The sequence below is a fragment of the Hyperoodon ampullatus genome (assembly GCF_949752795.1).
Source record: "Hyperoodon ampullatus genome assembly, chromosome: X".
Taxonomy (NCBI): domain Eukaryota; kingdom Metazoa; phylum Chordata; class Mammalia; order Artiodactyla; family Ziphiidae; genus Hyperoodon; species Hyperoodon ampullatus.
Genome location: NC_136913.1, coordinates 126,262,366 through 126,406,544, shown reverse-complemented (window position 1 = coordinate 126,406,544; position 144,179 = coordinate 126,262,366). Strand labels below are relative to the sequence as shown.

Genomic DNA, 144,179 nt, shown 5'->3' with positions numbered 1-144,179 from the left:
AAAGATGACACTGCCCTCCTATGTATATTCTAATGTTACAAAAACAAATTGTTTTGTTTTGTATAAGGCATTTGAAAGGCAAAAGAAAGCAATTTGTTATTCACTGATATTATCCAGATTGAAGCAAGATTTAGTTTTCCTTGTCAAATTGACATCACAACTTTCTATTTAGTCCAAACTGGTATATCATAAAGTCAACCCAAAAGTAATTTGGGAGATATTGAGATCCTCTTTCCCCCCCGCCCCCAGCGAACCCATCATACTCAAAATTACAAGACAAATGGTGAAGGATCTGGAAATCTGTAGGAGAGGCGAGCACATGGTGGGGTCCACAGAACAGGAAAAGGCTAGCCCGCTTTCCAGAGCTCCTCTGCATCAAAAACCAACCAGAGCCAAAGGTTTTAGAGACTGGGAAGAGGTAGGTAAATGCTGTTTTCCTGAATAGGGGAGCTTCACCAAATGGATAAACACAACAGCTCTAGTTAAATACACAGACGCCAAGGATTTTCCCTTTGCTGATTTTTGGCACTATCGACAGGAAAAATGTATTGACAGAGGAACACTCCTCACACACAAAAAATCTGGCTATTGTCTCTAGAGTGAAATTTTCTAGACAAAGCTATGATAATGAAATGTGCCTGCACTATAATTCAGAAATGCTGCAAATTTCAAAGATGCCACTCTCATGAATACCTTCCAGAAGAAAATTGAGGGAGGTGACAGGTATCTATCCTGTTTGGATTGCTTCCAGATATCACCTAATTTACAGCGATCTATTTCAATTTCCCTAAGTCCATCCACAGTTCAACCGTAAATACTTTTGACCTCATTCACTAAAATATAAATCTGGGAAAACTTATTTATAAGGTTCAAGAACAAAAAATAATAATAATAAACCAAAAGAAAAGGCAAATGGTACCAACTCTCCATCCTCCTAATTGCTACTCTGATCCCAAAATAGAAGATTTTCATAAACTGTAAACTTCCTCAGGGCTCATGTGTCAGAGAATGGATATTACATTGGTGACCTCTCCTAGGCCAACATTTCACGGCTGGGCCCCCGAATTTTGCTTATTTGCTTCTTTGTATAGGAGAATACAAGACAGAGTCAAAATGAAACTTGAAGCATCACCTGAAGTAGTAAAATATGGCCCTCTTCATTGTGCCATCCCATCCAGAAGACAGGGGGAGGCTATCTTCTCACTGGTACCTCCCCTCAAAGGTTCAAGTGCAGCAGAAATGGGAAACTCATATTTCATTGTCTAATTCATTTAGTTTACTTGGGAAAGCAAGATATGGCAAGGTCAGACACCAAGCATTTATCTGGCCAGTTAGTGCTTACCCAAGCAAAATGATATCCAATCTATTTTAAATCAAATATTTTCATTCTCCAAGTTCTGAACATTAGACAGCCTGCATTTTTCTTTTTAAAAGGGAGAGAAAATGACAATATTCCAAATAAGAAAATCCTGAATTCAGAGGCTGATACCTGCTGTATCCTTTCTTGTTCTAATCAAGATTATTTAATTATAAACAGAATTTTAAGACATATTTCTCATCCCCTATATTACCATCATGATTCAGACGTGATGTTGTTCATACTACAGTCTGGAGACAAGCCCTAATAGATACCAGATACAGTTTCATGTGAGGAGTAGCACCACAAAGAAACATTCTATTTAGTGAACAGAAGTGGATTTTTACAGGTACCAGGAATCTGGGGAGACACACAAAAGTTGACACAATGGCTGAGGCTGTTTCGGGAAGCATACCATATATAAAATGGTTCTTTATTTAACCAATGAAGATCAGTGTCTTAATTCACTTTTCCTTCCAAACTGCAAGCTCCTTGAAGGCATTATAGTATGCTTTGTACCTCTTCATTTTTAAAAAAAATTACCCCGATTGCTAAGAGGAGTTCTGGGCACATAATGGATGCCTAATAAACATGTATTGCTTTTCTCAATAGACTGTAAGTTCTAGGATGGGAGGGACCAACAGTCGGTCCTGTACATCACTGTATATCCAGTGCAGGTCCAACATTTGGTATACTGTAGGGGTTCAAAATATTAATAAATCAGCAGTGAGTGAAGGAATGACCTCGCAATGCTCCAACAATAATTGAATGTACAAATTTTGAATAAAACAATATTTATTTAGTCCTTTCTATTCAGTCACATTTGAAGAAGAAAGCTGTGAGTATCACAATATGGTTTAATGTATCTAGTAAACTTTTCCATTCATTACAGAATTGAGTCATGAAAAAATTTATCCAAAAATCATTATGTACAGATGGCAAGACCTACAGCTAATCCTGAGTCTCAAATATTGCCCTCCCTAACTCCCTGGACATTATGACATGGAAATGCTTAAAAGGTCAGAAAGCACACCTTGAGAATGAGGTTTTTACCCTTAATATCTCTCGGATTGAAAGACCAAGATAAGCAGCCTCAGGTGAGTCCAGAAGAGACTCCCCAGATCCTCCTTACATTATCCAAAGGTGAGGTTTGCAATAATGTGGCAAGTCTGCAATTTGTTGACACATGTATGCCTTGCACATCAAAATTCATTTTACTGGAAAGACATTTATTATTCTATTACTCCACTGGCTACTATCAATTGGCAACTCCCTATGAGAGACTGTTAAATGAAGGGATGCCCCCCAAAGCTGCAACCTAAAAACCAAACTCCCCCAGTGCCAATTAATCCATTTGTATCAGACCTTGTAATACTGATGGAAATGGCAACAGAGAGCTACCACTTATTAATATTTTCATATAGGTTGACCTTGACAACTAGACCTTGATTGTAATTAATTCATTAAATGATTCATTCTGCAAATATCAAAGCTTCTATTATGTTCCAGTCATGGCAGTAGACATGAGAAATATAAAGTTGAGTAATACATGTCCCCTGCCTTCAAGGATATTGCAACAAAAGAAAAGGCTTATGGTACAACTTTGTGCATAATGCTGTGAGCAAACAGAGAAGGCAGGGCTTCACTGCTCTGGGTAGCAGAGAAGATTTTGAAGAAGAAATTACATATGAGCAGCATCTCAAAAGATGGAACAGATATTCAGTAGGCAAGAAAGAGTAAAAGCCTTCTAGGTAGAGAGAACAATATGTTTTGAAAGTGTGTAAGATTTGCATGTTTGGGGAAGAAAGAAAACAACATTTTGCTAGAGAGTGGGATGTATAGTTGGATTGGTTGGTTGGATTGGGTGTTAAGTGAGCAGTTAAAGAGGAGCTTGGATAGTTGAGATTGAATTAATATTATCTTTGTGCTTTATATTTTTAAATGTCGACCCTTCCTGGTAGCTGAAAGGGATTCATCAAAATTGTATAAAAAGACATGATGGTAGCTTGAACTAGAGCAGTAATAGAGGGAAAGACAATGAGGCACTGAATTTAATGTACATTTCTCATGTGGAATCAATACATCTTGGTATGGAGGTGGCAGAGTAGATTTGCTTTAGAAGGAGGACTTGAAGCTGCTTGCATAACTATGAACCAGGATGGTTAGACAGATCACTATATTAAATTCTGGAAATAAAGGGCAACAAAACAAACAAGATGATCTTGGTAAAGTCACTTCTCTTCATAGAGGTTCAGTTACCCAAAAATAAGTGGTTAAGTATTGAACTAGTCATCTTAAAAATTGTGCAAGCTGTAAAGGTACATGGAAAATAATTTGATTCTATTTTTAAAAATGCTTCCTAGTAATTTTTCAGAAGTTTTCATATTTATTTAGATAATATTACTAAGGCTGCAGGTTGGCTTCCGCTATTGTCAAGTACAGTAATATTGGAAAGGACTGGGACAGAAATATTCTCATTATTGAAAACCTATTCCTAAGGCAGTCTACCTGAAAAACAATTCAGAGTAATGACAGTAAGGATGATCCAAAATCTTGGAAATAGAATGGAGAAAATACAAGAAATGTTTAACAAGGAACTAGAAGAACTAAAGAGCAAACAAACAATGATGAAAAACACAACAAAGGAAGTTAAAAATTCTCTAGAAGGAATCAATAACAGAATACCTGAAGCAGAAGAACAGATAAGTGACCTGGACGATAAAATAGTGGAAACAATTACTGCAGAGCAGAATAAAGAGAATGAAAAGAATTGAGGAAAGTCTCAGAGACTACTAGAACAACATTAAATGCATCAACATTCAAATTATAGGGGTCCCAGAAGAAAAAGAGAAAAAGAAAGGGACTGAGAAAATATTTGAAGAGATTATAGTTGAAAACTTCCCTAATATGGGAAAGGAAATATATATCAAGTCCAGGAAGTGTACAGAGTCCCATACAGGATAAATCCAAGGAGAAACATGCCAAGACACATATTAATCAAACTATCAAACATTAAATACAAAGAAAAAATATTAAAAGCAGCAAGGGAAAGACAACAAATAACATAAAAGGGAATTCCCGTAAGGTTAACAGGTGATCTTTCAGCAGAAACTCTGGAAGCCAGAAGGGAGTGGCAGAATATATTTAGAGTGATGAAAGGGAAAAACCTACAACCAAGTTTACTCTACCCAGCAATGATCTCATTCAGATTCGACAGAGAAATTAAAAGCTTTACAGACAAGAAAAAGCTAAGAGAATTCAGCAAAACCAAACCAGCTTTACAACAAATGCTAAAAGAACTTCTCTAGGCAGGAAACACAAGAGAAGGAAAAGACCTACAATAACAAGCCCAAAACAATTAAGAAAATGGTAATAGGAACATACATATCAATAATTACCTTAAATTAAATGAATTAAATGTTCCACCAAAAGACATATACTAGCTGAATGGATCCAAAAACAAGACCCATATATATGCTGTCTACAAGAGACCCACTTCAGACCTAGGGAAATATACAGACTGAAAGGGAGGGGATGGAAAAAGCTATTCCATGCAAATGGAAATCAAAAGAATGCTGGAGTAGCAATTCTCATATCAGATAAAACAGACTTTAAATAAAGACTATTAGAAGAGACAAAGGAGGACACTACATAATGATCAAGGGATCAATCCAAGAAGAAGATATAAAAATTGTAAATATTTACACAGTCAACATAGGAGCACAATACATAAGGCAAATGCTAACAGCCATAAACAGGAAATCGACAGTAACACAATCATACTAGGGGACTTTAACACCCCACTTTCACCAATGGACACCAAAATGAAAATAAATAGGAAAACATAAGCTTTAAATGATACATTAAAGAAGATGGACTTAATTGATACACATACGACATTCCATCCCAAAAAATACAGAATAAACTTTCTTCCCACGTGCTCATGGAACGTTCACCAGGACAGAACATATCTTGGGTCACAAAACAAGCCTTGGTAAATTTTAGAAAATTGAAATCATATCAAGTATCTTTTCCGACCACAATGCTAGGAGACTAGATATCAATTACAGGGAAAAATCTGTAAAAACTACAAACACATGGAGGCTAAACAATACACTACTTAATAACCAAGAGATCACTGAAGAAATAAAAGAGGAAATCAAAAAAATACCTAGACACAAATGACAATGAAAACACACTGACACAACAACTATGGGATGCAGCAAAAGCAGTTCTAATAGGGAAGTTTACAGCAATACAATCCTACCTCAAGAAATAAGCATCTCAAATAAACAACCTAAACTTACACCTAAAGCAATTAGAGAAGGAAGAACAAAAAAACCCCAAAGTTAGCAGAAGGAAAGAAATCATAAAGATCAGATTAGAAATAAATGAAAAAGAAATGAAGGAAACAATAGCAAAGATCAAGAAAACTAAAAGCTGGTTCTTTGAGAAGATAAAGAAAATTGATAAACCATTACCCAGACTCATCAACAAAACAAGGGAGAAGACTCAAATCAACAGAATTAGAAATGAAAAAGCAGAAGTAACAACTGACACTACAGAAATACAAAGGATCATGAGAGATTACAAGAAGCAACTATATGCCAATAATATCAGCAACCTGGAAGAAACGGACAAACACTGGGAAAAGCACAACCTTCTGAGACTGAACCAGGAAGAAATAGAAAATATAAATAGACCAATCACAAGCACTGAAATTGAGACTGTGATTAAAACTCTTCCAACAAACAAAAGCCCAGGACCAGATGGCTTCACAGGTGAATTCTATCAAACATTTAGAGAAGAGCTAACACCTATCCTTCTCAAACTCTTCCAAAATAGAGCAGAAAGAGGAACTCTCCAAACTCATTCTACGAGACCACCATCACCCTGATATCAAAACCCAACAAAGATGTCACAAAGAAAGAAAACTACATGCCAATATCACTGATGAACATAGATGCAAAAATCCTCAACAAAATACTAGCAAACAGAATCCAACAGCACATTAAAAGGATCACACACCATGATCATGTGGGGTTTATCCCAGGAATGCAAGGATTCTTCAATATACGCAAATCAGTCAATGTGATACACCACATTAACAAACTGAAGCATAAAAACTATATGATCATCTCAGTAGATGCAGGAACAGCTTTCAACAAAATTCAGTGCCCATTTATGATAAAAATCCTCCAGAAAGCAGGCATAGAGGGAACTTATCTCAACATAATAAAGGCCATATATGACAAACCCACAGCCAACATCATCCTCAGTGGTGAAAAACTGAAACCATTTCCACTAAGATAGGGAACAAGAAAAGGTTGCCCACTCTCACCACTAGTATTCAACATAGTTTTGGAAGTTTTAGCCACAGCAATTAGAGAAGAAAAAGAAATAAAAGGAATCCAAATCAGAAAAGAAGAAGTAAAGCTGTCACTCTTTGCAGATGACATGATACTATACATAGAGAATCCTAAAGATGCTACCAGAAAACTACTAGAGCTAATCAATGAATCTGGTAAGGTTGCAGGACACAAAATTAATGCACAGAAATCTCTTGCATTCCTTTACACTAATGATGAAAAATGTGACAGAGAAATTAAGGAAACACTCCCATTTACCATTGCAACAAAAAGAATAAAATACCAAGGAATAAACCTACCTAAGGAGACAAAACACCCGTATGCAGAAAACTATAAGACACTGATGAAAGAGAGTAAAGATGATACAAACAGTTGGAGAGATATACCATGTTCTTGGATTGGAAGATTTAACATTGTGAAAATGACTATACTACCCAAAGCATTCTACAGATTCAAGGCAATCCGTATCAAACTACCAATGGCATTTTTCACAGAACTAGAACAAAAACTTTCACAATTTGCATGCAAACACAAAAGACCCCGAATAGCCAAAGCAATCTTGAGAAAGAAAAAATGGAGCTGGAGGAATCAGGCTCCCTGACTTCAGACTATACTACAAAGCTACAGTAATCGAGACAGTATGGTACTGGCACAAAAACAGAAATATAGATCAATGGAACAGGATAGAAAGCCCAGAGATAAACCCACGCACATATGGTCACCTTATCTTTGATAAAGGAGGCAAGAATACACCATGGAGAAAAGAGAGCCTCTTCAATAGGTGGTGCTGGGAAAACTGGACAGCTACATGTAAAAGAATGAAATTAGAACACTCCCTAACACCATACAAAAAAATAAGCTCAAAATGGATTAAAGACCTAAATGTAAGGCCAGAAACTATCAAACTCTTAGAGGAAAACATAGGCAGAACACTCTGTGACATAAATCACAGCAAGATGCTTTTGACCCACCTCCTAGAGAAATGGAAATGAAAACAAAAATAAACAAATGGGACCGAATGAAACTTAAAAGCTTTTACACAGCAAAGGAAACCATAAACAAGACGAAAAGACAACCTTCAGAATGGGAGAAAATATTTTCAAGTGAAGCTACTGACAAACGATTAATCTCCAAAATTTACAAGCAGCTCATGCAGCTCAATATTAAAAAATCAAACAACCCAATGCAAAAATGGGCAGAAAACCTAAATAGACATTTCTCCAAAGAAGATATACAGATTGCCAACAAACACATGAAAGGGTGCCAAACATCAGTAATCATTAGAGAAATGCAAATCAAAACTACAATGAGGTATCACCTCACACCAGTCAGAATGGCCATCATCAAAAAATCTACAAACAATAAATGCTGGAGAGGGTGTGGAGAAAAGGGAACGCTGTTGCACTGTTGGTGGGAATGTATATTGATGCAGCCACTATGGAGTATAGCTTGGAGGTTCCTTAAAAAACTGAAAATAGAACTACCATATGACCCAGCAATCCCACTACTGGGCATATACCCTGAGAAAACCATAATTCAAAAAGAGTCATGTTCCACAATGTTCACTGCAGCTCTATTTACAATAGCCAGGACATGGAAGCAACCTAAGTGTCCATCAACAACGGATAAAGAAGATGTGGCACATATATACAATGAAATATTACTCAGCCATAAAAAGAAACAAAATTGAGTTATTTGTAATAAGGTGGATGGACCTAGAGTATGTCATTCAGAGTGAAGTAAGTCAGAAAGAGAAAAACAAATACCGTATGCTAACTCATATATATGGAATCTTAAAAAAAATAAAAATGGTTATGAAGAACCTAGGGGTGGGACATGAATAAAGATGCAGACATAGAGAATGGACTTGAGGACACAGGGAGGGGAAAGGGTCAGCTGGGACGAAGTGAGAGACTGGCATGGACATATATACACTACCAGATGTAAAACAGATAGCTAGTGGGAAGCAGCCACATAGCACAGGGAGATCAGCTCGGTGCTTTGTGACCACCTAGAGGGGTGGGATATGGAGGTTGGGAGGGAGACGCAAGCAGGAGGAGATATGGGGATATACGTATATGTATAGCTGATTCACTTTGTTATAAAGCAGAAACTAACACACCATTGTAAAGAAATTATACTCCAATAAAGATGTTAAAAAAAAAGAAAGTAAACGTATTCCCAGAGAACAATTAAATGACGTATTCATTGAGTGACAGAGCTTAGAATTTTTAGCATGTATTTTGCTTATATGTTTTCGGTTTTGCTCTGCCATAATTAAGAGATGCTAATAAGTTAGCCAAAGACTTAGAAGTGAATCAAAGAAGAATTCCTTTTCCGTTTGATTCATAAGTATTGATGCTAATATCTGTATTAAAATCTCACCTTTTGGATGAATTACAAGAACATATTGAAGGAAAATTAAAGTAAGATTTTGTATGAATAATGAAATGTGGTGATAAAGATTGTACTCTGCCTTGAATGAAGATTGCATTTCCACCTCTACTTTCATTTTAGTTTCATAAAGTTCACTAAAATATGTTTTAGGGGACAAAAACTTTATCTTGATGACAAATAGGCTTTGCCAGAAGAAAAACATAATACTTTCAATGAAAGAAGAGAAAATGTTGCCAAAAGCAGTAAAAGCCCCCACTAGAATTTTGCTTTACCTTAGAATAGGCCTGATGTATAGTCAATTCTCCGTATTCTTCCACCTGGGCCCCCCTCCCCAGTAGACCAAATTCTTGGAGATCAGACTTTGGTCCCAGATTTGCAAGGTAAAAGATAGGCTAGTCATGCCCTGGGAGTTGACCTTTCCCGATAAAGGTTCTAGAATTTCAGATTCAGTTAACCTTGAGTACTTCCTGATTCTCTTGTTCCTATTTTAATGTCACTTCTAGGAAATCTTTCCTTATTTCTCCAACCTTCAGTCATATTCTGATAGTTTCCTCCTCCGTGATACACAGGGCATTGTTCTTGCAATTTCTAGAGATAGGGACACTTGTGTTGTAGTTAGGTGTTTGTGTGTGTGTTTATACACACATATATATACATACATATATATGCATATATATATAATACTCATATCATATATATGTGTACATATGTATATATAGACATATGACATATATATATATATATATATATATATATATATCTCATACTAAACTGAACTCTTTGAGATGTCTAATTTATCTCTGGGTCATAGTGCTCTAGAAGCTTCAGACTAAAGTAGACTCCAGGATCCTGGCAAAATCTAAAGCCACAGCAAAATGTAAACCTTTGGAATTTTATAAGCTAGAGGTAGGTGTGTCTTAAAATCACAAATTTATCTTCTTAACCTAGCTTATTTCATTTGTGGGAGTATTGTAGTTGTTAACAAGAACGCCTCTCCCACCAAATTATGACCTTATCAAGGCAGAACTGTGTAAGATTGAAGTGCTTCATGAAAAACCCATGGACAATGGAACCATTTATAGCTGGGTTCAAATGCTGTAACTGTTATTTATCATGTGGCCTTATGTACTGGATATGTGCATCCCTCCATATCTATTTTCCACCCTCCTCCATCCAACTTTCTTCCCAGTGGGGTGACTGATAGGAAATGCATAAACAGGCTCACCTAGTTTGGGGTTGAATTTGATCAATAAAAAACCCCAAGGAGGAGACTGAAGGAGGGAGGTCAGTGAGATCAAAGCATTTTTTCCCCTGGTGACCTTTCAGCTAGCTGGCTAATGCCAGACTGGTTGTGTCCCTAGACAGACTGTCACTGTTCCTCTTCAGGAGTCCAGCTTTACACAGTCCCCTACCCTGCCCAGGTCCTTTCACACTGGGGGTGGTAACAATTTTACCACTACTAACCGGTTCCTGCAGTATTCTTTGAGCTTCCTCTTTATCCTACCCACACCTTTATAATCAGTTCCTTTATAAAAACCTACCCTCCTCCACAAATGATCCTAATCTGAATAGGTTCTTTGTTTCTTATGGAGATCCTAACTGATAAATATTAGAAAAGTCATCAGGGATAATAATGACTGTCACTCAAAGTTCTTGTGAGGAATAAATAAGAAAGGGCATATTAATAGTCCGCCTACCACAAGTCCTGTTGCATAGTAAGCATTCAGTAGACAGTAGTAATGATTAATATTTTCAGGTCTATATTCCAGGCACCAAGCAGAGAATCCAGCATGAACAATATTGGTAAATGAATGAATAAAATTGCAAAACATAAGGCCAATTTATAGCTGTCATTTAAAAATTGATCCACTATCCTTCTACTGACTTTAATTTTCCTATATGCTTCCTCATGGTTTTCTCTCACATTGAAATGATATAGATATATGGATATAGGCTGTGTCTCTAGGACCTGACCTATATTTTAAGCTCTTTCAGATTAGGAACTTTAATTTTAGCTCCTAGTTTTATTTCTATTTCTTCTAAAGGACTGCTCTCCATACAGTGGGCACATATGTTTTGTGGACTTTAGGGATGGAATACCCATTCTGAAAAGTAATTTCATTCATTTCTAATGTTGTGTTAAAAGTAATTTGTTAAAAGCCTGTGACAGGTTGAAATATCATTTTGATACCTAAATACTAGCAATGGTCCAACAGCAGTGTGTTACTGGAGAAAACAAGCACATTGATGGCAAAAACTTTGTCATTACTCCTTTGCGTTCATAATGTATTTTCCATCTCATTTCATTCCAACAGAACACAATTTACTTTTGATATTGTACATTTGGGCCCCTTGTCCTGTTCAGTCACACTGTACAGCCAGGCCCCTTTAACTTCGTTCTTCTCTTGGTTTCAAACAATGCTAATAATCTCAATTTATGGCATAATATGACATTATTACCAAGTAATCATCATACCTACCACACTTGGAATTGTTCCAAGTGACAAGCCTATTGCCAGAAGAGGGACTAAAAGTTTTTAAATTGTTTTTCAAACCTAATAAATAGGAAGCCAGGCTGTTTACTTGATATCAGAAGAATACAGCCTATATAAAATAAATGTGGTTTTTTTTTTTGGTTTTTTGGTTTTTTGGCTGTGATGGGTCTTCATTGCTGTGTGCGGGCTTTCTCTAGTTGCAGTGAGTGGGGGCTACTCTTCATTGTGGTGCGTGGGCTTCTCAATGCGGTGTCTTCTCTTGTTGTGGAGCACGGGCTCTAGGCATGCGGGCTTCAGTAGTTGTGGCTTGTGGGCTTTAGTAGTTGTGGCTTGCGGGCTCTAGAGCGCAGGCTCAGTAGTTGTGGCGCACAGGCTTAGTTGCTCTGCAGCATGTGGGATCTTCCCTGCCCAGGACTCGAACCCATGCCCCTTGCACTGGCAGGTGTATTCTTAACCACTGCGCCACCAGGGAAGCCCTAAAATAAATGTTTTTAGCCTTCACAATTTCAATAAAGGCTAAATGACAAACTGGGAACAATAAAAAAACTATTTTCTTTCATTGCATATATATTTTGCTTTAATTCCTTGAAGAATTCAGATGTAGCTCATTTCCAAATTAAATGTAGTTTATATATTTGAACCTCTGCCATGAAGACTACTCCAGGTTTCATAAATGTATAAATCCCTAGTGCTTTACTTCAGAGGCATAAGAAAATAAGATTGTAGATTGAATACATACATCTAATTTCACTTGCTCTGAAAACTCCACTAAGATCCACAAGGACAGAGAGAACAGGAGTGAATAAAACAGAAACAGCATTCTGGAAGTTGGAAAGCAAATGAACCAGTGATAATTAACTTAGCAGAACTAAGAAAACTGAATTTCAAACAGCCCTTAGGAAAAGCTGAGAACCAACCAGATGTATATTACAGAATCCTCAAAGATTCAGGAAATATTAGCCCCAGGTACTTATGAAATTCGGTATGAAAGGGAGAGGCTCAAATAAGGGGTAGGGTAAAACAGTCAGATTTCTAGATCTCCTTATTTAGTCTATGCCCTAGGTAACTCCAGCAGATACCTGGAGGTTTATTCTCTGGAAATACCTGGCACAGTTGAGGGTATGGGTCCTAAAAAACAGGGATGTTAAGTGACCATGGACCATGTGCATATTGAATGCTGAGAATTCCAGGCTCTCCTTCCTCCATTCTCATTGAGTGTTGCTTCCAAATCTCTGGCAGCCAGATTTTTACCATCTAGACAGCAGATTAGAAGTCTCTTTTCAGTTAAACTTCATCAGACACAAAAGAATCACATAAAGATACAAAAATGTGGCATTCCTTGATTAAAAAATTGCATCCAGATAATTGTACAGTAAAATTCAGTCAACCAATTAGAGCCCCACACTCAGAACTTCCAACATCATTTTATTCCCCCATCTTTAATCATAAGCAATCAAGGATTACCAGACATCTGAGAAAAATTTCAAGCAAGAAAAATGAAGAATAATACAGAAACAAGCAGGAAAAAAAAAAAGACACTGGAAGCAACAGAGACTACAGTGGGAAAAGAAAACTTCAAAACACTCTATCATTACTATAATCAAAGAGGTAAGATTAGGTTCTATTTATCACATTTCCATGGGTGGAGAAATTTAGGATCTGTAGAAGCTGAAAGACTTGCTAATATCCCAAAGAAAGTGATTTAGAAAATATATTTTTCTATTGAAATTTTTATATATAAAGTAATATATCATAGCTTAAGCGTTGATATGCAGTAGTGGTTTGTAAGGCATATAATGCAACATTTTATAATCTCCCACTACATAATTTTCTCTTTACATCCCATTTTAACCCCCAGTATCTACCTCATGGGTTTCATTGAAGTATATTTGTCATATACAAAGAAAGAGAGAGAGAAAGAGGGAGGAAAGGAGAAAGAGGGAGAGGGAGAAGAAGGTGGGGGTCGGGGAGGGAGGGAGAGAAATTCCACTATAATGCCCTGTATGGGGTGTTTATTTTATTTTCCTATAAACATTAGAACACACTATGCACATGATTATGCAGCTCATTTACTCTTCAGATCACTCCATGGACATCCATGCCAAGAAGTATATATATCACTGGATAGATACATAGATTTATGGATAGAGACAGCAGATTTTAAAATTTAGCCTCTATAAACCACAATGTCTTGTGGGAAGAGCTAGTTTTTGTAAAATGGAATCGATTTTTCAATGGGAGATTCAAATTTCTCTAACAGCATTTTATGTGTTCATTTATTTTCCTACTGTACACTCCATTAAAACTCTAGCTATATATATATTAAAAAAAAACTCTAGGTAATGCCATATTTTAAAAATGCATGTATGACAGAGCCTTCATATACTCTGGTTTCTGCTATTGCCAATCTTCTTAGCAGGCTCCTTTTTTACGGTAAATCTAGAAGACTTTTGTTAAGACTTCATGTGGCAACTAACTAAAAGTTGCGCAGGTTTGCAAATACCAGTTGTGTTGACTGGAGATTTGACTTATAAAAAGTGAAAATAAAATGAAATATCCAATATTTTGGGGAAAAAAGATAAAAGCTGTGACCATTGGTGAGAATAGGAGAGTAATAATAGCCCAATAAGATAATGAGGAATTATGATATATATATTATAAGCAGGGGTCCTAGAATCTAGGAGACTTGATCTAAGTCTCAGCTCTGTCAGTTACATAATAGTGTGAATTTGGGCAGGTTACTGGACTTCTCTGAGATTCACTGTTCTGATCTATAAAATACTGGGTCAGTAAACATTTTCTGTAAGGGGTCAGGTAGTAAATACTTTAGGCTTTGTAGGCTATATAGGTTTCTGTTGTGTTAGCACAAAAGCAACCACAGACACTGCATAAGTAAATGTGTACAGCTATGCTCCAACAAAGTTTTATTTGTAAAAATAAGCAGCTGTGGTCTATATTTACCGCCACATGGACACTGGTTTTCTGGCCCCTAAATCACAGTGACTCTACATATATATTTGTTTTTTTCAATAATTGTCATCAAGAAAGAACTCAAGCAAGAATGTAAAATATCCCAACATATTAAATACCCATAAAAGAGATTTTAAAGTGAAGGATTACTATAAGCCACTCTAAGATAATAGGTTTGAAAAATGCAGTCTAATGAATTTCTTTAAGATTATAAAATACCAATTTTCACATATTAAGTTTCAAAAAAAGGAAAGAAAAGCAGAATAACTGATCCAAATATAAAATTATTAAACGTATTCTATAAATCTCATTTGGTCCTTATTAAAAATGTAATAAAGGAGATTTCACTGTAAAGGTTGTTTATAATGGAAAGGCAAAGCTCTGACAATCTGGCCCATCAATACAACCCCCAAATGATTTAATTGTAATGCAAATAAGATAAAATGTGGAAGTACAATATTATAGAAAACATTTAATTTTTAAAAAATATATTTTTAAAAATTATTTGTCAGTCTTGGATTTATATTTAGAAAGATAGATTTCTCATATCCTGAAATTGCTTTATCAGGGAGAGAGCATATTTTTTTTAACCAGTAATAAGAAATATTAATCAGGTCATTACTGACAGTCCAGTCCTATATTGACTACTTCTTGGTACTCTATGCAAAAAGGATATTTTACTCATTAATATTTTACTATTAGAAGTTCATCTGGGTTTGAAAATTTAGTTCAGGTTCCAGAAAGACCTAATTGTAAATATTGAGTTAGGTAAAGATCAACATTTAAAAATATTCCTCCTTTGTAGTCATCCCATTGCACACTTTTTTTTTTAACTTTATTTATTTTTGGCTGCGTTGGGTCTTTGTTGCTGTGCACGGGCTTTCTCTAGTTGCGGCAAGCAGGGGCTACTCTTTGTTGCCGTGCACGGGCTTCTCTTGTTGCAGAGCATGGGCTCTAGGCACACGGGCTTCAGTAGTTGTGGCGCATGGGCTCAGTAGTTGTGGCTTGTGGGCTGTAGAGCGCAGGCTCAGTAGCTGTGGTGCATGGGCTTAGTTGCTCTGCGGCATGTGGGATCTTCCTGGACCAGGGCTCGAACCCGTGTCCCCTGCATTGGCAGGCAGATTCTTAACCACTGCACCACCAGGGAAGCCCTGCATACTGGTTTTTAAAACATTATTTATCATGAAATCTCTGAGAAGTATCTCATGTCACAAAATTATTCTTTTCTCTATGCAACAAACATTTACTGAGTGCCTACTATGTGCTTAGTTTGAATGATGATTAAAAAATTATAAAACAAAAGAACATTAGGAAATATTAGAAAAAAATTTAACCAGATCATACAGAAATATAGTCAGATATTTGTATTTTACCTGTGTAAGAGTGATGATAAATTCTGTCTGAGAACCTTTCTAAACTTTATTTGGCTTCCTTTGAATTTGCATTTAGAATCCATTTTACTGCTTTATAATACATATGTAACTGGCACTGATGAATAAGTCTTCCTCGTTGTGGAAATAACTGACCTTCCTAAAAATGTAGCACAAAGACAACCTAAATAAGCTTTCAATTTCATGACCCAAAGTCACAGCTGGGACAGGAAACCTAGCCTCAAGAGTGATGGAATTCTACCCTTAGTCCTCATCTCCATTTTAATAATGTTCTTACTTTGAGAAATTAGAATAACAACTGAAGGAAAAGTACAGTGGTAATGTTGTAGATGTTTGAATTAGCATGCTATTTGAGAGAATGATATAGTTGTTAGTCTTCAACAGTGATGCCTTCATTGGAAATGTTTTCTTATTTTACTTATTTTCAACTTACTTATTGTTTCTAAGTATATTAAGGATACCAGCTAAAGAGTGTCGATCATCACCTGGTTCTACAAGACTTAAGTCATTAGCCACTGTATTCACTGACCTTCAACACACCCTGAAAGGCATTCAGGGTGAAGATCAGGAACAAGGCACTCCGAGCTCTGGGAAAACTGTCTGAAAGGGCATTCAGATAGTTAGATATTTTCAGGAGAAAATTTGTATGAACCTGAATTCTTGCATCTTCCCATACATAAGAGAAGCACTGAAATCATTACCTGAGACCTCTGCTCCTCATGACTAGCAGCAACCTTCTACCAAGATGTGTGCTTGACTACACGTACCCCCTTCACCAAAATCACATATATACTGACCTCCCCCCCCACCTCTTCAGAACAGTTTCTCAGAGCTTTATGAGAGGCTGTCTCTCAGACTGTAGTCCTCAGTAAGACACTGAATAAACTCAACTCACAGCTCCAAAGTTCTGAGTTTCTTTTTTTGTTTGTTTGCTTTTGTTCTTCAGTTGACAAGGATCAACTATATGCTGTCATTTGCAGGAAGACACAGATAAATTAAACCTAGGTCCTGCCTTCAAAGAGCTCATGAGTCTAGCACAGGGATGGACAGTTTTTTCTCTTGAGCTAGAAAGTAAATAAATTTGGCTTTGTGTACCATATGGTCTCCATCACAACTACTCAACTCTGCCTTCACAGCATGAAATTAGCCACAGAAAATAGAAACATGAATGTATATACGACTATTTTCTTTGTTTTGTTTTGACCTAATCAGGCAGCCAAGCTGAATTTGGTATACTGGCCATCATTTTGCTAACTATTGATCTGGCATCAGGACAACAGATAGGTTATACATTTTTTGTCAATGCCTGTCCACTTGTAAGGACTGGCTAGAATGCTGTTTTTAAGTGGATTCTGAGGCTGCAGCAGAAAATTACGGCACCATCAATTAGCTATGCTTTCATATATGCATTATGGTGGTTATAGAAATGTCATTTCCCTACCTATTTTTAGCATGAAAGACAGACACTAACAATAAAATATTAAAACTTGTGAAAAATGTCATAAAAGACATGTATATAAGACAAAAAGTACTTAAAGACATCAGAAATACCAGAAGAGCTTGCTAAAGATTTTACAAAAGAGAACAATAAGTCTCAGTGTCTTCAAATCTCTAATACTTGCTCCAAACAATAATATGTTTAAAAAGCCATATCAACTATAAGCCATAAAGAAAAAAATATAGCTTACTAGAAAAAAATTAAGAATGTCTATATGTCAGAAAGATGATGAACACATTTCTCAAAAGACAAATGGGAATCTGGGTACCATTTTAGACAGATACATTTGACAAACAAAAGGTAATTTTACATAATACAGTATGACCTTCACACAATTAAAGAGTAATTACTTTATACAAATAGAGAAATTAAGGACAAAGAGGCCAAAGGAAAGGGACATGAATAAGGACATTAGAGAAAAGAAACACCAATGGCTTACTGGCATGTATAAATATGTATTAGTTAATGAAATGCTTATTTAAACAAAATGAGGATTATTCAACACAATAATCATAGATGATGATGTGAAAGTTGACATTTAGTGCTTCCCAGTAACAGTATTCTCACGGGTGCCTATTTGTTTATTCATGTGATCATTCACTCTCTCATCCAAGCATTTACTGAGCCGTTGTTATATGTCCACTGCCTGAATAGAGAGCAAAGCCTCCCACTTTCTGTTCACTAAAATCTCACATTATAATAATAAAAGTAAAGGTGTGAAAGATCAAAATCAACTGTGATTAAAAATTTCCGGGCTTCCCTGGTGGATTCTCAGTGGTTGAGAATCTGCCGGCCAATGCAGGGGACACGGGTTCGTGCCCCAGTCCGGGAAGATCCCACGTGCCGCAGAGCGGCTGGGCCCGTGAGCCATGGCCGCTGAGCCTGCGCGTCCGGAGCCTGTGCTCCGCAATGGGAGAGGCCACAACAGTGAGAGGCCCGCGTACCGCAAAAAAAAAAAAAAATTTCCGAGCTGGGGGAAATCTCAAATGTTTCAGTTCTACTCCCCAAAAGTAAAAATGTAGGGGGATTTCCCCTCCACTCACTAGGGGTCCAGAGACCTATACATTTTTCTAATTCTTGCAGATGTTCTGGGACTTTGCAATGAAGGTTCAGCCTAGGGCCATCAGATGGACACCTGGAAAAGTTTTTAGGCTCAGGCAACTGTCCTACTAGATTAGTCAGTGGTGGAGGTACTGACTGCTGACCAAGTGTGGTCCTCATCAGAATTATGGTGGGTGAAGGGGAAGAGATGGAAATCATTATGCCAGGCAACAAGAAACCAAAAGAGAAGGAGAGAAAAAGCAAAGATAGAGGATCTGAATAATAGAATTAATAAGTACAAACTGGTATATAGAAAACTTACCCTCCACAAGTAGAGGATACACATTATTTTCAAGCACTCAAGGAATAGTCTCAAAAGTTTACCATGTACAAGTTTACAAAGAAAGTCTCAAAAAACTTTAATGAGTTAATATCCTACAGATTGTGTTGTTTGACTATAATAAAATTAGGTTTTTTAAAGGATAGCTTAAACACCTAACATGCTTAGAAACTAAAATCGTACTATCTAATAATCCTTGGATTAAAGGAGAAATAATAAAAATGAGATACTCCTAACATGAATTAGCAGTAGAAGATTTGTGACTTTTAGCTAACACAGAACTCTGTGAGAAAATTGCTGCTCTAAATACGTTTATCAGAATTCAAAAATGTATACTGAAGACAAATAAGCTTTGTGTTCAATTTAACAAGCTAGAATGAAGGGCAACAGACTAAATGTGAAAGAAACCATAAAGGAGGAAATAGATATAAGTAACAAATGAGGAAATACAGACCAAAAATAAAGAATAGTTATAAAATCAAGAAATGATTACTTTAAAAGATTTATAAGATAAACCACAGGGAGACATCAGGAAAAAAAAGAGCCAAGACTAAAGCAAAATATGAATGGGAAAAGTAAAAACACTATAGCAATTTAAAAAGTAACGAAATAATATTATGAATTAGTGTATACCAATAAGCTTGAAGCCCAAGAAGAATGAGCATATTGCTGGAGGAAACAATATAAATGGCTAAATTTTGCAGAGAAAAGCCTGAAAAGGCCAATTGTTTGGGAAACTCTTACTTGCTCTAGTGTAACTTTTTATTTTATTTTACTTTATTTTTGGCAGCGCTGTGTGGCATGTGGGATCTTAGTTCCCCAGCCAGGGATTGAACCCGTGCCCCCTGCAGTGGAAGCATGGAGTCCTAACCACTGGGCCACCAGGGAATTCTCTCTGGTCTAACTTTTAAACACATTTAGCCTCACTCACTTCTCACCAAGAAGATACAGGGATTTCTTTGGTAAAATTGTAAGAAACAGTGGGTCATGCTTCACCCAGCCCCTTCTGATCCACTCACTTTTCACAGGATCAGCCTACCAGCTGAATGATGAATTCTGATCTGCCATGTAGTAAGGAGTCGAGCAAATTCAGGGGTGAATTATTAGCAAGTCTGCTTGGCTACAGATCTAAAGTCACAACTTGCAGTCAGCTTGCAGTCTCTCTGATGCATACGTATCTACGAATAGGTTCCAAACTCGGAAAGGGAAGAAATGGGTATTATTAATTAGCCCATCTCACAAATCCAAATGCCTGTAACTATTACAGAAATAAAATAGTCATCAGACTCACCCTTGTCCACTGCTCCACATACAGGAAAGCCCTAGATCTATATGGCTTTAGAGATATATTGTACAAAATGTTCAAGGAACAGATAATTCCACCTCTCACAAAAGCTGTTTCAGAATATAAAAAATGAGAGAAACCTTACCAACCCATCTTATAAGGCTCGTATAACCTTGATTTCATAGCTGAGATAGAACAGATCATACAATGAAATTTAAAGGCTATCTCCCTTATGAACATAGATACAAAACTGTAAAATAATATACAATAATAGGATAATGCATCATAATCAAGTAAGATTTGTCTTAGGAATAGAAGACTGATTTAAGATAGGAAAATATGTCTGTGTGACCCCCCCACCCTAAGAAGATAAGGAAAACATTTAATTTAAATAATCATCTCAATGGGGAGATCAAAAACATTTGGTTAAGACACATGATTTTTTACAAAGTGCTTTCCAAAACCTAAGAATAGCAGGAAACTTCTTTAACATGATGTAGTCTCTGTAGCAAATAAAACAAAATAAAACCCAGAAAACCTTCTCCTAATTACTATAACACATTAGGCACATAAATTTCAGGATATCCACGTCTGATATTGTCTCTACATTCAACCTAGTACTAGAGGCCATGATCAATGAAATAATACCCCTTAAAAATAAAAGGTATATGATAAAGATATCACCACATACCACATGGTGCAGGAACTCTATGTGAAGGATAACACAAGTATTGAACATAAATCCTTGATATCTATCCAAAGCATATCAAAGTTCACTAACAAAGAATTAGTATCCATAAAATACAAAGGAATGGTAAAACCAACATGAAAAGGAGAAGAAATCCAATAGAATGAGAAACATTATTAACCAAAAAAACAATTTAAAGAATAGAAAATCTAAATAGCTGAATCACTAGTAATCATAGAAGTGAAAGGAGATTACACTATTTACCAATCAGATTTTATTTAAATTAAAAGTCGGGAAATACCAAGTGTCTTTGTTATCACTTGCTGTGTAAAAAATTACCCCAAAACTTAGTGGCTTGAAACAACAGAATCTATTATCTCAGAGTTTCTATGGATCAAGAATCTGGGTGCAGCTCAGCTAGTCCTCTGGCTCTGCGTATCTTATAAGGCTACCTCATCTCAAGTCTCAGTTGGGAAGGATCTGCTTCCCTAATTGGGTGTTGGTAGCATGCAGCTCCTTGTGGTTTGTTGCACTGAAAGCTCAGGTCCTCAGGAGTTGTTCCTTCATATGTGAGTCTCTTCACTGAGCACCACACAATATGTTTTCATTAGAATGAGAAAACAAGGGGGCAAGAGAGACTGTCAGCAACAAAGTTCTAGCAAGAGGAAACTTAATCATGTTAATCACATCCTATGACTTTTGCCGGCTTCTGTCGATTCAACTCATTAGAAGCAAGACACTAGGTACAGCCCACACTCAGAGTGGATTACACAAGCATGTGAACATCAGGAGGCTGGGATTATTGGGAGTCATATCAGAAGTTGCTTCCACACTGTGTATTGATGAGTATGCAGGGAAACAAGAAATAATATAATTCTATTGGGAAGACAGACTGGTACTGTCACTCTGGAGAGCAACCTGGCAATATTTAGAAAAAAATATTGCTTATAGACAATGTTTGTGTCCCTCCAAAATCCATATGCTGAAACTCTAGTCCTCTAGATGTGATGGTATTTGGAGGTGGGGCTTTTGGGAGAAAATTAAAGTTGGATTAGGTCATGAGGATGGGGGCCTTATGATGGGATTAATGCCCTTAGAAAAAGAGGAAGACACAGGAGATAGCTGTTTCTCTCTTTGTGTGTACACACTGAGCTAGGCCATGTGAGGACATAAGCAGGAAGAGTGCCCTCACCAGAACCCAACCATGCTGGCATCCTAATCTTGGCCCTTCAGCCACCAGAACTGTGAGAAGTAAATGTTTGTTGTTTAAGCCACCGGTCTGTGGTATTCTGTTCTAGCAGCTCAAACGGACTAAGGATATCTATGACCTAGAAATTCTATTCCTGAGCATATATTACAGAAAAATATATGCAGAAGTCCGTAGGGAGACATGAATGAGAATGCTCCTCATAGCAATGTTTGTGGCAGTGGAGTGGAGAGCCAACATAGATGTCCCTCAAAAGAGGAAGGAATGGACAAGTTATACTTGGGATATTCATTCTAATGGAATATGATGCAGCATTAGAAACAATTAGCTAGAGATACATATAGCTACGTAAGTTGAACTTAAAAGCATAAGGTAAGAAACAGAACGAGGTCTATGGCACAATGCACTGTATTCACACACACACACGTTTCATAAGGCTATATGTTTTGCAAGAGTACAAACATATACGAGGGCATGATTCAAACACATCCGAGTAGGTGCCTAATTGTGGGAAGGAAATGAGTGTTGGACTCTAGGATGAAAGAAAAATAGAAAAAAATGTAAGAGAAAGAACGTTGTCAAACTCAATGATGACAATATGGCCAGAGTCCAAGAATAGAATAAAAGAAAAAATAAAAGCAACCTTCATGAGTGGGCAGTTAATTCTAATCCCTGCCTTTAAGTTGCAGAGCTGGCAGAAGATAATTTAATCAAAATCAGCAGGCTTGAATGCCAGATGCTCTAGGTAGGGAGATGTTTATTCATGGGAGCTGTCTTTTTGTTAGTTTGTAAGATGATTCATATCTCCACCAATATTTAAATTCAGCCATATAGCTTTTGCGGGGATTTTAAGTAAGATATCCAAAACACTAGCTGATAATTAAGGGTGGGAGATATCAGAATGAACCACTGAGTAGGGGTGGCCTTGGAGAATAGCTTGGAGGAAAGGTTTGTTCTCTACCACGTGCACCACCACAATTGAACAAAGGGATATGAGGAGGGGTGGCAGTTCAGCTTGGGAAGACTCTTCTCTCTAACTGAGCCATCCTGGCCTCCTCATCATCCCCCCCCCACCAGGTGTCAGGAATGGTTCTTTGAAATGTCTGAGTTACATCAACAGACGTGTCATAAGTGGTGCTTTGTGATGGCTAAGTCCCTCCTTGGCCACCATTGGCTAAGGGTAGGGCCCGTCATCGTTCTGGGGAGCTATATATATAGCATGGTCAGTAGCCCTGGGGTAGACCACTGGTAGGCTTCCATACAGCTGAGGTGTGCAGGAAACTACCAGAGCCTAATACAGATATGGACCAAAACCCCTCAGGTTCCAAACCGAGGAAGGCGAATGAGGCTTTCTATGAACTCAGCTCTAGAGATGGTGGCAACGTAAGATGACCCTACCCAACCTGTTTTCTTCATGGATTCCCTCTCCCCCAAGAATCCCACCCTCTCCCTGCCTGGCACAAACCCCCTCCTCAGCCCTGACCCCTTCTCATGAAGTCTCCTTTTCCGTCAATATCCCATCTTCTTCTCCGTAATCCAATGTCCTTTTGACCTCACTCTGTTGTCCTTCCAGGTGCTGAAGACAGCCATGACAGTAAGAAAAGCCTTTCAAAGGAGGCAGGGTAAAAAAAAAGCTGTCAACCCTAGAAGCCAGCATAAGACAGCTAAAGGACCTACACTCTGCAGCTATCCTCACAGGCTGGATGAGACACTGAATCAAAATCAAAATAATGCAGAGCAGAACGAAGAGCCCATGGAGATCGAAGAGCTGGGCAGCAGCACCCCTCCAAGCGAGGAGCCGATGATCCATTAAACTTCAGAGTGAGGCCAGAGACCTCAGAAATATCTGCCAAGTCTGAGGTCTGAGAAATGGCCAAATGCGTAGACATTGAATTTTACAACATCAGGGTACACTGATGCTAATTAAATAAAAACCAACTTGTGAAAATTTCTGTGTGTTTCTGCGAGTTCTCTCATGGTGGGAACAGGGAAGGAAGGGAAGAGGCAGGTGTGTGAGGAGGGAGGTACATTGAGTCCCACAAGGTTGGGGGTGGACTGGCAGAATCACAGTTAACCATACAGTGGGGATAAGGAATGGGTCAGGACTGCGTGCTGAAGATAAATTTCCTACTTAACACTTGAACCCACAGGCATGGTGGAAAGGGGCTTGGCGTTTCTGTCTTTAGGGTAGGGGGCTGGACGTGGGGCACGACAAAGTGTACATTGCCAGAACCTATGTGGTTTGAGGTGTGTAGATGGCAGTATCATCCCAAGAAATAGACAAATCACTTCCAGGCCACCTATGTCATAGAAGTGTTTGTTACATCTCACCCTACGATGTCAGCGACTAAAGGTCCTCCAGAGGGCCAAAAATCTCACCCTACTAAAAGTTATTGAAAGCACCCTGAGGACTAAAATAATGGTGATTGGAAGCCACAAACTCAACACTGATCAGCCCACTTTCTAAAGAAACGTAAGGTGGAGCAGTGGCTTCCCAAGGGCAGGGAAGTAAGAGCTGTCTGCTTTCAGTACGGGCAACTGTCTACAGAGAATTCTAAAACAACATAATCTCCCCTCCAAATATCTTTTATCTTTATTCCTTCCAAAGTTTTTGTTGTTTTTTCTCTGAAGAGACTATCCTTTTAAGTGGTTTTATTGAAGTATAATTGACATATAATAAATTGCACATGCTTAAAGTGACTGCTTAATGAGTTTGGTCATATGTGTGTATACTTGTTAAACCATTACCACAATTATAAGTGTAAAAATATCCATCATCCCCATAAGTCTCCCTTTACCCCGACAATTGCTTCCTCTTGTCCCTCTCTGCACCCCCATCCTTAGATAACCACTGATTTGCTTGCTGTCTCCATAGATTACATCTTCTAACATTTTATATAAATGGAATCAGTATGTACTCATTTTTATCCAGCTTCTGTTACTCAGCATAGTCAATGTTCTTGTGTACATCAATATTACATTTCTTTTTAATATTATGATTGCTATTTTGTTGAGCGTTTAGTAGCATTTAAATGATGCCACAAACGCTTTAATTTTATTTAAAAATTAAGATCATTGTAAAGCCATGTGCAGTCATAAGAAATAGAAAGATACCTTATACCCTTAACCTAGTTTCTCTCACTGGTAACATCTTGCCTGTCTATAGTACAATATCACAATCAGGAAATTGAAATTGTTTTGATCTGTTTACCATATTCAATTTCACCACTTTTACATGCACAAGTCTGTGTACGTGTGTGTATGGTTCTATGCAATCTTATCACCTGTGTAGTTTCCTGTGATTATCACCACTACAGTCGAGATACAGAAAGTTTCCATCACAAGGATCTGTCATGCTACTCATTTATAATCACAACTATCTCCCTCCTTCCATGACCCCTGGAATCAGTAATTTGTTCTTCATGTCTATAATGCTGCCATTAGAATGTTAAATAAAAAGAATCACTCAACATATAACCTTTTGTGATTGGCTTTTTACATTCAGCATAAATCCCTTGAGATATATTCAAGTGGTTGTGTGTATCAATTTTTTTTTATTGCTTTCTTTATTGGTGAGTAAGATTCTATGGTATGGATGTACCACAGTTTAACCATTCATTTATTGAAGGACATTTTCGTTGTTTTTATTTTTTGACTATTATGAATAAGGCTAATATGATCGTTCCTGTATAAGTTTTTCTATGAACTTAAAGATTTCATTTCTCTGAGATAAATGCCCACGAGTGCAATTGCTGGGTCATATGGTAATGGCATATTCAGTTTTGTAAAAAAGTTCCATACTTCTCTCCAGAGTGGCTATACTGGTTTACAGTCCCACCAGTTCTTTTGCACTCTCACCAGCATTTGGTGTTATCATTTAAAAAATTGTTTTAAGTGATTCTGGTTCATGTATAGTGATATCTCATTGAACTTTTCATTTGCATTTCCCTGATGGTAAATGTTGAACATCTTTTTATGTGCTCATTTGCCATCTGTATATCCTCTTCACTGAGATTTCTATTCATGTCTATAGCCTATTATTTTTTTTTAACACTGGCAAAATCAGGCTTTCATGAATTTGAACACAGGGCACAGGTTTCCAGGTGCACAGAAATACATCTCCATTTTATGACTGCTTTTTAAAAATCTCAATCTTTTAGGACAGGGATAAAAGAACAAATTGTTTATTTAAGCAACAAGACCTTCCTTACTATGATCTTATGGGCTTTTTTTAAGAGCTGATCAACTGAATTTCTAGGACTTCTTGCAATTATATATATAGCATGTATATTATTTCCTTTCTACACCCACCTACCACTAGCTGGTTGTTGCCTCCTAGACCCTGGTGAGCTTTTTCTGTGGTTAAATGTTTCAGTTTCTGTATAAACACAGAGCCTCTTTGTTGTCTTCTATAAATAATATTTTCTTCCTCTGTGTGTCATTACAGTCCCTTTAGGCTTTTTGTTTCCTCTTCATGAAATAAACGTGGATGCTTGATGCATCCCCTACTTACAAGATGCTGGATCAGGATTCCTATACTTGACATTTAGGATGATCTGTTAGGGGCTTATAGTGTACACTTCCACTCCTACTACAAACGCAATGGTCTGCATTATGACAGAGTTATTAACTTTTCTTTATTCTATCACTCCATCTATTTTTGGTCCTTTCCCACAGGGTATGGCAACAGAGTCCAGTCCTTCTAGTATACTATACAACATGTAAATTTTAACAGTGTATTTAGCCTATAGCTATCGGTGGTGGGTAGCACTGAACTCCTGAACCTCCCAATCCTAGATCCAGTTGATATTTACAAACTTAAAGTCATATAAGACAAGAGAAAATTCTACAGCCATACCATATTGAGGTTTCTGGGGATATTTCTCTATGTTCAGCAGATTTATCAATAATCTCTGGCTTCTCCATTCCTTGGGCAATCAGAAAAAGGACAGCCATTGTACAGTGGACTTGACAATAAAGGAACACCTGGCCAATCACTTCACATTGATATAACTAGAAAGGTTCTTGTCCTTTCCCCTCACCCAAGCTCTGGACTCCTAGCTGTACTTGAGCAGGGAGAGTAGTCCACTGAAAATTAATCACTCTGTTGGCTACATGTATTTTACACAAGTTCCTGAAATCTTATGTGTTGTCATATTTCATGGTTACAATATCTAAATCACACAAAGGGAAAATGGCAGTAAGTCTGCTCATGATAGCTGAACCTAGCACTGAAGCTGGGCTCTACAGGGGCCCAGGCCAGTATAGAGAAGGAGGGGGCACCTGATTGGAAATGTGTGCATAATGAATCTCTTTAGCAGCATCGTTGACCCCTTTCAGATTAAAATCCTCTGAATCCCTGCCCCTTGGAAAGTAAAAACAAAGGTCAAGAGAAATCACCTGTCCAAAGTCATTTAATGTCTTTGTTTGTTCACCCACATCAGTGAGGGTTGGAGGTCTGCCTGTTTTCTCCTAGTCTAGTCTCGGTTAAGCCTCAGTTTCTGTTCAGTGGTATTGTGTTCTCCTGACTGGCAAAGCCTTGGTATCCCTAGTCCAGACCAGACAGACTAATGTTAGGGTTGCATGTCTTTGGTCATGAGCACTGAAATTAAAAAAAAAAAAAAAGAGCACACTTAGCATTTCCAGTTCCTGAAGAATTTTCTCTAATATTTGAATTCTTGTTGTTGTTGGCCTGTGCCTTTTTAAGCCATTGCATCTCCTTCTCCAGTTCTTGTACTCTTATTAGGAGTTTTTCGGTCTGGTTTCTGTTTATGTCATTTTTAGCAATGAAATGATAACCCCAGGAATAAAGGAACCATACAGGTCCGACCCATCTGCTTATCGTGGGCCACTGCTATAGCCCATTTTCTAATTGGATTTTTAAATTTTTTCACTGTTGAATGTCAAGAGCTCTTTATATGTTTCAGATACAAGTCCTTTGTCAGGTAATGTGATTTATATTTTTTCCCAGTCTGTACCTTATGTTTCATCATCACTATAGCATGTTTCACAAAGCAAAAGTCATAATTTTCATGAGGTCCAGTTTATCAATTTTTTCCTTTTATGGATCATGCTTTTGTTGTCTAAGGACTTTTCACCTGGTCTTAGATACCAAACATCTTCTCTAAGATTATATAGTTTTACATTTCAATGTGTGATTTTTTTTCATTTCTGTATAAGATATGAGATTTGGGCCAAGTTTTTTTTCTTGTTATTTTGTTTTGTTTTTAAACTATGAATGTCCGATTGCTCCAGGACAATTTGTTAAAAAGGATACTCTTACTCCTTGAATTGCTTTTTCATTTTTGTCAAAAATAGTTAGGAATATTGGTTTGAGTCTATTTCTGGGTTCTTTATTCTGTTCCATTGATATATGTGTCATCCCTCAGCAAACACCATGCTGTCTTCATTATTGTGACTGCATAGTAAACCTTAATACCAGGTAGGGTGACTCTTTCCACTTTATTCTTGTACCCTCTTTGTAGTTTTGTTATCAGGGTAATCCTGGCTTCATAAAATGAGATGTGAAGTGTCCTCACCCTCTTTGATTTTGTGATAAAGAGGAAATGTCAATGTATAATCTCTAACTGTTTGGTAGAATTTTCCAGTGAAATCACGTGGACATGGGTATTTTTTTTTCCAGAACTTAAACTACAAATTCAATCTCTTTATTGGTTATAGGACTAATTACATTGCCTATATAATCTTTTGGGGGATGGTAATTTGTGGTATTTCAAAGAATTGATTCACTTCTTGTAATCTTTCAAATTTATGAGTTAACAACAGTATCCACTTATTATCCATTTAACTGACTGCAGGATCTGTGATGATAGTCCCTGTTTCATCCCTGAAATGTCATCGTTTTCTCTAATTTTCTCTTTGTCAGTCTTCCTAAAGTTTTGTCAATTTCATTGATTTTTTTTGAAGAAATAGAGAAAATCAATGGGGAAAAACTATTTTATTCTTCCTTTCAATTTTGTTGATTTCTGCTCTTTATTATTTACTTCCTTGCTTTGGGTTTATTTTCTTCTTTTTTCTTATCTTCTTTAGGTAAGAACTTAGGTCTCTGATTTGAGACCTTTCCTTCTTTCTAATGTAAGCATTTAATGCTATAAATTGCTCTCTTAGTGGTACGTTAGCTGCATTCCACATATTTTGATATGTCTTTTCATTTTCATTCAGTTCAATGTCTTTTAAAAAAAATTTCCTTGAGACTTTGTCCTTGACCCATGGATTATTTATAAGTGTTTTTAATTTCCAATTGTTTAGAGATTTTCCTGTTGTCTTTCATATTTCTAGTTTGATTCCGTTATGCTCAGAAAATATGTTCTGTAGGATTTCAATCTCTTAAATTTGTTGAGGCCCATTTTATGGCCCAGGATATACATTATCTTGGTATCAATATATGTTCTGTAGACTCTTGAAACAAGTGTGTACTCTGTTGTTGTTGTTGACTCTTCTATATATAAATTAGATCCTGTTGGTCATTGTTTTGTTCAGTTATTCAATCTTTGCTGACTTTCTGCCTAGTGGTTCTATCAGTTGCTGAGTGTTAGGTGTTTGAAGTCCAAGTATAACTGTGGCTTAGTCAATGTCTTCTTTCAGCTCTGTCAGTTTTTGCTTTGTGTATTTGGAAACTCTGCTGTTGGGTTGATATATATTCAGGACAGTTATATCTTTGTGGTGGATTGATGCTTTTATAATAATGTAATATTCCTCTTTGCCCTTAGTAGCTCTCTTTGCTATGATGTCTACTTCACCAGATACTAATACAGTCATTCCCGCTTTTTATTTTTAATTGCGGTAAAATACACATAACAAAATTTGTCATCTTAACCATTTAAAGTGTGCATTTCAGTAATATTAAATCCATTTATGCAAGCAATCTCAAAACTGTTTTCATCTTGCAAAACTGAAACTCTATACCCATTAAACAACAACTCCTCAATCCCCCTCCCTCCATTCAACTTTCTGTCTATGAATTTAGCAACTCTAGCTACCTCATATAAATGGAATCATACAATATTTGTCTTTTTGTGACTGAGTTATTCATTTAGTAAAATGCCCTCAAGGTTCATCCATGCTGTAAGAATGTGTCAGAATTTCCTTCCTTTTTTTTAAGGCTAAATAATATCCTACTGCATGTATAGACCAGATTTTTAACCATTTATCGATCAATAAATACTTGGGTTGCTTCCATCATTTGCCTATTGTGAAGACTGCTGCTATGAGCATGGGTATACAAATGTACCTTCAAGACTCTGATTACAGATCCTTTTGTGTATATATCCTGAAACAGAATTGCTGGATATTATAGTAATTCTATTGTTAATTTTTTGAGAAACCTTCATATTGTTTTCCATATTGGCTGCACTAATTTATAGTCCTACCAACAGTACACAAGGGCTCTGCCATCATATCCATTTCCCAGAAGAGTGATTCTGCCCCTCAGTCTCTGGTGCAACCCTATTCCTTTTTTTCCCTTAATCTAGCTGAGCCAGGCTGGCATTTTGAAAAGTAATATTTTTTTTTCAGAATTCAGGGAGGAAATACATAAGAATATGTTAGGAAGCAAAAACTTGCCAAGCTTGGCAAGTTCAAGTTTCTATTCCAAGTACTGTCACTTGAACTTTGCTTCCTATTCCCTCACCTCTTTGCCATCTTCTTTTTTTTTTTTTTTTTTTTGCGGTACGCGGGCCTCTCACTGTTGTGGCCTCTCCTGTTGCAGAGCACAGGCTCCGGACACGCAGGCTCAGCAGCCATGGCTCACGGGCCTAGCCGCTCCACAGCATGTGGGATCTTCCCGGACCGGGACACGAACCCGTGCGCCCTGCATCGGCAGGCGGACTCTCAACCACTGCGCCACCAGGGAAGCCCCTCTTTGCCATCTTCTTCACCAAGTGTCAGCCGGCTGCTCACATCACCATCCCCTCACAGAAATACACGGCAACCATGATTCAACTACATGACTTAGTCTTTTTACTTGGTTTTGGTCTCCTAACAAAGAAACTACTTTTTCCAGAGGCAACTGACAAGATTATTTTTTGTTATCAGTTATCACCACCATTATGAATAATTTTATTTCCTTCCAAATTTCTGATAGCATATCTTGTGTTTTCTCTGATTCATAATCAAATTGTCCATTTTGATTATCTTTACGATGTGCCAAGGCTTGGACTGATTTTAATCTATATTTTCAATCCAATAATTTATGTTGCTAAATATAACAATTCATTTCTCATGGTTCCTTTTGTTCTGTTTGTATTTTTAACTTTTTGAATTGCATCTTCAGTCCACTTATTTTCATTCATTCTTCTTTAATGATGAAACTTCTTTAGTCTGGATTTTCTCATATGTACAGTTTTCCCTTATTTAATAGTAATATTAGTACCTAAGTACTTACTATGTGCCACTTTTATAAATATTGGGTTGGCCAAAAGTTTGTTCGGGTTTGGCCAACCCGATACTTTACACACATTTATTTAATCCTCCAATAACCTTACTGAGTAGGAAACTGCACAGAGGTTTTACGTTTTCTCATATTTACCCACGATCACACAAGTAGTGGATGGCAGAGCCAGGATTGGAATTCAGGCAATCTGTCTGCAGATACAGTCCTTCAAATCACCATAATTTAAAAAATAATCTATAGCACTTCCTGTGTTTCCCTTTTCCCATAGAAAATTCTGGCTGGGACTTGCTGCCTATTTATGTCATCCTGGTGCAAATCAAGATAAATAGCAATATACAATACCCTTGAGTCTTCATAAACTATTAATATCTACATTTTGGAAACCTAACTATTTTTCCACAGGAAGACTATTTCTTTTAAAGTGTCATCATAAGTAGCTTTTTCATGGAAATCTTAATACCAAATAGCAGTTGTTGAATTAGTGTTAAAACCTTCCTTTCTCGCCACTTCTCACTTCAGACTATGGGAAAACCTAAAACCTTCCCTGAATACCCTCAATACATATAATATATCCCCCAGCTTTTAAGAAAAATTTCTGTTCCATAGTAAGCTCTCAAACGTATTTTGAATGAATATATTATTGCATTGTGAAAAGCAAACTTTCAATGATTGGAAGTGGAGAGATTTTTCCAGTCTTAAAATAATTTAGACATTTTGCCACTTAAAATTAACTTCCTATCAAATCTCCATCTTGGAGAATTATGAAGCTAATGATCCAGATGTATATAGGTAATATATCCTTCAAAACATCCACAACTTTGCAGAGAAGCTAAACGAAGATTTTTGTGGTGAATAGCAGTAGAAAAGAACCTACCATTGAATGTACAGATTTATAAATCAGTTCACACATGGGATTCAGTTGAATACGAGTAACAACTCAGCAAACATTAGCTCTTATCTTCATACGTGTATGACAAGATATGGTAAGGTTCAACACTGGTATAATTTTTTTTTCTTTCACTTAATCTTTGTTCTCTTAGAGGGCTTGTATTTGTACATTATAATGAGAGTGTGATTATTCAATGCCTTTTTAGGATACTATAACTGAAGCCAACTTATTCTATCATTATTACTACCCCAAAATTATAGCTTCCTGACATACTCTAAAAATAAAATTTCTTAAAATTACACATAGGATTGCCTAAAAACCAGTATTTACAAGACTATTTGCAACGTTTTATCTAAATATCTAAATGGGGAGACCTAGAGACTGATACTTCAATCACATAAAATATGTTGTGAGATTTCTTTCCTACTACTTCCTTTGTGCTGTATTGGGAAATCCCTCTGGTACTATCTAGAAAAACATTTGCTACCCTTCTTGTCTTTACCATTATCATTTCACTATTTGCTCTATTCCAAGCCAATACTGAATGGAAATTGGAAATGAGTATACTCAAAATTAGTCCTTGAACTCATCCTTTTCTTAAAATCAGAGAGTGGACAGAACAAAAACATCAATCAGTGCTAAGTCAATAACACTTGGAAGAAAATGTTCTGTTCTTGCTTCCCTCATCATCCTTCTTCTAATTACTTCCTGAACAAAGTCTGACTTTGAGGACGATGATATGACCTTTGTTTTGACTTTATCTCGAGTCAAATCAGAAGTTTCATACATTTGGTATGTCAGCTACCACTACTTGAGAAAGTCATTTTGAAAGTGGCAGTCTAAATGATTGCCCTTAACCGAGGGCAGGGAGACTGTGTCTAAGCTCAGCCCAATGGACTTGTTTCTCACAGCCCCGCGTAAGTGAAATATTTGGCTGTGGACAGCTGCTACAAATCACTGTCACCCAAACCTGTATGTTGTAGCCTGTTTCTTTCTGGCATGCAGACAGTTATGCCTTATACTGAACAATTCTGAATTGATGGAAATGTCTTATTCATCTTATAGTTTTGCATTTGAATCTCTATACTGCATTTTCTAAAAGAATATTATTCAGAACTTATCCTGAGCACTCCTGTAGTACTTTACTCCATAAATATTCTGTCAGCCAAACAATGTTCCCTGTTTTCAGTACCACATCCATTATTCAGACTCAAAAGGGCACTGAAGATAAGGCTCAGCATTCTGTGTGAATCCTGGCTTCTAGTGAGTATTGGCCTTAAACATTTCTCCTGCACTTTGTGGGCATAGGCCTGAGCTTCAGTATCCTACCAAGATATTAAAATATGCATATGGGACTTTTAAAAATCACTTTTTAACCATCATAGTTAATTCGTTCAGAACGAGATATTTATAAAGTCTCAGCTGATCCTCCAAAAAATTATACGTCAATATGGCAAAATAGTAACTTCATGTTGGAAGAACTTAGCAAACACCAACTTAAGTGATTAAGATGAATATCACTAACAAAAGAGAAATTGACATCTAATATACCTACTGATAGGGTGTGCTAAGAAGAACACAGCATCTTTTTTTTTTTTTTTTTTTTTTTTTTTTGCAGTACGCGGGCCTCTCACCGTTGTGGCCTCTCCTGCTGCAGAGCACAGGCTCTGGATGCTCAGGCTCAGCGGCCATGGCTCACGGGCCTAGCCGCTCCGCGGCATGTGGGATCTTCCCAGACCGGGGCATGAACCCGTGTCCCCTGCATCGGCAGGCGGATTCTCAACCACTGCGCCACCAGGGAAGCCCCGAACACAGCATCTTTTCAGTGTTATTCCTGTTAAGAATGTATAACTTAAATCTATCATGAGGAAATACCAGATAAACCAATATAAAGAGATATTCTACAAAATAAGTGGTCTTTATTCTTCAAAAATTTCAATGTCATTAAATACAAAGAAAGGACGAGGAACTGTTGTAGACTGAAGGAGATTAAAGAAACGTAACTAAATACAATGAATGATCTTAGGTGGGTCATGAATGAGGAAATGCAACTATGAAGGTTGTTATTTAGACAAGGTCAAATTTGACTATGGATTCTAGAAGGATCAGAAAACTTTTTCTGTAAAGGATCAAATATTAAATATTTGTAGACTTGTGGGTCATATGGTACCTGTTGTAACTATTCAATTCTATTGTTGTAGCCCAGAAACAGTCAGACAAAATGTGGTTGTGTTCCAGTAAAAGTTTATTCACAACAAGCAGCAGTTGTCCATGTTTGACCTGAGACCTAGGGTTTGCAGATTCCTAAATTAGAGAATAGTATTATATCAAAGTTAAATCTCCCAGTTTTGGTATTACTGTGGTTTATTGTTCTGGGAAATACCTCCTAAGGTATTTAGGGATTTAGGGCAATGATTCATAATATGTGTGACTTATCCCTTAAATGGTTTTGGGGGAATAAATACTATATATTTACATACTATATGTATTATTTACACAGACAGAGAGAGAAAGAAAACAAATGAATGAATGAGTGAAAGCAAGAAAATGTGATGAAATATTGGTGAATCTGGTGAAGAATAAAGGAAATTCCTAGTACTATACTTGCAACTTTCCATAAATTTGAAATTGTGTAAAAATAAAGTTGAACAAAAAATCTCAATTTAAAAAATAAATGTGCACACCAGATGGATGCCTATTTTGTCATTGGTTTTCTAAACCTACATAGTCAACCCATCATTTTAAGCTGGTCTTTTCTGTCACTCATAATAGCTATACTTACATTAAATATTTTAAAAATTATTTTTAAAATGTCTTCACTCAACATGCAATCTATCTGTGCCTCTGTGACTCAGAGAAATGATCTTAAACTTAGTATTGAGAGGGTATAGTAGAAAGAAATTTGTGGAGTCAGAGGATCTGAATCTGAACTTCATCCATGTTTCTTATTAGCTACACTTATAGGCAAGTCACTTAACTTCTCAGTTTATTCATCTATAACTATGTCATAGTGTTGTTCTGAGCACTGAAATAATGAAGACGATGATGCTATAAAATCCAAGAAGTGCTATGCACAAGGGAGAGTTCCCCTCATTTATAATGACTAGATTTTCTAAGCTAAAGACCAAATGTATAATATACCATTGCATTTATGCATGTTTTTAAAACATCAGATGAATATACTTTTACGAAACCAAAAACTTTGAGACAAGATGTCAAACTAACATGGGCCTCCTCTCCAAACCCAACCAAAGAGGCAACGAAGAAGTCAAGATATTGACAGAACACAATCCTACACTCCACACCTGAAACAAAAGTGTGAGAAATCCTTAGAGACATATAGAAAGTGTTTGGGTCTAAGAATGGAGGGGAAATGACTAATGGAAATTGGAGAGGATAAAGAACCCAAGGCAGGGGGATAAGCTGGTGTAGATGATTCTCTTTGTAGCCACTAATTTCCTTCACATTGTCCTGGAGAGCCCCAAGATATCGATGTGATCAAGGTGGGCTAAGTCAGACTTGGAGCTGGGAGTCACCTCTCAATTGCACTTACGAACCTAGATGTCTAATTACTGTCCTGGCACTAGTCTGAGACCACTCAGAGCCCTCATAAAACAAAATACATATGGAAAAAGCAATGAAATAAATAAAAGCACAACCCAAAGAGTGTTCAAGCCTGGACACATGGATCTGTACCTGCTATATTAATGTGGGGCAATCAAAAGAGTCTCTAATATTGAATAAACAAAAAATACCAAAGATATCCTGCTTTTTAAAAGATATACTTAAAAATAGAAAACTGTTGTAAATAAACATATGGGGAAATAAATGAGGCACATATAAACCATAAGATTTAACAGCACACAGAAACAAGTTCTTTGAACATGGTACGACTAAGGCAGGTTTTAAACATGACCACAGGTTATTAGGGACTCCTTCATTCGAGAGGTGAGTGCTATTTCCTCTCTCCTTGAATCTGGGCTAGATTGGGATGGTTTCAGCAAATAGAGTCTCATGGATACCACTCTGTGTGCCTTCTGACTGAGTCATAAAAAAGTCAAGCAGATTCTGAGTCTCTAGGTCCCTTGGAATACTCGCTCTCTGGATACTTCCTCTTGGAACACAGCTATCATGATGTGAGAAGCCTAAGCCAAATAGAGAGCCCATGTGTAGTCACTACAGTCTACCGTCCCAGCCCCAGTCATTGAGTCTTCCAATCTGAGGCCTCAAATATTGTGGAGCAGAGACAAACCATTCCTCCTGTGACTTGTCTAAATTGATGTCCCACAGCAATCATCAACATGATAAAAATGGTTGTTTTATGTAGCAATACATAACTAAAACAAGAAAAATATTAGAATAATAATAAATAATAATAAAGGAGTGATAAAAATCTTCTGTGTCTTGAGAAAAATACACCAAATAAACCATGCATTAACTAATAAATTCTAATGTACATGATGAGATTCTTTGACCTTAAGAACAACAGAAGTAGTATCTGTCAAAACTGTGGAATATATCTAAAGCACAACTTACAGAGAAATTTACAGTTTTGAATATTTTTATTAGACTATGTGGAAAAATTTAAAAACCATTCAACTAATTAAGCTTGAAAAAAATATCAACAGAGCAAATCTGAAAAGAATAAGAAGGTTTAAAATACAATTAAGGGCAAAACAAATGAGACAGAAAACAAAATATGAGAGAATTAACAAAACGAAAGCTGGTTCTTTGTAAAGACAAATAAGAAATATATTTATGCATTACTCACCAATATAGCTAACATAATCAGAAAAACAAAATGCAGTAAACAAAATGGAGATCAAAAAGTGAGCTCATATACTTATTACTGGGCCTGGCCAGATGATCCAGGATAAATTCCCTATTTTAAAGTCACTGATAAGAATGTTAATTACACCCGCAAAGTCCATTTTGGCATGCAACTCAACATATTCCTGAGAAAGGAGAGAGAGAGAAGGTCACAGGGGCCAAAATTCTGCCTACCACACCTCCCATGTCCACATGGGCTATCAGACTCCTTAAATTCTTCTAATGTCTATGTTGTAAGCATCTCATCAAAAACTTCTGATCCTCTCTCATGAGGGTTAAATGTTTGTGCTGTCATCTACTGTGATTTTTTCATATCTTTAGATCTTAAAAAAAGCTCTGTGTTTTACTTTTGTATGACTCTCTGCTTTTCTGTTTGGGAAGCTGAGGACCACGTCTTACTTTTCTCTGCAGCATCTCCAATATCTAACATTGCAATCAGTGCCCTGTGTCTAGTCTGTAAATGTTTGCTTGGTAAGGAGACAGTGTTGCTTAATGGGCTTTGACTTAAAGCAGACCTGCGTTCAAATGATGGCCCTACTACTTATTAAGTGGATAAAGAGCTGTAGGATGTGTAAGTTGTTATCTCAACTTTCAGTCTTACATCCTCATCCATAACATAGGGATAATGCCACCTCCCCCTTATAAATAGCCATTATTAAATGAGAAAACATAGGCACGTTAATTCTGTCCTTCAAACATTTTTGTTATCTTCTAATTGTCAAGCCACGTGCCTCCTAATGGATGTTTAGTAGTAAATAAGACAAGCTGTCTCTTTCCTCATGGAGTTCACAGTCTAGAAGGGGAAATATACAGTTAAACTACTGTGTATTTTTAATGCGTGGTATATGAACCAAATTGATTCTCTTTGAGTCAGTGGCCCATATGTGGGAAATACCAGTGAACTCCATGTAAATTTGCAAGCTTGCCTAGCAATATTTCCAGAGAATGCCTAGCACACTCTGTTCTGCACCTGATTGTTCTCCTCTGACCTACCATGTGTTTATCTAGTCAACTTTCACTAGTTAATGACTCTCTCCACAGTCCTTTTGGATTAATGTTTCTAGTCTACTGTCTGTTTGGTTCTTAATCTCAGCTTCAATCCTTAATGCTGCTTTGCAAATCACCCTTGTTCCCATTCTCTGCCGGAAAAGGGCTTTTCATCCCCAAACTACAGTCAAACCCATCTCTGGGATCTGTCAAGGAGGAAATTTCCCCCTTCCCTCTCTTGAGTTCTTGTGGCTGGACTAACAGTAAAATTGATGCAAGGCAAAACAAATTTTGATTCATGCATATGGAGGGCCCATGTGGGACCTCAGAAGTGGCCAAAGTAGGCGGCTTTTATACTTTTTAGACAAGAAAAGAATACAATTGTGAGGAATTGACAGGACCAAGAAACTTAGGTTTGGGTACCTTATTAGTGAAAACTCTAAACAGAGTTTGGGCTTGGGGTAGTCAATTAAAGAAGTCACAAGGTTTGTATATATAGGTGTCTTGGCCCCAATTCCCTATCTTTGGCAATAAGGGTGTCCTTCTACCTCCAGATGCAGGGAGAGCACCTTTCATGAGAGATTTATTTCCTGATTTCAGGGAGACATAAAGTGGGTCAGAGTGCCTCTCCTGCACTGGCTGTTTATTAAGTAACTTTAATTCAAAATAATCAATATGTCGTTGAGGCACATTTTGGGGTGGCCTACCCTGGGCCCCAACAGACCCTTCAAGGCTTAGGGCCTCAAGTTTTATAGAGAAATATTGACACTTGGGACAGAAATGCAGAGTTTCCATTTCTCTTATCCTGTACGGCTTAATGGATTTTTGTTCCCTCCCCCATCCTTCCTTCCTTATTAATCAAGACAAACTTAAATTTGAACCCTTGGCTCATAGCACGAGAGAAAGTACCAGAAGATCTCATGGACTCCTTCCTCCAGATACTCTAAGCACTGGTTTCATGTTGTTCCATCAGCCGTATTTGCACCGGACAAGTTTGCCTTGTTGTTCACAGAGATGACTCCACTGAAATCTGATTTGATGTGACATTCAGCATTTCTGGAGAATCCATTTGAGATATATCCATTTGAAGAGTGTTGCTGTATTTATTTAAAAACTGAATCTGAAGATAAGGATCCCCCTATATGTCCTTCTTAGAATTCAGTGTCAAGAAAACAGGTGTTTGGGTAGCTTTGCTTCTTTTCACCAGAAAATCACACAATATTATCCAGTGGGTCCTGCTTCTTGTTTGGGCTGCTAAATTGATTGCTCAGTTTCTATACTTCATTCATTCCAGATTCCAACCTGATTCTCTCTGCCCTCTTTTAAAATAGGTTCTCACATGTATATGAATTTGTATTTGTGCGTACTCTTATTTTTTTGCCTTTTAACTGCACTTATCAAGAAATATTTTCATATTGTATCTTAATCCTTTTAGAATTAAGCATGTTGTAATTTATAAGTAATTTAAATATCTTAAATATCATCTGGAAGATGAGTTCTTGCCATGCTGAGCTCTCAGATAAATATGCACAACCTTTCAGCAAATCTGCCAAGTCATAAGGTACGGATCCCGTTTATAGTCCAAATTGACACTTGTTCCCACAAAGAAATAAGTGATTAAAAAGTACTAAGCTCTTTATAGCCAATCTCAGGATACAAAAAAAAAAATACAGATTCATGAGCTCATTCTTCAATACTGAGTTTTGAAATATTTTGGCTAAACTAGACAGCTCTATACAACGTAACTACTGAGGATTGAAATGGTGCAAATAAAATGATGTATAAAGCAATTTATTCCAAAGGAACCTGCAGTGCCTGCCTAGGTCTTTGCTCTTTTGAGCGTTTGATCTTCATACCTGAAATGACTTAGGCTGCACATTAATAAGGTTTGGCCTAAAACTATACCCTAAAACCCTAGCCTGGGGTAAATGCAAATACTACTAAGCACAGGTTTCAGCACCCCCTTGCTATGTTTCTGGAGATGAGAGGCATTATAAATGTTAACCAACTATTAGTTCGATATTTTTTTCAAAATATATGTTGAGCCCTAATATCTAAAATAGGAAAAAGCAAAACCACCTGATATGAAACATAGATAAGAGACCCTGAACCCTAACGCAAACAGGTCCCGGGTTTGGCCATCTCTGTTCTGACGGCTCATTGTTCTTGATGTATGTGGTACTTCTGGGAAGAATGCTGATTGATCAGAGAACTCAACCCAGCACCCAGGAATTCATATGTTCATGTAGACATTAATATGTAAGACAGAAATCTGAAAAATATTTAGTTATTTGACCTCTCTGAATCTAAATTAAAAGTGACTGGCTTATAGGATTAAATGAAGTACTATGTATATCGAAGCACAGAAGATGTTTAATTATTTTTAGGAGAAAATAAAAATAAAACAATATTCGGCAAAATTTGTCATTAAATTATAGAGAGGTTACAGTTAACATCATAATTCACCACCATTTTTCACTTTAAGGTTAAACATCACTAAATATGAGCTGAAATTATTTTCTGGTTTTATTGAGACATAATTATGTAATATATAAAATATATATTATATAAATATATAAAATATAATACATAAATATTGTATATATTTAAGGTATACAATGTGATGATTTGATACCCTATATATTGTGAGATGATTATCACAATCAAGTTAATTAACACATCCATCACTGTGATGAGAAAAGAGCTATTTTGAGTTGCTGCCTAGGTATTTTACAGTATGACAACCCTGCTCACACCCAAAGTCTGGACATTTAGATAAGGATCTGAGTTTAGGATTACTGCCCCAAATTCCTGCTTTGATTTTCCTGGAGCATCTTCTAAAATAACCAATTAGAGTTGAGCCCACAAAAAGATAGTGACGTCTGCCCCAACCATCTTGTAAGTAACAGGTACTTGCTACCCTGCTCTCCATCTCCTGCTCACAGGTGACCTGGGATGGAGGACTACCCTTCCCCTGCCTCATTGCCGGGAATTGTTTTGCCATCACTATTTACAGTATGGCGTTTTGGGGGGAGTCATTCAGTGCATTTGATAATAATCCTCAAGAATAGGAGTGTGGTTGGCCTAGTCTTCACCCTCTCCAAGTTTTCCAGGATCATAAGCAATATACCCAATACAGCCCCTCTTACCACAGAAGTATCAGTAAAATTTGAATTAAACATTGGAAACACATGCCAATTGTCCCTGGAGAATTTTCACATGGAATCCACAACACGCAATGTGAATCATCAAGAATGCAACCACTGGGTGTCCACCTCATCCAGGCAGATAAAGGGTCATTATGTCCATTTTCCCCAGAGCTTCAGTTTTTGTACATCACTTCTAACCCCACCCCATCCCCGGTATACGTGGGCAATTATATCGTCTATAGCATAACTCCGATATATTCTTGTCCCTTTATGCTGTAGAGACGACTCATCCTCCTTCTTTATTGGGCATCTCCTACTCTGAGGTGGAGGGTAACCACTGAACTGCAAAGTTTGAAAAACAGTGAGTGACAATGAATTCTAATCACATAAACAAAGATGAGGACCCAAGCAGAATTCAAGATAGTACAAAGGAAATATATAGCAGCAGAAGGCACTCAATTATATTTCAACTTGTTGGAAAGATGGGCATCATCTTTCTGGTGGTCCTGCCACTTGGTACTAATAAAACAGAGCAGTAAGCGTTACCCAGCAGCCCATACTGCAGACTGCTTTACGTCAACCCTTGCTGCCTTTTGCGTTCATTAAACTTCAGGGAACAAATACAAACACGTAAAATGATTTCGGATAGCCTCCCACTTAGCCATTTGGAACCTAGATGTTTCAATCACCTCTCTCTGCATCAGCTGACATGTAGTGCAATGAACAAGATCAGATGCAATAACAAATTGAGAAAAAGAACCCAATAAAACTCCTGGCATTTGCTTTGGGCTGCCTGTTCTTTGGCAATAGCAGATGACAGCCTCTGTGCCTAGATTTTTTTCAAAACTCCTTAAGAGCTCTAACAGAAGCTTTGGTGGACAAGGAAAACATCAGGAATTGATCAAGGCTTGCATCCATTCTGCTTTGTTTCATGTAAAATGCACACTGGAAAACATGCAAAGACCTTTTTGCTTTAATCCTAATATGCTATCAAGTGATTGAAATTACCCACTTTCTGGTTGGGACCATAAAATCAACAACCCCGAGAGGAGAGGTTTGATTTGACAACTGCATTACTAAAAGATCTATGAAAAATATTAAGAACAAGTACTTTTTTATACTCATAAAAAGGCAGTGAAGAAAACTGCAAAATCACTTTTTATTTCTTGCCAAGGGCAAGAAAACATAAGCATAAAGAGCAAACCAACCACAAACAGTATGGATGTCACTCTACATTCTTCATGTTTATGCAACATGTAATGAAAAAGGCTTTCCAGAAATACAAACTATAAATACATCTCAGAGAAAAATGGAAGTGAGAAAAAAAGCTAAGGTATTGTTTTGTACAGGGATCTCACTTTTCTTCCTTGCCTTTATCTTATTTGCCTTCCCATCAAAGGAGAAAAACCACAGAGGTGACAGTAAATCTTTTTGAAGAGTTCTACTTAATCTAAAGAGTTGATATTTCTTAATGACAGTGTTAAAACAAAGATAAGCCGGGCAGCATGATGTAGGTTAAACATTCCCAAGGCAAAAGAGATTCAGCGAGAGGAGGGAGGTCAGGGATTTCAGGGCTGAAAATGTCCTGGTTATGGGGCCTATGCAATTGGTCTATCAAAAAAAGGCAGGGCTTCCCTGGTGGCGCAGTGGTTGAGAGTCCGCCTGCCGATGCAGGGGACACGGGTTCGTGTCCCGGTCCGGGAAGATCCCACATGCCACGGAGCGGCTGGGCCCGTGAGCCATGGCCGCTGAGCCTGCGTGTCCAGAGCCTGTGCTCCGCAACGGGAGAGGCCACAACAGTGAGAGGCCCGCGTATCGCAAAAACAAAACAAAACAAAACAAAAAAAACAAGAAAAGGCAATGTCAAGGAGAAACAGTTTTCCACAGGTAATTTATAAGACATGAAAGTGAGCATTCTGCTTACTTGGATGTGTAAGTACTACCAGCCTTTATAAATTTAAAGTATGGCTTAATGAGCTAAGCAGCATATTAAATCAAGAATAACATAATTCTTCTTCTAGATTAATGATAAATTTCAATATGCCTCTGAGGGAGGGGAAAAATGCCTTTAAAAGATCTACATAAAATATTTTCTTAGCTGAAGCTGCCGCTGAGTTGGATAATCAAAATGTGTTCTCGGATATGGGGATATATGTATTTGTATAGCTGATTCACTTTGTTATAAAGCAGAAACTAACACACCATTGTAAAGCAATTATACTCCAATAAAGATGTTTTTAAAAAAATGTGTTCTTGCAATTGACATGCTACTCTTCACATTACAGTGGCTATTTAAACAAATTTTTATCTTGATTTTGAGAAAACAAATGTGGTTTATTTCTATATTGATAAAATGCAGTTTTACTTCTAAATAAATGGTCTCTTATCCTGCTTTCTCCAACTCTTGTTTAAATGTTAAATAAATGTAAAAAATAGTTTCAAAGATGGTTAGCTCTGCCATCTTCCCACTCCTTAACTCTTTTATCAACCTCCAGGGTGGAATGGTGGGAAAGTGCGAAAACATTCAAGTGAAAATGAATGGACTCACTAGTCAGTGTCTAATATTGGACACCGGTGACACCCTTCTCTGGGCTTCCCTTTCTTCTTTTGCAGCAATAGCTCTATTTTCCTGTTGTGCTTTAAAATGTCAGTTATTTTTTTTAATGGGACTATCAAAATCCAAATGCATTCACTGGAAAAAAAATATATACAGCTTTATATAGCTAAATCTTATTAACCACTTACTATGCGGTAGTCACTGACCTAAACTATGTACTCGCTTATTTCTCATTTAATCCTTACAACAAACCTAAGAGGTATGTGCCCTTTTCCATTTTATAGATGATAAAATTGAGTCAAAGAAAGATTAAGACATTTAAACTATATGGAAATAAAATGGGAAAAAAAAGAACCCTGGGCTATGTGCTGTGAAGGATCAAAAAATGTTATAATCTATTAGACAAGATATATTATGACATTTATATACAAATATAGACACAAAGACCTATAGTATAAAAGAATTAAATAATAGTTATAGAGATATAAACCAAAAAACTCCAGTCTAATTCAGGCAACTGCTTAGTCAACCAGGTGCATGCATACACACGTACACTAACACACTCAGGTCCTTTACGTAATGAGCTGGGTATACATAAATAATTGTGAATGAAGAGGAAAAAGGAATGGGAGGATATTAAAGCAAGGAGGCAGATTGGCATAGATATTGTCAAATGACGAAAATAATGCAAATGAGTAACAGATTTGATGTTCTTTATTCAAGGGAAAATAATCCATGGATTGGGAGAGTACAGTGCCTCCCAAACAGTGCAGCACTGTTTGGGAGGGGTTTGAGCCAAGAGCCAGTTTTACAGAGCATTAGAAAAGGCAACATGGAAACAGGGCATGATTAGCTAGGAGGTTGGGATTTCCTTACAAGGCTAGTTGGTCCTGTTTTCTAGGGTGAGTTGAACTAGCTAACACTGAATTGGAAGATTGTGATTGGTGTATGTTAGGTTTCCCTAGACAGGTGTTTCCTGTAAGCACAGGCTGATTTGGCTTTAGATTTGTGACGTGGACAGGACCACTTAGGTGGCCTCCATGTTGAGGGTCCTGGTATATGAATGACTATTTATAGACCATATGGTCCAGTGCAATTGCTAGAGCTGGGCTAAGATTTATCTCTAACAACACGGTGACCAAAAGGGGGTAAGAGTTAAACAACAGCACTATCGACATTTTTGACATGACAATTTTGTGTCTTTCAAGTCTATTCTATGCACTTGCAGGACATTTAGCCACTGTCCTCTAAGTCATAGAGTTGTTGATTGTAGCAGCCCTCAGTCTTTATGACAATCACAATGCCTCCACACATTTCTAAATTCTCCCACTTGAGGACCACTGAGTTACAGAATTCACATCGTTCACCATCTTCTATTTAGAAAACAGTAATCAATTACTTTAGATCAGATTCTCAGTGCTGATTTTTTTTTATAATAATGTTACTTAAATGTGTATAAACAAAGCTAAGTACAAACTTGTTTTGATAACTCATAGTACTATAAAACAAAGTAAAATTTATAATTAAATGACAACGAAATCATAATATCTATGGAAACAAAAGCACTCTGTAAAACACATATAATGATACTGACTGTCATGGCTTGCGTCTTTGAGCTTTGTAATACCTATGATACCAAGGACTGTATGATGTCACAATTCTTCCCATCATTTTTCTATTGTCAAGCCATTTTCAACTCATTTTGTACAACATGTCACTGCATAATTTGGCTTTCATTGGTGCAAATACATCACTTAGATATGAAACCCACACCTAACATTTCCTCACTAGTTCAAGGCTAAGTAGTAGCACTTGGAGCCAACACAATTACAAAACTAAACACAGGCCCTGAGATCATGTGGCAATATTCAATCAAAAGATAATTCATCAGGAAATTCAGAGGTCTCCAAATTACAAAATTTTCACTGATTCACTCTCTTCATTAATAGAATTTTTCTAAGTGGTTTTTAAATTTTTTTTGCGGTACGCAGGCCTCTCACTGTTGGGGCCCCTCCCGTTGCGGAGCACAGGCTCCGGACACGCAGGCTCAGCAGCCATGGCTCTCGGGCCCAGCCGCTCTGCGGCATGTGGGATCTTCCCAGACCAGGGCACGAACCTGCGTTCCCTGCATCGGCAGGTGGACTCTCAACCACTGTGCCACCAGGGAAGCCCTCTAAGTGATTTTTAACTCTCATTTGTCCCATGTACATGCAGCCTAAGATAAACTACGTAGTTCTTTGTGGAGACATAGACCAGTATTCCAATTTAAAGAATAACAGATACTAATGAATACTAAAAACATCAGTGAGCTCTTATCACTGTCACCAATCACATGATGTGGTAAGCTTCTTTCTTCTCTTTGCAGATAAAGTTCTGCAGATAGCACTGAACACAAAAATTGGGTTTATGTCAAGTGTCATCTCCTCTTTGCATACAGCATGATCTTATTCCTGCGTTATTCTTATTTAAAGGATTCCATTTGGCAGAAACATTCTTGACTCTAGAAGAGTTTAGGAACTAAACAGACTCAGCATATTTTATACACGACCCTCTGAGACTAAACTCTGTGCTTAATATTTCTGTAGATTAGTGAGTACTTCCCAAAGTGTATTCCTCAGAATCCTAGCTTTGTTGAATATCAACTGGTTTTGCAATATTATAAGAAATATATCTTTTGATCATATATTTCTCATACATAGTTGGTCTTCGTCTACAGTTCCTGGCTCACAGCTCCCCAAACCCTTGGAATTTCCTGAGCGATAAGAGCAGTGGGAGCACCTTTTGTTATAATATCGGGCCTCTAGTTCTCAGCTCCTGCAAATGCATCAGAGCCATGAATGTGAAAAGGGCGTCTTGTTATTTACAACAGCTCCTTCCCCCCACTACTGGGTTTATGTTAATGAGGTGACTTTTGGAAAGCACCTGAGGATGGGGGCCGGTGCCAGGGGAACCAACCATGAATGGAGGGTGGAAATTTAAGTCCACCCCCTGATTTCTGGGGGTGTGTGTGCTGGAGGTTGAATCAACTATCAATGGTCAATGATTTAATCAATCACGCCTAGGTGATGAAGCCTTCATAAAAACCCAAACAGACCTGGTTCAGAGAGCTTATATGATGGTGCACATATGGAGGTGCTGGGAGAAGGTTGCATCTAGTGATGGCATGCAAGCCCCACGCCCCTTCCTCATGCCTTGTCCTACACACCTCTTCTGTCTGGCTGTTCCTGAGTTATATCTTTTTATACTCAACTGGTGATCTAGTAAGTAAAATCTTTCTGAGTTCCGTGAGCCATTGTAGCAAAATAATTGAAACCGAAGAGGGAACCTCTGATTTATAGCCAGTTGGTCAGAAACATAGGTGATAACCTATGCTTTCCACTGGCATCTGAAAGGGAGGTCAGCCTTGTAGGACTGAGCCCTTAACTTGTGGGATATGATGCTACCTTTGGGTAGTGTCAGAATTAAGTTAAATTGTAGGACACCCTGCTGGTGTCAAAGAATTGCTTGTTGGATGTGTGGGGACATCCCCAACAGTGGAATTGGTGACCAGAATCCCTTTTTAGTGTTCTCCTGAAAAAAAGGTCATCAATTGAAGCTGTGTAAGAAAGCAGTTAAGTCCTTTATTACAGGACTTTTTAGAGTTTTTAACATGCTAAAGTATATTGTACATCTCAAGGGGAAGGTGTAGTATTCTCAAATTTATTTTACCCTAAAAACTTTAATATTTCTATCGTTGTATTTATCATAATAAATTTCAAATATCATGATTCTAAAACAATGTTACTGTAGCTAGCAAAAGTTCAAATAGTGTAATAAAGGAAGAAGTAATTTGGGAGAGGTATTTGGCTCCACCACTTATTAGCTTATGATCTGGGACAAGAGCTTAACTTCTTCAAGCCTCATTTTCTATTTCTGAAAACATGGATCATAATCAAAATTATGTAATAGGGTTGTTAAGCAGATTAAACATGGTAGGTAAAAGAGCTAGCAATCAACATTAGGCACTATTATTTCTCATAGGCAATTTGATTGCCTTCTTCTCTCTTTACTGCAGTACTAATTCACCTACTCATCTGTGTAATTGCTGAAAGTTAACCAAAAACGGTTATGAAAGATGCCAATGAAAATATTCATTTATCCACTCATTCATTCAACAAATAATTATTGAAAGCCCATATGCATTAGTCACTGTGTTAAATTGTGAAGATAGGGAGATGGGTGTGACACAAAGTTCATGTCCTTGAGACACCCGTGGCTTCTTATGGGAGAGGGCCATGGAAACAGATCAGTGTCAGAGCACAGAATTCCACTCTAGCAATGTACAGGCCTCATACAGAAGAAGGTATGATAGACTATGTGGGAGGAAAGAGAGGCAGCTATGGCTTCCTGGAAAAGGTGAAAGCTGACCTTGAATTTGAAAGAAGACTCACAAGGTTAGAGGTAAGAAAAATGGGGCAAGAAAGGCACTCCAGGCTCGGGGAACACCATAGAGGCTTGAAACAGCACTGTGTGTCCTAGAAATTTTAGTTCATTATTTCTATAGCAAAAAGTACAAGGAGGACAATGATAAATGGGCCAGCAGAAAGCACCATCCCTGTACAATAAATACACGCAAACTCTTTCAAATGTTGTCTTGCTTTGCATTTCATTTTACAATTTCATTCTTGGTTGGTGAGTTAATTCATACAAGCAACTCTAAATTATAATAAGGAAAGCTAACTTACTGAACTCTTACTATGTGCCAGGCAGCATCCTAAGATCTTTACATTTGGAAACATTTAATTCTCACAACTCTCTGAGGTATACGCTGGTAACACCACTTTACAAATAAGAAAATCAAGCCAGGAAGCTGTTAAATGGCTTGTCCAAGTTCATGAAGCCAGTCAATGACAAAACCGAGATGGGCTCCAGAACCTATGTTCTTATTACCAAGCCATTCTCTCTCTCTCTCCCTGGCATTATTACTTGCCCTGCCAATCCTCCACTGCAGAATGTGACATGCTAACTTTTCAACGTTGTCTCTCAATATTTTGCCTGTTTCCTTCACAGCACTTATTCCAACTTGTAATTGCTTTTTTATTCTCTTGTTTTGATCTTTTGTCTCCCCCACTATATACAAGGTCTTTGCCTCTAGTTCACTACTGAACTCCAAGTCCTACCACAGCACTTAACATATAGTAAGCATTCAGTAAGTATGGTAAGTGAATTTCCATTTTAAAAAGACAGTGGGGGCTTCCCTGGTTGCACAGTGGTTGAGAGTCCGCCTGCCGATGCAGGGGACACGGGTTCGTGCCCCGGTCTGGGAAGATCCCACATGCCGCGGAGCGGCTGGGCCCGTGAGCCATGGCCACTGAGCCTGCGCATCCGGAGCCTGTGCTCCGCAACGGGAGAGGCCACAGCAGTGAGAGGCCCGCGTACCACAAAAAAAAAAAAAAAAAGACAGTGGTGGGGGGCAGAAAAGCTGTGCTTCTACTACAGAATTTTCTAATTGAAGAGTGCTACTAAAGGCATAATTTGAACACATTTAAACAGAAAGTGTCTGTTCTATCATAACATATCTGCTCCATAGATTTGGGGGAAAACCTTTTTTTTTTAAATAAAATACTGGTTGTTCATAAGATCTCAACACTCTCCAAACTCTAATCCTGCCCCAAATCAAAACCAGCATCACAGGAGATCGCATGACTCAGTTTTGTTCTGCCTTGTTAGTAAACAGGAAAGTCTCCGTTCACTTGGCTATGCAGTTTTCTGTTCCACAATATATATTCCTTTTAAACCACGGAGGTCAAATCTAGCAGCTCTTGTGTCAAATCCTGCAGATGTTTTATTTGGCCAACATAGTAGTTTTTAAAGAACTGAATTTCAAGATTTTTAAGTTGAGCATGTCTAACAGAGGCTAGGCCATTCCCTGCTGCCTTACACCTGACTCTACTAAACAGTTAACCGAAATGCTGGCAGCGAAGCAAAATAAACTGGTCCTGGGTCTCTCACCTTGTGGATGGAAATGCAAGTCATACAGCTGTTTGAGAAACCAGGCATCATCTTTTAAATAAAATGATACCTACTCTTTGACCCAGCATTCCTCTGTAATTTAGTGAATTGGTCATTTAAAAACATTGGCTTCCAGCCAATTGATTTTTGACTGACTGGCCTCCATCTAACATTCAGTGAATGTTAAGTATTATTTGTTTTCATGTGAACTTTTAATTACTGGCTGTGGGGAATACCGTGGTGCACTGCCTAGATACCTCTTCAGGACCAAGGAACTTATTTCCCCAGCTTCCAGGAGTGTCGGCTGCGGATGGCTCACAGCTGCAATCCTCTCTGAGCATTGCCCTTGGTCTAAAAGAGTTGCCTCACTCAAGGCTGTATCTCTTCCCGAAGGGCAGTCAGCATCAAATGACGGAGCAGTACAGAACTACAAAGGCCCTGGCCCCTAGCCTCAGTTTTGGACCACTGTGAAGGGCCATCTCGGCAACAGAGCTGCTTGTCGGATCAGATGAGGAATCTGTTACAACTGCATCACGACTCACCTTTTCCCTCTGCTCAATCCTGCCCCCACCCTTCCTCCCTCACAGGTGCTGTTTCCTACTGTATATCCTCCCCAGTCAACCTCCCGAATGCAAATTTCCCTCCTGGAGTCTGTTTCTCAGGAGCCCCATCTAACACACTTATGATGATGAGTAACATTTTAAAATAAAAGCCTATCTTTTTAGGTGTTTTGTAAATTGCAAAAGAATACATACTTGTATCTAGTGAAAAAACATAACAAAGATGTTAATCACCCTGTTGCACAGAAATAAAGTTTCCAGCACCTAAATAAATACACAAAGCCATTTACTGCAGCTTTTCTCATGGGATTGCAAAGCTGGAAATGAACTTCCACTCTCTAAATGAGGGAAATAACTAAATGATTTAGCATACACTAATACCATGGACTACTATGCATAATTTTTAAAAGTTGACTCGGTGGAATTTTGTGAAGTTTTGCTAAGTAAGAAAAACAAAGACAGAAAGAAACATTAATATATGATCCTATGTTTAAAGCATAGAAAGATAAAAAACAAAATGTGTATATGCCTATGAGTGTTGTGTGTATACGTGTGTATATCCATAGGAACATGGAGAAAAGTAGAACAGTTACCATGGGTTTGGGGGTGGGACCATACAGATGGAGTATGTTGTTTCATATGCTATAATAAGCACATTCATTTGCAATTTGAGAAACATGTGATCAAGAAAAATTGAAGCTGAAGTTTAAATTTCCACATCATTAAATGCAAATTTAAGCACAAATAGTATACAGTCATTGAGTCCTGGGAGCAGGCTCATTTGCTGGAAGGCAATTCATTGAAATCCAGCCTAATGGAAGACAAATTTGCCAAATTATTAAGTTTTAACTTCTCCTGGCCCTGCCTCTTGCTGTTGTATTTGGCAGTAGCAGGCTAAATGCAGTGGCCTTTCCCTCTTGACCCTGTCGCCATATCTCCCCTGCCCCTGACTTCACTTATGCCTCTCTTTTCTTCTCAAAAGACAGTCTTTTTTGTGAACTTGGGCCTTCCTCCTTCTGGCAATGTAAAGCCTGTAGTGAACCAATGTAGGTCAGGTTTCAGTTACTTGTCTTCTACTTTGCAGGGAATTGCTCATTTAGTAAATTGATTATCAAGGAATTTATTCCATATGACGTTACCCAGCTACTTTACGTAGTTACTGGGCCCCTGGCCCTGTACTCAGCTTTTTATCTGTGATCTCATTCAATCCTCATAAGCAGCCTTAAGAGTTAGCTACCACTACTGGCCCATTTTACAAATAGGGAAACTTGAACTTAGAGTGTTTAACTAACTTGCCCATGGACACGGAGTAAATAAGCAGCAGAGCTAAGATTCAAATTCAGATCCTGCTGACATAAAGACCAGAATTATTCCGTAGAAAAATAAAACAGTTGCCCTCTTCAACTTAGCAAATATAAGAAAAAATAATATCACTGTTGGCATGCTCATATATGTTAGAGAAAATGGCTTCAAATCTTCTGGAGTATAAGTTTCTAACATGTTTTTTAAAATCTTTAAAATGTGTGGGCTTCCCTGGTGGCGCAGTGGTTGAGAGTCCGCCTGCCGATGCAGGGAACGTGGGTTCGTGCCCCGGTCCGGGAAGATCCCACATGCCGCGGAGCAGCTGGGCCCGTGAGCCATGGCCGCTGAGCCTGCACGTCCGGAGCCTGTGCTCCGCAATGGGAGAGGCCACAACAGTGAGAGGCCCGCGTACCACAAAAAAAAAAAAAAATCTTTAAAATGTGCATTATGAGTAAACAGGCAGTTCTCTCCTAAGTAGGACTGTGCCCTCACAATAACATTCAAAGTTAAGTAAAAAGATTTTTCATCAAGTACTGCTTCAAATAGAAAAAAAGAAATATAAATAACCTAAATGTTCAACAGTAGTAAAATCTAAGATACTTGTGACAGCACAAAAACAGAAATGGTATATAATATTTTTTTAAATGAAATGTAATTTTTATAGGGGTATAATTAATTTATAACATTATATTAGTTTCAGTGTACAACACAGTGATTCAATATCTTTATAGGTTATACTTTGTTTAAAGATATTACAAAATAATGACTGTATTTCCCTGTGCTGTACAATATATCCTTGCTGCTTATTTTATACATAGCAGCTTGTCTCTCTTAATCCCATACAACTACCTTGCCCTTCTCCCCCTTCCCTATTCCCACTGATAACCACTAGATTGTTCTCTATATCTGTGAGTCTGTTTGTTTTGTTTCATACATTCATTTGATTTTTTAGATTCCACATATACGTTGTAATAGACTATTTGTCTTGCTCTGTCCTATTTACTTCACATAGTATGATAATCTCTAGGTTCATTCATGTTGCTGCAAATGGCATTATTTCTTTTTTTTAACAACTTTATTGGAGTATAATTGCTTTACATTGTTGTGTTAGTTGCTGCTGTATAACACAGTGAATCAGCTATACGTACACATATATCCCCATATTCCCTCCCTTTTGCATCTCCCTCCCACTCTCCCTATCCCACCCCTCTAGGTGGTCACAAAGCACCCAGCTGATCTCCCTGTGCTATGCAGCTGCTTCCCACTAGCTATCTATTTTACATTTGGTAGTGTATATATGTCCATGCCACTCTCTCACTTCGTCCCAGCTTACCCTTCCCCCTCCCTGTGTCCTCAAGTCCATTCTCTATGTCTGCGTCTTTATTCCTGTCCTGCCCCTACATACATCAGAACCATTTTTTTTTTTAGATTCCATATATCTGTGTTAGCATACGGTATTTGTTTTTCTCTTTCTGACTTACTTCACTCTGTATGACAGACTCTAGGTCCATCCACCTCACTACAAATACCTTAATTTCGTTTCTTTTTATGGCTGAGCAATATTCCATTCTATATATGTGCCACATCTTCTTTATCCATTCATCTGTTGATGGACACTTAAGTGGCTTCCATGCCCTGGCTATTGTAAACAGAGCTGCAATGAACATTGCGGTACATGACTTTTTTTGAATTATGGTGTTCCCAGGGTATATGCCCAGTAGTGGGATTGCTGGGTGGTATGGTAGTTCTATTTTTAGTTTTTTAAGGATCCTCCATACTGTTCTCCATAGTGGCTGTATCAATTTACATACCCAAAAACAGTGTAAGAGAGTTCCATTTTCTCTACACGCTCTCCAGCATTTATTGTTTGTAGATGGCCATTCTGACGGGTGTGAGGTGATACCTCATCATAGTTCTGATTTGTATTTCTCTAAAGATTAGTGATGTTCAGCATCCTTTCATGTGTCTGTTGGTGATCTGTATATCTTCTTTGGAGAAATGTCTATTTAGCTCTTCTGCCCTTTTTTGGATTGGGTTGTTTATTCTTTTGATATTGAGCTCCATGGGCCGCTTGTGTATTTTGGAGATTGTCAGTTGCTTCATTTGCAAATATTTTCTCCCATTCTGAGGGTTGTCTTTTCGTCTTGTTTATGGTTTCCTTTGCTGTGCAAAAGCTGTTAAGTTTCATTAGGCCCCATTTTTTTTTAATTTCCCTTTCTCTAGGAGGTGTTGACAGCTTTGACCAAGTAAGTTGACAGCTTTGACCAAGTAACATTTTTAATTTTAAGTTTTGTATTTTAGGATAATTGTAGGTTTACAGATAAGATTCATAGATAGCAGAGTTCCTGTATCCACTTCACCAAGGTTCCCCTAAAGTTAACTTCTTGTATAATCATATTTTTCAAAACTAAAAGATTAACATTTGTATAACACTATTGTATTACACTGTTGTATTGTATAACACTATTAACTAAATTACAGACTGCATTCATATGTCATCAGTTTTTCCAATAATATACTTTTTCCAGGATCCGATTTAGGATACCACACTGCATTTGACAAAGTTTTAAAATATTTGATAAAAGTCTCCTATATAAATTTTTTAAACACAATGTGTTTATAAAAACATAGAAATCACTTCAGTACCCGACATTAACAGAATTGCTATATTCTATGATGGAACAGGGTCCAGCAATTACAACTGAAGAATATCTAATAACATAGTTACATAAAATTTGATAAGTACTATGATCCCAAAGTTATATGGTAAATACAATACTATTAATTTGATAAAATTGGGTTAATACTGTGATCTCAATGCTATTAATGCTATGTTAGCATTATATAGGTGAGCATATAAAAATGCTTTTCTGCAAGTGTATTAAAATGATAGTAGTGGTTATATTTGGGTTGTATGATTATGTGAGATTTTTATATTCTCTTTAAGCTTTCCTGAGTGACAACTCCTCTCAATCAGCTCACTAAAGAGTATTCAGGGCTTCCCTGGTGGCGCAGTGGTTGAGAGTCTGCCTGCCGATGCAGGGGACACGAGTTCATGCCCTGGTCCGGGAAGATCCCACATGCCACGAAGTGGCTGGGCCCGTGGGCCCGTGGGCCGTGGCCGCTGAGCCTGCGCGTCTGGAGCCTGTGCTCCACGGCGGGAAGGGCCGCAGCAGTGAGGGGCCCGCATGCCGCAAAAAAAAAAAAAAAAAGAGTATTCAACCTTAATTTTCTGAAGTGGGAGTGAGCCACTTTTTTCAGTAAAGGGTCAGATAGTAATTATTGTAGATCTTGCAGGTCATATGGTCTCTGTCACAACGATTACTCAACTCTGCCACTGTGAAAGCAGCCACAGACAATGGCATAAAGACTCATAAAATTAATGGGCATAGCTTGTTCTAATAAAACTTTATTTACAAAAACAGTCAGCAGGCCAGGTTTGGCCTGCAGGCTGCAATTTCCTAGCCCTGTTCTAAAACATTTATTTTATTATTCCAGAATGGTAGTTACTATGTACTGTCCTTGGAAAATTGAGAAAAGTTATTCCAATCATTTCCTACTGGGCTTAATTCTTTCACTGAATGCTTTGAGAAAGGTTGCTGTATTTTCTAATTTCTTAAAAATAATCAGCTATTTCCTATATAATCAGCATTTTATTTTCAATAACATGCATTTTAAATGAAATCAATATAATACAGAGAAGGGACAAGAAGAGGACGAGATGAGTATGGATGTGAAGGTTGTACAGAAAATGATATTCAGAAGTAAGGAAGAACACTGGGTATGGAAAAGTATGGATATATTCCAGAGATATTAAGAAAGTTTGACAAATTGGTGACTCACTGATTGTGAAGGGAATGGAATTTCTTCATTGATTCTGACTTGTGTATTTGGTAGATGGTGCGAGCATCTACTCTAAATGAGAAATATGGACACAGAGGAATAGATGATGAGTACAAGTTGAGGGATTTCTCTAAGTGCTTGTTTTAGAGAGACTCTGTAGTGATGGTATTGTCTAAGTGTTCTCTGATAACATCCATTATTTGGGTCTTGAGGAGTTGATAGATGGCTGTGAGCCAGGACCCTTTATATCTCATATTAGATGACTGCTTTAAAGACTTTTGAACGAGTATGAGATCAAGCTAATTAACTATAACACACATATCTTTGGGAAATGTAAACCAGAGTCATTTTAGTATTTACCAAGATAAGAACAAAGCATCCCACCAATTTTTATGTCCTTATAATAACACCTTTATAAAATGCTCTATCATTTCTTCTGTCAGGTGAAAAGAAAAGTTGGACAAGAGATGAATTACTTTTAACTGGGAAGTCTTATGTCCATATAAACGACATTTCACATTTATAACTTAAAGATTTTGTGATTAAGCTAGATGTATACAATAGACATGTATAAATTCACTATATAATCTCCAAAAGTATAGAACAATCTCCATGATAATGGAAAAATACATCAATAAGAGAACTAACCAAAACAAGCAACAAAAAAAAATTATGGCCATGACAAAATTCACCAAAATAAATCAGCTTTGTCTTCAACATCCTCTTTCAAAGGCATCTTGGATCCAGTCGTCACAGATCCTTCATCATGCCTTTAACATCTGCCCCTCATTCCCATTCCCATAGCCCCTGTACCAGCACAGGCTCGCATTTCTTTTCTTATTACACTCACTCTCCATGCCTCTAGGCTCTCCTTACTCTTAAATCCACCTTCTAGACTGCTGCCAGGATTCATGTTTAAGCTCTCACAAATGATGTTAACTCCCTAACTACAAAAGCTCATCTCCTGCTGCTGCGGCCAAATTAGATCACTTGCAATTCCCAGAACCCTCCCTCATTCTTCAATATCTGGCGACACTCCATTTCTTAATGCTATTCATTCTTACCCATTGATCTCCTTCTCCCTTTGTCATTATCCGTGCCTGTCAAAATCCTTCGCAACCCTTAAGACTTGTCTCAAAACTCTAAATTTGTTCTTTATTGAAGCCTTTGTAACTGTGTTGTCTCACTGTAACTTGGATCACTGATGAAACTGGAGAGCAGGCCTGGACAACACAGGAGCTGCACACATTCCCTTGACTAGAAGTGGATTCCTCTACCTTGGGAAAACTTTTGTTGGGACATAAGGGACATCAGTCAAATACACACAGAAGAACAATGATATGACCCATGTCAAAGCTAATTTCCCTATGTCCTTTCCCTAGACCAGGGGTCCCCAACCCCTGGGCTGTGGACAGGTTGGTACCAGTCCGCAGCCTGTTAGGAACCGGGCCTCACAGCAGGTGAGTGGCAAGCGGGCAAGCGCGAAGCTTCATCTGCCGCTCCCCATTGCTCACATTACCGCCTGATCCATTCCCCCCACACCTCCGTGGAAAAATTGTCTTCCATGAAACCGGTCCCTGGTGCCAAAAAGGTTGGGGACCACTGCCCTATAGTTGTCTGTCTGGTTTTTGTTAGATTGTGAGCTCTACGAGAACCCAGACTTTGCTTTAAACCTCTTGGTATCCCTTGAAGAGCCTACAGCAGTGCCTTTCTCATTATCCACACTACATTGAATCCATTTCAGTGTGACTGTTTGGACAGTTAGCCACACGTAATTCACATAGTGCTGACACTGGCATAACTGCTTCTTCTGGGTCATCGGACATCATACACATTGTTTTCTAACTGTCCTTTCCTACTTCTAACCAGCATCCCTGGGCTGTACTACTATAGGCCACAGAAGGACTGAGGTCAGTGTTGTACATGGCAAAGGTTAATTAGTGGGAAATTTTTCACCTACATTTCTTCACAATTAGCTGGAAAAATGAGATACCTGTATGCAAAATGAACATAGGCAGGAGCACCGACTACTGACCAGAACAATATAGTAATGGAGAAAGACACAACAGGAATGTGATGATTAATATTTTTTAACTTTTTTTTCTTTTTTTTTCACTTTACATTTTTTACTTAGCTAATGAAGCCGTGTCCCACAGAGGCTAGAAAGATAGAGAGGCTAGTCTATTTATTAACTTATTATGCTTTCTTTGTGAACAAAAACAAAACAAACCTGGAAATAACAAATTGGAAAGAAATGCTTTAATCAAGTAGAAATACAATGTAGAAAAACAGACTGTGTCACTATAGCCCAATCACTATACTTCTTTATGCCTTTGGCCAAAAATACCATATGATAACACTGCTCAGGGCATCTTTATTACATGATCGTAGCTTTCCTCCCCAGATGGTTTTTAAGTATCTATAGCACATGAATATCCACCTGAAGACAAATGAATTATCTATTTGGTCCTAATACTAGACAGAAGACATAGAAAGCAATAATGGCTAAATATGTAGTTATTGAAAACGCCTGTCTGTAGCAGAGAATGAGCTCTCTTTAAATGTTTTATTTCCTCTCTTTCATGCCAACACGGAGAATTTTTAGTTTTATCGAGGACTGAGCCTCACCTCATCATAGAGAATTGTCTACTTTGTTGTACTACTCTTCACAAAAATCAAAATGAAGAGGATTTTAGGGATTCTGAAAAGATGTAAGACTCAGAATTTTAGAGGTAGAAGGAATCCCAGGTATAACCTTATCAAGTTTGTGGCACTGAGGCCAGCACTGTTTCAAATTAAGCTTTCTGCAGAGAGGGAACTTTCTATCTTAGCTTTAGGACCATTATTTAAATAACTCAAGTAAAAATAAAGGGCTTCTAAGTTAAAAGGACTTCCAAGGGACTCAGTTTTCTGTACAGATATATCAGTTTTTTAAAGTCTTGGCCTCTGATATTCCTCTTATAAATCTAAGATTTTATGTCTTTCTTGCACGTGATCACCTTATAGTTCACAGGAATAGAAGCCAACACATAGCAAACCTATAACACATAGTATCTGGATGCATCTTCTAAATGTTATTCTAATCCTACTGCAGGTCAAAATGAAAGCTACCACAGCTAGAAAGATTTTTCTGAGAGATTTATGAGTAGTTCCTAATTATGCCAGTCAAGCCTATTGACTTGGGGGTGGGGGGAAGAGGGCTTACCACCATTCGGGTTCCTGACAGTATAAGTTTGAACCAAAAGAATTTATAGTTGCAAGCAATTTCCCCACAAAATTACAGATTTCATGCCCTCCTCTTTCTCTCAGCACAAATACCTTCCCTGGCATAGAGATCACTCAAGGAAACTCCTGGATGTCAAAGCAGTCCCACAGTGGTTTCCTAGATGATAACTGAATCCTTCAATGAAAATGCAGGGATGCTCTTTCTTAGAAACATTCACAGTCAGCTGACAGAGCCTAAGAATGCCAATGTTTTGCCAAAGTTATGAATATATTTGAGGATTTCCACAATGCACAAAGAGTATACAAGGGGGAGATTACTTAAAGTCAAATTTTTATAATAGGAATATACATAACCTTCAATTCTCTTCTTAAAAAAATAGTTTGTTGCATGTGTACTAACTTTTTAGGTTTTCAAAATACTTTCCCATATCAGTTTTATATGATTCATACACTAAGTTAAGATAAGCCTGTTTTATTATCTCCACGTCTAGATGAGGAACTTAGGTTCAGAGAGATGAAATGACTTGCTAAAGGTCATGGCAGAAATGGAACTAAATAGCTTTCTAATACTGCTGTCTCTTTTATTTTCCGAAGTCATTCATTTGTTCTTTTTTGGGGGGGGGGGCTGCATTGGGTCTTCGTTGCTGCGTGGGCTTTCTCTAGTTGTGGTGAGCGGGGGCTACTCTTCATTGTGGTGCACAGGCTTCTCACTGTGGTGGCTTCTCTTGTTGCGGAGCACAGGCTCCAGTAGTTGTGGCGCATGGGCTCAGTAGTTGTGGCTCACAGGCTCTAGAGCGCAGGCTCGGTAGTTGTGGCACATGGACTTAGTTGCTCCACGGCATGTGGGATCTTCCCAGACCAGGGCTCGAACCTGTGTCCATTGGCAGGCAGACTCTCAACCACTGCACAACCAGGGAAGCCCCTAATACTGCTGTCTCTTAAAACACACTGAAAGAACATACAGAGAAGACAAATGTATTTGATAATTTATAGGATCAGAGGATAAATCAGACATATCTGTTACTGATGAACTCTGTTAATTCCACATCTATTAGACATTTTCCAATGGTATTAGCATTACTAGCATTACTGTTAATATTATTACCCACAATGCCAAACATGTTCATAAGTCTCCAGCCTGTAAGTCCTTATCACACTGAATGGCTCATATGACTACTCAGCTTGCCCATCAATCAATAACATTCAGCTTCTCTTTCTCCCACACCCACCACATTCGATCATTCACAAGACCCTGCCAATTCTCTCTTTTCAATAGCTCTTATCTATGTTCTTGTCTTCATACTGACACTCAGACCTAGCTCAGTCCTTCATTATTTTTCACCAGGAATAGTATAACAGACCCTTAACTGCTCCCCTCAGCCTCTAGTTTTACCCTCTCCCAATAAATACCCTTGAAACTCCCACCAGAATGACCTTTCTGAGCTCTGACCTACTCCCTGCCAAAACAAACACTATAACACTCAATCACCTTTGATTACTTCCAGGACAAAGCACAAACTGTTGAGTATGAACAAAACAAGACCTTCGTATCTTGATGCACCTAACTTTCCATCCTTCTCTCTGAAGATTTATTTTTTTCTGTACAGTGCAGGAATAGGTGATTTCTAAGATTTCCTTCCAGTCCTAACATTCTGTGATTTGCTAAAGGAAATGGCACTTGAGATGCGACAAAAAAGAAACCCTGTTTCTGAACTTTCAGAAATATCTTTGTTAGGGTAGAGTAGCAAACTTTACATACAAATCAGGGAATTGTTACCAGTCAAGAGAGGAGGCAGGCTATTGACCCAAGTGGAGTGAACAAATCCAAAGAGGATCTGATTTATCCTCCAAGCTGCAAGCCCCAAATCGGCATTAATATGATTTCCTACCAAGGAGCCCTGCATAATCAGGGCCATGAGGCTGGGTTCTCTAAGGGGCTGAATTGAGAGGTGAAGCTATTACTTGCATTAATAATTAATTAGTTGTGGTAGAAAAAAGAAGAATGTGAAACAGTACATCTGCAGAAAGTAGCTTGAGAAGGCTATTCACTGATGGGGCCAGCCATGGAAAAAGACAGAAGACTCCCTCACTCTCCCCTCCCATCCATCCTTCACATAGCAGCTTGAAGAACCTTTTTTTCAAATGCCATTTTCCTCACGATAACCTGCAGTGGGTCTGAATTAGATGCATTTTAATAGTGACTTAATGAGATCTATTTCATGGCTAATGTGATTGGCCAGGCAAAAACTGATTATTATTTTAGATTAATCAGCTTTTCAGTAGATTCTGTGACCACATGTAGACACAGTAGGCTAGCATAACTGATCAAACTGGAACCCCATTTAAACTATAGACTGATTCTCTTCTTCCTTGGCTTCTCTAGGTCCTTCCTTTCAAAGGCAGCCTTGGGCCCTTAGCCCCTCAGGCACACTGCCAAACTGAAGTAGGCATTGTTACCAAGCTCTGAGAACTCTGGGAATCTCTGCATTTTATGCTCAGAGAAATCCAGCAACATTTTCCCAAGCTTATGTATCATTCAGAGAGAAAACAAAGAGGAATAGACTACAATTCAAGTTTGTGAAAAAAAGGTCATTCAAAATAGCCAAACCTTACTTGGATGGGAAATCATAGACTCTGTTTGCATGAGGCAAGAGAAGGAAATGTAGCTATTTTGGAATAAATAAGTTACTGAGAAAATCGTTAAACATTAAAAAAAATCAACCTATTGGATTCAGAGAGTACACATGAGCTGCATTTACTACTTTGCTCAAGAGGAAGACAGAGCTGTAAGTTCCAGATTTGGGGTTTTCCGCCATTACTACGAAGAGAAAATTTAGGCAACTCTGACTATTGGTAAACATCAGTTGCTATTAGTTTTATTTAAAATGCTTCTTTCAAAGATCATTTACAACTAAAAATTTAAACACAGATTGATATTTAAAGTGCAATACTTATGTCAGAACATGTTTTACTTGACCAGGACAAAGCAATTAAAGTAGTGAAAGAAATTCTAGAAAACAGACTTGAAACTCATTGTTCTCTGAATTTTAGTGCTTAAATCTCACCATGAGTTAAGAGCATTATTTTTGTCATAGAAAAAGCCTGATCGAGACCCACACACTGAATTATAAACATGAGCAGTGAGCAATGGTTACTCATTTAAAATCCCTTATACATTTAGGAATAGTACTAGAAGACATGATTATAAAAAGTTACTTTTTTTTTCACAGCACATTTTCTGACATGGGATACCTGACAGAAAAAGATGTTTTTAGATGTTATGGTTGAACTTTAGGTATTTGGTCTATATCTTTTGAGCCAAGAAAATCAGTTTTCTTAGTTTCAAAAAGTTGGAGACTCCTTCATATGTTAGCTTTTCTTTTCCTCTGGATTTTCAATTACTTATGACTAGCGTTCCAAATTCTGATGTGATTACTGATCTGTATTTTAATTTTCCCAATTAAAGTAAATGGAAATTTTAAAAAACCTTTTTAGATTCTGTTCACAAAGGGGTGAGGACTGGATATAGAACAAGTGAGAAACTTAAGATCTAAAACATGGAAAAATAATTCCATAAAATGAGGTAAGTCTAATCTGAATCAGTATATTAGATAAATGTCACTAGTTGACAATGATAACAAATAGATTAATTTAGGTATTGCCTTTTTAAACACATTTACTGAGATAATTCACACCATCAAATTTACCCCTTTAAAGTGCAATTCAGTGGTTTTTACTATATTCACAAAGTTGTGCAACCATTACCAAAACCTAAGTTCAGAACATTTTCACCAACACAAAAGGAAACCCTGTACACATTAGTAGTCACTCAAGTATTTCCTGCCAAAACATCTTGCAAAGACTCAAAGTGTATAATTATTTTCTTAATGCATGTCATTCAAATAAATAGCTGAGCCTACTGGCTTAGTAATTTTTTAATAATCTGGCCAGCTTAGGAGAAAAGTCATAATACTAGCTAACATTATCTGTGAACTTTTGTCAGATTTTTTTAAATTAATAAACTAAACAGAATAATATCCTTAATTATATTTAGGGATGTTTGAAAAAACTGAGGATGTGGTAGAAGACTCTCCTTGCATTCAGCAACAGGAAGAACCACCAACCAACTGTAAAATACTGAAAACAATTTAAATGTTCCTTCATCTCCACCTGAGTGTTATGGAGGTTTTTTTGTTCATCTTACCAAAGAACTGGGAAAAATCAATATGATTTTCTGCAAAGGCATGATATTGAAAACATCATAAAACAAAAGCAGCCACTGTTAAGGACTAAATTGTGTCACAAAGAATTCATATGCTGAAGCCCTAATCCCCAATGTGGCTGTATTTGGAGACAGGACCTTTATAGAAATAATTAAGGTTAAATGAGGTCATAAGAGAAATAAGTCAGACAAAGACAAATACTATATGATATTACTTATATGTGGAATCTAAAAAATACAAAAGTATATACAAAACAGAAACAGCCTCATGGACATAGAAAACAAACTTCTGGTTACCAAAGGGAAGAGGGACAAATCAGAGGTATGTAATTATTAGAAACTACTATCTATAAAATAGGTAAGCAACAAGGATTTACTGTATAGCACATTATGGGTATTATATACCCATTATGTTGTAATGAACTATAATGAAATATTATCTGCGAAAGTATCGAGATTGAATGACTATACTGTACATGAAACTAACACAATATTGTAAATCAACTATATTTCAATAAAAAAACACTAAAACGGTGTTAATCCAAAATTGTATACATAGCAAAAAATATCATTCAAAAATGTTTGAGACTAAAGACACTTTCAGATAAGCAATAGCTGAAAAAAATACCACCAGCAGACCTGCACTAAAAAGTACTTTAACCGTCCTTGAAACTGATACCAGATAGAAGGAAGAGTTAAGTAATTGGAAAAGGTACAATGTGTCCATGTGTTGGGAAACTCAAAATAATCAGAGGTCAATTCTCCCCAAATTAATCTATAGATTCAACACTACCACCATTCCCCCCAAAATCCAGAAGCTTTATAAAAATTGACAAGTTGCTTCTAAAATTTTGTTAGAATGAAATTCTGGTAAAATAACCTAGAATTCTTGAAAAAGAAGAGTTGGAGGACTTATACAGCTTGAAGACTTACTATCAAACTGCAGTAACCAAGACAATGTGTTAGTGATGTCCAGAGAGAGAGGAAAATAAAAAAAAAAAACACTGAATCAGAATACAGGTTACAAAACTAGAACCAGCCATGTACATGCAAATATTTTAATAAAGTTGCCAAGGTAATTCAATGGAGAAAGGGAAGCCTTTTCAGTAAGTAGTGCTGGATCCTCTGGGTATCTGTATAGCAAAAGATTAAAAAAAAAAAACTCAAACCCTACCTCACACCATATACACAAACTGATTCAAAATGGACTACAGACCACAGTCAGGGTGTTAAAAATGGAGAGGGTGTGCACAGCCAGAGAATAAGCTCTGGTGGATATTTTTGTCCTTAAGTAATATCCTGAGGTATTCTAGGAGTCATCTTGGGTTCTTGACTTTCTTATCCTCCACTCTAACCTTTCATATTAAGTCAATAGACAGTAATGCCAAAAATCTGTTGGAATAGAGAAGGGACATTTTTAAATCAACATCACTGACTCCTTGATCAGAAATTTACATGGCTTCCTTAGACTTCTTCTTGGGGCTGTTAATAGGTGTACTTCATGACACTGGTTGTTTATGCTCAGGATGTCCAACAATCTGACTAAAATATTTTGAATTATTTGGCCTACCATCTTTCTAACCTAAGAAAATATAAAACAAAGTGTCTGAGGAAAAACCCTCATAAAGATAAGATGTAATATTATGTAGATATTTACATACCAACCCAATAACAATGATCTTTTTTTTTATAGTAAGATTTTAAACAACATTCTGGCTTTCTACTAAAGATTCCCTTAGAGACTGCCAGATTCTCAAAGGAACAAAAATAGAAATAAAAGCATATATAAATCTTCATGGACATTTTTCTACTCCCTGGGGAAAGAATAAATGTTATAAAGATAAAAAAGAATTGCTGTAGCTTCATATTCAATAATAATAACAACAACCACAACAACACCTTTAAAGACAGAAATTAAGTTCTATTAATCTCACCTGGAAAAAGGAGAATGCCATTGAAATCTACAGCAAGTACACTGTGCTCTCCATGTGGGAGTTTGAAATTATTTCCTGACTCTCAGATAAGAAATTCTCTAATGATTTAATTTGTATGTTTTGGAGTAGCCTGCACACTGACCTGGGCTTTAGAAATTATTATAATTTTTTTTAAAGGAAACAGTGTTCAAGTAGTTATAGAACTAAACTAGTGATACAAGGAGTCTCTGCACAAAGATTGATAACTTATGTCTCATATTCATAATAGTGGGACAGGATCATCTTTAAATACTGTATTAATTGCTGATTCTATGCTTTTGCATTTCTCTGAATTATTTTTAGGAACCAGCATTTTCTTTTTGCCTTCAAGGTCACCTAAGACACCAGGATGTTTATTTTGTATTTGATCCTAGAGTGAAGGAACTAAGAAAGTGAAAGACTTTTTTTAGCTAAAACAAAAATAGTACTTTGAGGGTCATTTTCTCCTTAGTGGATTTATTATAGTTTATTATATATCTGATATCCAACACAAAGAGAACTGAGAATTGAATGGAAAGATTTTTTTTCTCATTTTATTCTTCACTGGGAGTTGAGTCCGTTTCTAGCATTGTCTCATATAATTCACACAAACAAGAACTTTGAGTAGCAGTACTGTGGTGTTTCATATGCTCCGACAGTAGACATATTAGCAGCATCTCTTCCATTCCTGTCTTGGTCACAAGAAGTTATTGGTTGCACTACACCACACCTCATATTAGAGATGGGTTTCACTGGCAGCACTGTCAGTATTTTAGGTTTTATACACATACTCATTTCAGTGAAAAGCAAGTAAATAAAGTCAACCAGCTATTTAGCAAGTAATCAACAACACACTGAAGCTTGACTGAACTTGCTACATTTCAACTGTTTTTATGGACATTATGTAGACAAAGGCAATTTCAGGTGAAATAATACTAGATCTACAGTAGTAAGACCGAGATTTACTGGAACTTCAACCACGAAATCCAGAAATAACGGGTGAGTTTGCAAATGGAAGGATAAGGAGATCCAACACTGATTAGACTAAATCCCAGTTCAAGGGACCATTGTGATATGAAGAGGCTTCAAGTACAGACATCTCTTACTTTATGCCAGTAATCTATTCTTAAAAATAATTTGGCCTGGGGCTTCCCTGGTGGCGCAGTGGTTGAGAGTCCGCCTGCCGATGCAGGGGATACGGGTTCGTGCCCCAGTCCGGGAAGATCCCACATGCCGTGGAGTGGCCGGGCCCGTGAGCCATGGCCACTGAGCCTGCGCGTCCGGAGCCTGTGCTCCACAACGGGAGAGGCCACAACAGTGAGAGGCCCGCATACCACACAAAAAAATAATAATAATATTAATTTGGCCTGAAAACGCTAACCAGGAACTATTTTCCATCATTTCAAATGGAAAACAATATAATGTATTTCACATCAACCCCAAGCTCCTAACCAACTTCCTTCAAAGTGATTAAAAATGGTAAAACATAAATATCTGTTATCATGTGGTGTGTGAAATGCTTAAAACCTGACTTGCTGATTACCAAACAATTAAAATGGTTTTAAATAGCTGCTGTATATACTGTTACATGGCCTCTCTTTGCACAAAGAATTTTCATGACTCACATCCCCTTTGTTGACACTTGGTGTAGTGTTAAAGATTTTGACATGTGACTCTGACATTCTACAAATTATGTCTGGAATGCAATTCAAAAGATGTTAAAAATATTGTACAGAGTTTGTGTGACCTAAATATAAGATTTTCCGATAAAAGTAGTGGCCGGGGGTATTGAATTGAGAAATATATACAGTCCGTGCAGTTTGGGTATTAAAAGTCAAATAGTATTCTATGGAAAAACCTTAACAGGAAGACATTCTGTGGGGGATGCCTATAGAATAAAACCTAGTCCTATAGGTCCTTATACACAAAAGAAAGAGGAAGCTAGAAAAGAAAAATGTCAGCTAATATCAAGATAAAATAGAAATGAATGACTTGAGAAGCAAAAAAGGTTGGTTAAAATTGTGAAGAAGAACACAATGTAAGAAAATTTTTCTGACTTGCAGCATACATATACATATGTATATATAAATATGCATATATATGTACATACATATACACACACAAAGATATCCTCTTTAACTCCCTTGTGCTGTTACACTCCCCCTGTGCCTGCTTTACACATGCCAAACCTTGGAACAAGCCAACTATTTACCCTCTCTATTTATAATGCATTATACTGAGCATTATGAGAAAAATGCAATTATAGTGAATAGTTCTTGATTTTGTTTGGTTTAGGTTCAGCTTCAGGTGACCCAGACAACAACAAGTTGGCTTAATCAAGTTTATCTTTGTCTCATATAAATGAAATCTAGAGGTAGTCATTCCTAATCTAAACCCATGAATTCAACCTCATGATTCAAGATGTCTACTTAAGCTCTAGCCATTACGTCTGCACTTCAACCAGCAGGAAGAAGGTCGGGCAAGTAGGTTGTGCCTTCTCCATTTAAGGACATGTCCAGAAAGTTGCTCATCACATTTCTACTTACACCCTGTTAGCAAAAACTTAGTAATATGTCCAAACCTAAGTTCAAAGTAGCCTAAAATGTAGTATTTATTCTGGATATCTACATGGCCAAATAAAAATCAGGGTTTCTACTACTAAAGAAAGTGAAAAGAGACATTCAGAGACAACTAGTATTTTCTCTAATATCACTACAAATTCATGGTCTACCTTAGAGGTCAGCAAACGATAGCCCAGGGGCCAAATTCAACCTGTATGTGAAGTTTATTCCCACAGCCATACCCATTCTTCCGGTATCGTACATGACTTTGTTTGGGCTACAATGGCCGAATTGAATAGTTGTGGCAGAGACCATATGGGCCTGCAAAGGGTAAAGTATTTACCATCTGGCCCTGTACAGAAAAAATTTTTTTCTGACCCCTGATGACAAAAAGTCAACAGCTTTCTCAGTCCCTGCTACCTCTCATTTGTCTCTACATCCTATTTGTGGACTTTTCATCCATTTCTTAAACAATGATATTCCCAAGGCATTGACCTTTGTTTTAATCTTGCTCTCTACAATTTACTGGGACAACCTCATTTGCCAAATAAGGAAGACGCCTTTGCTTGGAGCTGATGGTACTGTTCTCATGGAAGGCAAGTAGAAGTAGAAACACATCACTTTCTATTTTAATTTTGTATTCTCTATTGAGGTAAGTGTTGCTTGTTCTGAAAAAAAATTAAAGATGATTAAAAAGATTGTAAAAAAAAAAAGATTGTAAGATGGTCAGAGTTCTTCTTAAGGCATCTCTTGGCCTAATCAAATCATATCTCAAGGGACTGAAAGAACATATACATGAGTTTGCCTAATTATTGTAGGCGATATTTGAATAATCAAGGAAAATGAGATTTTGAAAGGTTCTAGACTTATGATATTCTAATTTTCCAGAAGAAAAATGTACTTTCTACCAAATTTATCCCAGCAATATTGACACCATTTGTTATAAAGATTCTGGAATGATTTATTAAAGAGATGGTATGAGAGTACCAAAGTGTTAGAAGTGAATAAAACATCTAAATTTGAGCATTAGATTTAATATTTTACTCTGATGTTAAGCACTAATTAACATTATATAATATTCGATACCATCAATAAAATTAAAATTAATAAAAAATTAATCGTTTATTCAGAAGATACATGCAAGTATATTTTCCTCAGTAGGCTTTTGAAATATGACTATCATGCTATTGATTTAACATACGTTTTTTAGTATTGACAACTTTAAATCCTTTCTGATATAAAGTTATTTAACTGTACACTACAGTGTAAAGCAACAATTTTGTTTTCCTCAATGAAAATTGAGGAAATAAATTTTATAAGAAAGTTATAACCCAAAGATGCAAAGTCATGTGAGTGAACAAAATATGGTTAAAATGAAAAAGATAATGAGAATATGCAAAAATACAGCACTCTTTTGTGGATAATTTCTAATTGATTATTTCCTGTCATTCAGTTTTGCTCAGATTTGATGCATGAATTCTCAAAATACAAGTTTTAGCAACTGTATTTAGTTTTGCAACATTGGCAGCTCTCAGTAGCATAGCATATATCATTGGTGTTTGTTCTGGAGGCAACTAGAATTGACTGTATCAAACATACCAAAAATAGTGCAACTAGAAAGTTATGGCAGTGATGACCATCAAAATTAAACTTTCAGTAAAAACAAAGTTTTTTCCCTGATGACCCAGGTTCCTTGAAACTTCAGTTTTATTGATCTGGTTACAACTCCAGTTAATAACACTATACTCTGAGAGTACATGACTCATGAACAAACTGAGAATTAAATGAATAGCTTCAGACATTAAGTCCCATTCATTTTGTGTAATTGCAGAATTGCAACTTGGCTTTACTGGTCTTTAGATGGTAATACCTTCTTTTGTTTGTTTGGTTTTTTTAATCAACAACACGGTGACTCCCACTGAAATAAATGCACCTAAAGAGTCCACATTGAAGCTAAGTATGCAATTGATGTGTTTACTGCTACTGAAGTATAGGTATTAGACATAGTAAAAACTATTTATATCACTTCCTGTGGGCCAGGCACTGCCTCAGACTTTATCTGTATAATCCCATTGATTCCTCATAAGTTTATAATGTAGGTCACACTGGAACTATAATTTTTCTCATTTTACAGATGAGAAAATATAGAGGCTCACAGCTCTCACAGGTAGTGATAGAACCTAGGTTTAAACCTATATTTATCATCTGATCTCAAGACGCTTACTATGCTATAAAATCACACAATGATAGATACAGGAAAGAATGTGCTGAGTTCCAAAGATAACATTACAAATAGAAACCTGTGTTATTTCAATGATGAGTTTTGCTAAAAGACAAGCAGGGTGTACTTTTTAAACTTCCAAAAATGTCCAATCCCCTATATGTCATGACCTTGCCTATTCTTATAGTTTTATCACCTGCCACATTCCCATTTATACTATTTGCTTTAAACAGTTCAAAGATTGTATTTCCTCCAAAACATAATGTTCATTCATGTCTCCATGTCTTTCCACATGGTGTCCCTTTTGCCTAGGATATTCTTTCCAAGGTTTCTCCATAAGGTAAATTTCTATTCATCTTTCAGGATGTGGTCTACATGCCCGAACCTCCAGCAACTAGCAGAGTTCAGAAGGTTACGAATGGATGTGACCTCTTTCCTGCCCACTCGTGGAGATATTTTGTACCTTCAAATATCTTTGCTTCCTCGCCTTGTACACTATACTCCATCTTCCCCCACTTACTCAAGAACTTACTTGCCACAGTTTTTCCTTCGCTCTTCACACCAATGTTTCTTCTCCCCTGGAGCATTCCCATCAGCATGGGAAAGTTCAATTATTTCTCCTATAATAACTTAAAAACTCTTTTGACCTAACTTCACTCACCAGTCATTGCTTCATTTCTCTGCCCCCTTTTATGACAAATCTCGTGAAATGTTGTCTGTACTTGCTATTCTATTCTCACCTGCTAAGACACCGGTATCCCTTGCTTCGTCCACTCCAGGACAACCAGTCACCTTGTGTTCCTCTAACATTCCAGAATATTCTCAACACAAAGCTTTTGCACTTGTTCCTTCTAACTAGAGTGCTCTCCCCCAGGTATAAGCTTCCTCACTTCCTTTCGGACTCTGCTCAAATTTCACCTTCCTGGTGAGGCATGGACTCAGTGCAATTAAAAACATAAAGAGCACTCCCCCAGCACCAAATATTTTATAACTTCCCTTTACCCTGCTTAAATTTTCTCTCTAGTAATTACCATTTTATTCACTATATGTTTACTTGTTTATTTGGTCATATCCCACCACTAGGATTCAAGTTATTTGAAATCAGGGACTTGTTTTGTCTACTGCTATGTCTCCGGTGTCTAAAGTCATCCATGGCACATAGTAGACCCTTAATACCTGTTGAATTAAATAATTTATTGACTAATTGAATGATGGCTTTTTAATGTTTATCAAATGCAAATTAAATTTTATGCAATTTTATTCCTAGAAGTAATTAAGTTATTCATCGTTTCTCCCAAAGTTCTCTCATAATTAGCAATAAAAATTTGTATTGAATAGACAGAAAAAGACAGAAATATGAGTCCTGAAATAGTGGGCCCTTTGCTTGACCATCATCTTTAACACAAAACTTTCCTCCCAGTTAATCCAAATGTAAAACAAAAATCAGTAACTAACATTTATGAAGCACTTACTTTGACTCAGGTATTGAATTAGTTTGCCTACATGTTATCAAGACATAAAACAGCCCTACTATTAGTCCTATTTTACAGATGAAAAAGCTGAGGTTCAAGGTGGGTATAGTAACTTGCCCAAGGTTACAAAGATGAGGAATGCAGAGCTAGAACTTGAACACACTTCTCTTGGAGTCTAGAGACTGAACTCACAAGCACTGAGGCAAGTGGTTGATTAGCAACTCAAACTTTACCACTGTCTTCTAAATAATAAAATGATATCAGTGTGATTTACAAATATAGGGGTGTAAGTGGAACCTACTTATGTTATAAAATACTGTTATGATTAAAAAAGAAAACTTGATAAAGCTACTCTTAAAAATATGAGATCTTTGGGACTTCCCTGGTAGTGCAGTGGTTAAGAATCTGCCTGCCAACGCAGGGTACACAGATTCGATCCCTGATCCGGGAAGATCCCACATGCCACAGAGCAACTAAGCCCGTGTGTCACAACTAATAAGCCTGCACTCTACAGCCCATGAGCCACAACTACTGAGCCCACATGCTACAACTATTGAAGCCCTCGCACTGTAGGACCCACATGCTGCAACTACTGAAGACTGCGTGCCTAGAGCCCATGCTCCACAATGAGAGAAGCCACCACAAATGAGAAGCCTGTGCACCACAATGAAGAGTAGCCCCCACTGGCCACAACTAGAGAAAGCCCGCATGCAGCAACAAACACACAACGCAGCCAAAAAAGAAAAAAAAGAAAAAAGAAAAAATTTTTTTAAAAAGTATTAACTCTGAAGGTGCTAACATGTTAAAAAATATATATATGAGATCTTTGATTTGGAGGAGTTAAAGTTGTCTTATTACCATTTCACTTTTAAATACTGACATCACATTTTCATAGTACTTTAGAGCTTAAGTTATTCTTGGCACTTATTTTCTTCTCATAAAAATCCTGTGATACACATAGGAAAGCCCCACTTTGCAGCTGGGAAAATGGGGGCTCAATGAGTCAGGATCAGTCTACTACAAATCCAGTGATTTTTATAATTTATTTCAAATTCAAGCATCATAAATCCAGAATAAAGTAGGAGAATCATTCAATATAATGCTGGAACTTCTAGGCTGCGTATAGGGTGACAGGGTATCTAAAGCATGTATTATATTGTGATAATAAATGCATACACAATAAATTAGTTTTTAATTTAATTTGCCTTGATCCAATAACTTTATCATTTATTAGAAGTATTTGGTGAAAAATGGAAAAACAGATACAAAAAGGTAACATAGTGTGGAAGGATTTAACATGTCTCATATGCAATAGCAGAAATGGAAAGCAAAGCTGGCATCTGTCAGACTCACTGATTTCATTCTAATGGTAACTAAAAATGAAGAAATTAAATACTTTCACTTGTTAATCTTCTATCTAAAGGTTAAGCATTTCCTCATGATTTATATATAATCAATAATAATATTTCATTGAGAAATTTACATCTAAACCACATGTATCTATAGTTTGAGTTCCATCTCAAGAAAGCTCTTGGACATAGAGAACAGACTTGTGGTTGCCAAGTGGGAGGGGAGAGGGGAAGAGAAGGATTGAGAGTTTAGATTAGTAGATGCAAACTAGTATATATACAATGGATAAGCAACAAGGTCCTACTGTACAACACACGGAACTATATTCAATATCCTGTGATAAACCAGCATGGAGAAGAATATGAAAAAGTATATATATATATATAAACTGTCACTTTGCTGTACAGCAGAAATTAGCATAACATTGTAAATCAACTATGTCAATAAAATTTTTTTAAATTTACAATAAAAATAGAAAGAAAGCTCTTGGAAGTTAGATCCAAATCTATGTTGACTCTTGCCTAATTGCAGGCAATAAAACTTTTTGAAATCTTCACATTTTCTATGAAGTACTTTTGTTTTACATTTTAAGCTATCTGTAATCATTCTTCACAGACTACTATTAACTAACTGTGGTCAGAAGCACACTGTGCCAGCATCTATACCTTCTATTATTTTGAAGTGCTGTAAAAATTCCTGAGAACTGTAGGCATCATTTCTAACCTAATTTTAGTGAGATCATATACACTAATAAAAAGGTCAACCAGATCATTTGAGTAGATGATGTACAAATGAGAGTGTAGTTGACATTTTCTGGTACTATAGATATATCTATCATTTTGCATACTTCAATTTTTTAAATTCAGAGCAATTTGGAGAGAAGGAACAAAGGCAATTCATAAACTTGGAAACAACTGAGGTAGCTGGCCAAAGGCGTAAGAATTAACACTTCAAGAGGTGAAATAGTGATTTGGGCCCCTTCAATACTTAGCATTAGCTGAAAAGCATGTGTGATAACAACTTGAACTGCCATTCATTCATTCATCTACTCACTCATTCATGTATTTCATGAACATTACCCACACACAAGGCACTTTGATGTGTGGCCAAATAATATGCTGTAAATAAAGTGTACTTTAAAACATACAGTTAATACAATCAGAAATTCAAGTATATCTCCTGCAAGATTATTTAAATATCAATACACGAAGTAAACAGGGTTACATCATTCCATTCCATGAGGGAAGAGGTGAAAAGGAAAGCTATGAAGGGAGGCAGCCAGTTATTTTGGGAAGGATACTGTGGAAGGATATGGCAAGTGAAATTAGTCCAACTCTTGGTTCAAATGCTAACTCAGTTGCCTTCACCTGAAAAGACATTTGTCCCATCTATCAAAATAAGGTTGTTATGAAGAAAAATGGAAAAAAATTAGAATGAAAGTACTCTGTAAACCATAAGTCGCTATATAAATCTCTATTAATAAGTGATGCTTTGATAGGACATTAAAAATAGGATATGTTAGTATCTTGATATCAGAAGCAAGAATATTAAAAAGGAATAATGAAACATGATCCATTAAAGTGGGATCAAGAAAGAAGACATCTCCATCCAGTATCTAATATCCTTGGTGCTGTGGAGTCAGTTTTATTGCTCATGTTTTCCTACTAGGTTCACATTCTCTACATTCTTATTATATAGATAATAATAATAACTATTATTTTGTGATGTTTAGTGAATAAATATATGCAAGTCATATAAAAAATGTAGCATGAAAAATAAATCCAATTTGTTTAATTAATGATAAAGTTACAATTCAACAATGATTTATATCACTGGCTCAGTTTTGATTTCAAGAGGCAGCAAAATGTCATGGTTAAGTACAAACTCAAGCCAGAGTGCCTGGGTTTAAATCTCACCTTCACTACTTAATTTCTCTCTCTGCCTTGATTTTCTCATCTGTATTTAACAGATTAAAATAGCCCCTACCCGGGCTTCCCTGGTGGTGCAGTAGTTGAGAGTCCGCCTGCTGATGCAGCGGACACGGGTTCGTGCCCTGGTCCGGGAAGATCCCACATGCCGAGGAGCCGGCTGGGCCTGTGAGCCATGGCCGCTGAGCCTGCGCGTCCGGAGCCTGTGCTGCGCGATGGGAGAGGCCGCAACAGTGAGAGGCCCGCGTACCGCAAAATAAATAAATAAATAAAATAGCCCCTACCCTACTGGGTTATTATAAAGATTAAGTGAGTTAGTGTTTGCAAACTGCTTAGAATAGTGCCAAATAATACTATTATGGAACTTTTTGCTATTATAAGCTTATTATTTTCCAAATTGTTAAATTTGATTTACATCTGTGATGATAGATGATATATGTATTCTTATTTAATATCATCAAAGAAAATATTCTACCTGCCAAGAGTAATAATTACTTTGACTTACTGTATTAGTTAACATATGCAGAAAGCCACTGGTACAAACTAGCTGTAAAAAAAATATTTCTATAGCTCCAAGTACAGGCCAGGAGAAAATGGCGGCATCGCCAAAGTCTTTGGTGCTTAGATAGAGTACAGCTAGACTGACTTGTGGTATACATACCACTGATTACTCTCTGTATGCACTTGTGCAAGGTATTCTCTGGTGCCAACACCTGCAGTTTAATGAGTGGCCATCTGCTTCTATTCTAAAGTACTCAGTCAGCTCTAAGAAAGTGAATTAGTTACCCCTTGGCAGATTTTGAAAATGTTTGCAGAGTGTTTGCCCCTTTAGTAGACAGTATTTATAAAAGCCTAATGTAAGATTATACCACACCTATAAACCCAACATGTGTCTCTTTATTGTAATGTCCTGAATAAAACTGAGGATTTGATATACACTATAATTAAAAATAAAATGCTGTGGCTGTCTCTAAAATATAACTAGTAGGCAGAATAACTAAACTCATACCTCCTTAGTTTCCAAAGTTGTCTGAGAATTCACATATACTCTGATAGGTAACGTTTTTTAAATTTATTTATTTTATTTTTGGCTGCACTGGGTCTTCGTTGCTGCGTGCGGGCTTTCTTCAGTTGCAGCGAGCAGGGGCTGCTCTTTGTTGCGGTACGCGGGCTTCTAACTGTGGTAGCTTCTCTTGTTGAGGAGCCCGGGCTCTAGGCATGCGGGAATCAGTAGCTGGGGCTCACGGGCTCTAGAGTGCAGGCTCAGTAGTTGTGGTGCACAGGCTTAGCTGCTCCACGGCGTGTGGGATATTCCTGGACCAGGGCTCGAACCCGTGTCACCTGCCTTGGTAGGTGGATTCTTAACCACTGCACCACCAGGGAAGCCCTGATAGAGAATGGTGCTACTTAAAATGAACTAAGGAGAACTCCAAAATCAGGAACTAAGGAAATATCTTAACCCTCTACCACAGAGGATAAATGTTCTCAAAGCAAACAGGAGACTCAGGTCAGCCTAGAGTAGAAAAAAAGTTGCTCCTGTGATGAAAGTACAATGACACCAAGGAAGCCACTTCTTTTGTGTGTGCAGGTCATCCAAGCCTCTATATAAACAGAATTTCTGCAATTGTAAGAAACTAAATTTTATAAACCAAATTTTCTAAGCACACTATTTCAGTTTATATTGAAAAACAGAATTTTCCGACAAACCAGGACTTTACTTTGAGATGGCCTGCAAATTTATTCAATCAAAATACAGACTATATTATTTTTTGGTGAGCAGATTCTTTATCTGAAGGATGGCAATAAAAAAGGTATCTTGACTAACAAATGGCTATAAGCTGTAAAACTCTGATATATCAATAAAAAGGAGACATGATAGTCCAGAACAGACACCACTTGAATGGGTCTTAGATGGGACCCAAGAAAACTTGTCTATCCTTTTGCCAAGTTCCAAAAAATTTCTTTAGATATCCTAAGATCATAGATGAGGCTCTAACCATAAACTTGTTTCTCCATAAACTTTCTTTCCCTGCTTCTGGTCCAGGAAGTATTTTATAACAATGGTGATGTTTGCAGTGATATCATGCATTATGTGTTGACTGCAAAATAATTTCCCTTGACTTTTATATAAAGATGACAGTCAAGTAAGTCCCCAATTCTCAAATAAAATGTTTAAAGAATCACATAAAGATATCTAAAGCTATATTAGAAATGCAAGTGAAGAATATTAACTCAGGTCCTGAAAGAGCCCAGGAAAAAATTCCACAAATAAAAGAGGCATGGGGGACTCATACATAATACAGGACAACAGATAAGAAGACAGGAAGAGATTCCCAGTCACATTCCATTAAGTACACATTCACTGACTAAGGAACTTTGCACAAATAAAGTAGGCAACTCCCTGGTCTATGATATCAGAACTGCTTTCTGAAGAAGAAGCATACGGCTTTTTTTCTTTTAGCCTCCATCATGACCATTAACATGTCCCCACTTTTTATGTTGTTGGAATGCCATGAAATAGACAGCAGAACATACAGGATATGCCTTACAGCATTCTCAAGTTAAAAGTTTCTTCTGCAAATGTGTTGACATACCAAATCCTGGAAAAAAGGCAATCTGTGTTGTAGTTTGTCTTTCATGGCTTTCTTTGAGGGAAACATTATGGACTATTTCTAAGTATTCAGATATTAATATTCCTTTGTGGAATCAGATAGCTGGGCCCTAGAAGTTAATATCCCTTTGTAGAATCAGATAATCAGGCAAGAGGGAAATAAGATACCTCCTCCTCAGTCTAGCAGTACCATGCTATTAAAGTATACCAGACTTCAGAAATAATGGTAAGCAGCCAAGTATCTCAAGCAAAACTCCAATGTAATATCAAAGAGAAAGGATGCTAGGAGCATCCAAGTAGAACCTAAGGGTAATCAAAGAGAGACAATCTCTATTGTTTAATGGAAAACCAGATATGTGAATGAAACTCATTATTTCAAAATTAATGAAAGAGAAACAACAATAATGAGCCTTTGAAAAGATTTCATGGTCAAGGGATAAAGAAAACACACCTATGCTAGAGAAATACTTCGTCTAATTAATAAGAAAATTTTAGAGATCACCTGCTTTCTATAATCACTTTAAATCAAGAAAAAAGGAACTTAGATAAGCAAGTGATAAAATAAAATAAATACACAAGAGACTAAGGTGGAAAAGTCACTTCAATGTGCAGAGTATTAAAGAAAAATGGATAAGATATCAGAAGAGTATAAGCAAGCCAAATAAAAGTGCTGGAATAAAAATTTGCATCCAAAACCAGAAAGAACAAAAATGACTCTATAGATTGTCAAATCAGTGATGTAACATTCAAATTCGAGAACGTAGCATTATTAATCAAGTATTTTGCTTACAAAAACATGTTGATAAGAGTTTAAAGTAGTATAGCATTTTGGAAGGCAACATGGCTACGTCTATTCAGGTCTTCTGCCCCTTTTTGATTGTGTTTGTTTTCTGATGTTGAGTTGTATGAGTTGCTTATACATCTTGCATATTAACCCCGTGTTGGTCATATCATTTGTAAATATTTTCTCCTATTCCATAGGCTGTCTTTTGTTGATGGTTTCCTTTGCTGTGCAAAATCTTGTAAGTTTAATTAGGTGCCATTTGTTTATTCTTGCTTTTACTTCCATTGCCTTGGGAGACTGACTTAGGAAAACACTGGCAAAATTTATGTCAGAGAGTGTTTTGCCTAAATTCTCTTCTAGGAGTTTTATGGTATCATGCCTTGAAATGACTTGAAGACTTAAATATGAGTTTATTTCTGTGTATGGCATGAGGGAGTGTTCTAATTTCATCGATTTACACGTGGCTGTTCAGCTTTCCCAACACCACTTGCTGAAGTTGGTGTCTTTTCTCCATTGGACATTCTTGCTTCCTTTGTTGAAAATTAATTGACCATGGGTGTGTACGTTTATTTCTAGGCTCTCTGTTCTGTTCCATTGATCCATATGTCTGTTTTTGTGCCAGTGCCACACTGTTTTGACTACTGCTCTGATCTTTATTATTTATTTTCCTCTACTAACTTTCGGCTTTGTCCTTTTTCTAGTTCCCTTAAGTATAAGGTCCTTTCAAAACACTCCCATTTACCATTGCAAGAAAAAGAATAAAATACCTAGGAATAAACCTACCCAAGGAGACAAAATACCTGTATGCAGAAAACTATAAGACACTGATGGAAATTAAAGATGATACAAACAGATGGAGAGATATACCATGTTCTTGGATTGGAAGAATCAATATTGTGAAAATGACTATACTACCCAAAGCAATCTACAGATTCAATGCAATCCCTATCAAACTACCAATGGCATTTTTCACAGAACTAGAACAAAAAATTGCACAATTTGTATGGAAACACCAAAGACCCCGCATAGCCAAAGCAATCTTGAGAAAGAAAAACAGAGCTGGAGGAATCAGGCTCCCTGACTTTACACTATACTACAAAGCTACAGTAACCAAGACAGTATGGTACTGGCACAAAAACAGAAGTATAGATCAATGGAACAGGATAGAAAGCCCAGAGATAAACCCATGCACATGTGGTCACCTTATTTTTGATAAAGGAGGCAAGAATATACAATGGAGAAGAAAGCCTCTTCAATAAATGGTGCTGGGAAAACTGGACAGCTACATGTAAAAGAATGAAATTAGAACACTCCCTAACACCATACACAAAAATAAACTCAAAATGGATTAAAGACCTAAATGTAAGGCCAGACACTCTAAAACTCTTAGAGGAAAACATAGGCAGAACACTCCATGACATACATCACAGCAAGATCCTTTTTGACCCACCTCCTAGAGAAATGGAAATAAAAACAAAAATAAACAAATGGGACCTAATGAAACTTAAAACCTTTTGCACAGCAAAGGAAACCATAAACAAGATGAAAAGACAACCCCCAGAATGGGAGAAAATATTTGCAAATGAAGCAACTGACAAAGGATTAAGCTCCAAAACATACAAGCCACAATTCAACTGTTTCTTCCTCCATGAAATCTTCCCATATCCCACAACAATACATAATCTCTCACTCTCTTTCATGTGATACTTTTAAACTTGGTTAAACTTTTATTTTTATTTTTCTTTTCTTTGTGGTACGCAGGCCTCTCAGTGTTGTGGCCTCTCCCATTGCAGAGCACAGGCTCCGGACGCGCAGGCTCAGTGGCCATGGCTCACGGGCCCAGCTGCTCCGCAGCATGTGGGATCTTCCCGGACCGGGGCATGAACCCGTGTCCCCTGCATCGGGAGGCGGACTCTCAACCACTGCGCCACCAGGGAAGCCCAACAACTTCTAGTTGTACATTAAAAATTGTTAACTATGCACATCACTGTACAATAGATCAAGAATTTTCATCTTGCATGACTGAAACTCTATATCTGTTGAACAACAATTCCCTATTTCCCTCTCCCCAGCCCCTGGCAGCCACCATTCTACTTTGTTTCCATGAATTTGACTACTTTAGATGCCTCATAGGTGGATTCATACAGTATTGGTCCTTTTGCAATTGGCTTATTTCACTTAGCATAATGTTCTAAAGATTCATCCATGTTGTGGCATGTGACAAGTTTCTTTAAAGCTGAGTAACATCCCAGTGTTTGTGTATATACTACGTTTTCTTTATACTATATTTCCTTTATCCATTGATATCTGGTGTGTCTGAGAGTGTCTGAGGTCATCTCATTGTAGTTCTCATTCTATTTCCCTGATGCTTAGTGATGTTGAGCATACTTTTATGTGCTTGTTGGCCATTTGTATATCTTCTTTGGAGATATGTCTATTCAAGCCCTTTGTCTAATTTTTAATTAGGTTATTTGTTATCAGACACACGGTTTGCAAATATTTTCTCCCATTCCGTAGGTTGCCTTTTCACTCTAGATTTTTTTCCTATGCTAAGCAATTTTTAAGGTTGATGTAGTCCTACTTAATTTATGTTGCTTCTGTTACCTGTGCTTTTGATGTCATATCAAAGTTTTACTAAACAGGTTTTAAGCTACTAATATTTCACTAAGATTTTATTTTTACCATTAGAAAATGAGGACATTTAAGTGTTAAATTGACATGTTCAGTGTGCTTTTCATCTCTATTGAAGAATCACAATAAGATATTAGAGTTTGTGTGCAGTACAGGGTTTCAGAAATCCTTGGCCATAAACCCAGGCCTGTCTGGCCTACTCTAGCACAACATATGGCCTGCTTAATTAATGGCCACTCTGTGGTGACATCAATAACATGTGTTCTACAATTCAGTGACTTTAGTGATCAACAGGATTTTACTGAGATCAAGGGATCAAGGACTGATTAAAATTGAAGTATGGAAACTGAATTAGAAAAAAAATTTGAATTAACATCACTTGCAGATGATAGGATTTGTCTTTCAGCAAATCCAAAGAATAAACTAAATCTACTACTACAAAAGTGTTCATCAAAGTGACTGTCTTCTTAACCAATACACAGAAATCAACAGTTTTTCAATTGATAAGCGATAACTAGCTTAAAATTTAAATAAACCTCCAATTTCTAACACCCACAAAATGTGAAACACATAGAAGTAAACTCAATATGAAATGCACAGATACTGTATGAAGAAAGGTATAAAACTCAGGTGAGAGACACAAAAGAAGACATGAATAAATACAGAAGCATATTTTGCTTTTGGTTAGGGAGATACCACATAGCAATAGTGCCAATTCTTCCAAATTACACTACAATTTTATGCAATAGCACTTGAAATTTAAACAATTTAGGAACTTGACAAAATGACAGTAAAATTTATGTGGAAAATAAACAGTAGAGATTACCCAGCAAAATTCTGAGAAAGGAGAGTGATTGAGCATATCAGCCCTACTAGATATTAAAATTTATTATGAAGCTGCAATAATTAAGGAAGTATGTTACTGGTTCAAGAAGAGACTGACAGATCGTTGTAACTGAAGAGAGTACAGAAATAGGCCTTCCTATAAGTATAGAATTATTTAAAAATAGAAACTTGGGTTTGACCTGAAATTAAACCTCTTAGAGGCTCAAGGGAGACTGAATTAAAAATGCAACTTCTTGGTTGGCTAATAGCCCAAAACTTAATTAAGGCAACGCTTTATATTAAGTGGCAAACCCTACCAAAGTACTTATAAATCCTCCTATCCAATGCAATTTTATTTCCATGGGCTTACATCTAGTTTTCACCCATATGCTCGTGCGCGCTCTCTCTCTCATATATATATATACACATATATATATATACGTGTATATATATATACGTATATATATATATACACACGTATATATATATATACACGTATATATATACATATATATACACACGTATATATATACGTGTATATATATATACGTATATATATATACGTGTATATATATATATATATACGTGTGTGTATATATATATATATACGTGTGTATATACATAAATAGTTGCAAGAATGTAAAAAGATAAATGTGCTCAATAACATTTCAGGAACACCTTCCTGGTTTTCTATATAACCTTAATAATGAATAATTTAACAAGTTCTTTATCATTCTGGAGTGAAAATGATTTTAAAATTTAATTTGTTCTACATTTAATTTTTGTTCACTTTATTGTATAAGCAGCATAGAGCTATTTAGTCCATCTTTTCAACAATTCTCTTGTAATATATTCTATAGCAAATGTTTTAGTAGATATAAATTGCCTTCTGAAAGGATGGTATGAATGTACATTGCATAAGTGTTTACGTTTTCATGATGTATTTACATAGTGAAAAGATCTTGATTATATCTTTTGTTTTTTTTTGCGGTATGCGGGCCTCCCACCGCTGCGGCCTCTCCCACTGCGGAGCACAGGCTCCGGACACGCAGGCTCAGCTGCCATGGCTCATGGGCCCAGCCGCTCCGCGGCATATGGGATCTTCCCGGACTGGGGCACGAACCCGTGTCCCCCGCATCGGCAGGCGGACTCTCAACCACTGCACCACCAGGGAAGCCCATTGATTATACCTTAATCTGAGTTGCACAAATTGATAGTAATGCTGATGAATTCTGTGTGTATTATACATATGTACATAATTTTGTTTTAATTGAGTATTCCCTTACCCACACATACATTTGTTTCTCTATATATCTCTGCATTATTCACTGTTAATACAGAAACTTTAGCCATGTTATATCTGATAGGAAACTTTTCCATTAACCAGTGATAAGCCCAATATAAATTAACTTAAGTAACTTTATAGACAGTAAGTACTAATGGAAATTACAGATTTCCAATAAATATACAAAGGCTTTAAGATCAAACACGAGTAAGCTAAAAATACCTGAGTGATGATAATGTGGGAGGAAAATGGGAAGAGAAAAAGTAACTCAGGTAAAGGGTTCTCAGAAGTAGCCCTGATAATTTGTCCTTATAAAAAATGGACATCTAGGAAAGAGCAGCAAGAGAACAACAAGCTGTTCTCTAGAAAAAGGTGAATTACCAACACTGACTCAAGGAGAAATAGAAAACCATGAGACCTATAATCATTGGAAAATTTCATTAGTATTAAAAAATCTGTAATAAAGCACCAGGTTATTGTTAATGAACATTCTAAGGATAAATAATTTGTATAGGTTAGAGTTTAAGAGTAGAGATCATGAAGAGCTGCCAGACTCATCTTATGAAGCCAATTCAACCTCCATACAAAACCAGGTAAGGATAATCTAAGAAAGGAAAATCACAGGCAAATTTCATACTAATTGAACATTTTTACAAAAATCTAATATGCAGAATACCCACTAACACATTTATGTAAATTTTGGCCATAAACCAAATATAGGATTATTTGTTCTATGTATAAATGCCTATATAATACATGTATTTAAAAATGTGGATAAGAAGGCACATCTAGCTTCAGGAGAGCTGTTAAATCTGGACAGAGATGAAGAAAGGGATCAGGGATGGTAATAAAGTAGGTTTCAACTGTGTATCTACTTATTTTTTAATATATAAAAATCCAAAGCAAAAACTGCAAATGTTAACATTTGTTCAGTGTGAGTTTAGTCACATGTTTATTATTCTTTGAGCTTTTCTGTGAGTTTGAAAACTTTCATAATGAGGATTGTGAATACAGACAGATATGTACTACTGGTCTCCATAACAGGAGCAAGTTCAGGTGATTTCCCTCCTGAACCCACTCCAGTCAGGTTGAGAGGAAGAGAAATTGGAGACAGCAAGTATAAATAATGATTTCAAGAAGTTCTAATATAAGGGGGAACAGAGCAATCTGGAAAAAGCTGGAGGGAGATATAGAGTCTCAAGGAAGGTTTGGTAAACATGACAGATATTATAGCATATTTTATGCTGAAGGGAAATATGTAATAATGAGAAAGATAATTCGAGAGGGAAGAATTTCTGGAAGTATGTCCTCAGCTAGGTGAAGGCGAATGGGACTTACTCTAGTAAACAAGGTCAACTGTGGTAACGGGAGAAAAGAGAGACAGATGCAGGGAGTTTGATAATGATGCTGGGGGCTTGTGGAAGGTGTCTTCTGATTGCTTGTCTTTTCTTGGTAAGGTAGGAATACGTAGAGGGAAGTAGCATATGGAAAAGTGGTAGTACTTCCAGGCAGCATTAAAAGTGCACTTGAGGATAGGTGTTATGACTTTTTTTTTTTTTTTTTTCGGTACGCAGGCCTCTCCCATTGCGGAGCACAGGCTCCGGACGTTCAGGCTCACTGGCCATGGCTCACGGGCCCAGCCGCTCCACGGCATGTGGGATCTTCCCGGACAGGGGCACGAACCCATGTCCCCTGCATCGGCAGGCGGAGTCTCAACCACTGCGCCACCAGGGAAGCCCCAGGTGTTATGACTTTTAAGTGAGTTCCATTGGCATGATTAAGTGTTTTCCACCAGCCATGTTCAGCTGCACGAGTGTAGGTGGAGAATAGTCTCAGTTAAACGGGATTTGTTTTTTTCCTGGATGGCTAGAGAGGGCAAGGGGAACAAGAAAGTTGAGTGTATACACAAGTAAGTGATTATAATGACAGACCTTGGAATTGAAGCCAAGGAATGAGGGAAATAAGAACATGAGGTGGGTGAAGGATAAGAAAAAGGTGGCAGGATCAATGGATTAGAGGTCCCAATGGGGGCTAAATACGGTTAAAAGTGTGTAGTAGAGAGGGTGACCTGAAGAATCAGGGGCTGTTGGTCACAGATTGAGATTTATGAAATGGAGTTTATGGAGGGGTGGCAGTTTACTGGCAATGACACTCTCTAGGACAGCATTATGGGAGTGAGTGGCGAAGGTGGGGTGGAGAACAAGATCCTTTGGTGAAGAAGTTGAGAAACTGAGGCCTGGGTATTGGAAAGATCATTCATGGGGATATTAAAATCAAGGATTATGACAGGAGCCATGACAGGCTTGTGGTCCTAGCCAAGAAGAAAGATCCCCATATTCCATGTCTCCCCTCTGACAACTAAAAATCCCACAACAAAAGGAAAATGGAAGGCTCTAAAAGTCTTTAAAAGGTTGAAAAAAGATTGCATAGAGGCTTTGAGACTTGAGGAATGACATGGCAGTGTGTTCACTCGGTTTCCTTACTATTTCCATGTATCGTAAACAGGGCACTTAAGAAGCCTTCAACCCAAACCAATAACAGGCACAGATAAAAATGATTTTTAAAAAGCCTGTTCCTCCAAGCCAAAGGACTTGAAATGTAATGGCTTAAGAACAGAAAATCTTTATGACAATACCCATCTGGCTCCAGCCAGACACCAATGGCAAACGCACACCCCCTCTCTGGTTTCAGCTCGCCTAAGCAGGAAGCCGATATTCCCAACATTTCCCCACACACACCACAGAAACAGCCAGCAAGTTTCCTTGTTCCCCCAGTGATGCAGTGTTGGTGAAACCAAGAGATTTGATGATCCAGCCCGTGCTTAGAAGCAGGTGATGGTCTGATTGCCCGGCTAAGTTAGTGTAGGTGCAGTTGAGGAAGGAGCTGATCTTCCAACCCCTACGCAGTAGAATTAGGTAATACTCTGACTGTCAGCAAAATTCAGCAAGCTAAGCTTCAACTCCCACCCAGCAGCAAGGAGACTTTGTGAGGATTCGCGAGTCAGAGCAAATGAGCACTCTTCTTCCCTCCCACCTGTCCCAGGTGTCAGCAGGATCCAGCAAGTAGCTGAACATTGACCCTGAATTGGCAGCAACAAGACTCAACAGCTGGTGTGAGTAGAGTGGACACGATTATGTCCCCCACTGCTGGTGTCAGTGGGGCCCAATGGGGAACTTAACATCCACATCCAACTGGTGGCAACAGACAGACTGAACAACGTGGTATGAGGCAGTGCTAGGCAGCATGCCTGTGCTTCTCCCTACCCTTGTGCCAGTGGGTAAGAGACCGAGTATCCACACCCAAGCAGCATCAGTGAGGTATAAGGAGGTGTTGCAAGGGGAGCTTAACAACTTTACTTCCCCCTCCCTCGGTGGCATGAGCCCAGTGTGGAGCTGAGCTTACACCACAAAGAAGGAACAGGGCATTGTGAGTTGGTACCCAGCTTCTATGAAGGGGTCTAGGCCAAGGGGTGAGCAGAACTTCCACTCCACCCATGTGTAATGAGGCTCTATGAGTCAGGACTCCACTTTTGCTGCAGAGGTGCTGGTGAGGCCCAGGGGGAAGCTGAACCCACGCACCCATCAGAACCTTGAACTACACCTTAACAGGGGAATTCCCTGCTAAGAGGACATATTAAATATGATCCAAAGTATTAGAATTCGACATCTTTCTTTGTCTGCTCAGAGTGCTATGACAGGATACAATACATTAGGGGGCTTATATACAATAAGAATTTCTCACCTTTCTGGAGGCCAGGAAGTCCAAGATCAAGGTGCCAGCAGATCTGGTGTCTGGTAAGGGCCTGCTTACCTGGGTCACAGACGGAAGTCTTTTCACTGTGTTCTCACATGGAGGAAAGGGCGAGTGATCTCTCTGGGGCCTCTTTAACAAGGGCATATATCCTGCTCTGCCCTTATGTCCTCATCACTTCCCAAAGACCTCCTTCCAAATACCATCACGTAGGGGATAGGTTTCAACATATGAACTTCCGGGGGATACAAACATTCAGTTTATAGCAACATCCCAAAAAACCAGGATACAAAAATAAAAATTACCCATCATACCAAGAACCCGGAAAAAACAATCACAACACAAATGATAAAAAAGCAATCAACAGATCCGAAAGGCATATAGTGTGTGTTCTCCAACCACAGTGGAATCAAAACAGAAGTCAAAGACAACTGAAAAAACTCTAAGGACTTGAAAATTAAACAACACTTCTAAATAAGCCCTGGGTCAAAGAATAATTCTTAAAGAAAATAGAAATACATAGAGCTCAATGATAACGAAAATACAATATATCAAATTACATAGGAGACAGCTAAAGCAGTGCACACAGGTAAATTTGCAACACTAAATCCTTGGATTAGAAAGGAAGAAACACTCAAATCAGTAATTTCCTACATTGAGAAATTAGGAAAGTAAGACCAAAATAAATTCTATGCAAATAGAAGAAAGTAAACAAAAGGAGCAGAAATTAGTGCATTGAAAATTAAGAGTTATAGAGAAAAGTCAATGAAACAAAAAATCTGTTTTTTAAAAAAATCAGTAAAATTGACCAACCTCTAAAGAGACCAGCAATTTTTTAAAAGATAGAATTCCAACATCAAGAATGGAAAAAGTAATATCCCTGCAGATCTTGCAGTCATAAGGATAATATAAATGATAATAAGGGAATGTTATAAACAAATCTACACACACACATAAATTGGAAACTGAGGAGAAATGGATAAATTTCTTGCATACCACAAACTCACAAACTACTGAAATTCAACCAAGATGAAATAGGCAATTGGAGTAGTCCTCTAACCATTAAAGTTGAATTCGCAATTAAAGAACTCCTGCAAAGTGATCTCCAGGCCCAGATGGTTTACAGCAGATTTCTACCAGATATTCAAAGAGGAATTGACTGCAAATTTACACAATTTCTTCCAGAAAGTTGAAAAATCACTCCCTAACTCACCTTATGAAGCTAGGGTTACCCTGATATCAAAACCAGACAAAAGCAGAAAGAAAAAAAGAAAGGAAAAGGAAGAAAAACTGTAGGTCATTATCTCAAACAAAGCTGCCAAATTCATCAACAAAATATTTGAAAATCGAACATGGCAAAGAATAATTACCATGAGCAAGTTGCTTTTATTCTAGGTATGCAAAACTAGTTCAACATTTGAAAGGTCAATTAATGTAATGCACGATATCAACAAGGTTAAGAAGAAAAACCACATGACCATAGTCACTGTAGAACAAACATTTGATAAAATCCAATGCCTATCATGATTTAAAAAAAAACAAACACAACTCAGCCAACCAGGAACAGAAAAGTTTCTTCATTCTCACACATAGCCCCCTACATCTCAGAGCCAGCAATGGCACGTCAAATCCTTCTCACTTTTGGAATATTTTTGACTTACCCTTCTGCCGCGTCTCTCCTGCCTCTTCCTTTGATGCACCTCTGACTTTCTTTGGCCTTCCTCTGCTACTTATATCATGTGATTACATTGAGGCCACCTGGATAATTCAGGCTCTCCTCTTAAGGTCATCTGATGACCAACCTAATTACATCTGCACGTCCTTTCACAGCAGTACCTGGTTTAGTACATGATTGAATAACTAGGTGATGGGAATCTTAGAGATTTAGGCTTATGTCTAAAAAATGGCAATAAGTGTCAAATTCAGAGAAATCTCCGTATGGACAGGGATAGGAAGTCTTATTGGATGAATCCTAATTAAGTTTCTTCCTTTTTTCCTATTCCAATATTTACTGAATGAATGATAGGTACTCAGATTGTGTTAGATGAAATGGATAAAGATGTGAATAAGAAACATACCCTGCCCTCGTGGATCTGGTATTCTTGTGGCAAATACCAAGAGCTAAAATTCTGTGATGAATCCCAAGAAGCAAACAGATGGAATGCAGGAAGGAGAGTGCATTGGGACGGGGGCCACGATAGCTAAAAAGAGGGGAACCTGAACCAGTCTAATGGAGAACAAAGTTTACAATCTACAGTTCTCCAACGCTGAGGAAGCTGATGACTTCCACAATCATTTCAGACCTAAGGTTACATCTAAGAAATGGTAGGCAGGTATGTGAAGGTGGAATAGAGATCACAGGGATTTCCAAATACTTAAAGAGTATAGCTCTATAGGAGAGGTTTTGATGGGAGGTTGGAAAAGGGCCCGTAATACTCCAGGTTTCTGGTCCTCAGTAACCATCCTCACTATGTTTCTTATTTGAAATATGTAAGATAAACATTTGTATTTCATAAGCAATAACTTTCTAAATTATTCTGAGAAATAATATGGCAAGAACTGTTGAAAATAAATTAATCTTTCTTTTGTTCTTTCGCTCTTCCTTCTTTTAACTGTTGAAGGAAGAGGGGGAAGTTGAAGGTTAGGTAACATTTAGTTATACAAACAAAACAACTCATTTCCCTGTGACTTCTGGGCACTTATGTAAGTGTCCATCATTTACAGGAACCAGTGCAGTGCCCAGTTTACACAGTTCACACTATTGGGATCCTATTTTTCCTCCTAAAATGAATCTTCCTCAATAACCACTTTCCTTTTTATTTTTAACTTCCTTTAAGAGGAACAGCTTGGGGTGAGGAGACATTTCACCATGGTGCCAAGTGAAAGGCTCCTGAAGGAAACAGTGGGAGTGACTATTTTGACATTGATTGTACTGCCTTAAAATAAGTTTCTGATGAAACAAAAAAAAATGGCCCGTGAAAATAAGATCCAAGCCAGCACCAAACATCCTGGTGCCATCTCAGGGAACCACTGTACTTACTGCACATATAATCTAACTGTCTACACTCAAAAGGTGCTGGAGAGATTGTTTTAGGTATAATGTGTGTCATGATTACTTTCAAAATGGCTTAAGGCTTAGTCACACTTAAATAGTGCAAAATGAGACAAGATTAGACAGAGACCATCTTAATACTCAGTTCACGTTTTGCCTCTTCCAGGAAGTCTTCCCTGACCCTGCTCCCTTTCAGCTGTTAAAGCTGAGTTATGTGCCTCTTCCTTTGTCTTACCATATGGCCTTTTGCTTCTATCTACTACAACACGTGTCTCCAGAAGGTTGGAGACTGCTGGTAGTTTAAGATGGTCTTCAGCTTCAGGAGATGCTGCTCATTTTGTGACAGGTCAATAGATGTTGCTCAATGCTCGGCATAGATTAAGTACTTAGTAAATAGCTGCTCACAGTCATACGTGGGCACAGAAATAGGCCTTGAGTTTCTTGATAGTGAAGGAAATAAAGGAGCCATAGTGAACTATAAAATTTGAGGACCCTTTTCTCTCTATTCTTACTTTATCTTTCAGAACCAGGTGCACAGGAAATCACATCCTCTTTTTGGAAACACACTCCTCTCTCAACCTCTTTGACAACGTACTGTCTTGGTTTTCCCTCTACCTCACTGCTTACTCATTTTCACTGTCTGTTATTTTTTCCTCCTCCTTATAAAGGTTGGAATTCCTCTCAACTCTATCTTTGGCCACATTTCCCTCTGTTTTTTTTCCATAAGTGATCTCATTTATTCCCATGGCTTTAAACATCAGTTACATTCACAAATCTCAAAGGTATATGTATAGTCCACATCTCTCTCTCTCTTTTTTTTTTTTTTTTTTTTGCGGTATGCGGGCCTCTCACTGTGGCGCAGTGGTTGAGAGTCCGCCTGCCGATGCAGGGGACACGGGTTCGTGCCCCGGTCCAGGAAGATCCCACATGCCGCGGAGCCGGCTGGGCCCATGAGCCATGGCCGCTGAGCCTGTGCGTCTGGAGGCTGTGCTCCGCAACGGGAGAGGCCACAACAGTGAGAGGCCCACGTACCGCAAAAAAAAGAAAAAAAAATAGGGTAGTCTGAGAAACAGGCAAGAAGATGAGGTTTCGGTATTGGCTTATCCATTGCCCAGCAGATGAAAAGGTGGGGTCTGTTTGGTAGGTAAGGCATAGGTAGTCCCTAGCACAAGTTGATGACTCAATTGCAAAATATTTCTCAGCAGGTAATTTGGGAAAATATCCCAGTGCAGGAGACTTATTTTTTTTTTTGCGGTATGCAGGCCTCTCACTGTCGTGGCCTCTCCCGTTGCGGAGCACAGGCTCCGGATGCGCAGGCTCAGCGGCCATGGCTCACAGGCCCAGCCGCTCTGCGGCATGTGGGATCTTCCCGGACCGGGGCATGAACCCGTGTCCCCTGCATCGGCAGGCGGACTCTCAACCACTGCGCTACCAGGGAAGCCCCAGGAGACTTTTGTGTTAGTGTAATGATGTAGGTATTTGGAGAATATTGTATATGTGCACAAAATAGCAGTTGGCTGGTTAATGCTAAGTTGTATCCAACGACTGTAGAAGGACAGTGAGAGACTGAAAGATGTTAAGAAGCAATTAATAGCTTAGTGTGAGACCAGAGACCCTTGTTGATTGGTGGTAGCATATAAACTGGCCCTCATCACATATAGTGCAAGAGCAGACATAGGGGAACATCAGGTTGAAGACCCAAGTGTGAAAGTACCAGAGGTCCAGAGATGTTTCAGTGGTTAGCCAAAGATGGTCAGTTATGCAAAGATTAGAGTCCTGGAGTCCTGACACATGGCGTGAAGATATACCCTGAGGTATGCAACTACTTGACACCTAGAACTTCTAGGGTTGCAAAGATAGCTCATACCTCCCCCCAAAAGAACTAGTACATCTGCTATGTTGTAAGATTCACAAGGCAACTGGTACCTCCCTCAGGATCTGCTCCCACCTCCTCTCTTGGCTGCTAGTCCCATAACCAGACTTAAATCCAAGTATAACCTGACTGGGGATATGTCCGGTCTATAAGGAAGAGAAGATATATGTGTGAAGAATTAAAATAATCAGCGGGGGCCAGGGTCATACCCCTAAAATTGGATTTTGAAGGTACTTGATCAAGAGGACCAGAATGTGAGACTGGATAGGCAATAATTTGTTAACTTAAGGATACTGACTTGGACATGGGACACCCTCGTCAGGTCCCAGAGGATGGAGCAAACTTGCTGTTGGGGTGGCTATCAGAAGCCAGGAAAAAGCTATGGTCAATACTTAATGGAAATACCCGATTAGCACTGGAAAACAGTAGAGGAAGGAAAAAAGGCTGTTAGAACTGGGCATGTGAGTCTGGAAGATCAGAGTCTTATGATCCAGGGAAGGCCCGAGTGGACATACTATTTGCCAAGGCCATCAGGAATGTGCTGAGAGAAGGGCTCCAGCATCACTAAGGAGTTCAATGCTTATTTTCTTTTGCAAGCCAGGAATGATGGTAGAAAAGGCAGTCATGGAGCTTAACTTATTAATATCCATGAGGATGATGGGGCCTAAAAACAACAGAGATCAGGTTGCAGCACTTAAATGCTAGAACCCATGATACTACAAATACCATGATGACCAACAAGGTCTGAAGGGCAGCCAAGGGGGCTTGACCCATAGGGAGTCAGAGAAATAAGTTGAGCACAGCATCTCTAAAGGCAAAGCAGACAAGCAACCAACAAAGGCACCACTTAATATCTATAAGTAAAAATTTTTTTAAATAAGATGGAGAAGCAAGAGGCTGAGTGTAGTTGACTCAATAAAAAGTTATGATCTCTTGCTTAGACCTGAATCAATTTTCAGATCTGGAATCCAGTGACTGAAGAGGTGGACAGGTCCCTAGGGAAGAAGATCCCTAAATACCATGGCAATATATATCCCATGATGATTCTCAAAGTCTTTCCCCCAAAGGACCTAGGGTCTTTGACTTAGGTGACTGTAGAGTGAGGAAAGGGTAATAATAAGACATTTATAGTACTACTAATCACAGTTGACATTGATACATGGAGACCCTCAGTGTCATCACACTCTCTTCTCCCACTAGACTGGTAACTTAGAAGCCAAATAACAAATAGAATACTGGCTAAAGTATGGCTCACAATGGGCTCACTGGGTCTACAAACATACCTGTAGTCATTTTGCCAGTCCCCACATGCACAACTGAAATTGATATACTAGAAAGTTGGAGTAAGCCCTACATTGGGTCCCTGGACTGTGAAGTAAGTACTATCAATATTAGGGAAGACCAAATGGAAACCCCTGTAATCACCTGAAAATGATACTAAATCAAAACAATATCTTATCATCACGACAGAGGGTATGGCTGAGGTCAGTGACACCATTAAAAATCTAGATAAAGAAGATATGGTATATATATACATGGAACACTACTCAGCCATTAAAAAGAATGAAACAGTCCCATTTGCAGCGACATGGACGGACCTAGAGATTATCATACTGAGTTAAGTAAGTCAGACAGAGAAAGACAAACACCATACGATATCACTTATATGTGGAATCTAAAAAAGGGTATAAATGAATTTATCTACAAAACAGAAATAGAGTTACAGATGTACAAAACAAACTTATGGCTACCGGGGGTAAAGGGGGAGGGATAAATTGGGAGATTGGGATTGACATATACACACTACTATATATAAAACAGATAACGACTAAGGACCTACTGTATAGCACAGGGAACTCTACTCAATATTCTGTAATAGCCTATATCAGAAAAGTATCTAAAAAAGAGTAGATATATGTATATGTGTAACTGATTCACTTTGCTGTATAGCAGAAACTAACACAACATTGTAAATCAACTATAAATTTTATTCCAATAAAAAATTTTAAAATAATAAAAAATAAAAGGATAGAGGAGTGGTAGCCTTTATATCTCTGTTTAATTTTTCAATCTGGACCCTGCAGAAAATGGATGGATCCTGAAGAATGACTGTATACAATCACAAGTAGTAATCCTGATTGCAGGTACTGTGCTGGACATTATATCTTTGCTAGGACATATTAATAAACCCTCTGATGCATTCCATGCCACCACTGATTTAATGAATGTAGTTTTACATTCTAATTAGCAAAGAGTATCAGAAATAATTTTCATTTATGTGGGATCAATAGCATTCATTTATAATGTGTCGTGGCTATGTTAATTTTCTTGCACTGTTATGATATAGTCTGAAGAATCTGGACCATAGAACATCACACTGATCCACTGCATTGATAACATCATGCTGACTTGACAGGGCAGGAAAGAAGTGACAAATAGACTGGAGGTCTTGTTAAGGCACATGTACTCCAGAGGGTGGGAGATAAACCCTATTAAATTTTAGGGACCTGCAAATTCAGTGAAATTTTTACACTTCCAGTGTTCAGGGACATGTTGGGATGTCCTCTCCAAAGCAAAAGACACATTTCTGTATCCATCTTGAACCCCCCCATCACAAAGAAGGAAGCACAGCATTTTGTAGCCATCTTTGGATTCTGGAGGACTAGAATTCCATACCTGGGAGTATTGCTCTACTCTATACACCTTCAGACATGGGAATCTACCAGCTTTGACCCAAGGACAAAAAGGCAGTGGAGCAGGTCTAAGCCAGAGTGCTATTATCCTTGTCACTTGAGCCACAAAATTAAATAAACCCTATAGTGTTGAAGATATGAGTACCGGGAAAGGATGCAGTTTGGAGCATAGGCTCCAATGGGATATTCACAATATAAGCCCTTGGGATTCTGGAATAAGGCTATGCCATCCATAGAAAAGTATATGACTTTTAAGAAACAACTCCTGGAGTATTACTGGGCTCTGGTAGAAACAGAACACTTGACCATGGGTCACCAAGTAAAGATGCATTCAGAACTGTCCCTTCTGTTGGACTCAACAAATTATACACTCAGACACGCCTAGAAGCACTCCATCATGGAATGGAAATGTACATCCTGCAATCAATGCAAGCAAGACAAGAGGGCACAAGTAAGCCGCATGAACTGGTAGCCTAGAACTTTTGTTACCCAAAAGAGTTGCACCAGTGCCCTTCCTTGGCTTGCAAGGGACTCCTTCATGACTGACCGGAAGAAGAGGAAAACTGGGCTTCCCTGGTGGCGCAATGGTTGAGAGTCCGCCTGCCGATGCAGGGGACACGGGTTCGTGCCCCGATCTGGGAAGATCCCACGTGCAGCGGAGTGGCTGGGCCCGTGAGCCATGGCTACTGAGCCTGCGCATCTGGAGCCTGTGCTCCGCAACGGGAGAGGCCACAACAGTGAGAGGCCCGCATACAGCAAAAAAAAAAAAAAAAAAAAAAGAAGAGGAAAACTCCAAACGTGTTTTATGGATGAGTCAGCATGCTATGGGAATGAAAAGCAAAAATGGGCAGTGGTGGGCTTCCCTGGTGGCGCAGTGGTTGAGAGTCTGCCTGCCGATGCAGGGGACACGGGTTCGTGCCCCAGTCCGGGAAGATCCCACATGCCGCGGAGTGGCTGGGCCCGTAAGCCATGGCCGCTGAGCCTGCGCGTCCGGAGCCTGTGCTCCGCAACAGGAGAGGCCGCAACAGTGAGAGGCCCGCATACCACAAAAACAACAACAACAACAACAAAAACTAACATCTTAGAATTGTTGTGTACAGTAAATGAAATAATCGAGGTAAAGTGCTTAGTATGGTGCTTGGTACAAATTAAGCATGTGATAAAAAAAAAATGGGCAGTGGCAACATAGCCACATTCACAGTGGCTAACCTTACAAGATAGAGTAGAGCAAAACCATCCCAAGGGTAAGATGTGCACCTGGTTATCTACTTTGTGTAGAGGGATAAGGGGCCTAAGGTGAGAATATATAGATTCCTGGGTAGGGGTCAATGGACTAGCTTTCTAATCTGGGGCTTGGAAAGACAAAGACTAGAAAACAAAGACAAAGAGGTTTAAGGAAGAAGCATGTGGATAGACATACGGGAGTGGGCATGAAGTATGAAAACATTTATATCACACATTAATGCTCACCAGGAAGTATTCATCACAGAGAGGCACTGAAAACCATGTTGATGAAATGACTCAGTCAGTTGATATTACTGGCCTTTCTCAACAGCCATCCCAGAAGTAGCATAATGGGCATTTGAATGGAGTGTCCATAGTGGCAGACATGGAGGTACATGTGAACCCAACAACATGGACTTCCACTGACATAGGTATTGCTATCTCTGAATGTCCAACCTGTCAGCAACATAGACCAATGCTGAGCACCTGGTATGACACCATTCCACAGGGAGATCAAATGGCCACATTGTGGCAAGGTGATGACATTGGGCCTGTCTCTTCTGGAAGGGTCAGCATTTCATTTTCATAAGAACAGATACTCATCCAGACATGAGTTTGCTTTTCTTCTTATAGAATCTTAGCCACTATCTGTGGGCTTATGGAATTCCTGGTCCATAGGTCTGGTATCCCACACACAACATAGGATCTAACCAGAGTATCCATTTCACAGAAAAGTATGTGCAGGAGTGGGCCCATGACCATAGGTTCCGCTGGCCACATCACATACAACACCATCCAGAAAGAGCTGGCTGCATAGAACACTGGAAATACCTTCTAAAGATACAACTAAAGTGCCAGGTCAAATGAAATCCTCTGAAAGGATGGGATGTCACCCTTTGCAATGCAGTGTACTAGACTGCATTTATTAAATCAGGAGCCTCTATATGGCACTGTGTCTCCCTTACTTACGAAGGTACATGTATCTGGGAACCAAGGGTTGGGCGGCAAGTTTGGCTTCACACCACCACTCTCAATGACCCACTAGGGAATTGTGTGCTTCCTGTCCTCATCATTCAGGGCTCTGTGGGGTTGGAGGGTCTAGTTCACAAAGGAGCCACACTCTTGCCAGGGGACATAAGTAATGGCAAGCTACGGCTGCCACCAGGACCCTTTGTATTCATTATGTCCAAGGACCAGCAGGTAAAAGGAAGAGTCACCATACTCGCATGTACAACTGGTCCTGATCATCAGGCTAAGGCAGGGTTTCTTTTTCCCCACTGAGGCCAAGAGGATTACGTGTGGATCCCAGGTGTTCTCCTGGTACCTCCTGGTACTCTCTTGCCCCATTGTAACTGTGAATAAACAAGTGCAGCATCCCCAGACTCAGGTCTCAGAGCACTCAAGAATGAAGGTTTGGGTTACATCACCTGGTAAGCCACCAAGACCTGCTAAGAAGATAGCTCAGGGCAACTTGTTCCCCAACCCCACCAAATTGGGCTCAGAATACTTCCAATCCATCAACAGACACTGTTGGATTTCCCTCCAATAATATTCCTTAAAACCATCTACTTTTCTCATTTCCACTTCTCCACCTTAGTCTAAGCTGTAATCATATCACATTTGGGTCACTTGAAGAGCCTCCTAAATTGTTTCCTTTCTCTTTTCCTGCTACAATTCACCTACCCTACAAGAGACAAAGTGACTTAAAAAGAATACATCAAATTTTTTCTATGTGTTTAAAAACTTCCAGTGCTTCCTTACCAATTTTAACAAAAAATTCCAACTCCTAACAGGAGCTACAAGATCCTGTATGATCTGGCCCTTACCTCTCTTTCCAACCATATCTGTATGCTCTTCCCCATAACTCATCAACCACTCCAGCCTTGGATTCCTTGATAGTGTTGGAATATGAAATCACTTTTTACCTCATGGTATTTACACTGGCAGTTCTTTTTGCCTGCAATGGTCTGTTTTTGGATCTTTGCATGGCAGACTTCTGTTTGTCATTCTGTTCTCAGTGCAAATACCACACATTCCCTGATGTCTTTCCTGGAAACCCAGTGTAAAGTACTAAAGTAGGTTTCCCCTGTCTCAACAACTCCTGGTTATTCTTTCTGAATACTTTTTTATTATTTGCTTATTTTTGTGTTTTTTTCTTATTATCTATCTCCTCAAATAGGCTTTAAAATTGATTATATCAAGAATTAATTATGCCTTGTTTACCATTAAATGCCCAGTGCCAAACATAGTACAAGGCACATAGTAGATGCTCAAAAAATATTTTTCTTCCAGTTTTATTGAGATATAATTGACCTACAGCACTGTATAAGTTTAAGGTGTACAGCACAATGGTTTGACTTATATATATCATGAAATGATTATCACAATAAGTTTAGTGAACATCTGGGACTTCCCTGGCCGTCCAGTGGTTAAAACTTTGTGCTTCCAATGCAGGGGGCATGGGTTCCATCCCTGGTTGGGGAACTAAGATCCCACATGCCACGCAGTGTGGCCAAAAAACCCCCAAACAAACAAACAAACAAAAAGTTCAGTGAACACCCATCACCTCATATAGATACAACATTAAAAAAGTAGAAAAAAACAAATATTTTTCCTTGGATTTTCTCTCAACTTTCATATATAACGTACAGCAGTGTTAATTATATTTATCTTGATGTAATAATTTTTTAACCTCAGGTCTGCACTTGCACTAGCCATATTTTCCAAGAATTAAACAAGGAGAAATCAAGTGGAGATGCTGGGGATCGAGCCCAGGACCTCATACACACAAAGCATGTGCTCTACCACTGAGCTATATCCCCATGTTGATGTAATCATTTTTAATAAACTTTGTCAGTGTATAACCAAAGAAACTTGCCTGAGCCAAACCATTTTACCTTAAAAAAAGCAGTATTATGTCAGGTGTATGTAATTTTGATACAGGAAATTGGAGAATATCATAGATAGTAGTTCAACTATGGCTTTATAAAAGAAATAATATTTTATCCTCCATAGAGGCAGTAAAACCACAATTCACAAAACATTTTCATAGGAAAAGTGACAGCAGGTTATATGGAGAAAACAAAGACAGAGGTATAATGATCCAGGAATCCATTCCTTTATGAGGATCCAATTAAATTATGTATTATTTATATGTTTGATTATAAAAATTATATGAGCTCATTATTGATACTTTAGAATAAATATTTACACTATCAGAGATAACAACTTTTCCACGTAGGGTCACTAATTTTCCAGTCTTTCTTTTAGAGTAAACTGGATATACAGTTCTGTATTATTCTGATTTATATTATATAATCAACATTTTCCCACATTTTTCCAAACAAAATTTAAAGGCCTGAATTTTATGCGATCACATGAATGTGCTCTAATTTATTTTATCCCATTCCCTACAGTTAAATGTTTACATTTTTCTATTTTTTCTTATTATACAATAACTCTGAGAGGGTCATCATTATTTATTAATATATGTCTGTATTTATGATTATTTCCTTATGATATAGTCACCAAAGTATAATCCCTATGTCATACTTCTTGAAAAATTTTGAAGGTTGCTATAGATTGCTTTATATATTCTTTCCATAAGTTTATAAAATTTGTACTAATTTATAGTTCTGCCAGCAATATTTGGTTCTTCTTTCATAAAATTTTGTACTAATTTATAGTTCTGCCAGCAATATTTGGTTCTTCTTTCATAAAACTTTGTCATCCTTGAGCATCAGTATATTTTATAATTTAATAGGTAACAAATGGTATATATAACTATTTAGTTTTGTATTTCTTTGATTACAATTTTTAATGTTTATATCATAATTTTAATTTCTAATTTTTGATGTATATGGGCATGATTTTTGTTTAGTTCCTATTTTTTATATCAGCATCTCAGTTTTCTTATTAATATATGAAAATATTTAATTATAAAAAATGCTTTTAAATTTCCAACCAACTATTATATAAAGCAAAAATCCTCTTTCCTAATATGTATCTATTGCTAACACTTTTCTTGATAGTACTGGTGTAATTTTATTTTACTTCATATAACATTTTTTGAGCAATAATGAACACTGAATTGACAAGCCAGGGTTCTCATTGCTGACTCCACCATATCTTTTTGTGTGACCTTGAAAATGTAGACAACAGATTTTATTCTAATGCAGAGACAGCTGGTGCCCACCCATTCATCCATTCACTCATTTATTCATTCTTAAGTCTATTATTTTAATGAGTACCCCATGGAGAGAACTTGGAAATTTTCCATCCCTATGTCTCTCCCAAAGCTGCTGGATGCCTGAAATTTAACCATTAGAGAATCATTTTAGGGACTATTGATCTGGGGACAGAGCTATCAAGAGGTTTAACTGTAAAAAGTCAAGCAACAGGCAAATAGCTGCCTCCTTCTATCCATTCCATCACATTCTTCCACTGCCTTCCAATACACCAAGCAGGGCTTTGGGGAAAATTCCTTCCCTAGAGTTTCTCATCCTTTCTTCTCATTTCACAGCTTTGGATTTATATTGGGAGGATCATGGTGAGGTTTCATTAGATTATTTGGGGGTAAAGGATGGTTGCTTTCCTGCCGAGCTGTAGGTAAAGAAGCTCAGGGTACAATTTATTTCATGCCTAGTCACCTCATGATGTATTGGGGTAGGAGTCCCATTACCTTTCTCCTGAATAAGAGTAGCATCCTCTTCTGGGTTTTAGGTGGGCTTGGGGCCTGGATGCGTCTGTCTCAGGGCCAGGACTGGGCTGACAGGATCGGACAGAGCCTGGGTTAGGATGAGAGAAGTGACTGAGTTATTCAAGTGCAGGGTTGGATCCCATATTTATTTAAAATTTTGTCCATCATAGATTTTTCACTGATTTCAAATTTTTAAAATATTACATTAGAATGATGTGCATTTTGATTTACTGATTTTTTTTTTTTTTTGGCCGCGCCACATGGCATGCGGGATCCTAGTTCTCTGATCAGGGATCAAACCCATGCCCTCTTCAGTGGAAGCACGGAGTCATAACCACTGGACCACCAGGGAAGTCTGATTTACTGATGTTTTTGATGGCTCCTAAAATTCTGTGCCCTCGTTGAGTGCCTCAGTTGCTTGATTGTAATCCTGGCCCTGATTTTATTTCCTAGAGACGGGGGGAGCTTATCATTACCTTCAAGTTCGATATTAACCAAACCTGGATGATTCCCAAATCCAACCCCAGCTGTCACTTTTGGAGAAAGTTTTGGCTTCCTTCCACATCCATCTGCTCTGGCACTGGGTGTATTCCACATGTTTGAGTCTATGTCCTCGTCTGTCTATATCCTGTGACAATTCAGCAATTATCTCTCATTTGGCATTCATCTTGGCTAAACAATAAAACCATAGCAAAAGGTACCATGCACTTTGGAGACCTCCACATACTTCTTTGGTTCAGGAACTTGGGGTAGGTGGAGTTGGGGATGGTGGGCAGCAGGACATATTCCTTCAAGGCTCTGAAGCAGCAGGGGCCTGCAGAAGGTACACTATTACAGGGATTCTTAAACCTGGCTACATACTACAACCACCTGAAGAGCTTTCAAAAATACCTACGTCTGGGTTCTACCCTCAGCTTTTCATTTAATTGGTCTGGGGTAGAACTGAGGCACTGGGGTTTTGTAAAGCTCCTCAGATGATATGAATGTGTAACCAAACTCGAAAACCACTGTCTTTCATTACTCAGGGGCCAGCTGAGGATCACTCTGAAGGGCATGGGAAGCAGATTATTACGGATCTGAAGAATCAAGTGAATAGTTTCTAAGGGTTTGGGTGAAGAAATATCTTGTACAGCGAAAATTGGTAGCAGTGAGAGGGAGGGTGGGGAGAAAGTTTCAGTATTTCCCTAAGATTTGCTCAGTGCTATGTCCCAATTCATTATGGATGCTGGGAGCTGAATACTCTTTTTCCCACTGAGTGCCCAAACTTTTGTTGAGTTTTGTTTTTGAGGTATAAGCCTGGTCTCTGCTTATAATCAGATTTGAAGCTATAGAATCTCACCAATTGAGTTTCTAAATGTATTTTAAACATTTACCAAGGAGCTTCTTCCAAAATATGTATCCTCTTGGAGGCATACCGGTTAGGTATTTTGGTGTATGTTTTGAATACCTTGAGAGACATGTTTCTGCTGCCAGTTTTAGGCTAGAGTGTAAAATTTCTAGTAAACATCAATCTCAATTTCAAATCCATAACCCCTTGCCTTCAGAAAATCCTCTCCATTTTAGAGTTGGAAATAAGAGAGCACCGATGTGGAGAGGGGCTGATATTGCTTCTCAGGTCGTCAATGACCATAATGACGTGAAGAAGATGGAATAGTTTCTATCTTCATTACCCTAATAGGACTTTGAGGACTATTAGGGTAATGAAGATTAATAGTTCCATTACTCTTTCACTTTCGTGCTAAACCAAAGCCACAGATCACTGAGGAGAAAAAGGTATCCCAAATATTATGTAATTGTCGTTGACGGAGAACAACGAGGCACTCCATTTGGTTTCTTGCACTAAGTTTGGTTTCAGTCTTTGCTGGGTAACCAGAACTTTCTGTGGTCCAGATGATACTGCTGAAAATGATCACCATACTGTCCTCTATTCTGAGGTTTATTAAAAGCAGCTCTTGTTCTGTTGAGATGTCTTGAGAGTGGTGGAAGGATGGGATGCAGGGCTGTTTCTCTCTCCTACATTTTGGAATTCTTGATAGAATAATTTTCTGAAACTTTGCATTAAGGTCAAAGGACTTCCACTGGGAGGTTTTGAGTCATGGTAATTACCTAGAAAAATTTTGATGTAGTATATTTTTTGTCTTGTTTCACAACAGCATAATGAGAATTTACCTGGTACTTTTCCTAAACTGCTGCATGAATTTAGGGGGGTCACTTCCCTTCTTAGAGCCTCAGTTTTCATGTCAACACATTGGAGTTGAACTGCATGATCTCAAAGCTCCCATCCAACTCAAATATTCTATGATTTGGTGATTTCTAGCTAAAATTGGGTGAGTTAATGCATGCAGTTTTTACTTCATATCTAGGAAGACAAAATAATTTTTCTGACAACAAATTCAGCATATCAATGCTGTAATGTTGCTGTCTTTATACTTATTAAACTTTATTTTTTTCTAAAGACCTTAAAGCACTTTGACATGTCTTAGACTTCATTATCTCTGAAGCTGAGTCTATGCCTTATTTCATTAATTCTCACCATGTGTGTTTGAGCAAAGGTGATAGGAAGGTTATTATCCTTGCTTCACAGATGAAAACACAAGGTGAGTTAAATTACAATCTTCAAGGAACTGAGGGATAAAAAGGAAAATAAAGACTAGGACTCAGCCTGTATGGCAAAGGGAAGGAGGAAAGAAAAAGAGACTGCTGGTAGCTGAATTTGGGTATGGGATGTGGGGACAGAGCCTCTATGGGGCCTTTTGCCAGGAAGCTACTTGAAAAATAAAGAGTAGGAGGCAGTAGGCAGTAGTGGTCAGATTGATCATGATTCTGTCTGCCCAGCCCAGACTCTAAGAACTTTTCTAAGAATTAGATGCTAAATGTGAAAGTGGACCTAGTAAGTTTTCTAACCTAGTGTTTTACCCAATACCTAATTTTCCTCTAAAAGCAGCAATTATCGCTAAGTCTTACAGGGCTAGGTATGTCATATGCATTATCTTAGCTAAATATTCATGGGTTGGTACCATTATTATGTCCATTATACAGCTAAAGAAGCTGAAGTCCTGGTCCAGGTCACACAGCCTGTAAGTGGAAAAACTAGCACCTGAATCTAGATCTGTCCCAACTCAAACCTGTGCTTTACAAAACTGCTTTCTAATGTTTCTCTGATAACTGATATTCTAAAAGTTTATAGTAATATCATTTTCGTCTGCATACTACATTGCTTTATAAAAATACATTTCAATTTCTTCATGAAAATTCTGAGACCTCTGTCACTTAGTCTACCTACAGAAAAAAAAACTTTCATTGTTTTCCTTCTATGAAAAAGATGAGCAGTGATATTGTGAAAAAATTACAAACAAATGGTATGCAATGTCTCAACTCTACTGCAATTCATTTTGAAAAGTATGTAGGAAGGTCTCATTTGTACCACATAATATGCAGAGAAATATGAATATGAAGATAAATAATACAGTCTCTATCTTCAAAAAATTTACAATAATTGAAATAGGCCCATTTCTTGGGCACAGTAACATGGCTGCATTATATCCCACTCATTTGGAGTGATGGCATAGATGCTGCACCTTAATGTTTTTCCTGTCTATCCTAGGGATCCGATGAGAAGTATCTACAGAGCAGCTTCCTTCTATGGATGATATTCTTGGGCAGCCTTCACTGGTTGTTTCCCCAGGACCACAACCCCTTTTCATGATGGTTGTGGAGAAACATGGAATAAATAATGAGTTGGCAAAGCCCTGTATCACTGCAGAGGAAGGAGTATGTATGTATGTATGTATTCCAGACATGTGAAATAATATTAGAGAAGATTGAGTCTTCAATGGTACATAGTTTTAAGGTTGGCAAGAAGTGGCTATTGATGGGGAGAAAAGTAAAGGTGGAGAGATCAAAGCAATTCTATGGAAGTGTAAGGAGGTATGAGGAGAGCAGATTTCTTAAGTTGTGGAATGCCATGAAAAGGTACTTAAATTTTGATATGAACAAAATGGAAAGATATTAATCATTGCAGTACTGAAGGCTGGAATCAGTGCATAGGTAGTAGTTGTTTGTAATCCAGTGGCTTCCAAAATGTGATACATGGAGCACTTGACTTTTATGGAGTCCTCTCATTAGCGACCCCTGTAGTGTTAATATTTATAAAGTCAGTTCTATCTAGGGTTAAAATAATGTACACATGGAGCTAACAGTATCTCATAGCAAAACACACACAAGGGTTTGATTTTAAAAAAGGTAAGGTAAATTATGCAAAAGTTACAGGAATTAAAACTTTCTTATGCAATTTACTTAAACTTTAAATAATTTTTAAAAGCATGGACTATGGATGTCAAGTAATATTTCCGTCATTGCCTAAAGGTATATTCTTAAGAGTTGCAAAGCATTCTTTGTTTCAAAAGTCTGTGGCAACAGACAAGATTGATATCAAACTGAATAATTCATCAGCTAAACTTTGCTCATAGCCATTAGCAGTAATTCTGATGAGTATGCATACAGAGAACTTGTTCAAACTTTCCTCCTAATTTCAGCATTGAACTTGAATGATTCCTGATTCAAATTTCAAGTTTGTCAGGATTTTCAATCTCCTCATTAAAAAAAACGTCTAAGGGGCTTCCCTGGTGGCGCAGTGGTTGGGAGTCAGCCTGCTGATGCAGGGGACGCGGGTTCGTGTCCCAGTGTGGGAGGATCCCACATGCCGCGGAGCAGCTGGGCCCGTGAGCCATGGCCGCTGAGCCTGCGCGTCCGGAGCCTGTGCTCCGCAACGGGAGAGGCCAGAACAGTGAGAGGCCCACGTACCGAAAAAAAAAGAAAAACGTCTAGGAAGGATTCATAACTTGAGAAGACATCCAATATTTATTTTTCCATATGAAATATACATGGATTAAAAATGTTTGGTACTTTATATTTAACATAACTTTATCAGATCCTTTTTGTAAAAGTATATCTTAAATCCCCAAATTTTAATATCTAATTTTTGGCCCATAGAAGAAGCTTAAGAAATATGTACTGAATATTTATAGCTTTACACTATATGCCTATATCCAGTCTCAGTCTTCTCCACACAATATTCCTTAGAAGCAGAGAAATAAGAAGTGTTAATTTCCTCATTTTTTGGATCAAGGTATTAAGGCTCCAAGACTTTAAATGATTATCCTAAATTCACCTGAATAATTTAGTGTTAAAACCAGCATAGCATGCAGGTTACCGAATCCAAGTTCAATGCTCTTATGTCAAATCAGAACATATTATATGACTTGTGTTATCAGTTCTTCAAAAATACTTTGAGGAATTTTACAATACAAGCTACATATAAATGAAATTCATAGCAGAAATAAAAAAGAATAAGATAATAAATACACATGTAGTCATAAACTAATCCATATCCTGTGGTCAAGAATTTACTGTGGATCTAAATTTCCTTGCAGCAATGTAAAAAGTTATATAATTTGCATCATTTGCCAAATGGAAAAACACAGGCAATGTGATATCATGTCACAACCATGCTAAAAACTCTCCCAACGTCTTTTCATTGCACTTACAGATAGTTCAAACTTCACATGTAGCCTACAAGGCACAACATCCTCTGGCTCCAATTATTTTTCTAGTCTCATCAAGTATTACTTTCCCCAATGTTAACTACATTTTAATCTCTCTCTTCCTTCAATATGCCACACTCATTCCCATCTTCAGGTCTTTGGACTCACTATTCAATCCACTGGCAATACTATTCACCCAGATATTCACTTGACTAGCTCTTTCTTATTATCCAGGTCCTAGGTCAAAAGTCTTAGCTTCTCCTTATTTGAGCCTCAAAGAAATCATAACTGACCATCCTATCTAAATTAGTCATTTCCCCAGCTACTCCCTAATTAATTACCATGGCCTATTTTCTTCATAGCACTTGACCCTCTCTGAAGTTTTCATATTTTTCCTAATTTTTGTTTATTTCTCTTCCCCTCCAAGTTGAATGAAAATTTCACAAGAGTCAAATACTATGTATCTTTTTTTCCCACTGTTGGATCTCCAGCACCAAGAACAGAGCCAATTGGGCACTCAATTGTAAATGAATAGTCACTGAGATGAAATTTTCTGAAACCTTAATCCTAAAACCTCATAAATTCTTTTCTTTTTAACTTTTATTTTGTTAATGTTTTTTAACATCTTTATTGGAGTATAATTGCTTTACAATGGTTAGTTTCTGCTTTATAACAAAGTGAATCAGCTATACATATACATATATTGCCATATCTCCTCCCTCTTGCATCTCCCTCCCACCCTCCCTAACCCCACTAGGTGGTCACAAAGCACTGAGCTGATCTCCCTGTGCTATGTGGCTGCTTCCCACTAGCTATCGATTTTACATTTGGTACTGTATATATGTCCATGCCACTCTCTCACTTTGTCACAGCTTACCCTTCTCCCTCTCCATGTCCTCAAGTCCATTCTCTACGTCTGCATCTTTATTCCTGTCACCCCCTAGGTTCTTCAGAATTTTTGTTTCCCTTAGATTCCATATATATGTGTTAGCATATGGTATTTGTTTTTCTCTTTCTGACTTACTTCACTCTGTATGACAGACTCTAGGTCCATCCACCTCACTACAAATAACTCAGTTTCATTCCTTTTTATGGCTGAGTAATATTACACTGTATATATGTGCCACATCTTCTTTATCCATTCATCTGTCGATGGCCACTTAGGTTGCATCCATGTCCTGGCTATTGTAAATAGAGCTGCAATGAACATTGTAGTACATGACTCTTTTTGAATTATGGTTTTCTCAGGGTATATGCCCAGGAGTGGGATTGCTGGGTTGTATGATAGTTCTATTTTTAGTTTTTTAAGGAACCTCCATACTGTTCCACATAGTGGCTGTATCACTTTACATTCCCACTAACAGTGCAAGAGGGTTCCCTTTTCTCCACACCCTCTCCAGCATTTATTGTTTCTAGATTTTTCGATAATGGCCATTCTGACTGGCGCGAGGTGATACCTCACTGTAGTTTTGATTTCCATTTCTCTAATAATTAGTGATGTTGAGTATCTTTTCATGTGCCTCTTAGCCATCTGTATGTCTTCCTTGGTGAAATGTCTATTTAGGTCTTCCACCCATTTTTTAACTGGAATGTTTGTTTTTTTGATATTGAGCTCCATGAGCTGTTTGTATATTTTGGAGATTAATCCTTTGTCTGCTATTTCATTTGCAAATATTTTCTCCCATTCTGAGGGTTGTCTTGTTTATGGTTTCCTTTGCTGTGCAAAAGCTTTTAATTTTAATTGTCCCATTTGTTTATTTTTGTTTTTATTTCTGTTACTCTACGAGGTGGGTCAAAAAAGATCTTGCAGTGGTTTATGTCAAAGAGTGTTTTTCCTATGTTTTCCTCTAAGAGTTTCATAGTGTCTGGTCTTACATTTAAGTCTTTAATCCATCTGGAGTTAATTTTTGTGTATGGTGTTAGGTAGTGGTCTAATTTTATCCTTTTACATGTAGCTGTCCAGTTTTCCCAGCACCACTTATTGAAGAGGCTGTCTTTTCTCCACTGTATGTCCTTGCCTCCTTTGTTGTAAATTAGGTGCCCATATGTTATGGGCTTATCTCTGGACATTCTATCCTGTACCACTGATCTATATTTCTGTTTTTGTGCCAGTACTATACTGTCTTGATTACAGAAGCTTTGTGGTATAGTTTGAAGTTGGGGAGCCTGATTCCTCCAACTGTTTTTCTTTCTCAAGATTGCATTGGCTATTCTGGGTCTTCTGTGTTTCCATACGAATTGGAAATTTTTTTGTTCTAATTCTCTGAAAAATGCCATTGGTAGTTTGATAGGGATTGCACTGGATCTGTAGATTGTTTTGGGTAGTATATTCATTTTCACAATATTGATTCTTCCAATCCAGGAACATGGTATATATCTCCATCTGTTTATGTCAACTTTGATTTATTTCATTACTGTTTTATAGTTTTCTGAGGACAAGTCTTTCGCCTCCTTAGGTGAAAATACTCTATATGATATTATAATGATGGATATATGTCATTATACATTTCTTCGAAACCATGGAATGTACAACACCAAGAATGAACCCTAAGGTAAACAGTGGACTTTGGGTGATTATGATGTGTCAGTGTAGGTTCATCCTTGGTTAAAAAAAAAAAAAAAAGTACCATTCTGGTGAGTGGTTTTGATAATGAGGAAGGCTATGCATGGCACATGGTGTATATGAGAAATCTCTATACCTTCCTCTCAATAGTGTTGTGAACTAAAACTGCTCTAAAAATGAAGTTTAAGAAAGTAAATTGTTTTGTCACTTCTACATATTGCATTCACTTTTCAAGTGAATTTAAGGATTAAGCAGAAACAGGCTGAAGCCATGGTTCTTTTCTTACGTAAAATCCTGATCCATCTGAAGAACTTTTCCTGGGGAAGAGGGAGTGCTCTAGTGAGAATGATAGTGAAAATAGCATGGCAAAAAGAAAAGAGGGCTTCCCTGGTGGCACAGTGGTTGGGGGTCCACCTGCCAATGCAGGGGACACGGGTTCGTGCCCCGGTCCGGGAGGATCCCGCATGCCGCGGAGCGGCTGGGCCCGTGAGCCATGGCCGCTGATCCTGTGCGTCCGGGGCCTGTGCTCCATGACGGGAGAGGCCGCAGCAGTGAGGGGCCAGCGTACCACAAAAAAAAAAAAAGATTCCCAGAAGTAGGAAAAGGCACAAAGTTCTGTTTGTCCTGCATGCAGTCAAATTCTAAGTTCAGAACTCTTGAGGCCAGGGGCTAGGGCAGAAGGGGAAGTGGGGAGGCATGGTCAAAGGGTACAAAGTTTCAGTCATACAAGATAAATAGCTTGTATGGAGATCTCCTGTAGAGCATAGTGTCTATAGCTAACGAAACTGTATTGCATACTTAAAATTTGCTAAGAGGATAGATAAAGGGAGCAGGAGGAAACTCGGGGAGGCAATGGATACGTTTATGACCAAGATGGTGGTGATGATTTTACAGGTATATACTTATCCCCCAATTCATCGAGTCGTGTACATTAAATACGTACAGATTTTTATATGTCAATAAATCAATGAAGTGGTTTTAAAATGGCAAGCCATTGTAAGTAATGCCTGCATGGTGCTCCTATGGAGGTTCCCAGTATTTCCACTAATATCTGTGCTTCAAGCATGGCAACAAATAGCACAGAGTGAGGACTGAAGAGGCCTGTTTATGGAAGTTTTACTGGTAACAAGTACAAACAGATGACATATGAACAATGGGGCCCACTCAGTCCAACCCACTGCCTTGTCTTGCTGCTACATATGATAGTAGGGTAGGGGAGGGCTAAAATCCAAGAATTACTGAGATAAAATTTGTCGCCAAGTGGTATTATAGAAGTTTTTATTTGGAAGATGATTAGAAGAAATGAATGTGGTATTCCTTACCTACCTGTATTTTTGAACTTCAACTCATAACTATTATAATCTATAGGGATTTGATGTGAGATTTCATTGGAATGAAACAGGGTTTGACAAACTACCACTTACTGTCCAACTTCAGCCCATCACCTATTTTTGTAAATAAAGTTTTACTGAAACACAGCCAGGCCCATTTTTAATTTATGTATTGATTATCACTGCTTTCATGCTACAACGGCAGAGGTGAATAGCTGCAACAGAGATTACATGGCCAGCAAAGTTGAAAATATTTGTGCATTACATTGCGCCCTTTACCCTGGAACAAGATTCTGTGGTTATAATAAATTTGAGAACTCCTGAATAAAGCAACCTCAGTCATTGCAAACATATAAGAAAGAAACATGCCCACGATTTGGGATGAATACCAGAGAGACTAAGATTTCCAAGTGTCTATTATTGGAATGTTTTGACCTCAAAACCATTTTAGCTTTATTCTTATCTTAGGTATAACCACCATGTCCTCCAAATATTATCTTACTTGCATTTATCCAGAAGGATGCTACATACTGCCCAAAGTCTTGTAACTATTACTCATATTTAATATGCATTATTCAGAAATTGCATGGACCACACTCCCCTGGAATCACTCCACAGGGCATTTAGGGCTACCCAATCTGATTTTGAAGTGTATATTTTGCTTTTTGTTGGACATGCAGATTTTGATATTGATACGGAATTGTGTTGTCTGAAAATATAGAAGCTGTTAATGTTTTACTTTTCCCTCTATTAAAAAAGGGGGCAATTCATAATAACCTTATGGTGAGTGAGAACTTAAAAAGTGACCAGATCTAAATGAAGCCAAAATAATAAATCAAAACTGAATTTTTTTTTTTTTTTTTTTTTTGCGATACGCAGGCCTCTCACTGTTGTGGCCTCTCCGGACGCGCAGGCTCAGCGGCCATGGCTCACAGGCCCAGCCGCCCCGCAGCATGTGGGATCCTCCCGGACTGGGGCACAAACCCGTGTTCCCTGCGTCAGCAGGCGGACTCTCAACCACTGCGCCACCAGGGAAGCCCAAAACTGAAAATTTTTATTTGTCATCTTGAAATTTCTAGATGGATGAGTAAATGACAATAGCTGAGTGAATCAAATGTGTAGATAATTAATGGAACTTTTCATTTACCTTCAGGCTACTCAGTATATTGCAGATCTAGTCTTCGTCTAGCAGGATGGGATATATCAGAGGAAATCAGAGAATGTTATGAGTCTGATACAATATCTTTAACCACAAACTTTAGCAAACTGAAGAAAAATCCCAGCTCAAAAACAGAACTCAAGTCTTTGTCTAAGACAATTTGCTCTGCCTGATATCAAGGAAAGAGGTCACTAGTAGTTCTAATCCCTTTCTACCCGTAGTTCCTGAAGACAGCTGGATGAATGGCAGGGCAGGCTAAAACAAAAATCATTCATCATCATTGCTGATACTGGACTTAAGCAGAGCTCAGAGTACCACGATGCCATTCAGATGCATTTTCCCTAAGATGAAATTGCATCACTAAGGATTCCAGGCCAAGAACACAGTGGAAAGGAAAATCGTGCTGCTTCAGCTGGAGAATTTCAAAGGTAATTTAATCTCCAAGGGAAATATCACAGTCTGAATTCACAACATCACTTAGCATATGTAGTCATGTTGCACTGCTACTATATAAAGAAGATTGCTTGTGCTAATTGAAAATGATGAAAAATACAGCACTGAGTGGAAAGATGGAGTATCTCCCCTGTGTTTCCACTATTTGTTTGTTATCTGTCTTCTTGTGTGTTGATAATCACACACAATGATTATCATCCAATGATGCCAATTGGAATCTAATAATTTTACCAATATCATGTTTTGAAATCTGAGAAACTAATGACAGAACATTTTATTTAACTTCAAACAAATTCCCTACTTAAATGAGGAACTGTTTAGGACATACTGCAATAGGCTAACTATATTTCATAATAATTTAGTTTGGAAAAAAATGATATTAAAGGAGACGAAGACAGTTAAAGGATATTTCAAAACTGTCAACTGACATATGCTCTAAATTAGTACAGCGCAGCAATGTCCAATATGTGTGTCCTCACATGTAATTCTAATTTTCTAGAAACCACATTAAAAAAGATAAAAGGAGTGAAATTATTTAATAATATATTTTATTTTCTCTAACCCAATATATCCAAAATAGTGTCATTTAAAGCATGTACTCAATATAAAAATATGAGATATTTTCCCCTTTTTTCATAATTTGTCTTCAAATTATGCTGTGTATTTTACATTTATGGCACATCTCAATATGGGCTGCCCATATTTCAAGTGTTTAGTAGCTGTATGTCACTAATGGCTATTGTATTGACAGCAAAGGACTAGATTATTTTACAAGCTACATACAATGGAATATTTTCCCACTTAACATTAATAATTCTATATGCTTCTTTGGTCAGCATTTAGCTATGATATTGGACAAAGCATGTCTACAAGGTATATGAGAAGTGGTTTAACATAGCACATTTTCTGCAGTGAACTACTGAGTAGATGACTTGAACATAAAAGTAGTTATTTTTTTGTGGCTCAACACTTCAAATGTTTCCTGACACAGTGATAAGAGACTGTTTTAAAGAGATTATTTTCTTCCTTGCTTAGTTAAGCTAAGGCTGACTGTCCTACTTACTGAGAGCTGCAATGACAAGGGATGTAACTTACTTGGAATTCTTGTTGTTGTTATTATTTTTAATTTGGTGATTACACAAAGGCCTACTTGGTAGTCACCAACTCCTGAAGGTAGAAACCCTGTATACATCTTTTCCCCCTTTTCCTATTTTCTGTGGTTAGTTGTTGATACCAACGTACTGAGCACTTGAGTCCAAGGCATTTTCTGGTTGACCGGAGGTGCCTTGAGTCCGCCTAAGTCTTAAATAAAGGATATTTTCAGAAACACAGGGTTAATGATCAAGCAAACGATTGGCAGTGTTACGTTTCTAAGCTCACATATGGATAGGGGTGCATTTTGTGAGCAGGCCAGCTGAGACATGAACTGCAACAGAATTTCACTAGATTACTTAGTCAATTCAGGCATTAAGCTGCTGAAAATCAGAATTTGGGACTTGAGAATAATTGAGTTTGAGAATTGTTTGGGGACTGAGAGATCACAGTCCCCAGTGCACCTCATTACACAGACAGAAACCTGGATTTCACCTTTAACTTTTCCTTCTCTTTCCCCCTCACATGCAAATCACCCTCACTCCCAGGCCTGTCGATTCTTTCCCCAAAATAGCATTCATCTACCTTCTTCTCTAGTCTCTCATGGCTCCTCCTTTAATTTGGTCACTCATCATGTCTTTAGGATAACTATTATTTTTCTTTGCCCAAAGACAAATGAAGAGTCTGTGTCTCCCCTCATAACTCTTAATGGAAATATACTGGATCTGAATTTTAGAGAGGAGTTTATTCAAGTTTTTCATGTTCTTATGAAAAAGATGGCTAAATTTGGGCTGTATTGAAATAGTCAGGTGGATTGGTTACTGATTAAATGAATACACAGAATGACTAGTTAATGTAACTCATGTAAATTGTCGTAGAGTCTATATTGCCTAACCCCAATCCCTTGTCTATAGTATTGAGCAGAAGGGAAAACTTATTTTCCTGGAAAAGGAAAATGTATAGGTTCATAAATGTAGTGAGAAGATCTTGTTGACAGGAGAGTCGTATAATCATGATGTCAAATATACTTGAATATGTTTTTGTGTTAGTAAAAACATGGACTAAGTCAGTTGAATTAGACAACTAGGACTTTATTAATAAAAACACATGTTTGTCATCAAGGTATGAAGATTCATGAAAAGTAAAGACTGACTCTGCAGATTTGGTCATAAAGGAAGTTTGTTTACATATACAATTGATGAAATAAAATTTATATTTTATGGCAAGATGAGAAAAATTTAAACATAAAATTTTATGTTTTATATTTTATATTTATATATACTTTATATTTCCATATTTATGGAAATAAATATTTCCATATTTATGTGACCATAGAAGTCAAGATAGCAAGGAACATAGTTGGAAACTAAGTAAAAAAGAGGTTTTGATCATGATAAACTCTTCATGTGCCACCCTAGGTTGCCCTGGTTACTGCTTCCCTTCATGCTCATGACATGATAATGGACAAAGCTGTGGGCCAGTGATGAGCAGTAATGTGGTGTGAAGCCATACATATTCCTTATAAGCTTGACTATAGTTAAATGAAAACAAATTTTTAAAGAAGGATGACATTTTTATTTTATATCATTAGTTTGCTAATTTCTCTGATATTATGTACAATCCATGTTAATTACTTTTCTCCTTCTTGAGTTCTTCATTCCCAATTCCTCTAACAAAATTCTCATATATATATAACTGTGTCAGAATCACAACCCATTCTCCACAGTTTCAGCAGTAATTATTAATAGTGTCAACAAAATATTAATCAATAGTTGATCTAAGAAAGAAATGGAAAATTTTATTTGAGCCAACCTGAGGATTATAACCTGGGAGACAGTTTTTCAGAAAGCTCTGAGGACTGTCCTGCCTGTTCGAGGTCAAAGCACAGTTATATAAGTTTTTGAGACAAAAGGTTATACGTCAAATGATGTATTATTGACAGTTTACACAATCCAGATCTACATGTACAAAGTGAGTAGTCGGTCATGGGTCATCATGGCCCCTTACAAGATTAAGAAGAAAGGTTATCTCCTAAGGAGTTGTGACCCTTGATGAAATTAAGAAGGAATCGTGTCTCCCAAGGAGGTCTGGTTAATGCAGGTGCCCAAATATACATTAAATGGGAGGGAGGAGATCCAAAGGGCAAAGAAAAATTTTATGTTTAAATTTTTCTCATCTTGCCATAAAATATAAATTTTATTTCATCAATTGTATATGTAAACAAACTTCCTTTATGACCAAATCTGCAGAGTCAGTCTTTACTTTTCATGAATTGTATGAGGCTATCCATTTAAAACAACTTAAAGACAATTCAGTATTACCATTTCTGAACATACCAGGCATGTGCTCATATCCAGGTATTTGACTTGTCCCTTCACTATGCATAGGAGGTTCTTCTCCTAGATATCTCCACGGCTTTTACTCCTTTACCTCTTTCAAGTCTTTGTTTAAATGTAATTTTCTCAGCAAGGCCCACACTGGTAACGCTACCTAATATTCCAACTCCCCCTTCTCAGTAATCCCAATATTCCTTACCCTGCTCTATTTGTTTTTCTTCTCTAAAATACACACACACAAAGGCAGAGATTTTTGTCCATATAATTCATCAATGCATCATTGACACCTAAAACAGTATCTGACACATTATATTTGCTCAATAAATATTTTTTATAAAATGATTGGTTTTTGCACTGAAAGGATGGCCTGAAATGTCTATGAATACAAAAATCCATATCACATTTAACAATTCCTAGTGGTCAAAAATGATTACAATTCTCAGTTACATAAGATCTATAATTTAGTCAATTCTTTTCTATTCTAGGTGAATAAAAAATTAATTCTGTGCCATTTCTTATGCTATTATCCCAGCTTAATAACATTAATTATTCCTCCATCTCTATCAGTCAACCAGTTACCTTTGATTTACTTGCCAAGCAATTTACTTTAGAAATTTAAATCATGTAAGTCCTAAGAAAACAATTCATTAAACTTGAGAAAGAAACAAAATGTTATTATGTATATATTAAGCATTTGCCTTTTATTTCCATGAGCCTAATACACTGATGATAATATGACAGTAACTCCCTTTGGTAACTAATATATAATATAAATGCACAGGTCTGGCATAATGTCCAAAAAAAGTAACCTGAAAATCCTTTCATGAGAGAAATCCAGAAATACTAAACAGAATAAGACAATTTTATAAGCAATGCATTGCTGAATTTACAAGAAATAAATAGAAATTTCCTGTGATAAAAACAAATGGGGGGCTTCCCTGGTGGCGCAGTGGTTGAGAGTCCGCCTGCCGATGCAGGGGACACGGGTTCGTGCCCCGGTCCGGGAAGATCCCACACGCCGTGGAGCGGCTGGGCCCGTGAGCCATGGCCGCTGAGCCTGTGCGTCCGGAGCCTGTGCTCCACAACAGGAGAGGCCACAACAGTGAGAGGCCCACATACCGCAAATAAAACAAAAAACAAAAAACAAATAGAGGATTAAAAACCCAGAAGGAGCTGAGCCCATCCGAGAAAACAGAAACTATTATTGAAAATAATGGTAATTTAATTAGGAAATTGGTTACATAAGGGATAAAAGAGCTGAAAGACAAGGAGGGTACAGTGAATAAACCAAGAGATTAGCTACATCAGGAAACCACCTGCATCCTAATTTCATGGCTGAAGTAATGGAGAAATCAAGAGGAGAAGTGAATTGACTGAGTTCTCACAGTAAATGGTGAAAACAGTTTGGCTACAGAATCTGTGTTCTTACCCACTGTAATACAGAATCTCACTGAAGAATAACAGGCAGATAAGGAAAACAATCAAATTGATCTTTTAAATGGGAAAAATATAATAATTAACATTAAAAACTTATCAAACATATATAAACAAAAAACACTAAATGGGAAACTACATATGATTCAGTTACCCAGAATATTTAATGGGGAGAAAACAAGTAAATGAAGAAGTTAAGAGATATGGAGGAGAGAATCAGAAAATTAACATACTGCTAATCAAATGCCAGGAACAGAGAATAGAAAGAATGAATGATTTTTCTTCCTTGAATTGGTGAAATAAATGATTTTTTTGGAAGGAAGAAACAAAATAGGCAGTCCTGGTAGGATAAATAAAATTAAATTCACATTTAACATAACATAGCATACCAGAAACAAGTAGAAAAACTGAAAAGCAACTGGAAAAAAGAGTTTATTTACAAAGGAATGATAAACTAATAGCAGCTATCTCAATGGCACTAACAGTGTCAGAAAACAATGACTGATAATCAAGAATAAATTTTTAAAGAGATGAGGGAAAATAACTGGCTTCCTAAAATTCTATACCCAGCTGAGATTTTATGCAAGAATGAAGGTAATAAAGTACATTTTCAGGAAAATGCACACACACACACACACAAAAACTTTCCTGTTACTTACATTTTTTAGCAATATAAGTTGCACTTCTTTGTCTTATTTAATGTTTTGAAGGCTCAAATTACACTGAATTTAATTGAGACTTGATTTTTTTCTACTTACTTAGTATATATTTGCCCATCCTTTTAATTTTAACCTTTCAAATAACATTTTAAAAAAATGATATCATGTACATTATACAGCTGGATTGGTTTTATGACACAATGTAAATTTTTTGATCTTAACAAGTGAATTAAGCCCAATTAAATTTAATAACATGACAGATATGCTTGGCATTTGTTCTATATGTGTGTCTTACTATGTGACCTCTTGTTATTTTTTTTTTAATATTTATTTATTTTGGCTGTGCCGGGTCTTAGTTGTGGCATGCAGGATCTTTAGTTGTGGCATGTGGACTCTTAGTTGCGGCATGCAAACTCTTAGTTGCGGCATGCATGTGGGATCTAGTTCCCTGACGAGGGATCAAACCCCAAGCCCCCTGTACTGGGAGTGTGGAGTCTCACTCACTGGACTGCCAGGGAAGTCCTCCTGACCTCTTGTTATTTTTTTAACTGTAGTCTTCTAATAGGAAGTTATGTATTATTTTAAGGATTATCTTTATTATAATTATATATAAATATAATCTATAATTAAACTTTTATATAATACCCTTGCCATAATATGTTATTAAGAGAGAAGACTGAATATCATAAATATGGCATTCCTGCTTAGAGGATTATTAATTAATACGACTGTAATATTCATACAGAAACTTAAAACAGCAGTACAGAAAAGTCCTGAAAAGGGAGATCAATGAGGGAAAATTAACCCTACCAGATAATAAAACATTATATAAAGCCTCATTGATGAAAAATCATATAGAGAACATACAAACAAAACAATGTAACAGAATGAAAGTTCCAGAAATACACAAAGATATACATGGAAACGGCATCAAATATCAGTTTGAAAAATGACTTTTTAGTAAATGGTTTTGAAATAGTTATGCAGCTATATGAAGAAAAGAAATTGAATCCACTTCTTTCATCAAATGTCACGATCAACTATATATGTGCCAAATATTTAAAAGAAAACGATGAGAATATGAAAGAAAAAATGGCAAATTTCTTTACAACTTTAAAGTGGAGAAAGCCTTCCTAATGACTCTGAATCCAGAAGTCATCAAAGATCAGTGAAGTAGGCTATTAAAACACCTGTTAACTTCTACATAGAAAAAAATTATCAATATCAAATGATAATGACATATTTGGAAATAACTTGAAAATTATACTACATACAAAGTTTTTATCTCCCTAAAGTAGTATTAAAGACACTGATAATTCAATGAAAATGAGGAAAGTATATGAATAAACAGGTTACAGAAATTACAAATTGCCATTAAACATAAAAAATGTGGTCAGTGTCACTCAAAATAAGATAAATACAAATTAGAAATTAAAATTTTGTTGAGGTAATATAATTTACCTATCAGATTGCCAAATAATCTACAAGTTTGATAACTCTATTGTCAAGTCCTAGGGAAACATGCATTCTCCCATGCATTGCTGATGGAAATGCAAAATAGTAAAATTCCCCTGAAGGGCAATTTGTAAGTATCTATTCAAATGACAAATGCATTTACCCTTTGATGAAGGGCTCTTTCCTCTGGGGATTTATGCATGCAGGAATTAGACATCAAAAAAGTATGTTTATTCACTGCTTTGTTATTTATAATGTGGAAAATAAGAAACAATCCAAGTGTTCATCCATAGGGAATAATTAAATAAACTGTGGTACAATCATACAATGGAGTACTCTTCAGCAATTCAATGAGTGAGCTCTCTGTATACCTATACAGAAAGCTCTTCAGTATACCATGTGACATTTAAAAAGAAAAGGCAACGTCCAATGGTATAGTATAATACTTAGAATGTATGCTACCTTTTCCATAATAGAAAGAAAAATAAGAGCATACATTCATAGTTGCTTATTTTTGGTTAATAAAACTCTGGAATTATGGACAAGAAGCTGATAAAAGTAGCGATCTATGTGTGTGTATAGAAGAGAAATGAGAGTTTTTATTGAATCACTCTACTATTGTAAGCTATATTAAATGTATTACTTATTCAAAAGTAAAACTTTTTTTTTTGGCCGCACCACTCAGCACATGGGATCTCCGACCAGGGATCGAACCTGCACCCCCTGCACTAGAAGGTGAAGTCGTAACCACTGGACCACCGGGGAAGTCCCCAAAATTAGATTTTAAAGTTGAAAAGATATAAACATACAACAAAAGAGAGAGGAGGCAACAAAATTTTGAAAGTTGGAAAGCATATAGAATAGGAATAGATGATTTGAGCTACCAGCAATACAGAAAGCCAAGAAGCCAGTTTATTTGAGCCACAGAATCCTAGAATGCTTCAGGATTGAAAGTAAGAGTAAATGGGTGGAACTGAACACTGAAAGTTAACTAAAAGTCAGTAAAAGAAGTAGGTCCATAAACCTATTTCACAAAAAGTAGGTGATTAAACCTCCATCAACCTGGCAGAAGAGTATACTCTCTGGAGATGCTAAAGCAAAGAGACTGTGTGATACCAGGCACAACTGATAATAGGCGCACTATACTAAAAATGGGGGAAAAGCAGAGGGAGCAATGATGGGAAGGAAGTAGAAAAGAAGTCAAAGAGGTGGAAAAGGAGAACTAACATTCACTGAGTAATTATTATGTGCCAGAGGCTATTACAGCATTTTAATTGTCAGCTCATTTAATCTTCACAACCACTTCATGAGTTATGTACTATAATATTCTCTGTATCACATATGAAGAAATTGTGGTAGAGTAAATTTAAGTCATTTGACTAAGATGCAAATCTATTAGGTGACAAAGCTGGGAATTAAGAAGACAGTCTGGGCTTCCCTGGTGGCGCAGTGGTTGAGAGTCTGCCTGCCGATGCAGGGGACACGGGTTCGTGCCCCGGTCCAGGAAGATCCCACATGCCGCAGAGCGGCTAGGCCCATGAGCCATGGCCGCTGAGCCTGCGCGTCCGGAGCCTGTGCTCCGCAACGGGAGAGGCCACAACAGTGAGGGGCCTGCGTACCGCAAAAAAAAAAAAAAAAAAAAAAGAAGACACTCTGCTTCCAGAGCCCATAACTTTAAACACTACACATATTAAAAGGTAAAAATGATGGACCACTTCACCATCTTGGTTCTTAGAAAATTCACAGCTGAGAATATATGCCCCTAACCCACCCACTCACTGACATTGCTGTTGGTATGACTGCCAACATTCCTCTGGATAATATGATCAACCCAAAGAAGAACAATATATTCTAGCAATTTTGAGTATTACAGTGAACTACTTCAGCCCCATACATGCACACAGAGGAGACTCTTCCAACTCATTTTATGAGGCTAGAACAAACCTCAAGGACAGACAAGGACTATAGGAGGAACAAAAAATTATAAGTAAATCCCAATTATAATTATAGGTAGACCTAAAACTCTAAATACTAGCAAACTGATTCCATCAATGTGTAAAAAATAATATATCATGGCCAAATATATTTCAGCCCAGGAATACAAAGACAACAACAGAAAATCTATTAATTTAATTCAATGCCTTACCATATTAACAGAAAAAATCTTTGAATTGTATCAATAGATAACTGATTTTTAAAAATAACATCAAACTGAGAATGGAAAGGAAAGAACATCCTAAACATGATAAGGGTATCTACCAAAAATCTGTAGTAAACGTCATCCTCAATGGTGAAACTATAGGAACACTCCCTTCTAAATCATAAACAAGAGAAGAAGCTCTAATATTATCATTAGCAACATAATACTGGAGATCCTCAATAACATAAGACAAAAAAGTAAAAAAGAAATACAGTCAGCCCTCCATATCAGCAGATGCAGAACCCCCAGACATGGAAGGTTGACTGTATTAGATTTAGAAAGGAAGAAGCAAAAGTATCATCATTCACAGGAAAGTTTCTATAAGAGAATTTACAAAAAAAGCATTTTATATTAAAAAGATAAAAAGAGCTTCAAAAGTTCCTAGATACTAGATCAATCATTTCATTCATTCATTCAACAAATAGTTATTAAACACAAACTATGTGCCAGGCATGGTTCTAGGCACTGAGGACCCAGCAGTGAACAAAAGAATTCCTTCCCTCATGAAATTTACATTCTAATAGACAGGAATCAGTAGTATTCCTGTCCATCAATAAAAGGTAAAACAAATCTATTTTAAATATGCCATTACGGGCTTCCCTGGTGGCGCAGTAGTTGAGAGTCTGCCTGCTAATGCAGGGGACACAGGTTGGAGCCCTGGTCTGGGAGGATCCCACATGCCGCGGAGCAACTGGGCCCGTGAGCTACAACTACTGAGCCTGCGCGTCTGGAGCCTGTGCTCCGCAACAAGAGAGACCGTGATAGTGAGAGGCCCGCACACTGCGATGAAGAGTGGCCCCCGCTTGCCACAACTAGAGAAAGCCCTCGCACAGAAACAAAGACCCAACATAGCAAAAATTAATTAATTAATTAATTAACTCCTACCCTCAACATCTAAAAAACAAAATATGCCATTACATTAGCAGCAAGACAGTAAGATAACTAGGAATGAATAATAAAAATAAAAGTTCAAGTCCCTTATAAAGAAAATCATAAATTTTATTGAAAAACAAGAGAAGACATAAATAAGATATCTATGTCCTAGAATGAGAATAAATATGTGCCATTTCTCCTCAAATTAAACCATAAATTCAATCTCTGAATCCCAATCAAAACACCCTACAGGTTTTCTCACAGGCTGAGAAGCTGATCCAATAATTAGTGTGGAAGAGCAGGACAGACTATTCATGGCATTTTCCCTTGCCTGCTTTCTCAGTAGAGAATGGAAAATCCAAACGTCCCTTTCCCAGACTCCCTTGCAGCAAGGGTTGAACATGAGATTCTGTTTTGGCCAATGGTATATAAGAGAGAAATCTAACAAGGGCTCTGGTAAGGCTTTTGATTTCCAGTGAGACACATCACAGGCGGCACCCCTCCCCACTTCTCCCTGTCTTGAAAATGATATTGGAAGCTGTGGGCAGAGATCTTCCACCCTTGAGGAAAAGACCAAGGGACTCATAGAGGCACCAGCTCTGACATTGCTGAGCTACTGAGACAATGCCAGCAGCTACCTACATCTAGAATTCTGGTTATATGTGAAAAGTATGCTGAAGTCATGTACATTTATCTCCTCTGATACTTGCAGATGAAATTTTTCTAATTTATTCAAAGAGTAAAGGGCCAAAAACAGCCTAATTTCAAAGAAGAAAAAAGAGAACTCTCCCGACTAAAATTCAAGACTTAGTATATATCTATAGCAATTTAAACAGTGAGATATTCATTCAAAAATAGGAAGACAAAGACACATGCAATGAAATAATGAAGGTAGAAATAGATCTGCATGTGCATTTGGAAATTTGTGTATTACTATATCCTTCAAATCAATAGTAAAAGCAAGGACCATTCAATAATGGCTTTTGGATAATTTGTTATTCATATGGGAAAAGATAAAATTAGATCACTACTTCACATCATATATCAAGATAAATTCTAAATAGATTAAAGACAAATATGAAAATTAAAACTGTGAAATCCAGAAGAAAATATAGGCAAATATCTTCATATTTATTGTTTCACAGTAGAGAAGAATTTCTTAAACAAGATACTAAAAAATCATACAAAGGAAATATTGATACATAACACTACATAAAAATGTGAGACTTCTGTTTATGAATACATGCCATTAAAAGTGACAAATCACAGATCAGGAGATTAAATTTGCAAATGATATAAACAACAAAAGATTACTATCTAAAATATACAAAGAGGGCTTCCCTGGTGGCACAGTGGTTGAGAGTCCGCCTGCCGATGCAGGGGACACGGGTTCGTGTCCCGGTCTGGGAAGATCCCACATGCCGCGGAGTGGCTAGGCCCGTGAGCCATGGCCGCTGAGCCTGCGCATCCGGAGCCTGTGCTCCGCAACGGGAGAGGCCACAACAGTGAGAGGCCCGCATACCGCAAAAAAATAAAATAAAATAAAATAATAAATAAATAAATAAATAAATAAATAAAATATACAAAGAGTTCCAAAAATAAATAAGAAAAACCCAAACATCCCATTAAACACTGGTCAATTCATCCCACCCCTACTTCCCCCCTGGTATCCATACATTTTGTTATCTAAGTCTGTGATTGGGATTGACATATATACACTATTTATACTACGCATAAAATAGATAACTGATGAGAACCTACTGTATAGCACAGGGAACTCTACTCAATGCTCTGCGGTGACCTAAATGGGAAGGAAATCCAAAAAAGAGGGGATATATGTATACGTATAGGTGATTCACTTTGCTGTACAGTAGAAACTAACACAACATTGTAAAGCACCTATACTCCAATAAAAATTTTTAAAAAAACTAGTTCCATCAATAATATAAAAAGCGGTAAAGACTTCAAAAAAAACAGGTCAAAGTGTATGATAAAGAAAGTCATTATATATAAAATAGATAACTAATAAGGACCTACTGTATACCACAGGGAACTCTATTCAATACTCTGTAATGACCTATATGAGAAAAGAATCTAAAAGAGTGGATACACGTACAGTAAGTCCCTACATACGAATGAGTTCCATTCCAAGACTGCGTTCATAAGTCCAATTTGTTTGTAAGTCCAACAAAGTTAGCCTAGGTACCCAACTAACACAATTAGCTATATAGTACTGTACTGTAATAAGTTTATAATACTTTTCACACAGCTAATACATTAAAAACAAACACAAAAATATAAAGAAAACATTTTTAATCTTACAGTACAGTACCCTGAAAAGTACAGCAGTACAGTACAACAGCTGGCATACAGGGCTGGCATCGGGTGAACAGGCAAGAAGAGTTACTGACTGGAGGAGGGAGAGGAGGTGGGAGATGGTAGAGCTGAAGGATCATCAGCAATAGGAGATGGAGGGCAAGCTGCAATTTCACTCATGACTGACGTTGATGGCACAGGTTCTGGTTCCTTGCTGGATTCAATTCTACCTACCCTTTTGAAAAAAATGATCCAGTGATGTCTGGGTAGTAGCTCTTTCTTTCTCATCATAGATGACATGGTAGCACTGGATTGCTACACCACCACTGCTTTTACGCTTGCTTCCAGACATCTTGGGCTTCAAATAAAGATACTGTACTATTGTACTCTGTACAGTACTTTACAGTAAACTACATAAAAGCACAACTACTTGTACAGGATGCACACACGTGACAATGTACACCAGACACCTGAACTAACTTAGGTGACTGGACGTGGGAACGCATGTTTGCATCTTTGAAAGTTTGCAACTTGAAGGTTCATATGTAGGGGACTTACTGTATATGTATAACTGATTCACTTTGCTGTACAGCAGAAACTAACACCACATTGTAAATCAACTATACTCCAACAAAAATTAAAGAAAGTCACAAAAAATTTCTGAATGGCCATTAAAAAATGATATGTTCAAAGTCTTATTATTCAGACACATACAAAACTGAAACAATACTGAGATACAATTTCTCACCTGTCAGACTGACAAGGTTAAAGGGTCTTATAATAACAATTTAAGGTACAAATATGAAAATGAGATTCATGTTTCAATGAGGCTGAATATCCAAAAAGAGGGAAAAATCTAAGAAGTCTATCAATAGAGGAATGAGTAAATTAACTGTGATATTAGTATATATTGACCAATACATGGTACTGAAAATCAATGAACTAGATTTACTTGAATCAACACGGTTAATTCCTAAAATCATAATGTTGAGTAAATACAAGGTTACAAAATTATCTATAAAGGCTAATGTTGCTTTTATTAGTGTTGTGTTTTTATTAGGTTTATTAGCTTTTATCAAGCTTATATAAATTTTAAAATAACATAAAATAGTACCACATATTGATTATAAACACACATAAATATATAGTAAAATTTTAAAACTTGGCATGGGGATGCTATACAACTTCTCCATGGGGAAAAATTATTTGGATTAGTACATTATTTTCTTTTAAAAATCTGATATAAATAAGGCAAAAATTACTATCTGTTAAATCTGAATGGAGATCATATTTGTTTTTTACTTTTGTTGTGCATCTGAAATATTTTGTAAATTAAAATGAAAAAAAAAGTAAAATTAAAATGGGAACGTTTAGATGCGGATCTACCAGTGAAAATGCACTTTCATGCCACCAGAGCCCAATTTTGATTACTAATGCTCCCAGACATTAATACTGTGTATATGTGACACTAAGACATCCCAGGCAATTCAGCTGACTTAGTCCAAGATTAGTCAATATAGGAGGAAAAATAAACATAAAACAAAGCATCAGTTGGAGAATTGATTGCTTTTTGACTAGTTTATTCAGTCAAAATTATTAAGTGGCTATCATGGGGCAGGGTTTTGCAGATTTTTACAAGCTGTATGTAACATTTCATAAGCAGCCTCATTAGAATAGCTTTGGAATAATTTTCCATTAGAATAAAGGGTTTATTGATGGTCATCTTTCATAAGGTGAAAGGGAGGAAAAAAAATGGGCAGATTTCTCCCCACCTAAAATACTGCTTTATAAAATGGTTTTAACTTTTAGCATAACAATATGATAATAATGGAAAAGAAGATTAATGCAGGCAAATACAGCTTGATGGCATAAAATGAGCAAGTACCCTTGCAACTACAAAAGAATTCAGGATCCTAAAAATTAGGTCACCTTAGTATACTTTAGCCAATGAAACCTCCTGATGACACAGGAAGACCAAGAAAAGAACACTAATAACACTGTCTTCTTCATTTGAATTGATAATATTAACTGTGTATGATGGACTAGGAAAGATTCAGAAGGGGCCTTTTTTTCCAATGAGTCACATTCCCAAGGGCTAACCAAAGGTGCCTCTAACAGGGAAGTTGATACGTAATTACCATTGCTTTTTAGAGATTCTCTACTTCTATGGACATTCATTCATTCACTTAAAAGAAAACATTTATTTGTTGCCAACCCTTGCTAATAAGTCAGACACATTGCCTTATTAATTAGTTCTCTATTGCTTCTTAACAAATAACACCAAACCTTAGTGGCTTAAAACGACAGTAAGTTATATCACTTATTGTTTCTCTGGGTCAGGAATTCCAGTATTACTTCACTAGGCAGTTGTGGTTCCATGTTTCTCAGTCAGATGTCAATCATCTGAAGGCTTCACTGTGGCTGGGAGATAAGTTTCCAAGTTTGCTCAATTACATGGCTGGCAAATTGGTGCTGACTGAGAGCAGGAGAGCACTGTTCCTCTCTACATGATCCTCACCACAGGGCTACTTGAGTGTTCTTCTTACATGGCAGCTGGCTTTTCCCATTGTGAGTGACAGGAGAGCAATGTGGAAGCCATATTGCTTTTTACGACAGCCTTGGAAGTCATAAACTGCCACTCTGCCATATCCTATTAGTTATAGAGGGTCAGCCCTGATTCTTTATGGGAGAGGATAACATAGGGGCATCAGTACAAGATGCAAGGATCACTGGGAGCCACACTGAAGGTTAGTTTCCACACCTTCTTTCCAAACAGCTCACATGTAATTCCAATACAGTATGATAAGTGCTATGGCATACAATTTTTAATCCTTAGATTTGACTATCCCGAGAGAAAACTAAACTTTTCCAATTATCCTTCTCCAAAGACGTAAAATACAACAGGGAGATAAAACCTCAAATCACTGACCTTATCCTAATTTTGCTTTTGGATAAAGCTGACAAATCTTGAGTTGTTGTTTACAAATGTTTTTATCATTTTGACAAGAAGGAAGTTAAATTTTTAATATCAATCTTACAAAAGATGACATTTGAAGTTAACACTGAAAAAGTCAAACAGAATGTTCAGGCAAGCCTATACATCAAAACTGGCAGACTGAAACAGGAATGATGCTTTCAAAATCAGATTTTAAACTTAACCTGGTTTTCAGTTTTGCTTCCTGAAAATAATATTCCAATTAAAAATAGGTTTTATATTTTCCCTTTAGAGGATTAAGTTCATAGCTGTTGAGAAATAATTATTATTATCCCCCAATGCTGTACTATTCAAATATTATGTTTTGAGCTCAAAGAATAACCATTTCTCCCAAAGGTCTCTTCTAATTGGACCAAACTGTTCAAGTGGACAAAGGAAGAATAGGGAGCATAGTTTCACCTGTTTTTCCCTCTCCAGGTTAATTGGTGGGATTATGGTGCTGAGAATGACAGATATTAAGGGTATTGCCTAATTAGGTAAAGAGAGTTCAAATGGGAAAGCAGGTAGTAATTATTAAGGGGTAAGTGCTTGAATGTGTTCTGAAGAACTTAGCTAGAAAGGAAGACTATGAAATTTAAAAGCCAAAATGCCAGAGCTTTGCCCCAATACAATAAAGACTCTTAGTGCTTTCATGCTTCTTTGTAATAAAGAAAGTTTTCATATCAAAACCAAGTTATGGTTCTGATCTAACCTAACCTAACCTCTTGCTATTCCATTTTTGTATCTGCTGTGGGCAACTGCTGGAGTCCCAAGAGAGGTGTCAAGCAGACTACCTCTGACTTTCAGTATGCAACCACTTATCTTTCCATACAAAGTAGAGTGGTATTCTTAGATGAGAACATAAGCTTACAAAGCTTTGCCATTTGGTTATAGCCATAGCCCTAATGCACTGTTCACAAGAACCTGCTAACTTGCGGGAAGTGCATTCCTATTTGTCTCTTTCCCATTTGGATTGAGTTCCTATCTTGTGTCCTATATCTGATTACTTTGTACATATGTCAATATCCTTTTTGGATTGGTTCTCCTGATGCTCATTGTCACCTTCTTAAAACAACTTGCTTCGCTGCTTGACCAATTCCTGTTGACATATACTAGGACTTAAAATCATGTCTTTACTCACTATACTTGTCACTTGTTACTTTTTTTAGTTTGTTTTCTGCTGTCAGCGGAAAACACTTGAAGGCAAACCCTAGTCTCCTTGTTTCCTATGTATATTTTGAGGCTGCTTCTATATCCCTCAGTCAATTCTGTAAGATAAGTGGTATACTTTCAATGCCTTTGACCATTTTGCTTAAGTCAACTAGAGTTGGTTTCTGTTGTTTGCAACCAAGAACACCAACTGATACTAAGGGCAGTACAGTGAGTGTGTTGCATGTCACAAATACCCAGGGATACAGGAAAAGCTAGGATTAATTGTTTTGCTTGGTGTGGACTGAATGCAGTGAAAGATCCTATTAATATTTACAGATAATCATCTAGTAGCCCATGGCATACAATGACAAAGCAGATTATTAAATCAGGCATCTAGGCATCTAGAATGTGGTAATCATTGAAGGTAAAATTTGGGGCGAGTGGTTGTCACTTTTTGGGACGTAAGCAGAAATTCAAGGACCATGGGGTGGAGGTGGCTGCTTCCAACAGCTCTGGACACGTTATAGAAAAAGAACAAGATTTTCAAATCCCTAAATTCTAGGATCAAGGCAAGGATTTATATGGCCATGATGCTAAATGAATCTATTGTCTCTTGCATTTATAGCACTAAGAGGAAAACCCTATACTTAATGTGACCCCATGAGTTGCCAAATCACAATTGCAGTAAAATACACAGCCTCACCAATTCTCTATTGGGAAAGTTATGGCACTGAATAGAAACAAGTTGGATATAGATAATAGGAACAGTAATATCAGTGGATACAGAGGCCTCAGAGTATTCCCAAACCCAAACCCCCACAGCCAAAATATCCCTGCCTCTCTTAGTGAATGTAAGTATTGTCTATATACTCTTGCTTGCAGATACTAACACTGTCCTTGAGGAGTTAGCTCCTGAGTACAAGCCAGTACTCCTCTTATCTCTAACCCTATCCATTGTTGTCTCCTGGACTAATAATAGAGGCAGATCTCAGCATTCTCTCGGGAGATTAATTTAAAAGTTTAATGCTAGAGCAGAAGTCACATAGAACATGGATTACTGGACTTTTCTGATTTGTATCCAAATAAATCTATACATTAATTATGAGGATGGTTTCTGGATACGATCAACCAAGCAAGGAAAAGCATTTTTATATTGGGTTAAAAATAAAATTATCAATACAAGGGGATTTTTTCAGATAGGCTAGCAGGAACCTAAGACTGTTTCTCAGTTAGTTGGCTAAAACTTCTTAGTAACAGTAGTCATACTAAATATAATTCAAATGCTAGAAATTCCTCTGTATAACATAGAGGAATAAACCCAATGAAAAAGATTTGCTTTGTGTGCTCTTCCTATGTGTACCTATTCTATAACCCCAGAGGGAGCCGAGAAGGCATTCTCTTCATCAGAACCTTGAAAAATATACTCATAATAGCAACTTTATAAAATTTTTATGAGACTGCTCTTTCTGGAAGTATATTAGATAACTTAAAAATCACTCCAGTATAAAATGGCTGTATAGGCCAGATAAATATCAAACACAACTTCTTAATGTATATCTGATTTTACAAGATATTAATGAAGAACTGAAGTAGCTGAGAACCAACACACTAAACAGACGCCAAAGTCATAACTGTCATTGCTCTCTGCAGGTATCTGTCTATCTGGGTAACCAAGAGGCTTTTTATTATCCAGCAAAGTGAAGGAAAGTATTCAAGCTTTGAGCCCCATAAGTAAGGAATTCAAACTAAAACACCCTGCATAAATTTGGGATTCTCAAAAGGCTACACCTTGAGTAAGAAGATGGACTAGGGGGAAAATCCACAAGATGGTAAAGGAAGATAATAAAGAAAATTTTGTCTCATATTGGAGTCTAGGTGGAAAAGAAGTATCCTATGAAAAGTCATAGCATTAGCACAATCATTACACAGGTGAGGGGGCTTGAATTTACATTCCCTCTGTGATATGCAGGGAAAAAGACAAGAAATTAACATCAGGTGGTCTCAGTTGAGTAGCATTCTGGTATTCTTGGAAGAAACAAATGCTAAACTTTTCTAGAGATATGGATCCTCAACTCACACTATCTAGGATCTCCACAGAAAGAACTGGACTCTACATGAGTTTTCAATCCCCCAATACATAATAGAACAGAAAATAATCTACCTCCAACCAGAATCAGCAGAAATAATAATCTCTACAGACAGCCCAGAATCTGTACCTAATAGAATTATCTAATATAATATAAAATTTAGTGTATTTATATTTAAATAAATAAAAGATAAAAATGAAACATATTAAACAGAAGATATTCTTTTTAAAAAGATTGGGATTTATAAAAGAGCCAAATAGAACTACTAAAATTTAAAAGAAAAAAACACTAATAATTAAAAAGATAGTAAAGGTATTTCTTTTTGTAGCAACTGTGGGCTAGGTTATTCAGTCCAACATTTCAGCAACTAAAGAAGCTGGATCTACCCACACAGACCATATTCCCTGCCACCATGCCTCCTTTTTCCTCCTAGCATAATTGATATATTATTGACATATGACATATGTATGTTTAAGGTGTACAATGTGATAACTTGATACACATACATATTGTGAAATGAAATGTCCCACACCTTCTTAAAAGCATCAAATAACTAATGAGAAAGTATGGAATTAACAAGGAAAAATGAGAACCATGAAAATAAATGAACATAAAAACTACATTTTTCATATGGGCACCTGATGCTTCTTTTTTTTCTTTTTGGCCAACCTACACGGCTTGTGGGATCTTACTTCCCCAACCAGGGATCGAATCCGGGCCCTCGGCAGTGAAAGCACCAAGTCCTAACCACAAGACTGCCAGGGAATTCCCCACCTGGTGATTTTGGAAAACTTAATTTGAACTTTTATTTTGAGGACATCACTGGTCTAAATAAAACACAGATCAAAAATTAAATAATAATAAAATTATAAAATATTTAAAACTGAGTGTTAATAAAAATACTGCATATCAAAATTTGGGTTTAAGTATTATTAAAGTTTCTTGTTTCAAATGCATATATTATAAAAAATTACTTCAACCAAAATGACATATTGCAATAGATTGAGCACAGAAAAAGATATGTGAACCCAATTGGCTGCTCTTAATCTAGACATTAAAAGATATTGGCAAAATGTAAAAGAATGCCACTTTTCCCACTATTTTTTGCTTTGAAAATATGCTTACTTTTTATTAAAATACGTTATTATACTATGTAATGGGTTTATTATTTTCAAATGAAATGAAATGAAATATTTCTCAGTTTTACTGTCTAATCTGGTATACACATGTATATATACATATGTATGTGTGTACATATATACATATATGTGTGCATATGTGTGCGTGTGTGTGTGTGTGTATATCGCTTTGGGGTCCTCAATTATTTTTAAGAATTTAAAGAGTTCCTAAGACCAGTGTTTGAGAACTGCTACCCTAGAAGAGACTCTTGAACCAAGGGTACATGTTAAATAAACTATCTCTATAGCAGCAATATTTATAACAATCCCACCAGAAAAATGGATATGAACAAATTAAAATTGTTGATATATATTGTTACATTGTCCCTCTAAAAACTTATACAAATTTACATTTCCCTTAGCAATGTATAAAAGGACCCATTTTCTCACACCCATGCCAACTCTGGGTATTCTTCTTCTTTATATTTTCTGATGTTTTAAACATGATAAGTGTTATTTTAAGTTTCATTCAAGTGATAATCAATGAGCTTGAACATTTTGCATATTCTTCCTGGTTATTTGTGTTTCTCCCTTTCTGAACTGTTTGGTCATGTCATTTGCCATTATTCCAATCAGGGTGACTTTTATTACATGAAAAAAACATTTAGAATAAATGACCCATGGATACAGAATCATGATTTTAAGGTGATTTACCTCAAATGCTTAACCCACCACACACAGAGAATGGCACAGAGAGTTCACCGTTATCAAGTGCCATCGAGATTTATAGTTAGTCTTCAAACATAAATTTAAATTGTTTATAAAACTCTATGTCAGAGAATGGAGCCCGTGTTTCCACAGAGCTGGAACTCCTGGCTCAGGGTCTCTTCCCTCCTCCATCACTGAACTGCCCTGGAGCCCGAGGGGAGGGCTGCCTCACTGAGGCTGCCGGCTCTGGAGGGGCCCCACCAGCCAAAGCCCCGACAGTCCTTAGGACCGCGGGCCACATCACTCATCCTGGGGTAAGCGAGCTGCCATGTCATGAGGACACTCAAGCACCCCTAAGGAGTGATCGATGTGGTAAGGAACTGAGGCCTCTTACCTACAGTCACGAGTTGCCAGTCTGCCACCTGCTAAAGAAGAGGATGTGTCACCAATACCTGCCACTGGAATTTCTCCCCGGGCAGAAACTGAGTACAACTTGGAGGAGCTTCAAGGTGGTGGAAGAGTAAGACGCGGACATCAGCTTCCTCCCCACAAATACATCAGATATACATCTACACGTGGAACAACTCCTACAGAACACCCACTGAACGCTGGCAGAAGACCTCAGACCTCCCAAAATGCAAGAAAGTCCCCACGTAGCTGGGTAGGGCAAAAGAAAAAAGAAAAAGAAGAGACAAAAGAATAGGAACGGGACCTGCACCAGTGGGAGGGAGCCGTGAAGGAGGAAAGGTTTCCACACACTAGAAGCCCCTTCACGGGCGGAGACGGCGGGTGGCAAAGGGGGGCAGCTTCGGGGCCGCGGAGGAGAGCGCAGCAACAGGGGTGCGGAGGGCAAAGCGGAGAGATTCCCGCACAGAGGATCGGTGCCGACCGGCACTCACCAGCCCGAGAGGCTTGTCTGCTTACCTGCCGGGAGGGTGGGGCTGGGAGCTGAGGCTTGGGCTTCAGTCGGAGCGCAGGGAGAGGACAGGGGTTGGCGGCGAGAACACAGCCTGAAGGAGCTAGTGCACCACGGCTAGCCGGGAGGGAGTCTGGGAAAAGTCTGGAGCTGCCGAAGAGACAGGAGACTTTTACTTCCCTCTTTGTTTCCTGGTGCACGAGGAGAGGGGATTAAGAGCGCTGCTTAAAGGAGGAGCTCCAGAGACGGGCGCGAGCTGCGACTATCAGCGCAGACCCCAGAGACGTGCATGAGACGCTAAGGTTGCTGCTGCGGCCACCAAGAAGCCTGTGTGCGAGCACAGGTCACTATCCACACCTCCCTTCCGGGAGCCTGGGCAGACCGCCACTGCCGGTGTCCTGTAATCCAGGGACAACTTCCCTGGGGGCACGCACGGCGCGCCTCACGCTGGTGCAACGTCACGCCGGCCTCTGACGCCCGCCGCAGGTTCGCCCCGCCTCCGTGCCCCTCCCCCCCCCCCCCCCCCCCGGCCTGCTCCTTTAACCCCGTCCTGTCTGAGTGAAATACAAACGCCCTCGGGCGACCTACAGGCAGAGGGGGCGCCAAATCCAACGCTGAGCCCCGGGAGCTGTGGGAACAAAGAAGAGAAAGGGAAAACCCTCCCAGCAGCCTCAGAAGCAGTGGATTAAATCTCCACAATCAACCTGATGTACCCTGCATCTGTGGAATACCTGAATAGACAACGAATCATCCCAAACTGAGGAGGTGGACTTTGAGAGCAAGATTTATTATTTTTTTCCCCTTTTCCTCTTTTTGTGAGTGTGTATGTGTATGCTTCTGTGTGTGATTTTGCCTATATAGCTTTGCTTTTACCATTTCTTCTAGCATTCTGTCTGTTCGTTCTCCTGGGGTTTTTCTTGTTACTTAAAAAAAATTTAAAGAACCTCCATACTGTTCTCCATACTGGCTGTATCAATTTACATTCCCACCAACAGTGCAAGAGGGTTGCCTTTTCTCCACACCCTCTCCAGCATTTATTGTTTGTAGAGTTTTTGATGATGGCCTTTCTGACTGGTGTGAGGTGATACCTCATCGTAGGTTTGATTTGCATTTCTCTAATGATTAATGATGTTGAGCATTCTTTCATATGTTTGTTGGCAGTCTGTATATCTTCATTGGATAAATGTCTATTTAGGTCTTCTGCCCATTTTTGGATTGGGTTGTTTGCTTTTTGATATTGAGCTGCATGAGATGCCTGTAAATTTTGGAGATTAATCCTTTGTCAGTTGCTTCATTTGCAAATATTTTCTCCCATTCTGAGGGTTGTCTTTCATCTTGTTTATGTTTTCCTTTGCTGTGCAGAAGCCTTTCAAGTTTCATTAGGTCCCATTTGTTTGTTTTTATTTCCCTTTCTCTAGGAGGTGGGTCAAAAAATACCTTGCTGTGATTTATGTCATAGAGTGTTCTGCCAATACAATCCTACCTCAAGAAACAAGAAACATCTCAAATAAACAACCTAACCTTACACCTAAAGCAATTAGAGAAAGAAGAAAAAAAAAACCCCAAAGTTAGCAGAAGGAAAGAAATCATAAAGATCAGATCAGAAATAAATGAAAAGAAATGAAGGAAATGATAGCAAAGATCAATAAAAATAAAAGCTGGTTCTTTGAGAAGATAAAAAAAATTGATAAGCCATTAGCCAGACTCATCAAGAAAAAAAGGGAGAAAACTCTAATCAATAGAATTAGAGATGAAAAAGGAGAAGTAACAATTTACACTGCAGAAATACAAAGGATCATGAGAGATTACTACAAGCAACTCTATTCCAATAAAATGGACAACCTGGAAGAAATGGACAAATTCTTAGAAATGCACAACTTCTGAGACTGAACCAGGAAGAAACAGAAAATGTGAACAGACCAATCACAAGCACTGAAATTGAAACCGTGATTAAAAATCTTCCAACAAACAAAAGCCCAGGACCAGATGGCTTCACAGGCTAATTCTATCAAACATTTAGAGAAGAGCTAACACCTATCCTTCTCAAACTCTTCCAAAATAAGCAGAGGGAGGAACACTCCCAAACTTATTCTACAAGGCCACCATCACTCTGATACCAAAACCAAAGAAAGATGTCACAAAGAAAGAAAACTACAGGCCAATATCACTGATGAACATAGATGCAAAAATCCTCAACAAAATACTAGCAAACAGAATCCAACAGCACATTAAAAGGATGATACATTATGATCAAGTGGGGTTTATCCCTGGAATGCAAGGATTCTTCAATATACGCGAATCAATCAATGTGATACACCATATTAAAAAACTGAAGGAGAAAAACCATATGATCATCTCAATAGATGCAGAGAAAGCTTTTGACAAAATTCAACACCCATTTATGATAAAAACCCTGCAGAAAGTAGGCATAGAGGGAACTTTCCTCAACATAATAAAGGCCATATATGACAAACCCACAGCCAACATCGTTCCTCAATGGTGAAAAACTGAAAGCATTTCCACTAAGATCAGGAACAAGACAAGGTTGCCCCCTCTCACCACTATTATTCAACATACTTTTGGAAGTTTCAGCCAAAGCAATCAGAGAAAATAAAGAAATAAAAGGAATCCAAATTGGAAAAGAGGAAATAAAGCTGTCACTGTTTGCAGATGACATGATACGATACATAGAGAATCCTAAATATGCTACCAGAAAACTACTAGAGCTAATCAATGCATTTGGTAAAGTAGCAGGATACAAAATTAATACACAGAAATCTCTTGCATTCCTATACACTAATGATGAAAAATCTGAAAGTGAAATTAAGAAAACACTCCCATTTACCATTGCAAGAAAAAGAATAAAATACATAGGAATAAACCTACCCAAGGAGACAAAAGACCTGTATGCAGAAAACTATAAGACACTGATGGAAATTAAAGATGATACAAACAGATGGAGAGATATACCATGTTCTTGGATTGGAAGAATCAACACTGTGAAAATGACTCTACTACCCAAAGCAATCTACAGATTCAATGCAATCCCTATCAAACTACCAATGGCATTTTTCACAGAACTAGAACAAAAAATTTCACAATTTAAATGGAAACACAAAAGACCCTGAAAAGCCAAAGCAGTCTTGAGAAAGAAAAATGGAGCTGGAGGAATCAGGCTCCCTGACTGCAGACTATACTACAAAGCTACAGTAATCAGGGTAGTATGGTACTGGCACAAAAACAGAAATATAGATCAATGGAACAGGATAGAAAGCCTAGAGGTAAACCCACACACATATGGTCACCTTATCTTTCATAAAGGAGGCAAGAATATACAGTGGAGAAAAGACAGCCTCTTCAATAAATTGTGCTGGGAAAACTGGACAGCTACATATAAAAGAATGAAATTAGAACACTCCCTAACACCATACACAAAAATAAACTCAAAATGAATTAAAGACCTAAATGTAAGGCGAGACACCATCAAACACTTAGAGGAAAACATAGGCAGAACACTCTATGACATAAATCACAGCAAGATCCTTTTTGACCCAACTCCTAGAGAAAGGGAAATAAAAGCGAAAATATACAAGTGGGACCTAATGAAACTTAAAAGCTTTTGCACAGCAAAGGAAACCATAAACAAGACCAAAAGACAACCCTCAGAATGGGAGAAAATATTTGCAAATGAAGCAACTGACAAAGGATTAATCTCCACAACATACAAGCAACTCATGCAGCTCAATATCAAAAAAACAAACAACCCAATCCAAAAATGGGCAGAAGACCTAAATAGACATTTTTCCAAAGAAGATATACAGATTGCCAACAAACACATGAAAGAATGCTCAACACCATTAATCATGAGAGAAATGCAAATCAAAACTACAATGAGATAATCATCTCACAGCGGTCAGAATGGCTATCATCAAAAAATCTACAAACAATAAATGCCGGAGAAGGTGTGGAGAAAAGGGAACCCTCTTGCACTGCTGGTGGGACTGTAAATTGATACAGCCACTATGGAGAACAGTATGGAGTTTCCTTAAAAAACTAAAAATAGAACTACCATATGACCTAGCAATCCCACTACTGGGCATATACCCTGAGAAAACCATAATTCAAAAAGGGTCATGTACCAAAATGTTCACTGCAGCTCTATTTACAATAGCCAGGACATGGAAGCAACCTAAGTGTTCATCAACAGATGAATGGATAAAGAAGATGTGGCACATGTATACATGGAATATTGCTCAGCCACAAAAAGAAATGTAATTGAGTTATTTGTAGTGAGGTGGATAGACCTAGGACTGTCATACAGAGTGAAGTAAGTCAGAAAGAGAAAAACAAGTAGTGTATGCTAACACATATATATGGAATCTAAAAAAAAAAAAAGGAAAAAGAAAATGGTGAGAAGAAGCTAGGGGGCAAGATGGGAATATAAAGATGCAGACCTACTAGAGAATGGACTTGAGGATACGGGGAGGGGGAAGGGGAAGCTGGGACAAAGTGAGAGAGTGGCATGGACATAGATACACTACCCAACGTAAAATAGATAGCTAATGGGAAGCAGCCGCATAGCACAGGGAGATCAGCTCGGTGCTTTGTGACCACCTAGAGGGGTGGGATAGGGAGGGTGGGAGGGAGGGAGACGCAAGAGGGAAGAGATATGGGGGCATATGTATAATTATAACGGATTCACTATGTTTTAAAGCAGAAACTGGCACACCACTGTAAAGCAATCATACTCTAATAAAGATGTTAAAAACAACTCTATGTCAATGTAAAAATAATTATTAAAGAGACATATAATGGAAAAATAATTATTGGATAGTAATAAGAGTACTTATAGCTATATCACATTAATATGGTCTAAGAAATCCATAAGTTGATGGGAGGGGGAAAAGGCATATACTATTTCTTCCACATGGGAAGAAAAATTAGACAAATAATTATGGAAAGAGAATGTCTTGAAACAGAGCAGCTGGAGTCTCTGTTCAGGTCTTTAGCCTCGTAGTTGCTAACTTCTGCTTGGTTCTTTGGAGTCTAGCCCTGCTTTTGTGCCGGTCTGCAGTGAGCCAACTATGTCTTTTATGAGAAACACATACTGGGAGATTCCCCATTCTATAGTTCTCTCCTCTCTGAAGATTTTTCCCCTCAGTATCCATTCACTCTGACATCCACAAACTTTGACTTGTTGCAAATTCGTCTAGTAAGTCTGCCTCTTGCTTTCAGCCACTGGGAAGTGTTTTCAGCAAACTACAGAGGTAACAGTGAGGCTGTTCATGCGTGATTCCCTTCTTTCAGGGATCATATCCCTTAAGAGACTTTCCTTTTCTCCTTCTTTTCCAGAACAATTCAGTCCTAAAGATGTTAGATGACCCAAGCAAGGCAGGTTCCCAATGCCTGGAGTCTGGAAGAAGCTACGGTGGCACAGGGAAAGGTGTCTGAGCCTGACTAATGTAAGGTGGGCGTCACCATGGAAGGGAGGCCCAGCCTGGGGTAGCAGAAAGCAAGTGGAAGAATGAGGGTATCTGCAAAAGAAGGATGCCCAGTGCAATCTGTCAGAACACAAGTAAAGTGAGGGTGGCATCCAAAGGACATTATCAGCATGATGTGGTAAAAGACCTTAGGAACAAGAGATCTGGATCTGATCCCCGCTCTGTTGCATCATCTATGACCTTGCCAACATCACTTAATATCTTGGCCACTTTATTTGTAACATTGAACTAAATATATACTGACCATATCTAGCTCTGACGGCTGATATGAGTTTAAAATGAAATTGAGTTAGTGTAAGTATTTATCTTATGTATATAGTACATATGGTAGTATAAATAAAAGTACTTTGAGAATGGTAATGCATTATACAAATAAGTTATTGTCTATGGGAATAATGATTTTTTTCAGAATAATCAGAAAGCATCTTGCAAAACACATCACCTACCAGTACTGAGTTCTTTTTCAAAGGTTTGTGTAACTACACAGCAGACAGATCACAAGCTTTGGAATTTGTATCCCAGCTCTGCCAGCTACATGATATTGAGCAAGTTACTTAACTTTCTGAGCTTTGGTTTTGACATCCAAAATAATTGCACAGCTTCATTATAAGAAATAAATGATACAATACATACACTTAGGAGTAAAGGGGAAATTATTACCAACTTAGGAAAGCTAATAGCAATCTCTAAAACCCTAAGTTAGTACCACTGGGAAATTTAGGTACTAATTCATTTTTATGGAGGTTTTCAACTTGCTAATTAATATTTGAATATTTTTTTATGTGAGATTTTCTTATATTTGTAAATGATCACCATTTTTACAATATCTTAAGAAACTAAAACTAAAACATTATCTCATGTCTTTAAAGATTGAGAATCTGTGGGAGAAATTTAGAAAAAGAATGCCTAACACAGCCAGAAATAAATAAATAAATAAATAAAAATTTAAAAAATAAAATAAAATATCATTATGTAGCTATTATCTAAGTATTTGCCCAATTGAGGTGAAAACACAGATCCACAGAATGTTAATTGGAGCTTTATTCATAATAAGCCCAAACTGGAAAAAACTCAAATGCCCATCAACTGGTAATTGGCTAAATAAATTGTGGTATATCAATACAATAGCATAATCAGCAATAAACAGGAACTTGTGGTAGGCAGGAAACATGACCCTCTAAAGATGTTCATGTCCTAATCCTTGGAACCTGTGAATATGTTATCTTATATCATAAAAGGAATTTTTGCATGTGAATAAGGTTAAGGACCTTGAAATAGGGAAATTATCCAAGATTATCCAGGCAGGCCAATCTAATATCACCGATACTTAAAAGCAGAAAACATTTCCTGCTAGCAGTCAGAGAGAACTGTGATGATAGGGTAAGAGAGATTCAGTGTTGCTGGCTTAGAAGATGGAGGAACAGGACCACAAGACAAGGAATGGATATGGCTTCTAGAAGCTAGAAAAGGCACAAAAATGGCTGCTCCCCTAGAGCCTCCAGAAAGGAGCAGATTCCCACTGATAGCTTGATTTTAGTCCAGTAATATCTATGTCATACTTATGACCTATAGAACTTTAACATAGTAAATTTGTGTCTTACAAAAATATAGATGAATATTAGATGCATTGTGCCAAGTGATAGAAAACAATGTATCATTCCATTTACATGGCATTGTGAACAAGAAAAATTATAGAGACAGACACATATTAGTGGTTACCAAAGACTGGGGGTGGAAGGAAAAACTGAATACAAAGGGACAGCAGAAAAACTTTTTGGAGTAATGGAAATGTTCTATACCTCTCTTTTAGTGGTGCTGTTTATATGAATGCTTGCATTTGTCAAAACTCTCAGAACTATTCATTCTAAAGGATGTAGCTAACTGAATGTAAATAATACCTCAGTGAACCTGACTTCAAAATGTTTTTTTTTTCTGTTTGAATTTCCTATACAGTAAATATCGAAAGAGCAAAATCACATAAACAAAAGCTCGTTGGGGTTCTTAATAATTTTAAGACTGTAGAAAGTCCCTTAGCCCTAAAAGTTTCAGAACCTCTGATCTAGCAGCTATTTCAAACTAGACCATTGTTCTTGAGAAGAAGAAGAAATGTTTTTACCAGTTCCAAATTATTTTTGGTCACTACTAGCCTGTAAGCACCATGAAGGCAGAAAGCTTATTATGGTAACTTGCCCCCACAGTATCACTAGAACACAGCACAGAAACTGGCACATAGCATCTGCATCAGTCTCCTATTGATGATGTAACAAATTACCACACACAGTGGTATAACACAACATAAATGTATTCTTTTATAGTTTTTGAGGTCAGAAGTCTGAAATGGGTCTTAACTGGGCTAAAATCAAGGTGCCATCAGAGATGTATTCTTTCTGGAGGCTCTAGGAGGCAATCTGTTTCTTGCCTTTTCCAGATTCTAGAGGTTGCCTCAATTGCTTAGTTTGTGGCCCCCTCCTCCACCTTCAAAGCTAACATTGTAGCATTCTTTGGATTTCAGCCTCTGATCTTCCATCTTTAAGGATCCTTGTGGTTACACTGGGCTCACAAGGATAATCCAGAATAATCTCCCTATCTCAAGATCTTTAACTTAATTACACCTTCAATGTCACTTTTGCCATGTAAGTGATACAGTCACAGATCCCAGGGATTAGGACATGGATATATTTGGGGAGCCATTTTTCTGCCTACCACAGTACACACACAATAAATTATAACAACTTATTGAGAAACAATGCACACACATACAATTCACTCACTTAAAGTGTACAACTCAATGACTTTAGTATATTCACAGAGTTGTACATCCATCATCACAATCAACTTTAGAACATTTTCATCACACTAAAGTGAAACTCCAGCCTCATTAGCAGTCGCTGCCTTTTTGCCCCCAAACTATACAACACTAGAGAACCAATAACACACTTTCTGCCTGCATAAATTTGCCTGTTTTGAACATTTTACATAAATGAAATCATATAACCAGCGGTCTTTTGTAACTTCTTTCACTTATCATATTTCCAAAGTTCATTAAGGGTGTAGCATGTACCAGTACCTCATTCCTTTTTATGGATGAATAATATTACACTATATGGATGTGCCATATTTTATTTGTCCATTGAACAGACATTTGTGTTGTTTCCATTTTTTGTTATTATGAATAATGCTGTTATGAACATTTGTGTATAAGTTTTTATATGAATCATAAGTTTTCATTTCTCTTGGAAATACACCTAGAAGTCAAATTCCTTGGTCACATAGTAACTCCATTTTTAACTTTTTCAGGAACCATCAAACTATTTTCCACAGAAGCTGTGCCATTTTACATTCTTATTGGCAGTATATGAGGGTTACAATTTTTCCACATCCTCATCAAACCGTATTATCTATCATTTTTTTTTTTTTTTTTTTTTTTTTTTTTTTTGCGGTACGCGGGCCTCTCACTGCCGTGGCCCCTCCCATTGCGGAGCACAGGCTCCGGACGCGCAGGCCCAGCGGCCATGGCCCACGGGCCCAGCCGCTCCGCGGCATATGGGATCCTCCCAGACCGGGGCACGAACCCGCGTCCCCCGCACCGGCAGGCGGACTCCCAACCACTGCACCACCAGGGAAGCCCTATCTATCATTTTAATTATGGCAGTCCTAATGTGTGTGAAGTGATATCTCACTATGGTTTTCACTCAAATTTTCCTGATGACCAATGATGTTGGACACCTTTTCATGTGTTGAGTGGACATTTTATATCTTTGTATACACTTATACTTCTAATCCTTTGCATATATTTGAATTGGGTTACTTTTCTTTTTATTATTGACTTGTAGAATTCTTTATATTATCTTTATATTGTCTAGATTCAAGTCCCATATCAGATAAAAGATTTATAAAATTGTTCTGCCATTCTTTGTGTGTGTGTTTTTTAAGTTATGATAGGCCAGGTTACTTCTTCATAAAAATAATATGCCATCAGTCAATTTTTAAACCAAATTCTTAAAAGAATTCTAAAATATTTAATTTTCTAGTTGTCAAACAATGTATTCATGTGATTAGAAAAGATAAAAAACAAGTAATGGAGATAAAAACTCTGAAAGTACTCCAATTCCTAAAATAAAAAATTTCAAAAATAAAAAATGAATGTTATTGCTTGGAAAATATGCTTTATTTTAATCTAAAATTCACTTTGAATGCTTGACCTATAATTTAATACCTAGAAATAGCCTAGCTAAGTTACTTGATAATATTTTTAGAGTGTTACTTTCCTGGATGGAAGTGTTTCACCCAGCAGTTTTTAATTAGTGTGGGGAAAAAAATCATTTGATAATTTTAATCACAATTGATTGATTAATGGGTTAACAATTTATTCAGTAATATGAATGGCATGAGGAACAATGAAGGGAATAATCTGATACTTGTTCACTGTGCCACTCTGCCCATTAGTAATACTAATTCAGGATTTTGAAATGTATTCCATTCAGTTGCATTACATATTTTTCTGTGTGTGATTTTATAAAAATAGCTGCACAATGCCAAGCTTTATTGCTTTTCCTTTTTTCCTTCCTTCCTTCCCTTTATAGAGTAAGAAAAATAATTTTCCCTCCACCCTTGTAGGTTCTTAGCTGAGACCCGCTGTAATAAAAGACAGATTAACAGGAGAAAAACAAACAGAAGTTTAATACCACGTATTCCTCCTTACACATGGGAGAGACCCAGAAAAACTGAGTAACCCCTGAAATGGCCCAAGCCACCACCTTAAATACCATCCCCAGCTAAAGACAAAAGAAGATACTGGGGGTGGGGGAGCCAGTTATGAGAGGTGACCAGGAAGAGCACAGTGAACTAGGGTAAGGTTGTTACGCAGATTTAAGTTCAAGCCTTCTCCACTGATAAGAGTTCCTAGGCTCTTTTTCATCCCTCTCCTCCTGGTACAGAGAGGGCAACACCCTTACAAATGGAGATTTCCCTTATACGTGTAACTATCCCTTATAAAAGGGTAACTTCTACTGATTTTTAGGGTTTTTCCTGTGTCTGCTGTTTCTTGGAAATAATCAGCTCAAAATAATCCTTATGATAAAGAGGCATATTTTGGGGTGGCCTATTCTGCTCCCCTTCATTTTCTTTCATCCTTTCTTTCTTCCTTTTTAAGAGCAGTTCAGTGATTTGAGGGTTGGTTACTATAATACACAGAACACACAGGGAAAGTACAAAGTGGCACTCAACACCAATGCCAGTTCAGATCTTCCTCAACTTACAATGGGATAACTTCCTGATAAACCCATCTTAAGTTGAAAATATAGTAAGTCAAAAATGCATTTAATACACTTAACCTGCCAAACATCATAGCTCAGCCTAGCCTAACTTAAACATGCCCAGAACATTTAAACATTAACCTACAGTTGGACAAAATCATCTAACGCAAAGCCTGTCTTATAGTGACATGTTGAATATCTCATGTAATTTGTTGAATACTGTACTGAAAGTGAAAAACAGAATGGCTGCATGGGTACAGAATGCTTGTAAGTGTATCGGTCAATTAGCCTCGTGATCATGTGGCTGACTGGGAGCTCTGGCTCACTGCTGCTGCCCAGCATCACAAGACATATGGTTTCTACTGAATGTGTATTGCTTTCACATCGTGGTAAAGTTGAAAAATTGTAAGTCGAACCAATGTAAGTTGGGGACCGTCTGTACTCATCTCATTAGGGTTATAACTAAGAATATTATTAATGTTTGTGTTATTCACTTTTCTTTCAAACACAACTCAAAGACATTAACTTGGAGTATATATATAATACATACACAACCCTATGCAAAATACTTTCTGTAAGTCACATCTTAAAATATTGGAAACTGAATAGCTGTGCTGATTTGTACTTTGTCTTAATAAAACAAGGAGAGAAAAGCATTCAATTAGGGAGGGTTAGACTGAAAATAAAGCTGTCAAAGTTAAAATGTCTTCTCCCTTTGTACTTTTCACAAGCTACATAATGTCCTGAGATGACTCATTATGAGAAAAATATCATTCACATCTTTAATATCTTACTTTGGAAGGAACTAATGAGAAAGCAAGTTAGAAAGTGAGACTTCATCTTTGTCTTCAAATAAGTGGTCTTAAGTTTTCTTCTTATGGAAAAACTTCAAATCATTTCTTTACAAATATATGTAAACCATTAATTTTTGCAACTTTTACGTGAAGTTCAGCACTTCTTTACACAAAGTCTGTGTGAAAGAGTCTGTAGGGGTCATCTAATCTTAAATTGTGGCATTATCCATTCAAGTCTTTGGCCTAATCCATTCCCAGAGAAGTTTAGAAAAGCTATAAATATTGGACAGTGTCTTTTGTAGCCTATCTTCAGTTTTTCTTATGAAAATATATTGGACTGTGAT

General features: G+C 37.6%; 1 pseudogene across 1 annotated transcript; it reads right to left on the bottom strand.

Annotated features, from left to right (window-relative positions):
- Nucleotides 1-26,339: 26,339 nt before the first annotated feature.
- Nucleotides 26,340-70,549, bottom strand: LOC307069828 (tRNA pseudouridine(38/39) synthase-like; annotated as a pseudogene). The gene is made up of 5 exons: nt 70,480-70,549; nt 70,272-70,359; nt 68,045-68,186; nt 41,525-41,647; nt 26,340-27,459 (listed from the first exon to the last, which is right to left on the bottom strand). The product of its transcript is annotated as a tRNA pseudouridine(38/39) synthase-like (transcript).
- Between the last annotated feature and the right edge of the window lie 73,630 nt (nt 70,550-144,179).